The 127500-nt window shown below is 41.7% G+C and overlaps 4 protein-coding genes and 1 pseudogene across 6 annotated transcripts in view; 1 reads left to right on the top strand and 4 right to left on the bottom strand.

Moving 5' to 3' along the window:
• The first annotated feature begins 20812 nt into the window (after positions 1 to 20812).
• LOC306966308 (frizzled-8-like) lies at positions 20813 to 22681 on the top strand. Its single transcript, XM_079561025.1, has one exon. It carries the CDS (start codon positions 20862 to 20864, stop codon positions 22578 to 22580), a length of 1719 nt encoding a protein of 572 aa, XP_079417151.1. The 5' UTR covers positions 20813 to 20861; the 3' UTR covers positions 22581 to 22681.
• A 14551-nt stretch (positions 22682 to 37232) lies between these two features.
• Positions 37233 to 44686, bottom strand: LOC306966777 (gap junction delta-4 protein-like; the record flags this gene model as incomplete). Its single annotated transcript, XM_079561594.1, has 3 exons — positions 44646 to 44686; positions 39522 to 39820; positions 37233 to 37862 (listed from the first exon to the last, which is right to left on the bottom strand). Exons 1-3 carry the CDS (start codon positions 44668 to 44670, stop codon positions 37233 to 37235), a joined length of 954 nt encoding a protein of 317 aa, XP_079417720.1. The 5' UTR covers positions 44671 to 44686.
• A 9329-nt stretch (positions 44687 to 54015) lies between these two features.
• LOC306966317 (cyclin-Y-like) lies at positions 54016 to 72097 on the bottom strand. 2 transcript variants are annotated; one of them, XM_079561039.1, is made up of 11 exons: positions 71929 to 72097; positions 63173 to 63247; positions 63045 to 63074; positions 59677 to 59711; positions 59466 to 59560; positions 59368 to 59403; positions 59244 to 59301; positions 58870 to 58989; positions 56509 to 56675; positions 54289 to 54451; positions 54016 to 54221 (listed from the first exon to the last, which is right to left on the bottom strand). In XM_079561039.1, the coding sequence occupies exons 1-11, from the start codon at positions 72086 to 72088 to the stop codon at positions 54105 to 54107; spliced, it is 1056 nt and encodes a 351-aa protein (XP_079417165.1). In that variant the 5' UTR covers positions 72089 to 72097; the 3' UTR covers positions 54016 to 54104. The 2 variants fall into 2 exon arrangements, with proteins under 2 accessions (XP_079417165.1, XP_079417166.1); XM_079561040.1 differs by lacking the exon at positions 63045 to 63074.
• A 9469-nt stretch (positions 72098 to 81566) lies between these two features.
• LOC306966776 lies at positions 81567 to 108170 on the bottom strand (annotated as a pseudogene). Its single transcript has 17 exons — positions 108046 to 108170; positions 107192 to 107231; positions 104841 to 105033; positions 97669 to 97973; positions 95823 to 97560; positions 95588 to 95755; positions 95445 to 95491; positions 94713 to 95235; positions 87199 to 87339; positions 86880 to 87020; positions 85420 to 85459; positions 85131 to 85323; positions 83575 to 84994; positions 82760 to 83454; positions 82525 to 82692; positions 82382 to 82428; positions 81567 to 82150 (listed from the first exon to the last, which is right to left on the bottom strand). The product of its transcript is annotated as an uncharacterized misc_RNA (transcript).
• A 17529-nt stretch (positions 108171 to 125699) lies between these two features.
• The window catches only part of crema (cAMP responsive element modulator a), a 3709-nt gene continuing 1908 nt past the window's right edge, over positions 125700 to 127500 (bottom strand). The window contains exons 2-3 of the mRNA XM_079561069.1: positions 127313 to 127469; positions 125700 to 125888 (exon numbers count right to left, since the gene is read on the bottom strand). Coding sequence (XP_079417195.1) covers positions 125744 to 125888; positions 127313 to 127469 — 302 coding nt within the window. The 3' untranslated portion in view covers positions 125700 to 125743. The remainder of the gene's footprint in view (positions 125889 to 127312; positions 127470 to 127500) is intronic.

Raw genomic sequence — 127500 nt, 5'->3', positions numbered from 1 at the left:
GTCACGGTGCACTGGTCCGTTTCCGGCACAGATTTCTGCTAATAATTGCCGCTCGTGTATCTCGTCGCTGGTTCATGATTAGCCTGAGTTGTGTTAGCGCTGACGCTGTGGATCATTCACAGCCGGAGGAGGATGTAACGCCTTGGCCTTTAGACCCCCCCCCTCCCCCTCCCGCCTCCTCCTTATCGCTGATAAGACGCTCAGGTATTTCTACAACGGGCTGTTTCACACTCTGTTTACGGCTCTGTGGGTCAGAGGGCGACTTTACGAGGCGCAGGTTAAACATTACAACCGTCCTCTGCCACGTGCTTCACCTGCTGCTGGACACGCACTCATACAGTATGTGTTACAGTCACATTTACTATAGTAAGAGTAAAAAAGTACTTCTATATGTCAGGATGGCAGCAATGTCTGTGTCAGTCTGCCCCAGGGTCTGGTTGAAACAAAAACATCCAGCAGGTGCAGCCTCTGTGTTCACCTCTTCCCCTCCTCTCTCTCCCCTCTCCCTCTCCTCTCTCTCCTCTCTCTCCTCTCTCTCCTCTCTCTCCTCTCTCCCCCCTCTCTCTCTCCTCTCTCTCCTCTCTCCCCTCTCCCCCCTCTCTCCCCCCCTCTCTCCTGGCCGCGGGTAAATGTCCAGACTGAGATAAAATCGCTGGAGGAAATTCCGCCCTCGAAGCCAAAGCGCTCGGTTTTCAGCCTCCAACAAAGTGTGTCCTTTATCTGCGACACAACAGCTCAGTCTGCGGCACAGAGCCTGGCCTCCACAGCTGCCCCGGGGCAAACTGACTGAGGCGTGGCAGCTGAAGCGCACGTGACGACCTCCAAACACTCGAATCATCTCAGCAGAACACGTCTCTGCTCAAATGTCTCGAGTCTTTCTTTAGTTACTTTACTCCAAGTATAGATTTCAGTGGCCACAACATGACGTATACAGATCCTTTCCAAAAAATACAATACCATGGAACAGTTTAGATGTGAAGAATCAGCCCAAACTTTACAGACATGAATGTTTTAAACGACTCATCTAAACTCAAAGCACCAGCTCAGGTCTTCACTGGTGTCATTAAACTGCTTCACTTTGGTTCAGTTGTCTCAGTTTGGATCAATCAATGAGTGAGGAACTGAACCCAATCAGCGCATCAGCACCAGAGTGTCTCAGGACTTCATGATTCCTTCTGCGGAGGATCTGTATGGAGGTGCAGATTTCATCCTCCAGCAGGACCTGGCCCCTGCCCAAACCGCCAGAAGCACCAGAACCTGGTTTGATGCCCAGGCCATCACACACTGCAACAACTAATTAACTAGATCCGTCTAAACATCTCAAATTGAGCATAATAATCCAATTTGTTGTTGTTTTGACTAGTTAAGAAGTTCTTGGGCATTTGTCCTGGATTATTTCACTTGTTCTGAGATGTTTCTGACTCGTTTCGATACATTTCATTCTTATTTCAGGTCATTTTCTTTCCCAAAGGGGAAAGAAAATTGGTCTTATCTCATTGGCAATTTTGCTTTCTTATTTCAGGCGAGATTTACCCTAGAACTGGTTTGAAATGTCCTCAAACAAGCAAAGGAAACTTGGTCCGATCAGGAAAAGTGTCTAAATGAGTGAAAACCGCTCAAAACAAGATACATTTCCTCAATTCAAGTCATTTAAGCCAATGCTTGATATTTACTTTTTGTAGTGCAGTGCTGGACTGGCCGGACAACTCGCCGGACATAAACCTCACTGAGGATCTATGGGGTTTGATCAAGAGGAAAAGGAAAAACACCAGACCCCAAAAAACAAAGAAGAGCTGAGAGCAAACATCAAGGAGATCTGGGCTTCCATAACTCCCTGGTAATGCCACAGGCTGAGGCCTCAATTCGGGCGTTCTGCTCCCCCAAAAATTGCCTATTTCACTTCCGGTTGATTTAATGTAATGGCGAATATGGCTCACAAGCGACTGACAGCGCCTGGATTGCGTGAAAGGTTGAAGAGAGAGGGTGTTTCGAGTGTGGGGAAACGAAAGGAGGAATTGTTGTTGCGAGTTGAACGATCGGATGGTGTTTATGAAGATTTAGAAGAAGATGATGGCGAGCAGAGCGAACGAAAACGTCTGTGTGCGCGAGTGGAAGACGGTGACAATGTGAATGAAGTTGATGAAGAATGTGATGATGTGATGATGAATGATCTTCAACTATAGCTATACACACGATCTGCACAAGGATCTCCCTAGTATTATTTGTGCCAGTGGACGATGGTTCTTCCAGGTTAGCCCCGTTAGCTTGTTACAATCGCCTACAGCTCATTGTTGATGAAAAGTCCTCAATAAACCACAAATACATCAAGCCCGGCTCAGTGTGTGATCATCTCAAAGGCTGCTTTATTTAGTTACCGGCTGTATTTACGTTATTATTGCATAATACTTGTTTTCACCGGATCTATGCGCTGCTAAGGAGCTAGTTAGCTCCGGGCGAGCGGTTAGCAGCTCGGCTTTTTGACATGGCTGATGTTCTCACGGTGAAAACACAGACAGATAAAGTTGTTTTGGGCAGAGAGATAATCAGAGGCTGTCAGTGCTTTTTACTATCGTCTCCCAGGGACGGTTCACAGACCCCGGGGCCAACGGTTAGTGATCCGGCCCAGCCTTCGAGGCTCCGAGCCGGGCGGGAGACCGTACAGCGGGGCAGTGCGTGCAGAACTGCAGAACTGCAGAACTGCCCAGTGGAAAGGGGGAACTTAACCCCTTAACTCCCGCCTGAACCGAGCACATTTTCTCCAGTTTGGCTTTACCCCAGTCCAAAAGCTTCTGGAAAAAAAGCTGTGAAAATAGCAACAAAACTGACGAAAACAGTGATGGAAATGTGACCAAACAGTGACAAAGAATGGAAGAAAAAATGACAAAAATGTGACAAAAAATGGAAGAAAAAACAACAAAAAATGACCAAAATGTAACAAAAAAATGACAAGTAAATTACAATAATTTGATAAAAATTTGAAGAAAAAAAATAACAAAAATTGGACAAAAAAATAACAAAAATTAGATGGACGAAAAAATGACAAAAAAATCATGGAAAAACAATCTGATGACGTGAGGAAAAAGATCCTCTCGGTTCAGGCGGGAGTTAAGAGGTTAAAGAGGATTTACTATCGTCTCCCAGGTACAGCTCACAGACCCCTGGGTTAGTGATCCGGCCCGGCCTTCGAGGCTCCGAGCCGGGCGGGAGACCGTACAGCGGGGCAGTGCGGGGCTAAAAGTGTCCGCTGAAGGCAGGCGGGGGGCGGGAGGTACGAGCCCCAAATGTAGGGAGTCGGAACAGGTCTGCATCGTAAAATATCAGCTACAGAGTTGTATTCCTCTCTTAGCAGGAGATGAAGCCAGCAGAGCGACGCTCCAGCAGAACCGGAACTTGCGAAGACTATTTGTCACCCAACACTCACACATCACCCCAGTCCTCCGCTCTCTCCACTGGCTCCCGGTGGCGTTTAGGGTGGACTTTAAGGTCCTGATGTTTGTTTTCAAGGCCATCAATGGTCTGGCCCCGGCCGACCTCGCCGAATAGGTAGCGTTCACGATTTCGAATGTGATGATGTCATAATGTCAGATGGAGGGCAGGACCAATGCAACTCTATGGGAGAAATGCAGTTTTTGTAAGAAATGTCCAAAACGAAAATTGACAAATGTTTTTCCTCGTCAGTGTCTGATCGTGATCGGATTCTCAAACCTGTGATATTATTTTTTTGTTTGAAAGTCCTTTCTATTGGACAACATCATGGTCATGTTTTCGCATATTGTCACCACTTTTTGACATTTTTTAGAGATAATAATTGGACATTAGTTCATATGTGCCGACAGAGGAGACGATGAACTTTGTGACAGTTTTTGTTTCATGTTGATTCCACCAGTAATGACTGAGATATGAGCCAAAAAACAAAGACATAAAAATATGCATTTTGTCAGTTACCACCGTTACCATAGTTACCGTCAGTTGACCTCCACCTCAATGTTAAACTATAGGCTCTTTAGAATGTTGTGATGTCACGTGAACGCTGCCTATTAGTAACGGTCTACGAACCAGCCAGAACTCTTCCTCCTCTGAACACACCTCCCTGGTCACTCCCAAGTTCAAATACAGAAAGTTTGGAGGCCGGTCATTTGCCGCGCACGGCCCAAAGCTGTGGAGCGCACTTCCGGTACAGCTTCGAAACATCCCAGAGCCGAGTGTTTTAAATCACAGTTGAAGACACATTTTTTCAGGAAAGCCTTTGATACAAAACCACCGACTCGACTACTGTTTTTATGTGTTTTTGTATTTATTGTTGTCTACGGTGATTATTGTTTTTATCCTGGAAAGCGCTCTGGGCACCTTCTGGTTGTTGTTGGGCGCTATACAAATAAAATTTGATTGATTGACCCATAATGCACCGCAAAATTCAGTCGCTCCCCCGCCCATCGGATGAAATTTTGGGAGAGCAGAACGCCCGAACTCCTCGCCGCATCGAGGCAGTGATTAAGGCAAAGGGATTCCCTACAAAGTATTGAAAGATTGATTGATTTAATGTGATCCTAATAGGTAGCGTTCACATGACATCACAACATTCTAAAGAGCCCATAGTTTAACATTGAGGTGGAGCAACTGACGGTAACTATGGTAACGGTGGTAACTGACAAAACGCATGGTTTTATGTCTTTGTTTTATGGCTCATATCTCAGTCATTACTGGAGGAATCCACATGAAACAAAAACTGTCACAAAGTTCATCGTCTCCTCTGTCGGCACATATGAGCTAATGTCCAATTATTATCTCTAAAAAATGTCAAAAAGTGGTGACAATATGCGAAAACATGACCATGATGTTGTCCAATAGAAAGGACTTTCAGACAAAAAAATAATATCACAGGTTTGTGAATCCAATCACGATCAGACACTGACGAGGAAAAACATTTGTCAATTTTCATTTTGGAGATTTCTTCCAAAAACTGCATTTCTCCCATAGAGTTGCATTGGCCCCGCCTGACATCTGACATTATGACATCATCACATTCGAAATCGTGAACGCCACCTATTTCTTCTTTTATTATATTATCACCCTCTAAACTTACAGTAAAAGTGTCATCTCATTAAGAATCCTAAAGCTGAGCACACGTTACATTTACTTTAATGCCGGTCGTGGATGTTATGAGGAATAAAACTCCTCGTCCACACCTTGGCCTCGTCCGCAGTGGCTCTGTTTACTCTGTTTACTCTGTTTACTCTGTGTTCAGCGTCTGCTTCCTCTCCTCCAGCGCAGACGGACGTTTAGTTAAAGAAGTCGAGGAAATTACAGGCTCTTCAGACTAACATGCTGTTTGTCTTTTAGTGCGACGTTACGACAGACCTCGGTGTCCCGGCGTCCCGGAGCCGCCGCGCCCGTCACACCAGTCGCCTCAGTAACATATTATTGTGGCTTTGTCAGATTCGCAGGAGCCGCGTCTGGAAATAGATTCTCAGAGGATTTTTTTTTTTTTCCAAGTCTGGACGTTTCTCTCAAACTTTACCGCGGTTCAGTCTTTCACTGAGCTTCATCGTCAGGGAGATTTGCAAATATCCATCATCGTGATGACTGATGAGACACAGGAAGGAACGGTTTAACTGAAATCTCTGTGGTTCCAATGAAGGAATGACAATGTAAATGCAGGATTAACCTCTTAACTCCCGCCTGAACCCAGAGGATCTTTTTCCTCACGTCATCAGATTATTTTCCATCATTTTTTTGTTGGGTATTACACTCATCTTTGTAACTTTTTTGTAACTTTTTAGTAATTTTTGTCACATTTTTGTCATTTTTTTGGTCATTTTTTGGTCATTTCTTTGTCATTTTTTTGTCATTTTTTGTCATTTTTTGGTCATTTCTTTGTCATTTTTTTTGTCATTTTTTTTTGTCATTTTTTGTCATTTTTTGTCATTTTTTTTGTCATTTTTTTGTCATTTTTTGTCATTTTTTGTCATTTTTTGTCATTTTTTATCACATTTTTGTCATTTTTTTGTCATTTTTTAAAATCATTTTTTGTCACATTTTTGTCAGTTTTTCCTAAATTTTTCGTCACTTTTTCTCAATGTTTTCGTCACTTTTTTGTCACATTTCCATCATTGTTTTCGTCTCAGTTTTGTTGCTATTTTCACAGTTTTTTTCCACAAGCTTTTGGATTGGGGTAAAGCCAAATGTGCTCGGTTCAGGTGACGTTAATCTGACGTGACCGGACTCACAAACCTGAAACTTTCACCTTAATATTGTCTCCACTTTCAGACGCCTTTGTGAGTCATGTGACCTGAGAGAAGACGCCGGACTTTGGGACAGTTTTTGTTTCCGAAATTCAGTATTTTGACCGTTACATAATATGAGAAAAAATTAGGACAAATTTAGAACAAAATAGGAAAATGATTTTAGGAAGAAGGCGGGAGGATTTAGGGAAGTGTTTACAAAAGTGTGAGGATAAATTAAGACTAATACCACAAAGATTTTTTTGACAAATTTTGAAAAAGTAAGGGGAAAAATGCAGACAACATTTGGAAAAAAAATGGGAATAACGTGAAAAAAAATATGTGGGCAAGAATGTAGAAGAATTAATTAAAAAATAGAAACAAATGTGGGGGAAATGTGGTAATTAACCTCTTAACTCCCGCCTGAACTGAGAGGATCTTTTTCCTCATGTCAGATTTTTTTCCCATAATTTTTTTGTTGGGTGTTCAACTCATTTTTGTAGCTTTTTGTCAATTTTTTATCAGATTTTTGTCATTTTTTTGTCATTTTTTTTGTCATTTTTTCATTTTTTTTTATTCTTTTTTATTTTTTGTCACATTTTGTCCAATTTTTGTCATTTTTCGACCATTTTTTGTCAATTTCTTGTGACATTTTTCGTCACTTTTTTGTCACATTTCCATCCTTGTTTTCGTCTCAGTTTTGTTGCTTTTTTCCTCACCTTTTTTCCAGAAGCTTTTGGATTGGGGTAAAGCCAAACTAGAAAAAGTGCTTGGTTCAGGCGGGAGTTAAGGGGTTAAGGAAAGGATGGAAATATTATATAAAAATGAGGGGAAAATGCAGAAAAAATGTGGCTCTAATGTGTAATCTGAGCTGAGAGAGAAGACGCTGGACTTCGGGACAGTTTTTGTTTTGTGTGGATAAAGGTGTTACAGAGATATAACCGCAAAGTCCCGTTACCGTGGTTACCACAATGGGATTCTCTGCAGCCCCAACTCCGTTTATAGGATGGATAATACAACTGCAGAACTGCCCAGTGGAAAGGAGGAACTTAACCTCTTAACTCCCGCCTGAACCGAGAGGATCTTTTTCCTCACGTCAGATTTTTTTCCATCATTTTTTTGTTGGGTATTCAACTCATTTTTCTAACTTTTATGTCCTTTTTTTGATCATTTTTTGTCAATTTTTTGTTATTTTTTTGTCAAATTTTTATCACATTTTTGTAATTTTTTCGTCCATTTTTTGTCAATTTCATGTGACATTTTTGTGACATTTTTGCCACTTTTTCATCCATTTTTCGTCACTTTTTTGTCACATTTCCATCATTGTTTTCGTCTCAGTTTTGTTGCTATTTTCTCACCTTTTTCCCAGAAGCTTTTGGATTGGGGTAAAGCCAAACTGGAGAGAATGTGCTCAGTTCAGGTGGGAGTTAAGGGGTTAAACTGTGCTTCTGTGAACACAGTCCGACTCTGAGAGCAGCATTCACCGTCTGCTCTTCAGGAAAAGTAGTAGTAGTAGTAGTAGTAGTAGCAGTAGTAGTAGTAGTAGTAGTAGTAGTAGTAGTAGTAGTAGTAGTTTATTCGTTCAGTTCATTCCTTTAAACATTATACAAACATTTCCAATTCTTTGTGAACAACACGACCGAAAGGGTTTAGGCTGAAGCTAATCCAGTTTACAGACTCTCACCAGAGAAAAAACAAAACATTAATAATGAACAATATCAAGTGTCAAACAGGAGAGAAACAAACATAAGTATCTGGAGTTAGTCACATACATTTCAATATTCCAACAAATATGTTACATACATTTGTTTTATGTTAATTTAGTTGAAACTAAATCATGTCATCATTATTATTTTTTCTTACTTTCTTCATCCTAAGTTTATATATTCTTGAATTTTAGCAGCTTTAAACAACTTTTTGAAAGCTTTGACTGTTTGGGACAGTTTTAACTGATCTTCCACAGATTATCACCTCTCACAGAAACACATCCACTCTTTTTATTCTTTTGCTTTTTTGAAAACAGCAGTTCCTCGGAGGTTAGACTGACTTTCCCTGTGTTCAGAAAGCTCCTGGAGGAGGGAGGAGATTATGATATGCTTTGTGCACAATTACTAATGTATTCAGATCAACAAGATCATGGATTTTCAGTCGGCTCAGTTCGTTGGTGCATAAATCTGCTTTAGTGATAATTCTTATTTTTTGGAGTAGGAAAACAGGACGAGTGTTAGATTCATAATTGTTTCCCCATATTTCCAGGCCATAATTTAGGTAAGGAAGTATGAGGGAGTTATACAGTAATAGAAGAGAATTTTTATCGAATACAGTTTTCAATTTGCCAACTACAGCAATGGTTTTTGCTCATTTTGTTTTAAACCCCTTAACTCCCACCCGAACCGAGCACATTTTCTGTTTGTTTGTTTGTTTGTTTTTTGTATACTTGTCCCCGTAGGGAAATTTGTCCTCTGCATTTAACCCATCCTTCGATGCCGCTGGGGCAACCCGTAAGGAGCAGTGGTCGACGGCAGTGCCGCGCCCGGGGACCCATCTCCATGATGTAGAGCCAGGCTGATGGTCAGAATCACCTGGCTGGAGGATTCACCTATTGCACATGTTTTTAGTGGTAGGGGAAACCGGAGTACCCGGAGGAAACCTACGCAGACACGGGGAGAACATGCAAACTCCACACAGAAAGGCCCCGTCCTGGTGGGAGTCGAACCCGGGACCTTCTAGCTGTGAAGCGGAGGCGCTAACCGCTGCGCTACCGTGCCGCCCAGTTCTCCAGTTTGGCTTTACCCCAATCCAAAAGCTTCTGGAAAAAAGCTGTGAAAATAGCAACAAAACTGAGACGAAAACAATGATGGAAATGTGACAAAAAAGTGAGAAAACATTGACAAAAAATTGACGGAAAAATGATAAAAATGTGACAAAAAAAGACCAAAATTTGATTTAAAAAAATGGACGAAAAAAATACAAAAATGCGACAAAAAAAATAAATAAATTAAAAAAAAAAAAAAATAAAGACAAAAAAATGACAAAAAATTGATGAAAAAGTGGCAAAAATGTCACAAGAAATTTACAAAAAAATTACGAAAAAATTACAAAAAATTACAAAAAAGTTACAAAAAATTACAAAAAAATTACAAAAAATTACAAAAAATTACAAAAAAATTACAAAAAATTACAAAAAAGTTACAAAAAAGTTACGAAAAAATTACAAAAAATTACAAAAAAGTTACAAAAAAATTACTAAAAAATTACTAAAAAATTACTAAAAAATTACAAAAAATTACAAAAAAGTTACAAAAAGATTACAAAAAAATTACTAAAAAGTTACAAAAATGAGTTGAATACCCAACAAAAAAATAATGCAAAATAATCTGATGACGTGAGGAAAAAGATCCTCTCGGTTCAGGCGGGAGTTAAGAGGTTAAAGAGGATTTAAATCGCGACTTTGGATTCGCTGTTTTGGATCATTAGGATCAGAGTGTTTGAAACGCTGCCCACAAACCTCAGCTTTGTTTAGAACAAAGTCCGGTGTTTGGATTCAAACCCTGAACTCTGACCCTCGTCCGCTGATATTAGCCGTTATTCATCACACTCTGAGCGGCCGAGAGCGACACGTTTATGGCCCGGCGGAGCTGGGACGACGGCCTTATCAGACCTGCCGGGTCTGAGGCTCCGGGTCTGAGGCACCTGCAGAGTCTGAGGCTCCGGGTCTGAGGCACCTGCAGAGTCTGAGGCGTCTGCAGGGTCTGAGGCACCTGCAGGGTCTGAATGTTTTCTCAAAAAAGTGAGAAAACATAGACAAAAAGTGACGAAAAATTGATGAAGTGGCAAAAATGTCACAAGAAATTGACAAAAATTTGAAAAAAATGACAAAAATGTGACAAAAAATGACAAAAATGTGACAAAAAATTGAAGAAAAAATGACAAAAATGTGACAAAAATTTGAAAAAAAATTTAAGAAAAAATGACAAAAATATGACAAAAATTTACAAAAAAATGACAAAAATGTGACAAAAAATGACAAAAATGTGACAAAAAATTGAAGAAAAAATGACAAAAATGTGACAAAAATTTACAAAAAAATGAAAAAAAATGACAAAAAAATGACAAAAATGTGACAAAAAATGACAAAAATGTGACAAAAAATTGAAGAAAAAATGACAAAAATGTGACAAAAAATGACAAAAATGTGACAAAAATTTGAAAAAAAATTAAGAAAAAATGACAAAAATATGACAAAAATTTACAAAAAATTGAAGAAAAAAGACAAAAAAATGACAAAAATGTGACAAAAAATGACAAAAATGTGACAAAAAATGACAAAAATGTGACAAAAAATTGAAGAAAAAATGACAAAAATGTGACAAAAAAATGACAAAAAAGTTACAAAAATGAGTTGAACACCCAACAAAAAAATGATGGAAAACAAATCTGATGACGTGAGGATAAAGATCTGCAGAGTCTGAGGCACCTGCAGGGTCTGAGGCACCTGCATGTTCTAGCACCTCACTGTCTGTAGAAAAGCCCAGTGATGTGGGTCAGTCCTGGGTCAGTCCTGGGTCAGTCCTGGGTCAGCCCCGGGCCGCGGACTCCTCACTCCGGTGGGGAATGTCTGGATGGTTCTGTTGCACCTGCACCAAACGGGTGAAACATCCCTGAAGCTCTGACCCAGCCTCAGTTAAACATGACCTGGTCTGTCTCCAGCCGCCCGTCTGCTCACGGGTCACAAGCAGAGAGCCTGCAGGTGGACCGGGTGAGACTTCTGATCACTGACACAAAAATGAGGGTCAGGTATTGTAAGATACTTGTGTTTTCATATAAAAATAAAGCTCCTGTGTAAAAAATGACCACAATTTCCAGATATAACAAAGTCTAAATATAGGACAGAGCCAGGTTTGAATGTTTATGTTTTATGTCCTGACATATTAAGGGCCCGTCTTATCTTTGAGACTAGTTGGAGACTGGATTTTCATCTCGGAGACATCTCTGACCAGCGGCAACTCCAGTCTCCAACTAGTCTCCAGAGTGAGACAAGTCCTTTGTGTGTAAGACATAACACTCTCTCTCCATGACACAAGTCCCTAAGTTCCAAACATCTGCACTGAGGGATTTTGGATCTTGTTTAGTTTTTGTATAAGGTTTTTAGAAGTGAAAAAAAAAAAAATCACATTTCTCCTGGTTCAATAAATCAGGCAGTTTAAAAAAGTTCAGTCACTGGAAATGTGTGATCCGTTTTTATTAACTGCCAGAGATCATGTTGGAACTAATGGAGAATGTTCTGTCGACTTTATTCGCATCACCCGTTTGTGTGGCCTAAAAAAGACGACGACGTAAACGGCTCAGAGTTTAGTAGGTTTTGTCGTCTGCCTTCAGCTCATCACAGACAGGGACTGACTTGGAAGATCCGTGTTAGAGAATCAACAATGGCGTAAGGGTGTGAAGGATGTTTAAAAGCTCAGATGTTTTGCTCTATGAACCATCGGTCAGAAGAAGAACCAGGAGATGAAGAAGCAGTTTGATGATTTATTGCAGTGGTTCCCAACCTTTTTTGTCCCATGTACCCCTTGAGGCATTCATTTATACTCCGAGCACCCCCAAGCTCAAAGATCCTGCCAAAATCTTAACAAATTAAGCAACTAAACATGGATTATTCAGTATTTAGTAGATTATAATATTCAAAATACAGCAAAAATACTCTCAAAGTCAAGCCTTTTACTAAAAAACATTATTAAAACTAACTTTTCTTTGAAAGTTTATAAGTTTATTGATGGAGTGCCCCTTGAGATGTGCCATCTCGTTTGCGAGGGGGTCCATTAACACAAAACACTAGTTACGGTCCACAAAACACAGTAAAAGACAAGATACAGACAGGACAAAACACACATTAGGACAGTCGCACAGACAAAACAAACTTGCTCCATAGTCCTCCCAAACCCCTCCAAGATACTTAGACAAAATGTACAAAAAATATATCTAAAAAAAAAAATTGAAACTATCTCTTTCCCCTCCTTTTTAAATCTGAGGTAAGTCCAATTACCCCCTGCCAAGTGCTAAGGTACCCCAAGGGGTCCCCGTACCCCTGGTTGGGAAACACTGATTTATTGAACAGACTTTTCGGAGCACAGACACGTGAGACACACAAAGGTTTCTGCAACAAACACACAATAAAAGGAAGTAAGTCAAACAGGCAACTACAGAAAACAAAAGTAAATGTGCAAAACAGAAACTCTTACGTGTGAGGATGAACAGAGGAGGTCGGGGAGCGGGTGCTTCTTATAGTGATTTCAACAGGTGAGGGTGATTACCTAATAACTGAGGAACCAAAACGATGGAGGAGGAGCAGGAAGTGTGAAATGTGACAAATGAAAACCTTCAGAACAGATGAAGAACAGTTTGGAGAAGTTATTTACCATCGATGAGGGACCCGGAGACATAAACTCGAGACATTGCTCTAGTCCTTCCATTCAAGTCTGTCTGAGCTTCCACAGAAAAGGGTTAAATCCCCTCAGAGTCAGTCAGACTGATGCACAAGAGTCTGAGCTCCACAGTCCAGGCTCTGACAGAGAGAGAACCACAGTGTGATATACGCTGATTTAATGTTTCCTCTAACAGCATCTGCAGAACCCCAGAGTCAGATGTTCAGTCCGTGTCCAGGCTGATCCGTGCGTCTCCGTAAACACGCTCCAGTGTTTACCCCGAGCCCAGATGTGACGGCTCTTCCTGCAGATGTTTATCGACCTGTCGCTGGACACGAGGACCCTCAGACCCACGCAAACACTCAGGCCAAACACGCAGGAAGCACATCCCACAGAAACAGACTCACTGTGATGTCAGAGAGGCTGACGCTGAGCCCCGGAGAGCTTTTACCTGCAGACGATGGAGCGCAGCCAAACCCCGTCCCTGAAACAGACTGAGGAGACTCTTCTCTGTGTGAAGGTCAGGCTCACTCAGACCCCGCTGTAGGTCACGCTCTGGGTCACTTTGTAAAGGTGAGGTCCTCCAGACTCAGGACAAGGCCTGCATTCACTTTCATTCTGAGCAGAGACTCACAGAAATGTGGCTTTCATTTGAGAAACTGCAAAGAAATGTCAGAGTAAATGAAGATTTTGTTCTCATTTTTTTATGAGTGAACCTCTTACCACCCGCCTGAACCAAATGCTCTCTGTCCTCTTTGGCTATAGGCCTGTGTAACACCTCATTTGAAAGCTAAGACCCACAAAACTGATCTTTTTCTGTTGAGTCACCTTTTGTATGTTTTTTTTTTTCTTTTTCATTTTTGTCACATTTTTGTTGAATTTTTGTCACAAGAAATTGACAAAAAATTTACGAAAATATGACAAAAAATGACAAAAATGTGACAAAAAATGACAAAAATGTGATTAAGAAAATGCTAAAAAAAATGACAAAAATTGGATAAAAAATTGACAAAAAAATGACAAAAAAATGACCTAAAAAATGACTAAAAAATGAACAAAAAAATGACAAAAATGTGACAAAAAAATAACAAAAAATTGACAAAAAATGGACAAAAAAATAAACAAAAATGTGACAAAAAAATGACAAAAAAATAAACAAAAATGTGACAAAAAAATGACAAAAAAAAAAAAAAAAAATGACAAAAAAATGACAAAAAAAATGACTAAAAATGACTAAAAATTAACAAAAAAATGACAAAAAAAATGAACAAAAAATGACAAAAATGTGATAAAAATTTGACAAAAAAATGACAAAAAATGACCAAAAATTAACAAAAAAATTACAAAAAATTACAAAAAATTACAAAAAATTACAAAAAATTACAAAAAATTACAAAAATTTGATAAAAAATTGATACAAATTTGATAAATATTTGACAAAAAAATAACAAAAATTTGACAAAAAATGACAAAAAAAATGACAAAAAAATGACCAAAAAAATGACTAAAATGTGATTAAAAAAAATTACGAAAATCCGCAAAAAGTTACAAAAATAAGTTGAATACCCAACAAAAAAATGATGGAAAAAAATCTGATGACGTGAGGAAAAAGATCCTCTCAGTTCAGGCGGGAGTTAAGAGGTAAAAAAAAAACAAGTTACATAGTTCTGCTTTAACAGTAACATCAACAAAGCCGACACAAACTCAGTGTCCTCGGGCTGAAACGGGACTGGCTGAACTGAATCTGATTTAAAATAGGATTTATGCTCAGTGTTTGAATCTCATGTTAGATCAGCTCAAACGGACTTAAATTCAACATAAACCTGTTCATTTAAGACATTTTGAATGATTTCTGTCGTGTTTCCGGGGCAGCAGTGAGTCCACGTGAGGAGACTTTTACAAACGCTCTCTCCGCTCAAGTAGATTCATCTCACATGTTCTGGTATTTGCAGTAAAGGTTCAGCTTAAGCCCTGAGTTTGCCCTGAGTTTGCCCTGACAGGCGTCTGCTCCGTTTGCTCTGCAGCTGACAGACGAGTGTATTGAGTCTTATCTGCGTCGTTAGCGGCTCATGACGAGTCTGTTAGAACAAACTAATCAGAGTCTGCAAACACAGGCTTTACTCTTGACTTAATCCTGTCTGGACTTTTCACACTCCTCACCTTGATTCAACAGGAAACACAAATAAACCTGCACAGTTACTATCATTATCACTGCAGAAATACTCCAAAAACGGTCAAAACTCTGGATTTCAGACTTGGTTTCTGGTCTCTTTTTCTTCTAATGTTTGACACATTCTCTGACTGTGTTCCCCCATTGTAGCCTATTTTTTTCCACATTTATTCCTCACATTTTTCAATTTTTTCCCCCCATTTTTTCCTGCTTTTTTCTCAATGTTTTCCTAATTTTTAACACATTTATTCTAACTTTTTATCCAGTTTTTTAATTACTTTCTCAGCATTTACCTATGGAAGCCCGTTTCCGCCATGTTAACAAATAAAAGCCCTATGGGAAGTCGAAATTCCGAGTTTAAATCTCGAAATTACGACAACTCGGCATTTCGAGATTTAAACTCAGAATTACGAGTTTTTAAGATCCGTGATCATAGACGTCTGCCCTGTTTTACTTTGAAAATCCGGATGTTGTTGCCGTTCTCTTTCCTGTCTGATGCGTCTGAACTGTGGAGCTTGATCTGGCAGCAGAGCCGTATCTTGGAATCGTATCATGCCTGAAAAACAGCTGCTATTTTGGGGCAAACTCGTCCCTCTTTGCCTCTGCCATGTCCCATGGACCCCATGTTCACATGATCATGATCATCCGAAGTTCATCGAAGTTCATGATTAGCTTTGGGAATGCCCTGCATCATCAAGGCCTAAACACATTCCTATCGTGGATACAGACATTATTAATAACTTTTCTTGTCACTGTTTTTTTGTTGAGGTAAAATAAACACTTCTGTGTCTTTGCAAAAGTCCCAGAGTTGCTGTAGCTCCGGTTCACAACACGATGAAGCTAATCCTCCATGACTGTTTGTTTACATCTGCACCAGTGGTTCCGCTGTCCCGCCGTACAGACGTCTGTGATCACGGATCTGAAAAACTACAAATTACGAGTTTAAATCTCGAAATTCCGAGTTTTAAAAATTTTGAGATTTAAAGTCATAATTTTGTGTTTTAAACACAAAATTATGACTTTAAATCTCGTAATTTCGACTTCCCGTTGGGCTTTTATGTGTTAACATGGCGGAAACGGGCTTCCATATTTATCCCACATTTTTTCCTCACTAATTCTTTCAACCTGTTTGAATTTGAAATCTTTTTTAACGTGTCACTTCAGAAAAATGATCAGGGAAACTTTCCAAATGTTTGATTGTGACGCTCACAGGACGTTCTGTTCGCCTCATTATTAAAGTCATTATTAAAGTCCTGTCTTTAAAATTAAACTGGTCAAAGCAGCAGAGAGAGTCTGAGCTGTGGGTGTGGAGTGAGGACAGAGCAGTGAGGGCGGGGGGGGGGGGGGGAGGGGAGGGGAGAGGGGGAGGGGAGGGGAGAGGGGGAGGGGGAGGGGGAGGGGGGACCCGTTAGTCACTGTTTGCTTTAGTTAATGAGCGGAAACAAGGTGCACCAGCCCACGCTTCCAACATGTGTCCGAGTCAGACCTGAGGAATCCTCCAGCTTCACTTCAGACCCGGAGTCTAAATAATGGACAGAGACGGGTTTGAAGATCGTGTTTAGTTTTGATGAAGCTGTTTATTAGTGAAAAGAAAAGCTCAATAAATCAGTCACATTTTTGACATTTTTTCGTCAATTTTTTTTCCATTTCTTGTGACATTTTTGCCACTTTTTAACAATTTTTTTCTCACTTTTTTGTCACATTGTGGATTTTTGTCTTTTTTTTTGTGCTCTTTTCTCACTTTTTTGTGGAGTTTTTGTCATTTTGGCACTTGTTTGGTCACTTTTTAGCACTTTTTTGTTTTAGTCGTCCTCATTTTCTTCTCGTTTTTTTGTCGTGTGTTTTGAAGGAGACTTGGGAGAACAGGAGAAAACAGGTGGGACAGGTTCAGGTGGGAGTTAAGAGGTTAATGAAAACTCCATCCGCAAACAGACCCGCATGTTTCTGCAGCTACTATGTGCCGCGGGCGGGTCCGAGTAACGCCTGGTATCTCAGCGCTGCAGATGTGGACGTGGCTCCGGTTTCGGGGACAGATGCTGTGATCCCATTAACGCAGGAATGTGCTGTAACTTTAGCCCCGGTTTGTCCGAGCGGGACCGGGCGACAGAAGGCGACAGTTGGTGCCAGAGCTGCCCCGAAACGGACGCACGTCGGCCTCAAATTAACACGACAACATCCACTCTTTAGATTCAGATTCATTTTATTGGCCATTTGCAGTTTGAAGAGCTCAAAGTGCGATATGTAAAACACGTTAAAAGACACAATAGAAAAAACAGAACAAACAAACAAACAAACAAACACGGCCACATTAAAAGCCTGAGGGCAAAATACTGTACAATAAAAGTCCACACAGATAAATACATAGAAGTTCCTTGTTTAAAGTGATCACAGCTTGAGGAAAGAAACTGTTAAAGGAATAGGCCGCCGTTTTTACATACTGAGATATGTTCTTACCTAACCTTAGCTGAGTTAATATATCCCCGTCTGGTCTTTGTCCGTGCGCTCACACACACGCAGCCTCTCCCACATGTCGTATAGCTCCAAAAAAGCTCACAATAGAAGCTACCAAGCTCTTCCACGTGTTCCCGATTTAAATAAAGTTACGTGAAGTGTTTTCATGCAAAGTATATTTACACAGAAATGTAACATGTCGATTTTATAAGCAGATAAAAAGGGGGACTATATTGTGAGGCGTAATGATACGAGGAGCACAGCGTCCGCGCAGTAACTCCTAAAGACTTCCCCCGCTCACTTCCGTCAATAGAAGCTGCGTGACTTGTACAGAGCCTTTTACAACAAGCAGAAATATATATTTTGGGAAAGTGCTGGGCATTCCTACCTCATGGTGGAGCTCCTGAGTCCTGTGTCGTCGTCCGGGGTGAGTTGGAAATCTGTGAAGCATTACTGCACTATATACTTTCTGCTTGTTTTCACAGCCCGGCACGATGCACGTAAAAGGCATCGTTCACAAGTTATCCACGCTTCTTCAACTGTTCTCTGCGAGCTCTCTACAAATGATGCCGGGCGGCCTGAGGCGTCATTTGCGAGTTGTAAAGCTGGATTCAGTCGTCGAGCTTTATCTGTGGCCTCCAGGAGTAGCAAAGAGTAGCCAAAGGTCCTGAGGCTGAGAGAACCACTTTGTTCAGAGCCTTCTTCTCTTTCAGAGTGAGACCAAACCACACTGTGATACAACTGGTCAGGACACTCTCAATTACACAACAATAAAAGTTCAAAAGAATCCTAGTATTTTGGGTAAACTCTCGAAGAGGCGCTGTCTCCCTTTCTTAGCAGAGTTCATCGTATGAGAGCTCCAGTTCAAGTCATGAGAAAGAGAAACATCCAAGAATTTACATTTCTCAACAATCTGCACATCAGAATCTTGAAACTGATTCCTATTGTGACAAAAATCAATAACAAGTTCACATGTTTTTGTTCAAAAGCAGGTTGTTTTTTCTCCTCACTGAACAACATTCTCCACCTCCTCACGATCATGAGATTCATCATTTGAACTGATCAGCCCAATGATGGTCGAATCATCAGCATATTTGATGATCACATTTTTATCATGAGATGCGACAAGGTCATGAGTAAACAATGTGAACAGCAGAGGGTTCAAAACACACCCCTGCGGGACTCCAGTGATGAAGAACAGCTCATCAGAAATACAACCATTGATTTTGACCCTTTGTGGTCGACAAGTCAGAAAATTAAAAATGGCAAATCTTTAACCTCTTACCACCCGCCAAAACCAAATCCATTCTCTCCTCTTTGCCATTGTCGTCACTTTTTATTTCCCTTATGCGTTTTTGTCACTTTTTATTAGTTTTTTTTCTGCTCTTCTGTCACTTTTTTGCTGGATTTTTGTTATTTTTTGGTTGAATTTTTGTCATTTTTTTGCTGGATTTTTGTCACATTTTTGTTGATTTTTTGTCATTTTTTTGTTGAATTTTTGTCATTTTTTTGTTGAATTTTTGTTATTTTTTTGTTGAATTTTTGTCATTTTTTTGCTGGATTTTTGTTATTTTTTTGCTGGATTTTTGTCACATTTTTGTTGAATTTTTGTCACATTTTTGTTTAATTTTTGTCACATTTTTGTTTAATTTTTGTCACATTTTTGCTGATTTTTTGTCACATTTTTGTTGAATTTTTGTTATTTTTTGGTTGAATTTTTGTCATTTTTTTGCTGGATTTTTGTCACATTTTTGTTGATTTTTTGTCATTTTTTTGTTGAATTTTTGTTATTTTTTTGTTGAATTTTTGTCATTTTTTTGCTGGATTTTTGTCACATTTTTGTTGAATTTTTGTCACATTTTTGTTGAATTTTTGTCACATTTTTGTTGAATTTTTGTCACATTTTTGTTGCGTTTTCATCCTTGTTTTCTTCTTCTTTTTTCCCAAGAAACTTTCTGATTCGGGTAAAGCCAAACTGGAGAAAATGGTATCCGTTCAGGTGGGAGTTAAGAGGTTAAAACCACAGCGGCCAATGTTTTCATGATGTTATGTTTTTGTTTTTTTTATGATAGCCTGAATTGACACAGGAGACTGATTATTTCTGGTTATTTAACCTCTTAACTCCCGCCTGAACCGAGAGGATCTTTTTCCTCACGTCATCAGATTTTTTTTTCATCATTTTTTTGTTGGGTATTAAACTCATTTTTTTTCAACTTTTTTGTCTTTTTTTGGTCATTTTTTGTCTCATTTTTATTATTTCATCAATTTTTTATCTAATTTTTGTCATTTTTTTGTTTAATTTTTGTTTTTTTGTCAATTTTTTATCACATTTTTTGTCAATTTTTTGTCTTTTTTTGTCACATTTTTTGTAAAATTTTTGTAATTTTATCACATTTTTGTCATTTTTTGTCAAATTTTTGGTCAAATTTTTTTTTCATCAATTTTTTATCCAATTTTTGTCCTTTTTTGTTACATTTTGGTCCTTTTTTGGTCCTTTTTTCGTCGATTTTTTGTCAATTTCTAGTGACATTTTTGCCACTTTTTCATAAATTCTTCGTCACTTTTTTGTCAATGTTTTCTCACTTTTTTGTCACATTTCCATCCTTGTTTTCGTCTCAGTTTTGTTGCTATTTTCACAGCTTTTTTCCAGAAGCTTTTGGATTGGGGTAAAGCCAAACTGGAGAAAATGTGCTCGGTTCAGGTGGGAGTTAAGGGGTTTGGCTTAAAGAAAGACCTAACTCCATGTTCTTACCCAAAAACAGACACATGAACCATCACTAATCCTCCCTGAAATGACAGAGATGTGGAAACAAAACTCCTGTGTTTCCTTTATCATTATCACAGCGGAGACCTGCTTTTGTGGATTCTGTTGATGCTAATTAGTGTTAACCCAAACGCGTTTCCTCGGGGTTTTCTTCACATTTACATAAAGTTTATCCCCCGCGCCTCGCTCTGCGCAAGAACTGCTGCTTTACTTCATTAGAAATATGAAATCCCCGCGAAGATCTGTGCGTAAAGTTGGATAAAGTCAACACCAGATCCGTCTTCACGAGGCTCACGCTGTTGTTTGCTCGTGTCCGCGTTAATAAGACATTCCTCCGTGATGTCTCCATTGTCCCGCGCCTCATTAGTGTGTTTGAGCGCGGGGTCTGACACCTCCGGAGGCAGCGGAGAGTCTGGAGCCCGCAGCCCGCCTCCAGCAGCGCGCAGCCCGGGGGGGGGGGGGGGAGTGTCCTGAGGAGGCGGTATAAAACCACCGCCCCCGGGTTCATTCAGACACACGGCCACAGTCACATTCAGAGAGAGTCAGAGAGGAGCGCAGAGGAGCACACAGGAGCAGAGAGGAGCGCAGAGGAGCAGAGAGGAGCAGAGCGGAGCGGAGCGCAGAGGAGCAGAGAGGAGCAGAGCGGAGCGGAGCGCAGAGGAGCAGAGAGGAGCGCACAGGAGCAGAGAGGAGCAAAGAGGCGAGGAGACGTGTCTGCGCAGAGGGACCTGTTTGGGACTTGCTTTGGAGGAGACGGTCTCTGCGCCGTGGGGCAGTTTGGGACCTGTTTGCTGTGAACTCTTTGGGACTTTGGGACTGCGCGCGGAGGGAGGATGGAGAGGAGCGTCCCGGCGCGGCTCGTGTTCTTCGCGCTGCTGCTGCACGGGACGCGGTGCTGGGCGGCCAAAGAGCTCCAGTGCCAGGAGATCACGGTGCCGCTGTGTAAGGGCATCGGCTATAACTACACGTACATGCCCAACCAGTTCAGGCACGACTCCCAGGACGAGGCGGGGCTGGAGGTGCACCAGTTCTGGCCGCTGGTGGAGATCCGCTGCTCCGCGGACCTGCGCTTCTTCCTGTGCAGCATGTACACCCCGATCTGCCTGGAGGACTACAAGAAGCCACTGCCGCCGTGTCGCGGCGTGTGCGAGCGCGCGCGTGCGGGCTGCGCGCCGCTCATGCGTCAGTACGGATTTCCGTGGCCGGACCGCATGCGCTGCGAGCTGCTACCGGAGCAGGGCGACGCGGACGCGCTGTGCATGGACTACAACCGCAGCGCGAGCACCACGGCGCCCCCGCCGCTCGTGCTCAAACCCACCCACCACGCGCTCAAGCCCCACGCGCCCAAGAAGAAGCCCTACAGCCGCGCGCCCAGTAAGCACAAACCCGGATGTGAGCCCGGCTGTTTCTGCCGCGAGCCCCTGGTCACTCTGCGCGCGGACCACCCTCTGCTGCAGCGCGTGCACACGGGCCAGGTGCCGCGCTGCGCGCTCCCGTGCCACAGCCCGTACCTGAGCCAGGAGGAGCGCGCCTTCACGTCGTTCTGGATCGGCCTGTGGTCGGCGCTGTGCTGCGTCTGCACGCTCGTGACGGTACTCACGTTCCTCATCGACATGGAGCGGTTCCAGTACCCGGAGCGGCCCATCGTCTTCATGTCCGCGTGTTACCTGTGCGTGTCGCTGGGATACCTGGTGCGCCTGGCGGCGGGGCACGAGGCGGTGGCGTGTGACGCAGAGCACGTGCGGTACGAGTCCACAGGCCCCGCCCTGTGCACGCTAGTCTTCCTGCTCGTGTACTTCTTCGGGATGGCCAGCTCCATCTGGTGGGTCATCCTGTCGCTCACGTGGTTCCTGGCCGCAGCGCTGAAGTGGAGTAACGAGGCCATCGCTGCGCATGCTCAGTACTTCCATCTGGCCGCGTGGCTCGTGCCCAGTGTCAAGTCCATCGCGGTGCTCGCGCTCAGCGCCGTGGACGGAGACTCGGTGGCGGGAATCTGCTCGGTGGGAAACCAGAGTCTGGAAAACCTGCGCGGCTTCGTGCTCGCGCCGCTCGTGCTTTACCTGTGCCTCGGGAGCGTGTTCGTGCTGGCGGGCTTCGTGTCGCTGTTCCGCATCAGGAGCGTCATCAAACAGGGCGGGACTAAGACGGACAAGCTGGAGCGGCTCATGCTGCGCATCGGCGTCTTCACGGTGCTCTACACGGTTCCCGCCACCGTCATCGTGGCGTGTCACTTCTACGAGCAGCACAACAGGAGCGCGTGGGAGCTGTCGCAGACCTGCACGTGCGCCCAGGACGCGGGGCGCGCCCGGCCGGACTACGCCGTGTTCATGCTGAAGTACTTCATGGGCCTCCTCGCGGGCATCAGCTCGGGCGCCTGGGTCTGGTCCGGGAAGACCCTGGACTCGTGGAGGACTTTCTGCACGCGCTGCTGTTGGGGCAGCAAGGCCACGAGCAGCTCCACGTACAGCGACGTCAGCACGGGACTCACGTGGAGGTCGGGCACCGCCAGCTCCGTGTCGTACCCCAAACAGATGCCCCTGTCCCGGGTGTGACCCAGACTTTCATCCAACGGGACCTTATTTATTTACATGGTGTTGACAGGAAGCCGGAAACAGGGCCTCCACCGGGACTTACCGGACTTTATCAGTGACTTACCAGACTTAATCAGTGACTTACCAGACTATATCAGTGACTTACCAGACTTAATCAGTGACTTACGGGATTCATCAATGACTTACCAGACTTTATCCGTGACTTACGGGATTCATCAGTGACTAACCAGACTATAATAGTGACTTAGAGGATTCATCAGTGACTTACCAGACTATATCAGTGACTTAGAGGATTCATCAGTGACTTACCAGACTTTATCAGTGACTTACGGGATTCATCAGTGACTAACCAGACTATAATAGTGACTAACCAGACTATAATAGTGACTTACCGGACTATAATAGTGACTTACCGGACTATAATAGTGACTTACCGGACTATATCAGTGACTTACGGGATTCATCAGTGACTTGCCAGACTATATCAGTGACTTACGGGATTCATCAGTGACTTACCAGACTATATCAGTGACTTACGGGATTCATCAGTGACTTACCAGACTATGTCATTGACTTACCAGACTATATCAGTGACTTACGGGATTCATCAGTGACTTACGGGATTCATCAGTGACTTACCAGACTATATAAGTGACTTACCGGACTATATAAGTGACTTACCGGACTATATCAGTGACTTACCAGACTATATCAGTGACTTACGGGATTTATCAGTGACTTACCAGACAATATCAGTGACTTACCAGACTATATCAGTGACTTACCAGACTATATCAGTGACTTACCAGACTTAATCAGTGACTTACGGGATTCATCAATGACTTACCAGACTTTATCCGTGACTTACGGGATTCATCAGTGACTAACCAGACTATAATAGTGACTTAGAGGATTCATCAGTGACTTACCAGACTATATCAGTGACTTAGAGGATTCATCAGTGACTTACCAGACTTTATCAGTGACTTACGGGATTCATCAGTGACTAACCAGACTATAATAGTGACTAACCAGACTATAATAGTGACTTACCGGACTATAATAGTGACTTACCGGACTATAAAAGTGACTTACCGGACTATATCAGTGACTTACGGGATTCATCAGTGACTTGCCAGACTATATCAGTGACTTACGGGATTCATCAGTGACTTACCAGACTATATCAGTGACTTACGGGATTCATCAGTGACTTACCAGACTATGTCATTGACTTACCAGACTATATCAGTGACTTACGGGATTCATCAGTGACTTACGGGATTCATCAGTGACTTACCGGACTATATAAGTGACTTACCGGACTATATCAGTGACTTACCAGACTATATCAGTGACTTACGGGATTTATCAGTGACTTACCAGACAATATCAGTGACTTACCAGACTATATCAGTGACTTACCAGACTATATCAGTGACTTACCAGACTATATCAGTGACTTACCAGACTATATCAGTGACTTACCAGACTATATCAGTGACTTAGAGGATTCATCAGTGACTTACCAGACTATACCAGTGACTTACCGGACTATATCAGTGACTTAGAGGATTCATCAGTGACTTACCAGACTATACCAGTGACTTACCGGACTATATCAGTGACTTAGAGGATTCATCAGTGACTTACCAGACTATAATAGTGACTTACCAGACTTTATCAGCGACTTAGAGGATTCATCAGTGACTTGCCAGACTATATCAGTGACTTACCAGACTATATCAGTGAGTTACCGGACTTTATCAGTGACTTACCGGACTTTATCAGTGACTTACCAGACTGTTTTTCAGTGCGCCTCACAAAAAGCTAAACAGGGTCAATGATGAACTTTGTGCCTTACAATGGATTGGATACAGAATGTTCCATTATTTATTTCGTGCGTTAAAGTGCGCACAGAGAGACCACCTCCAAAATGTTGTGGAACAGAAAGGGACGGACATGAGAAATGAAAACTCATCTTCATCATCTTCATCATAGGGTCACTTTATCTGATGTAGCAACATGTCACAAAATATGAAACCCTGAAAGTTCGGACATTATTCTACATTTTACGCAAGAATACGGAGTTTTTTCTACAGATCACGTGGCTGCATTGAACAACCTTAAATCTCGCGGACTGTTTTCACACATGTCACTCAAGAAGCGAATGATACACGTTAATACCTCACACTTTTCTCTTCTGAATCTCTGGCACCGCTTTGGCTCGCGTGGAAAGCCGTGTCTCCGTGCGTAAAAGCCGCGTCCCCGTGCGTAAAAGCCGCGTCTCCGTGCGTAAAAGCCGCCCCGTTTCCGTGTTTCTGACAGTTTGCCTCGCGCGTCTGTTTGCGCTCTCACGCTCCGCGTCCCGCTCTGCCCCAGATGAGTTCATTGTGCTGATGTGGGGCACGGCGTCTGTGCCGGGCCGCGGTGAGGAGCGCGCGCGGAGGGGGGACACACGCGGGGGGAGAGAGGCGGGGGGTCGTTAGCGCATTGTCCCACAGCGTGTAGTAATTAGCGCCGTAATGAGCGAGTAATGGCTTCGCTTTGGGATAATGAGGAGCAACAGCCTGAAGACTTGACCTGGTTTAGTCCTGGTTTGAGCTTTGTCTAACCCTGGTTTAGTCCTGGTTTAGTCCTGGTTTAGTCCTGGTTTGAGCCTAGTCTAACCCTGGTTTAGTCCTGGTTTAGTCCTTGTTTAGACCTGGTTTAGTCTTGGTTTAGTCCTGGTTTACACCTTGTTTAGCCCTGGTTTAGTCCTTGTTTAGTCCTTGTTTAGCCCTGCTTTAGACCTGGTTAAGTATTGGTTTAGTCCTTGTTTAGACCAGGTTTAGTCCTGGTTTAGTCTTGGTTTACACCTTTTTTAGACCTTGTTTAGTCCTGCTTTAGACCTGGTTTAGTCCTGGTTTAGTCCTGGTTTAGACCTGGTTTAGTCCTGGTTTAGACCTGGTTTACACCTTGTTTAGACCTGGTTTAGTCCTGGTTTACACCTTGTTTAGACCTGGTTTAGTCCTGGTTTACACCTTGTTTAGACCTGGTTTAGTCCTGGTTTAGACCTGGTTTAGACCTGGTTTAGACCTGGTTTAGTCCTGCTTTAGCCCTGGTTTAGACCTGATTTAGACCTGGTTTAGTCCTGGTTTACACCTTGTTTAGACCTGGTTTAGTCCTGGTTTAGACCTGGTTTAGACCTGGTTTAGTCCTGCTTTAGCCCTGGTTTAGACCTGGTTTAGTCCTGGTTTAGACCTGGTTTAGTCCTGGTTTAGTCCTGGTTTAGACCTGGTTTAGACCTGGTTTAGTCCTGCTTTAGACCTGGTTTAGCCCTGGTTTAGTCCTGCTTTAGACCTGTTTTAGTCCTGGTTTAGACCTGGTTTACACCTTTTTTAGCCCTGCTTTAGTCCTGGTTTAGTCTTGGTTTAGTCCTGTTTTAGTCCTGGTTTAGTCCTGGTTTAGTCCTGGTTTAGTCCTGGTTTAGTCCTGGTTTAGTCCTGGTTTAGTCCTGCTTTAGTCCTGGTTTAGTCCTGGTTTAGTCCTGGTTTAGTCCTGGTTTAGTCCTTGTTTACTCCTGGTTTAGCCCTGGTTTAGACCTGGTTTAGCCCTGGTTTAGTCCTGGTTTAGTCCTGGTTTAGTCCTGGTTTAGTCCTCTCCGTGTGAAGACCCGCTCTGAGCCTGATCCGTGTGCTAAAGTGTATTTATACTGTGAGTTTGTGTAAATATGGGCTGTAAATATTTGTGCATAAACAGATTGTGAATATGTAAAGTTCAGACTTTGATAGAAGAGTTCTATTTTGAGAATAAAAACAACTTTTATGAATTTTAACAAACGCTCTTTTATTACTTTTGTGTTCGGAGCCTCGTCTGAGTCTCGGCTCATATTAAAGGTTTTAATTAAAATATGACTTATTAAGATGATGAGATCTGTTGTAAGAGATAATTAACCCCTTAACTCCCACCTGAACCGAGCACATTTTCTCCAGTTTGGCTTTACCCCAATCCAAAAGCTTCTGGGAAAAAGGTGAGAAAATAGCAACAAAACTGAGACGAAAACAATGATGGAAATGTGACAAAAAAGTGAGAAAAAATGATGAAAAGTGGCAAAAATGTCACAAAAATTTGATAAAAAATTGATTAAAAAATTGACAAAAAATTACAAAAAATGATGGGAAAAGTGCCTAAAATGTCACAAAAAATTTAAAAAAAAAAAATGACCAAAAAAAATGACAAACATTTGACAAAAAGTAAAAAAAAATGAAGAAAAAAAAAATGACAAAAAAGCTACAAAATGAGCTGAATACCCCCCCCAAAAAATGATGGAAAAAAATGTTTATGACGTGAGGAAAAAGATCCATTTAGATGAGTATTGTAGGTCTTAGCTTTCAAATGAGGTGCTACACTGGCCTACAGGATTTGGGTAAAGCTGAACTGGAGAATTGCTCTCGGTTCAGGCGGGAGTTAAGAGGTTAACGTTCTATTTCAGTGAAGCAGCACATTCATGAAGAAATGTTGGTTAAAAACATGAAAAGAGACTAAAATCCTCCAAACTTCTCAGATCATGTAAAGTCTCAGAAACATGAAGGAGCTGATTAAATATGATTATAATGAATATTAAAAATGCAAAGTCGGCTAAATTTGTTTTAAATTTAGCCGATGAAAATGACTAAAATTGAATTACATTTTCATCAAAAGACTAAAACTAAATCCTAACATGTTGGACTTTTGGCCACTGTGACGCCTCATGTGAAAGATTTGTTTTCTTGCGTTGCTGCCACGGATTTTTGACACGTTTTCTTTGCTTTTTTCATCACTTTTTAATGCATTTTCTTCTGGGTTTTTGTCGTGTTTTCACTCTTTCTCATGAGAAGCTTTTCAGTTAATGCCGAACCTGAGGAAATAAAACAGATAAAAGGCCGACAAGTATTTACACCTAAACAGAGTAATGTCTCACCGTTTAACCTCGTAACTCCCGCCTGAACCGAGAGGATCTTTTTCCTCACCTCATCAGAGTTTTTTTCCATCATTTTTTTGTTGGGTATTCAACTCATTTTTGTAACTTTTTGGTCAATTTTTTATCACATTTTTGTAAAAAAAATTTTATTTAAATTGCCAATTTTTTGTATTTTTTTTTGTCAAATTTTTGTCATTTTTTGACATATTTTTTTCATTTTTTCGTCATTTTTTAATCAAATTTTTGTTACATTTTCATTTTTTTTGCCACCTTTTTGTATTTTTTTTGTCACATTTTTGTAAAATTTTTCATCACTTTTTCGTCACTTTTTTGTCACATTTCCATCATTGTTTTCGTCTCAGTTTTGTTGCTATTTTCACAGCTTTTTTCCAGAAGCTTTTGGATTGGGGTAAAGCCAAACTGGAGAAAATGTGCTTGGTTCAGATGGGAGTTAAGGGGTTAATAAAGGTAATATAATAATTATCACTAAAGAAAATCCGGGGTACATGTGATGTTTCTGTGTGATCAGAAGTTTGAAAGCTCTACAGCAGATTATAATCAAATAATCATTCATGACATAAGGTTTAATACGATTAAAAATATGAATTGAAATGAATCACATTTTACTTTTCCCTGAACACGTCGCTGTTTAAAGATGAAAAGTTTTTTACTGTCAAACGTGTTTATTCACACAGAAACTTATTTAACCTCTTGACTTCCACCTGAACGGACCCCATTTTTCCAGTTTGGCTTTACCCTAATCAAAAAGCTTCTTGGGAAAAAGCACCAAAACAGCCACAAAAAATGAGAAGAAAACAAGGATGTAAACGCAACAAAAATGTGACAAAAATTCAACAAAAATTCAACAAAAATTCAACAAAAATTCAACAAAAATTCAACAAAAATTCAACAAAAATGAAAAAGTAAAAAAAACAAACAAACAAAAGGTGACACAACACAACAACAACGCGAGGAAAAAGATCAGTTTTGTGGGTCTTAGCTTTCAAATGAGGTGTTACACAGGCCTATAACCAAAGAGGACAGCATGCATTAGGTTTAGGCGGGTGGTAAGAGGTTAAAAAGATCCTTCTCCTGTGTTTGGAATTATCACAGGCCTCACATCGCAGGAAAATCTGTTCAAATGGAGGAAAACACAAAGAAAATACCAAGACTTAAAGAGACACTTTAGAGATGGACCGGGTTCAGCATCAGAGCTGTTTGTGCCAATTTATTCATTATTTTTCCTTCAGAAAGACTCCAGTTCAAGCCTCTGCCCTGCTGTGCGTGTCGTTAGCGTGTTGTTCAGGGGCGGACTGGCCATATGTCCTGTATTCTGGAAGAGCACAGAAGGGCCACTGGCTCTAGGGCCACCAGTCCCGCCTCTCACTTTACCTTACCCGAGCTTTACCCAAATCTAAAAGCTTAAAAGAAAAGCATCCAACAACAAAAATGTGCTGGAAAAGCAACAAAAAAGTGACAAAAAAGTGACAAAAACACAACAAAATGTGACGACAAAGCAATGAAAAAAGTGATGAAAAAACAACATGAAAACCCCCCAGAAAAACAAGAGACGAAAACACAACAAAAAAGTGACAAAAAAGTGCAGAAAAATTGATGAAAAAGTGGCAAAAATGTCACAAAATTGTCGAAAGAAATTGACAAAAAAATGGATGAAAAAAAGACAAAAAAGGACAAAAAATTGATAAAAAATAGATTAAAAAAAAGACAAAAATGTGACAAAAAATGACAAAAATTTGATAAAAATATGATAAAAATTTGACAAAAAATGACAAAAATTTGACAAAAAATGTGACAAAAAAATGACAAAAAATTGATAAAAATATGACAAAAATGTGACAAAAAATGACGAAAATGTGACAAAAAATGACAAAAAAGAGTTGAATATCCAACAAAAAAATGATGGAAAAAAAATCTGATGACGTGAGCATCCGAAAACAAAAACGTGCTGGATAAGCAACAAAAAAGTGACAAAAACACAACAAAATGTGACAAAAACGTGACGACAAAGCGATGACAAAAGCGATGAAAAAACAATAACATGAAACCCCCCCCCCCCGAAAAACAAGAGACGAAAACACAACGAAAAAGTGACAAAAAAGTGCAGAAAAAGTGGCAAAAATGTCACAAAATTGTCGAAAGAAATTGACAAAAAATGGATGAAAAAAGACAAAAAAAAGACAAAAAAAATTACAAAAAATTGATAAAAATATGATAAAAATGTGACAAAAAAATGACAAAAATGTGACAAAAAATGTGACAAAAAAATGACAAATAAATTGATAAAAATATGACAAAAATGTGACAAAAAATGACGAAAATGTGACAAAAAATGTGACAAAAAAAATTACAAAAAATTGACAAAAAAATACAAAAAAGAGTTGAATACCCAACAAAAAAATGATTAAAAAAAAAATCTGATGACGTGAGCATCCGAAAACAAAAACGTGCTGGATAAGCAACAAATAAGTGACAAAAACACAAGAAAATGTGACGAAAACGTGACAACAAAGCAATGACAAAAGCGATGAAAAAACAATAACATGAAACCCCCCCCCCCCGAAAAACAAGAGACGAAAACACAACGAAAAAGTGATGAAAAAGAGACTAAAACATGACAAAAATGCAGCGACAACGTGACAAAAAGCTACCGTCACTTTTCTAGATTTTAGCTTTAAAATGAGGCGTTACAGTGTTGCTCTCCAGTCAAGAAGCCTTTAGATTTGGGTAAAGCCGAACAGGAGAAAATGCTTTGGGTTAAGGCGGGGGGTAAGAGGTTCACATATGTATTTGTGGAAGTGTCACATTTACGCTAATTTGGGCCAGGCTGACCAGAGTCCAGGGCGGTTCTTCAGTCCCAGTCCGGCCCTGGTGTTGTTAGTGTGTTGTTGTGTGTGTTGTTTGTCTAGAGTTTGCAGATTTGATCAGATGGAGATGTTTCCGTGGGGAGGGTCCGTTCAGGAGGTGGTCACTAATGGGCCGAGACCGGGCAGAGTCTCCAGAGACAGAGGAGGAGCATGAGGAGCAGAACATGAGGAGCAGAACATGAGGAGCAGAGGACACATTGGGGACGATAGCTTCTCCTCTGCTGCCCTCTATCGGCTGAAAAGGTAACGACACGTTCAGACACATTAAGGCAATGCATTAGAAAAAGAATAATCATCGTAAAAACCTCTTAAGCCCCGCCTTCACCGAGCACATTTACTCCAGTTCAGCTTTACCCAAATCTAAGTGACTCTCACACAGAGCTCCTCGTCTGTCCCGGGACGTGACTCTCGGTCGTCCAGCGCCTCCTTGTTATCCGGCCTCGGCCTCTGCACTAACGAGCCTCTAAACTCAGACCCAGATCCACAAACAGCGACCTCTGACCTCAGCGGCATCCGACACACGCCCGAGGAGCCGTCACTGCAGAGGTCAGAGGTCACGCACACAAACCCACGAGCCGCCGCTTCAGTGTCTCAGGGCTGCAGCGATGAAGGGGGCTCACTGGGCTTTTGCTGAAGGGTCACAATATGAAGGGGGCCCCAGAAAATGAATTGTTTAACGGCAGTAAAAAGATCAGCTTAAAGTGTTATTCATGATAAAAAATCCACCAGAATGCAGGAAATGAACATGAACATGAATGGAGGTTTATTTGGTTACAAAGCATAAAACAAAATGCATGTACTGCAAATTCATTACAGACAAGGCGGGAAACCGTAAAGGCGTAGGCTGAAGCACATTTTTGTCATTTTTTCGTCAATTTTTGTCATTTTTTTGTCACATTTTTTATCACATTTTTGCTATTTTTCGTAATTTTTTTCGTAAATTTTTGCGTCAATTTTTGCCTTTTTTTGTCCATTTTTTATCACATTTTTGTCAATTTTTCGTAATTTTTTGTCAATTTTTGTCATTTTTTTTGTAACATTTTGTCAATTTTTTGTCATATTTTTGTCATTTTTTTGTACATTTTTTGTCACATTTTTGTCATTTTTTGTCCATATTTTTGTCACATTTTTGTCATTTTTTTGTCATTTTTTGTCACATTTTTGTCATTTTTTTGTACATTTTTTGTCACATTTTTGTCACATTTTTTGTCACATTTTTGTCATTTTTTGTAGCATGTTTGTCCTTTTTTTGTCATTTTTTGTCAAATTTTTGTCATTTTTTTGTCATTTTTTGTCATTTTTTTGTCATTTGTTGTCACATTTTTGTCATTTTTTTGTCCATATTTCTGTCATTTGTTGTCACATTTTTGTCATTTTTTCGTCCATATTTTTGTCATTTTTTGTCACATTTTTGTCACATTTTTGTCATTTTTTTGTCATTTTTTCGTCCATATTTTTGTCATTTTTTGTCATTTTTTTGTCATTTTTTGTCACATTTTTGTCATTTTTTTTATCACATTTTCATCAATTTTTCATCACTTTTTTGTCAATGTTTTCTCACTTTTTTGCCACATTTCCATCATTGTTTTCGTCTCAGTTTTGTTGGTATTTTCACAGCTTTTTTCCAGAAGCTTTTGGATTGGGGTAAAGCCAAACTGGAGAAAACGTGCTCGGTTCAGGTGGGAGTTAAGGGGTTAAAAAAGCAGGACACAAAAGTTACGGAGCTGAACTCACAATATTCAGAATGACGAATACGTGGCAGGTTTGTGAATCAAATCACTTCCAAATAATGATCGGGGAAAACATTTGGACATTTCTTCTCATTGAATCATATCGACTGCTGTTAAAAAAAAAACATCTTATTTTTGCCCTATTTTTTTCTTATTTTTGCAATTTTCCGCCACATTTCTTGACATTGGAGATGAATCTGATTTCGTAAATGTGCAGATCTTCCACTCAGTATTGTTCCTGGTTCTAGGCGACACATATTTTCATATAGGTATCGTTCAGGTATTGGAAAGTGTCGTTAAAGTACCGGTAAAGTACTGGTATTGATGGTGCCCGGGCCTTTAGCTCCGCCTTAAATGATCTTATAAAGGATTCCCACGTGTCATGTGACTAACGGGGGAACAGGTGTCTCTGTCAGACGTCCACTCGCCACCGGGAAGTATTTGTCCTTCTCCTCAGCGCCTCCACACACTAAACTAAAACTGCAGACCATAAATCACACGTATGTTCTCACTGTCCGGACGTTTACATATCACACGTATGTTCTCACTGTCCGGACGTTTACAGCCACTAAGAGACTCTTTCAAATGCCTCCATGATGGGCAGGTTTTTTCTCCTCATTCAGGAACTCGTGTAACATTTCTGACAAGGGCTGCTCGAAGTGTTCTTTTACCAAACCATTTCATTACCATGTGTTGCATTGAGTCTTTAAAGGGACTATACAGAGTTTAAACATGTTAAAGTATTTTCCTACATGTTCCTCCATGTGCTCATGTGTAGAACGAGCTCAGACCTGTTCACCACAACTGCCTCTGAAATCCTGCACTGTCACTCAGAAAACCGTCATGCACGAGCCTGAACCCAGAGGATCTCATCAGATTATTTTTTCCATTATTTTTTTGTTGGGTATTCAACTCATTTTTGTAACTTTTGGTCATTTATTGGTCATTTATTGGTCATTTTTTCGTCATTTTTTAATCACATTTTTGTCTTTATTTTGTCGTTTTTTTGTTTAAGAAAAATTGTAAATTTTTATCACATTTTTGTAATTTTTTCGTAATTTTTTAATCAAATCTGTCAATTTTTTAATCAAATTTTTGTCTTTTTTTTGTCTTTTTTTTGGTCATTTTTTGTACATTTTTGTAATTTTTTCGAATTTTTTTTAATCAAATTTCTGTCATTTTTTATCACATTTGTGTCATTTTTTTGTCTTTTTGTCATTTTTCGTAATTTTTTTTGTCAAAATTTTATCACGTTTTTGTAATTTTTTCATAAATTTTTTATCAAATCTTTGTCATTTTTTTGTCAATTTTTCGTATTTTTTTTGGTCAATTTCTTGTGACATTTTTGTCACATTTCCATCATTGTTTTCGTCTCAGTTTTGTCGCTATTTTCTTTTTTTTCCAGAGGCTTTTGGATTGGGGTAAAGCCAAACTGGAGAAAATGTGCTCGGTTCAGGCGGGAGTTAAGGGGTTAATATAGAAGCTGCAGTTACACGCATGACCTGTGGTGGCAGTAGTGAGAATATAAAATGGCCAACTTGCATCCAGCCCCTTTAAAAAAAACACAAAGTCAGGATTATGGGTAAATAGGAAATGTAAAACTGAATTTTTCCACATTTTTAACCTCTTAACTCCCACCAGAACATGTTTTCTCCAAATTCTCCAAATCTAAAAACAGAGGCAAAAACGAGAAGAAAATGAGGATGTAAACACAACAAAAAAGCTAAAAAGTGACAAAAAAAGCGACAAAAATGACAAAAACTCAACAAAAAAGTGACAAAAGAGCAACAAAAAAATGACAAAGATCCAGCAAAAAATGACAAAAATCCAGCCAAAAAATGACAAAAATCCAGCAGAAAAAAGACAAAAATCCAGCAAAAAAATGACAAAAATCCAGCAGAAAAAAGACAAAAATCCAACAAAAAAATGACAAAAATTCAGCAAAAAAAAGACAAAAATCCAGCAGGAAAGTAATAAAAAAGTGACAAAAACACATAAGGGAAATTAAAAGTGACGACAATGGCAAAGTGGAGAGAATGGATTTGGTTTTGGCGGGTGGTAAGAGGTTAAATCTAATTTGTTTATTTTTTGCTCTGTTTGTTTTTTCTACCATTGCGCCCCTAGTGGATATAGGAGAGTATGACACACACAGTCCAGCAGCACCAGTGGGCTGGGCCATGCTTACGATACTTTGCTGTTTGCCTCTCATCTGGAAAATAAACCTTTTTTTGCAGCTTTAAGTTCGTTTGGACCCTGGACTTGTTCTGAGAGTCTGAGTGTTTGAGTTCTCTTTGTTTTCAGTTGATAAATAATCGGTCCACAGTGAGTGTCTGCAGCCTCAGGTTTAAAATAGTCAAAGTCAAATGTTGTGAACACTTGTGTGTGATGTTTCTGACTGGAGTCACATGAGCCGCTGTGTATCCAGGGGTCACGCAGGGGTCACGGCCGCAGACGTCCAGCACTGAAGCACTAAAGGCGACGCAGGTTTTTGAGGTTTCAGTTTCTGCTTTAACTTTCTCCGGATTTTGAATCATTTTCTCTCCCTGTCATTTAACGACACTTTAAAACTCTTCTTGTAAAATGAGTTTGTGAGAGTTTGGCGGCGGCCGGAGAGGCAGGAGCAGCAGGAGCGGCAGGAGCGGCCGGTGCAGCGAGCGCTCGTGAGGTCAGGGCCGGGTCGCGCCGCCGTGTGTCAGAGGTCAGAGGTCACACAGCTGAGCGCCGCAGAAACGAGTCAAAGTGACGGCAGATACATCCTTCACTCGCAGAGACTCAGACCGAAGCACCTCAGGAGAAACGCCTCAGTCATTACTTTATCATCAGATTAAGAGAAACGAATGACAGAACTTTATTTCTTTCAGTTGCTACAGATGTGCTACAACAAAGTCTTTACTCTGACGCTAAAGATGAGGCTCGAAAACAAGCAGATGCCCTTCACCACAACTTTTCCACATTTTTAACCTCTTAACCCCCGCCTGAACATGTTTTCTCCAAATTCTCCAAATCTAAAAGCTTCTTCAAAACAGAGGCAAAAAACGAGAAGAAAATGAGGATGTAAACGCAACAAAAAAAGCGCTAAAAAGTGACAAAAAAAGCGACAAAAATGACTAAAACTCAACAAAAAAGTGACAAAAATCCAGAAGAAAAATGAGAGTTTTTGTTGAGTTTTTGTCACTTTTTACTTGAGTTTTTGTAACTTTTTACTTGAGTTTTTGTCACTTTTTACTTGAGTTTTTGTCACTTTTTACTTGAGTTTTTGTCACTTTTTACTTGAGTTTTTGTCACTTTTTAATTGAGTTTTTGTCACTTTTTACTTGAGTTTTTGTCACTTTTTACTTGAGTTTTTGTCACTTTTTAATTGAGTTTTTGTCACTTTTTACTTGAGTTTTTGTAACTTTTTACTTGAGTTTTTGTCACTTTTTACTTGAGTTTTTGTCACTTTTTACTTGAGTTTTTGTCACTTTTTACTTGAGTTTTTGTCACTTTTTAATTGAGTTTTTGTCACTTTTTACTTGAGTTTTTGTCACTTTTTACTTGAGTTTTTGTCACTTTTTAATTGAGTTTTTGTCACTTTTTACTTGAGTTTTTGTCACTTTTTACTTGAGTTTTTGTCACTTTTTAATTGAGTTTTTGTCACTTTTTACTTGAGTTTTTGTCACTTTTTACTTGAGTTTTTGTCACTTTTTACTTGAGTTTTTGTCACTTTTTACTTGAGTTTTTGTCACTTTTTACTTGAGTTTTTGTCACTTTTTACTTGAGTTTTTGTCACTTTTTAATTGAGTTTTTGTCACTTTTTACTTGAGTTTTTGTCACTTTTTACTTGAGTTTTTGTCACTTTTTAATTGAGTTTTTGTCACTTTTTACTTGAGTTTTTGTCACTTTTTACTTGAGTTTTTGTCACTTTTTACTTGAGTTTTTGTCACTTTTTAATTGAGTTTTTGTCACTTTTTACTTGAGTTTTTGTCACTTTTTACTTGAGTTTTTGTCACTTTTTACTTGAGTTTTTGTCACTTTTTAATTGAGTTTTTGTCACTTTTTACTTGAGTTTTTGTCACTTTTTACTTGAGTTTTTGTCACTTTTTACTTGAGTTTTTGTCAGGTGGGAGTTAAGAGGTTTTTGAGTCATTTTCTCTCACTGTCATTTAACGACACGGTCACTTTAAAACTCTTCTTGTAAAAGGAGTTTGTGAGATTACTTTGTTATCGCATGTGGAAGAGAAACGCTGCAGATGTGCTACAACAAAGTCTTTATTCTGACTCTGAGGAACAAAACAAAACATGGATTTAGAAAATACTTCAGTATCAAAGTAGAAAGTAAAAAAAAACACTTTGCAGAAATCCAAAACTGTGCCTGAATGTCCAGCAACACGAAGGGACAAACCTTCTGCTTTGTGGTGAGTCAGTGGTGTTGACGGTAGCATCTGCACAGCGCCCCCTGCTGCTCTGGAGGCTGTTCAAATGAACCAAGCACAATGTTTTACTTTGGAGCCTTGAGAGAAACGCGCTGGAGGAAAAGTTCTCAACACAAATCCTGAGGAAAAGTAAAGTTCAGTAAAGTTTCCTTTGCTCCAGAATCGTGACCACGCTCCTGTGGTACCGAAACATCAGGACCCAGGCCCGTCTGTGGTCCTGGACTGGACTCAGACCCAGGCCCGTCTGTGGTCCTGATGTAGCGTCAGACCCAGGCCCGTCTGTGGTCCTGGACTGGACTCAGACCCAGGCCCGTCTGTGGTCCTGGTGTGGACTCAGACCCAGGCCCGTCTGTGGTCCTGGTGTGGACTCAGACTCAGGCCCGTCTGTGGTCCTGGTGTGGACTCAGACCCAGGCCCGTCTGTGGTCCTGGTGTAGCGTCAGACCCAGGCCCGTCTGTGGTCCTGGACTGGACTCAGACCCAGGCCCGTCTGTGGTCCTGGGGTGGACTCAGACCCAGGCCCGTCTGTGGTCCTGGACTGGACTCAGACCCAGGCCCGTCTGTGGTCCTGGTGTGGACTCAGACCCAGGCCCGTCTGTGGTCCTGGTGTGGACTCAGACCCAGGCCCGTCTGTGGTCCTGGTGTGGAGTCAGACCCAGGCCCGTCTGTGGTCCTGGACTGGACTCAGACCCAGGCCCGTCTGTGGTCCTGGGAGTCGCTGCTGTCGGACTGACCCCCTGCGTTCGCCGCGGTGACCCCTGACCTCCTGCAGGCTCTGGGCGTGGGAGCTCGGGCCGCCGCGGCTGCTCCTCGCTCCGGCCGCGGCGGCTTCAGCTGGTTCTGCTGTCGGGAGCGGGACGGCGTGGGCGAGCGCGGCGGCTCCGCTCCGGGCGCCGGGTTCTCCTCCGCGCCCGGGCCGCTCCTCCTCGTCAGCAGATGCTCCTCCTCCTCCTCCTCGCTGCTCGCGGAGACGCTGCTGCGCTCGCCTCTGCTCGTCTCCTCCAGGAAGCTCCGCCTCCGCCACCGCAGCAGCGCCTTCACGGAGCCGACCAGGTCCGCCAGGCTGAGCAGGACGGACGCGGCGGCGAGGGCCAGCGTGAGGTTCAGCATCAGGGTCTTCTCCGTGGGCCGCGACACGTAGCACTCGATCCCGGACGTGCACGGAGCTTCGTAGCAGAGGAAGCTCTTGGGAAACGACCACCCGAAGAGGAGGAACTGCCCCGCCCCGAACGCCGCCTCCAGGAGCGTCCGCAGGAGCACCACGGAGATGTAGGCGCCGTGGAAACGAGGAGGGGGCGGGGCCGGGACGCCGCCCTGCAAAGAACAGACGTGATGGAAAACATTAACCTCTGACCACACGCCGAAACCAAATGCATTCTGTCGTCTCTGGCTGTTATATAGGCCTGTGTAACACCGATTTGAAAGCTAAGAACCACAAAACTGATCTTTTTCCACGTGTTGTTGCTGTGTCACCTTATTTTGTGGGTGTGTGGTGTTGTTTTGTTTAATTTTGGTCACTTTTGTTGAGTTTTTGTCATTTTTTTGTTGATTTTTTGTAATTTTTTTGTTGAATTTTTGTCATTTTTTGGTTGAATTTCTGTCATTTTTTTGTTGAGTTTTTGTCATTTTTTGTTGAATTTTTGTCATTTTTTTGTTGAGTTTTTGTTGAATTTTTGTCACATTTTTGTTGAATTTCTTTCATTTTTTTCACATTTTTGTCATTTTATTGTTGAATTTTTGTTGATTTTTTGTTGAGTTTTTGTCAAATTGTACCTGTTTTTTTTTCTTTTTGTCATTTTTTTGTCACATTTTTGTTGAATTTTTGTAATTTTTTGTCACATTTTGGTCATTTTTTTAATGATTTTTTGTCATTTTTTTGTTGAATTTTTGTTGATTTTTTGTGGATTTTTTGTCGAATTTTTGTTGATTTTTTGTCATTTTTTTGTTGAATTTTTGTTGAATTTCTGTCATTTTTTGTCACATTTTGGTCATTTTTTTAATGAATTTTTGTCATTTTTTTGTTGAATTTTTGTTGAATTTTTGTTGATTTTTTGTGGATTTTTTGTCGAATTTTTGTTGATTTTTTGTCATTTTTTTGTTGAATTTTTGTTGAATTTCTGTCATTTTTTGTCACATTTTTGTCATTTTTTTAATGAATTTTTTAAATTTTTTTGTTGAATTTTTTTCATTTTTTTGTTGAATTTTTGTTGATTTTTTGTTGATTTTTTGTTGAATTTTTGTCATTTTTTTGTTGAATTTTTGTTGATTTTTTGTTGATTTTTTGTTGAATTTTTGTTGAATTTTTGTTGATTTTTTTGTCATTTTTTTGTTGAATTTTTTTCATTTTTTTGTTGAATTTCTGTCATTTTTTTCACATTTTTGTCATTTTTTTGTTGAATTTTTGTTGAATTTTTGTCATTTTTTTGATGAATTTTTGTCATTTTTTTTGTTGAATTTTTGTCATTTTTTTGATGAATTTTTGTCATTTTTGTTGTTGAATTTTTGTCATTTTTTTGTTGAATTTTTATTGAATTTCTGTCATTTTTTGTCACATTTTTGTCATTTTTTTAATGATTTTTTGTCATTTTTTTGTTGAATTTTTGTTGAATTTTTGTTGATTTTTTGTTGAATTTTTGTTGATTTTTTGTTGATTTTTTGTAGATTTTTTTCATTTTTTTGTTGATTTTTTTTCATTTTTTTGTTGAATTTTTGTTGAATTTCTGTCATTTTTTGTCTGATTTTTTTTCTTTTTTTTGTTGAATTTTTGACATTTTTTTGTTGAGTTTTTGTCACTTTATGTTGCGTTTACATCCTTGTTTTCTCATTTTTTGTAGCTGTTTTTGTGCTTTTTTTCCCCCCAAGAATCTTTCTGATTAGGGTAAAGCCAAACTGGAGAAAATGTGCTCCGTTCAGGTGGGAGTTAACAGGTTAAAAATCTAAAGTCAGGCTTTGTTCACAGACTCCAATGCTGACCTTCTGCAGCGTGAGTGGGGAGCTCCTGTCGCTGTGGGGGGGCTCCAGGGGGGCCCCGGACAGGACTCTGTGGGACACGTAGGAGGTGAAGAGGAGGTGGGGCAGCAGCAGGAGGGCCAGGTGGAACAGCCACAGGCGCAGGATGGAGACGGGGCAGAAGACGTTGAAGCAGAGGTTGGAGCAGCCGGGCTGGATGGTGTTACAGACGAAACGCTCCTGCTCGTCCCCGAACAGGGAGAACCCGGCGAGGAGCACGAGGAGCGAGCGGAGACCCAGCATCAGCAGGAGCCACGTCTTACCTGAGGAGGAGGAGGAGGAGAGAGAAGGAGGGAGGGAGGGGGAGAGAGGAGGAGGAGGAGGAGACAGTGAGTTACATGTTTTTTACCAGCAGTGACTCAGCAGCTAACCGAGCTGTTCCACGGCTTTTTTTCTCCACTTTTTATACTGTTTTTAGCTAATGTTAGTCTATGGGGCTTTGCATGCTAGCGGCTGCAAAGATGGCGGATCTCCATGGTAACCAGGATGAGCAAGAGTGTTTGAGAGTGACGAGTGGAAATGAGCCCATGCGATTCTTCCTTTTTGGTTGAATTTTTGTTGAGTTTTTGCAATTTTTAGTTGAATTTGTGTCACTTTTTTGTTGAATTTTTGTCACTTTTTTGTTGAATTTTTGTTGAATTTTTGTCAAATTTTTGTTGAATTTTTGTTGAATTTTTGTTGAATTTTTGTCACTTTTTTGTTGAATTTTTGTCACTTTTTTGTTGATTTTTTGTCACATTTTTGTTGATTTTTTGTCACTTTTTTGTTGATTTTTTGTCACTTTTTTGTTGAATTTTTGTCACTTTTTTGTTGAATTTTTGTCACTTTTTTGTTGAATTTCTGTCACTTTTTTGTTGAATTTTTGGAATTTTTTGTTGAATTTCTGTTGAATTTTTGTCACATTTTTGTTGAGTTTTTGTCACATTTTTGTTGAGTTTTTGTCACATTTTTGTTGAATTTCTGTCACTTTTTTGTTGAATTTTTGGAATTTTTTGTTGAATTTCTGTTGAATTTTTGTCACATTTTTGTTGAATTTTTGTCACTTTTTAGTTGAATTTTTGTCACATTTGGATGAATTTTTGTCACTTTTTGGTTGAATTTTTGTTGAATTTTTGTTGAATTTTTGTCACTTTTGTTGAATTTTTGTTGATTTTTTGTCACATTTTTGTCACATTTTTGTCACATTTCTGTCACATTTTTGTCACTTTTTGATGAATTTTTGTCACATTTTTGTTGAATTTTTGTCACATTTTTGTTGAATTTTTGGAATTTTTTGATGAATTTTTGTTGAATTTTTGTCACATTTTTGTTGAGTTTTTGTCACATTTTTGTTGAATTTTTGTTGAATTTTTGTCAAATTTTTGTTGAATTTTTGTTGAATTTTTGTTGAATTTTTGTCACTTTTTTGTTGAATTTTTATCACTTTTTTGTTGAATTTTTGTTGAATTTTTGTCAAATTTTTGTCAAATTTTTGTTGAATTTTTGTTGAATTTTAGTTGAATTTTTGTCACTTTTTTGTTGAATTTTTGTCACTTTTTTGTTGATTTTTTGTCACATTTTTGTTGATTTTTTGTCACATTTTTGTTGATTTTTTGTCACTTTTTTGTTGAATTTTTGTCACTTTTTTGTTGAATTTTTGTCACTTTTTTGTTGAATTTTTGTCACTTTTTTGTTGAATTTCTGTCACTTTTTTGTTGAATTTTTGGAATTTTTTGTTGAATTTCTGTTGAATTTTTGTCACATTTTTGTTGAGTTTTTGTCACATTTTTGTTGAGTTTTTGTCACATTTTTGTTGAATTTTTGTCACTTTTTAGTTGAATTTTTGTCACATTTGGATGAATTTTTGTCACTTTTTGGTTGAATTTTTGTTGAATTTTTGTTGAATTTTTGTCACTTTTGTTGAATTTTTGTTGATTTTTTGTCACATTTTTGTCACATTTTTGTCACATTTCTGTCACATTTTTGTCACTTTTTGATGAATTTTTGTCACATTTTTGTTGAATTTTTGTCACATTTTTGTTGAATTTTTGGAATTTTTTGATGAATTTTTGTTGAATTTTTGTCACATTTTTGTTGAATTTTTGTTGAATTTTTGTTGAATTTTTGTCACATTTTTGTTGAATTTTTGTCACTTTTTAGTTGAATTTTTGTCACATTTTGGTTGAATTTTGGTTGAATTTTTGTTGAATTTTTGTCACTTTTGTTGAATTTTTGTTGATTTTTTGTCATATTTTTGTCACATTTCTGTCACATTTTTGTCACTTTTTGATGAATTTTTGTCACATTTTTGTTGAATTTTTGTCACATTTTTGTTGAATTTTTGTCACATTTTTGTTGAATTTTTGTCACTTTTTTGTTGATTTTTTGTTGATTTTTTGTCACATTTTTGTCACATTTTTGTCACATTTCTGTCACATTTTTGTCACTTTTTGATGAATTTTTGTCACATTTTTGTTGAATTTTTGTCACATTTTTGTTGAATTTTTGTTGAATTTTTGTCACATTTTTGTTGAATTTTTGTCACTTTTTTGTTGATTTTTTGTTGATTTTTTGTCATTTTTTTGTTGAATTTCTGTTGAATTTTTGTCACATTTTTGTTGAGTTTTTGTCACATTTTTGTTGAATTTTTGTCACTTTTTAGTTGAATTTTTGTCACTTTTTAGTTGAATTTTTGTCACTTTTTAGTTGAATTTTTGTCACATTTGGATGAATTTTTGTCACTTTTTGGTAGAATTTTTGTTGAATTTTTGTTGAATTTTTGTTGATTTTTTGTCACATTTTTGTCACATTTTTGTCACATTTTTGTCACATTTCTGTCACATTTTTGTCACTTTTTGATGAATTTTTGTCACATTTTTGTTGAATTTTTGTCACATTTTTGTTGAATTTTTGGAATTTTTTGATGAATTTTTGTTGAATTTTTGTCACATTTTTGTTGAGTTTTTGTCACATTTTTGTTGAATTTTTGTCACATTTTTGTTGAATTTTTGTCACTTTTTAGTTGAATTTTTGTCACATTTTGGTTGAATTTTTGTTGAATTTTTGTTGAATTTTTGTTGAATTTTTGTCACTTTTGTTGAATTTTTGTTGATTTTTTGTCATATTTTTGTCACATTTTTGTCACATTTCTGTCACATTTTTGTCACTTTTTGATGAATTTTTGTCACATTTTTGTTGAATTTTTGTCACATTTTTGTTGAATTTTTGTCACATTTTTGTCACTTTTTGTCACTTTTTTGTTGATTTTTTGTTGATTTTTTGTCACATTTTTGTCACATTTTTGTCACATTTCTGTCACATTTTTGTCACTTTTTGATGAATTTTTGTCACATTTTTGTTGAATTTTTGTCACATTTTTGTTGAATTTTTGTCACATTTTTGTTGAATTTTTGTCACTTTTTTGTTGATTTTTTGTTGATTTTTTGTCATTTTTTTGTTGAATTTTTGTTGAATGTTTGTCACATTTTTGGTTGAGTTTTTGTAATTTTTTGTTGAATTTTTGTAGAATTTTTGTAACATTTTTGTCACTTTTTGTCACTTTTTTGTTGATTTTTTGTTGATTTTTTGTCACATTTTTGTCACATTTTTGTCACATTTCTGTCACATTTTTGTCACTTTTTGATGAATTTTTGTCACATTTTTGTTGAATTTTTGTCACATTTTTGTTGAATTTTTGTTGAATTTTTGTCACATTTTTGTTGAATTTTTGTCACTTTTTTGTTGATTTTTTGTTGATTTTTTGTCATTTTTTTGTTGAATTTCTGTTGAATTTTTGTCACATTTTTGTTGAGTTTTTGTCACATTTTTGTTGAATTTTTGTCACTTTTTAGTTGAATTTTTGTCACTTTTTAGTTGAATTTTTGTCACATTTGGATGAATTTTTGTCACTTTTTGGTAGAATTTTTGTTGAATTTTTGTTGAATTTTTGTCACTTTTGTTGAATTTTTGTTGATTTTTTGTCACATTTTTGTCACATTTTTGTCACATTTTTGTCACATTTCTGTCACATTTTTGTCACTTTTTGATGAATTTTTGTCACATTTTTGTTGAATTTTTGTCACATTTTTGTTGAATTTTTGGAATTTTTTGATGAATTTTTGTTGAATTTTTGTCACATTTTTGTTGAGTTTTTGTCACATTTTTGTTGAATTTTTGTCACATTTTTGTTGAATTTTTGTCACTTTTTAGTTGAATTTTTGTCACATTTTGGTTGAATTTTTGTTGAATTTTTGTTGAATTTTTGTTGAATTTTTGTCACTTTTGTTGAATTTTTGTTGATTTTTTGTCATATTTTTGTCACATTTTTGTCACATTTCTGTCACATTTTTGTCACTTTTTGATGAATTTTTGTCACATTTTTGTTGAATTTTTGTCACATTTTTGTTGAATTTTTGTCACATTTTTGTCACTTTTTGTCACTTTTTTGTTGATTTTTTGTTGATTTTTTGTCACATTTTTGTCACATTTTTGTCACATTTCTGTCACATTTTTGTCACTTTTTGATGAATTTTTGTCACATTTTTGTTGAATTTTTGTCACATTTTTGTTGAATTTTTGTCACATTTTTGTTGAATTTTTGTCACTTTTTTGTTGATTTTTTGTTGATTTTTTGTCATTTTTTTGTTGAATTTTTGTTGAATGTTTGTCACATTTTTGGTTGAGTTTTTGTAATTTTTTGTTGAATTTTTGTAGAATTTTTGTAACATTTTTGGTTGAGTTTTTGTAATTTTTTGTTGAATTTTTTCTGCACAGGTGCGCCTTCAGGCTCTGCCCCACAGTTAACTTAACCTCTTAAACCCGCTTTAACCAGCGACGATATCTCCAGTTCAGCTTTACCCAAATCTAAAAGCTTCTTTCAAAAAAGCGTCAAAATAGTGATGAAAAAAGGTGATGAAAAAGCCTCAAAAGTCATAAAAAAGCGACGAAAACTCCACTAATAAAGCAACAAAAGAGCAACGAAAACATGCCAGAAAAGCAACAATAACACAACTTCAAAGTGACGAAAGAGCGACAAAAAAGAGACAAAAAGAGACAAAAAGATGAGTCAAAAAGGTTCAACAATGTGACGAGTCGTGGTGCAGTTCTCACCTGTGAAGGAGACGCTGTGGCTCATGGTGATCAGCACTAGGTCCTTGGCTCTGATCATCTTGCTTCTCCTCTGAAGATCAGCTCTGGAGTCCCAGGTCTGTGTGAGTGCAGCCTGGTCGAGTCCTCGTCTGGACCGGGTCTGAGGCGTCGCTCTTTAAGGCACCGGGGTCACCTCTGTCCCGCCTCAGGCACGTCTGCGCCTCAGGCTATTCTTACCCAGGACTCACAAAGCATAGCTGGGATTGTAAGGTCCGGACGGCGCTCCTCACCCCGGCCCGGCTGGAGACGTGTCCGGTTTCAACCTCAGATCTTTCACATGTTCCTCGTGTCTGAGCTGGAGCTGCTTCACAAATGTTTCTTTATTAAAAACCTCTGACCGCCCGCAGAAACCTAATGCATTCTGTCCTCTTTATATAGGCCTGTGTAGCACCTCATTTGAAAGCTAAGACCCACAAAACTGATCTTTTTCCTCGCGTTGTTGCTGTGTTGTGTCACCTTTTGTATGTTTATTTTTTTCTAATTTTTGTTGAATTTTTGTTGAATTTTTGTCATTTTTGTTGAATTTTTGTCACATTTTTGTTGAATTTTTGTCACATTTTTGTTGATTTTTTTTGTCACATTTTGGTTTAATTTTTGTTGATTTTTTGTCATTTTTTTGTTTAATTTTTGTTGATTTTTTGTCACATTTTGGTTTAATTTTTGTTGATTTTTTGTCATTTTTTTTGTTTAATTTTTGTCACATTTTTGTTTATTTTTTGTCACTTTTTTGTTGATTTTTTGTCATTTTTGTTGTTGAATTTTTGTCACATTTTTGTCACATTTTTGTTGATTTTTTGTAATTTTTTGTAGAATTTTTGTCATTTTTGTTGAATTTTTGTCATTTTTGTTGAATTTTGTCACTTTTTGGTTGAATTTTTGTCACATTTTTGTTGATTTTTTTGTCACATTTTGGTTTAATTTTTGTTGATTTTTTGTCATTTTTTTGTTTAATTTTTGTCACATTTTTGTTGAATTTTTGGTTTAATTTTTGTTTAATTTTTGTCACATTTTTGTTGAATTTTTGTAATTTTTTTGTTTAATTTTTGTCACATTTTTGTTGAATTTTTGGTTTAATTTTTGTTGAATTTTTGTCACATTTTGGTTGAATTTTTGTTGAATTTTTGTTGAATTTTTGTCACATTTTTGTTGAATTTTGTCACTTTTTGTTTAATTTTTGTTTAATTTTTGTCACTTTTTGGTTGAATTTTTGTTGAATTTTTGTTTAATTTTTGTCACATTTTTGTCACTTTTTTGTTGAATTTTTGTCACTTTTTGGTTGAATTTTTGTCACATTTTTGTTTAATTTTTGTCACTTTTGGTTGAATTTTTGTTGAATTTTTGTTGAATTTTTGTCACATTTTTGTTGAATTTTTGTCACATTTTGGTTGAATTTTTGTTGAATTTTTGTTGAATTTTTGTCACATTTTTGTTGAATTTTGTCACTTTTTGTTTAATTTTTGTTTAATTTTTGTCACTTTTTGGTTGAATTTTTGTTGAATTTTTGTTTAATTTTTGTCACATTTTTGTCACTTTTTTGTTGAATTTTTGTCACTTTTTGGTTGAATTTTTGTCACATTTTTGTTTAATTTTTGTCACTTTTTGGTTGAATTTTTGTTGAATCTTTGTCACATTTTTGTTGCGTTTACATCCTTGTTTTCTTCTCATTTTTGTGGCTGTTTTGGTGTTTTTTGATTAGGGTAAAGCCAAACTGGATGAAATGGGATCCGTTCAGGTGGGAGTTAAGAGGTTAAACCATCTGCTCAGTCTCTGGGTTATTGTGTGAAAGGCAGAGCCGCCTTCATCCAGCAGAGGGCGCTGTGTGTGAGGCTCCTCAAGTACAGGCTATATACAGACCACAGTGGTAACGAGATACAGCATTATGAGGGCTACGAGGAGAACAGACCCAGACACGAGGAGAACCAGACACGAGGAGAACATGCTCCACAGAAACCCTCCGTCGGGCCGAGGATCGAACCCGGGACCTTCTACGAGCGCGATCACTCTGCTGCCCGAATATCATGTTCTATTTAAGCACAAATCTGCAGAAGCATAAAAAAAAACACAAAATCAAAAGAAATGTTGAACTAAAACTGAACTTTTACACATTTAGTTCTGATCCGTGTTTGTTTTGCAGAAACAGTGTGGATCTCAGTCAGATGAGGTCGTCAGTGATGCTGTGATACTAATATTGGAATATATCTGCTGTGATAGACTGTGCAGAAGTATAGCTATAACTAATGTATGAAAAGCACCAGAGGAGGTGGAAAGTTCAGCTGCAGAAAGAACAAAGTGCTCAGAGGAGGTTTATTACTAATACAAGGTTCAGACCTGAACACAGTCCAACAGTTTGAGACAGAACCTGAGGGTCGGCTACGGACCACGGACCGGACCACGGACCGGACCTCGGACCGGACCTCGCCCACAGGAGCCGGAGTCACCAGTTCATAGATATACATATATATATATATATATATAATGCATGTTTAGTACGTCTCCTTTCACACGTAAAGGAAACACTTCATAACTCTCTTTGTAGAAGGTTCATACTGTCTTCTTAGGTTAAGTCTATTACAGTTTTGTTTCTTATAGTAGGACAGAGGGTTTAGTTTTACCTGCTTGACTAGTTTCGATCACTTCCTGTGCTCTTCCTCAGAAGCGCCCCCTGGTGGTGGAGGTGCCGTGTCGTAGCAGCTTACATGGATGTTCCGGTCAGTAGGGAGAGTTTACTCCCCCTACTGACCGGCGCCTTCTCCAGGACGGCCTCCCAGGTGTGGGATCAGGTGTGGCTCCCTCGTCCCGGGTCATATATGTCGGTGCACGTTTCCTGATCTCGATGCTTCTCTGATCCAGCGGTGGTGCTTGTTACTTTCTCCAGCGGTGATACTTGTTACTTTCTCCAGCGGTGGTACTTGTTACTTTCTCCAGCGGTGGTACTTGTTACTTTCTCCAGCGGTGGTACTTGTTACTGTCTCCAGCGGTGGTACTTGTTACTTTGGGCACGGGTGACCCTGGCATGGTCCCAGCTCATGATGTGCTTCTCCCTCTTACAGTGCTCTGATGTGGCTGATTTGAGATTTTCTTGCATTGCTTGTTCTCTTATTGCTCTGGTTGTTGTCTTTTGGCCGTCTCCTTTTCACATTCCTTCTGGTGTTCTTTCTCTCGTGCGCTGAATGATCGTCATATACGAGATCCCGTGCCCATCATGCAATAAAACATATGTGGGGGAGACGGGGCGATCCTTCTTCTGAGGAAGAGCACAGGAAGTGATCGAAACTAGTCAAGCAGGTAAACTAAACCTTCTGTCTTACTATAAGAAACCAAACTGTAAGACTTTATAACTCTGTTCAGAGGGAAGATCCCACTTGTCTCCAATAATGAGTTTTTGATGAAACACTGGAACAAGGTCAAAGGTCAAACACTCATAAACCCCTGAACACTGGTCCATTCTGACAAACAGGTACATTTTACAAAATATAAATGTGTCTTTACCGTCTGCAGTGACACAGACGTCTCTGGCCTGTGACAGACAGGGGGCGCTGTGGACTTTGAGAGGAGCAGCATTTTACATGTTGTCTTTTGTGGATGGGCTTGAAACGCTTTTATGTTTTTATAACCAGGCCTTTTACCTGCACAGATCCGTGTGTGTCTCACTCTTTGCCAAACAAATTAACCTTTTGGTACAAATAAAGTGACCTTGAACCTTGACCAGCGACTTACACGTCTTATTGTATTCATTTAAATGGATAAATCACGCCTTTGTGTGCTTTAGGGCCCCCTGCAGGGCCTCTCAGGCACTGCAGGGGGCCACGGACACCGCTTTGAGAACCAGTGCTTTATAATAAGGCATAATATGAACAGCCTAAACCCATTTCTCTCCAGGAGTTAACACTGTGTTCAAAAACATACTTTTTGAGAGGTGAATAAAGCATTTTAACCTCTTAACTCCCGCCTGAACCTTTTTCCTCACGTCATCAGATTTTTTTTCCATCATTTTTTTGTTGGGTATTCAACTCATAAGTTTTTTTTGTCATTTTTTGTCATTTTTTTGTAATTTTTTTGTCATTTTTTGTCACTTTTTGTCAATTTGTTATGACATTTTTGGGACATTTTTGCCACTTTTTCATCAATGTTTTCTCACTTTTTTGTCACATTTTTGTTGAATTTTTGTCATTTTTTAGTTGATTTTTTGTTAAATTTTAGTTGAATTTTAGTTGAATTTTTGTCTCATTTTTGTTTAATTTTTGTCACATTTTTGTCACATTTTTGTTGAATTTTTGTCACATTTTTGTTGAATTTTTGTCAATTTTTTGTTGAATTTTTGTCACATTTTTGTTGAATTTTTGTCACATTTTTGTCACATTTTTGTCATATTTTTGTTGAATTTTTGTCACATTTTTGTTGAATTTTTGTCACATTTTTGTCGAATTTTTGTTGAATTTTTGTCACATTTTTGTCGAATTTTTGTCACATTTTTGTCGATTTTTTGTTGCATTTTTGTCAATTTTTTGTTGAATTTTTGTCACATTTTTGTTGAATTTTTGTCACATTTTTGTCACATTTTTGTCATATTTTTGTTGAATTTTTGTCACATTTTTGTTGAATTTTTGTCACATTTTTGTCGAATTTTTGTTGAATTTTTGTCACATTTTTGTCGAATTTTTGTCACATTTTTGTCGATTTTTTGTTGCATTTTTGTCACATTTTTGTTGAATTTTTGTCTCATTTTTGTTTAATTTTTGTCACATTTTTGTCACATTTTTGTTGAATTTTTGTCACATTTTTGTTGAATTTTTGTCAATTTTTTGTTGAATTTTTGTCACATTTTTGTTGAATTTTTGTCACATTTTTGTCACATTTTTGTCATATTTTTGTTGAATTTTTGTCACATTTTTGTTGAATTTTTGTCACATTTTTGTCGAATTTTTGTTGAATTTTTGTCACATTTTTGTCGAATTTTTGTCACATTTTTGTCGATTTTTTGTTGCATTTTTGTCACATTTTTGTTGAATTTTTGTCACATTTTTGTTGAATTTTGTTCACATTTTTCTTGCGTTTACATCCTTGTTTTCTTCTCATTTTTCGTGGCTGTTTTGGTGCTTTTTTTCCCCAAGAATCTTTTTGATTCGGGTAAAGCCAAACTGGAGAAAATGGGATCCGTTCAGGTGGGAGTTAAGAGGTTAAACAGAACATACAAGCTCTGAAAAACGTGGCATGTTTTATTCATTATTCTAAATCTGGGCGGGGCATGAGGCTGAAAATACTTTTATGAAGCACTTTCAGTTTGATCAGAAAATGTGCAGAGAGAAAGTACACTTGAAACATCCGAAACACAAATCATAAACACGTCTCCGACTCCCCCGGATCCGGACCCTTCGCTCCTGTGGGCGCGGCTCGGTCAGAAACGGACATGAACGGGTCACAACTCACAGGAAACACTGGAAACAAAGGACTGAAAATAATAAATAACAATCATCTTTGTGCGGTTCGTGGATCAGGACACGTAGAAAACACTTCACAGCTCCATCGTCCGTAATAATAATATAATAATATAATATAATAATAATAATGCCGTGGTGAGAAAGAGCTCCAGTCTGGTTTTGTTCCGCAGCTCCTGTAGTTCAGAGGTTTAGGCACTGAAAACTCGACCTCTACGGTGAGAAAAGCTTCTGTTTTTATCAGTACTCGCAGACAGACGGTCTTAAAGTCCTCACATTCTTCATTTTACTCATGAGTCGACGACAATTTGTGCATTTTAAGAAAGTGTGTCACCTTTAACCTCTTAACTCCCGCCTGAACCGAGAGCACTGTCTCCAGATCAGCTTCACCCCAATCCTGTCGGCCAGTGTAACATTTGAAAGCTAAGATCTACAAAGCTCATCTAAATGGATCTTTTACCTCACGGCATCAGATTTTTTTTGGAAGGGGTTATTCAGCTCATTTTGTAACTTTTCTGTCATTTTTTTAAAATCAATTTTTGGTCCTTTTTTTGTCACATTTATCAATTTTGTAGTCATTTTTATGTCTTGTCTTTGTAATTTTTTGTCATTTTTGGTGACATTTTTGCCACTTTTTCATCAATTTTTCGTCACAAATTTTTAGCACATTTTTTTTTTTTTTTTTTTGTCTTTTGTCAATTTTTGGGAATTTTTTGGTCAAATTTTTATCATATTTTTTTTTTTTTTTTTTTTAGATTTTTGTCATTTTTTATCAATTTTTTTAGGCATTTTTTGTGACATTTTTGCCACTTTTTCATAAATTTTTCGTCACTTTTTTTGTCAATGTTTTCTCCCTTTTTTGTCACATTTCCATCATTGTTTTCGTCTCAGTTTTGTTGCTATTTTCTCACAGCTTTTTTCCAGAAGCTTTTGGATTGGGGTAAAGCCAAACTGGAGAGAATGTGCTCGGCTCAGGTGGGGGTTAAGGGGTTGAACTGACTCCATCTGTGGTGCTTCATGTTCTTCATGTTCTTCATGTTCTGCAAGAGGTCGACCTGTTTGATATTTGGGGATTTTACAAGGTGATGCACACTTTTTACATCGAAAAGAGCGAAGCTTGATAACGAGTCCACCCACAGCTCAGGGGGAGCAGGGCATGACTCGAGAAAGCGCCACCAGAGGGGAATAAAAGGCGTCACATCCCTCTAGTGGAGGAGCGGTGTAATTGCATCTATGTAAAGATAGATCCTCCAATGGCTTTTCCCGCTAATTGTGGGCCGGTGTTAAAGCAGTACTAAGTAACTCTTCCCCCTAGAGGCCATAAGCGCAACTGCAGGTGTCGCAGCAAGATTTTTTTAACTTATTAATGGTCTTGGAGAGTAAATACTACGCTGACAGGAAAGGCGAAGGCAGAGAGGGTTACTGTGCATCCAATTATACAACGGAAATATTTTTTTTCACTCAAACTTGGCTGTAAATACTGTTTAAAGTGACGTTAGCCGCAGTTAGCTTTGCCCGTTAGCATGTTAGCTTCTTCTTTGCGATTCCATTAGTGTGTATTGCTTTCTCCGGTCCGGTGGCAGTCAAGTTGCAAACATGGTTTTCTGTCCAGAGACACCAGGGGGCGATGAAAGACCCTCCAATCATCCCATAAACACTTGTATTTCCCCCACAGGGACGACGGGGAGGATTTATTAAGGTAAACACGTTACTTAGTACTGCTTTAAGGTATAACGGGCCTCATCTCGGTCTGACTGGCCCAAAAGTACATCGGCCCACCGGGAAAACTCCCGAATCTCCCGATGAAAAATATTGGCCGAGCATATCAGCATCGGCCTCAGAAAAAACCCTTTCGGTCGACCTCAACACCCGACTGTGCAGAGCGAGTTTAGTGAGGTAACACGAGCCTCATCTGCTTTTAAACAACATTTAAACACGTCTGTCTGCGAGAACAAACTATTCTGTGCTTTACTTTCAAAACAGAAGCTTTTATTCCTCAAACGAGCGCGATAAGTGCCGCTCCTCGGCCTCTGCAGCTGCTCCTCGGCCTCTGCAGCCGCTCCTCGGCCTCTGCAGCCGCTCCTCGGCCTCTGCAGCCGCTCCTCGGCCTCTGCAGACGCTCCTCGGCCTCTGCAGACGCTCCTCGGCCTCTGCAGACGCTCCTCGGCCTCTGAAGCCGCTCCTCGGCCTCTGCAGCCGCTCCTCGGCCTCTGAAGCCGCTCCTCGGCCTCTGCAGCCGCTCCTCGGCCTCTGAAGCCGCTCCTCGGCCTCTGCAGCCGCTCCTCGGCCTCTGCAGCCGCTCCTCGGCCTCTGCAGCCGCTCCTCGGCCTCTGCAGCCGCTCCTCGGCCTCTGCAGCCGCTCCTCGGCCTCTGAAGCCGCTCCTCGGCCTCTGCAGTCGCTCCTCGGCCTCTGAAGCCGCTCCTCGGCCTCTGAAGCCGCTCCTCGGCCTCTGAAGCCGCTCCTCGGCCTCTGCAGTCGCTCCTCGGCCTCTGAAGCCGCTCCTCGGCCTCTGAAGCCGCTCCTCGGCCTCTGAAGCCGCTCCTCGGCCTCTGCAGCCGCTCCTCGGCCTCTGAAGCCGCTCCTCGGCCTCTGAAGCCGCTCCTCGGCCTCTGCAGTCGCTCTGAAGCCGCTCCTCGGCCTCTGCAGTCGCTCCTCGGCCTCTGCAGTCGCTCCTCGGCCTCTGAAGTCGCTCCTCGGCCTCTGAAGTCGCTCTGAAGCCGCTCCTCGGCCTCTGAAGCCGCTCCTCGGCCTCTGAAGCCGCTCCTCGGCCTCTGAAGCCGCTCCTCGGCCTCTGAAGCCGCTCCTCGGCCTCTGCAGCCGCTCCTCGGCCTCTGAAGCCGCTCCTCGGCCTCTGCAGCCGCTCCTCGGCCTCTGAAGCCGCTCCTCGGCCTCTGCAGCTGCTCCTCGGCCTCTGCAGCCGCTCCTCGGCCTCTGCAGCCGCTCCTCGGCCTCTGCAGCCGCTCCTCGGCCTCTGCAGCCGCTCCTCGGCCTCTGCAGACGCTCCTCGGCCTCTGCAGACGCTCCTCGGCCTCTGAAGCCGCTCCTCGGCCTCTGCAGCCGCTCCTCGGCCTCTGAAGCCGCTCCTCGGCCTCTGCAGCCGCTCCTCGGCCTCTGAAGCCGCTCCTCGGCCTCTGCAGCCGCTCCTCGGCCTCTGCAGCCGCTCCTCGGCCTCTGCAGCCGCTCCTCGGCCTCTGCAGCCGCTCCTCGGCCTCTGCAGCCGCTCCTCGGCCTCTGAAGCCGCTCCTCGGCCTCTGCAGTCGCTCCTCGGCCTCTGAAGCCGCTCCTCGGCCTCTGAAGCCGCTCCTCGGCCTCTGAAGCCGCTCCTCGGCCTCTGCAGTCGCTCCTCGGCCTCTGAAGCCGCTCCTCGGCCTCTGAAGCCGCTCCTCGGCCTCTGAAGCCGCTCCTCGGCCTCTGCAGCCGCTCCTCGGCCTCTGAAGCCGCTCCTCGGCCTCTGAAGCCGCTCCTCGGCCTCTGCAGTCGCTCTGAAGCCGCTCCTCGGCCTCTGCAGTCGCTCCTCGGCCTCTGCAGTCGCTCCTCGGCCTCTGAAGTCGCTCCTCGGCCTCTGAAGTCGCTCTGAAGCCGCTCCTCGGCCTCTGAAGCCGCTCCTCGGCCTCTGAAGCCGCTCCTCGGCCTCTGAAGCCGCTCCTCGGCCTCTGCAGTCGCTCCTCGGCCTCTGAAGTCCGGAGGCTTTTGCTCCGCGGTCCGTCCGTCCTTTCGCTCGCGTCCAGTATGGCAGTAGTAGCAGGTGAAGTACTGGAGTAAAAGTAGTGCTTGTGGTAAAGTAGTTCTCGTAGAAAGTAGTTTCCATAGTGGTGCGGTTTGGTTCCATAAAGGCGGGAGATTCCAGGTAAAGTTTTGGTGTTGGCTCTCGGGTTTGGGGAGGAGCTGCAGCAGTAGTAGTAGCTGTAGTAGCTGTTGTAGCTGTAGTAGTAGCTGTTGTAGTAGTAGCTGTAGTAGTAGTAGTAGTAGTAGTTGCAGGACTCGTTAGGACAGAATCGCTGGGACCCATTTGATCCCACAGAGGTTGTCGACGCTGGCCGAGCGCTTCCTCGCGGCTCGTCGGGCCTCCCTGTACTTGTCGTCGCAGAGTCGAGCGATCGCCTGGAAAAGGAGAGGCAGATTTGAAGCGGCTCCTGTGCAGATCCGAGAGTTTATGTCATGGTTTTACCTCCAGCTTCTGCGCCTTGTCCCGGCTCAGCGGCTCCAGCGGGTAGCTCAGGTTGTTGGTCTCCGACAGCGAGCGCAGGTCGAAGTAGTATTTGGCGTAAACGCTCGACGGGACGTTGATGTTGAACTGCAGCAGCTCCAGGAAGTGCCGCTCCAGCTCGTTCCTTCAAAATAAAACGTTATGTTAGGAGAGAAACGGTTACATTTTTGGAACTGTGTTGAGTCGTGGAGTTATGTGCAGTGAGGCCAGTATTTTTGGAATACAGGTGAAACTCGGAACATTAGAAAATTAGAAAAAGTTTATTTATTTCTGTGATTAACCCCTTAACTCCCACCTGAACCGAGCACATTTTCTCCAGTTTGGCTTTACCCCAATCCAAAAGCTTTTGGGAAAAAGCAGTGAAAATAGCAACAAAACTGAGACGAAAACAATGATGGAAATGTGAGAAAAAAGTGAGAAAACATTGACAAAAAAGTGACGAAAAATTGATGAAAAAGTGGCAAAAATGTGACAAAAAAATGACAAAAATGTGATAAAAATTGGACAAAAAAATTACAAAAAATGTGACAAAAATATGATTAAAAAATGACAAAAAATGTGACAAAAAATGACAAAAATGTGACAAAAAATGACAAAAAAAGACAAAAAAATGTGATTTAAAAATGACAAAAAATGTGACAAAAAATGACAAAAATGTGACAAAAAATGACAAAAAAACTGTGATTTAAAAATGACAAAAAAACTGTGATTTAAAAATGACAAAAAATGTGACAAAAAATGACAAAAATGTGACAAAAAATGACAAAAATGTGACAAAAAATGACAATATTGTGACAAAAAATGACAAAAATGTGACAAAAAATGACAAAAAATATGACAAAAAATGACAAAAATGTGACAAAAAATGACAAAAATGTGACAAAAAATGACAAAAATGTGACAAAAAATGACAAAAATGTGACAAAATGTGACAAAAAAATGACAAAAAATGTGACAAAAAATGTGACAAAAAATGACAAAAAATATGACAAAAAATGACAAAAATGTGACAAAAAATGACAAAAAACGTGACAAAAAAATGGCAAAAATGTGACAAAAATTGGACCAAAAAAATGCCAAAAATGTGACAAAAAAATGACAAAAAATTACAAAAATGAGTTGAATACCCCACAAAAAAAAAGTGATGACGTGAGGAAAAAGATCCTCTCGGTTCAGTTAAGAGGTTCAACTGTGAAACTAATATATGATATAGACTCATGACCTGCAAAGTGACAAATGTCAAGCCTTTGTTATAATTTCGATGATTACGGTGTACAGTGTATTTTCAAAATCTTCAAAATCATAAGGGCTAAACATACAGTATGTCACTTTGCATGTAGTGAGTAGGGCTGCTCGATTATTGAAAAAATAATAATCACGATTATTTTTGTCATAATTGAAATCACGATTATTCAAACGATTATTTGTTGCCTTTAAAAAATCCATCAAAAAAGTGAAAAAAATCCATCAAAAAAATGACAAAAATCCATTTAAAAAAAAGACAAAAATCCAGCAAAAAAAGACAAAAATCCATAAAAAAAAAAGACAAAAATCCATTAAAAAGAAAAAAATCCAGCAAAAAAATGACAAAAATCCAGCAAAAAAATGACGAAAATCCATCAAAAAAAGACAAAAATCCATCAAAAAAATTACAAAAATCCATCAAAAAAGTGACAAAAATCCAAAAATTAAAAATTAGAAAAAAAAGGCAATTTTTTTCTTTGAAAAAACAAAATAAAAACAAAATAAAAAAAATTATAATCGATTTTTTGCGATTATGCTAATTTTGTAATCGTTTACTGTTGTAATCGAAATCGTAATCGAATTTCGATTAATTGCACAGCCCTAGTAGTGAGTCTCACCTGAATATAGAAGTGAATGATTTTAAGTGTTTGACAGAAGAAAATCCATGAACAAACGGAGCTAAAGTCTGAGCCTCCAATAAAACTGAAATAACTTGAAAAAGCAAAGATCTTACATCAGGTCGGTCAAATGGATCAGAACTGTATGAGGGAAGAAGATGCTACTGGAGTAAATGCTTCATAAATGACCAGATTCATTACATTTAGTTTGTTTTCTGTGGGGGTTTTGTACCAGATCAATACTAAACCGTGCCACCGTTACGTTAAATGTCCCGTTTCTTATTGGCCTGATAAAGGAGTACGCCCTGGTTGGTCTCACATGTCCTCCACGGTGATGTCCTTCAGGATCTGGCAGTAGTCCACGTTCCAAACCGCCTGGTCGTCCCACACTTTGGACGCCAGCAGGATGGCGCCCAGGACGATCCTCTTCCAGTTCCCCGGACAGATGTCGATCTCCGCGTAGGTCAGCAGCCGCTCCAGGTAAACCTGAGCAGAGGAACACGGGGGAATGAGAGGAGAAGATCTGCCGTCTGTGGAGCCAGAGGGATTCATCACAAGACCAGAGAGCAGGAAGTGACCACGTCCAAAACGAGAGAGCGGGGATTTAACCTCTTAACTCCCGCCTGAACCGAGAGGATCTGTTTCCTTACGTCATCACATTTTTTTCACTCATTTTTTTCATTTTTGTAACTTTTTTGTACCTTATTTGTCATTTTTTGGGTCATTTTTTGTCTTTTTTTTGTCATTTTTTCATCCATTTTTTCATCACATTTTTATCATTTTTTGTCATTTTTTGGACAATTTTTTTGTTATTTTTTTGTCAAATTTTTATCAAATTTTTGTAGCATTTTTTATGTCACATTTTTGTCATTTTTTATCAATTTTTTGTCATTTTTTTGTCATTTTTGTCAAATTTTTGTCAAATTTTTTTCATTTTTTCTTGGGTCATTTTTCGTCAGTTTTTTATCATTTTTTCATCCGTTTTTTATCAAATTTTTGTCATTTTTTTGTCACATTTTGTCATTTTTTCGTAACTTTTTTGTCAATTTCTTGTGACATTTTTGCCACTTTTTCATCAATTTTTCGTCACTTTTTTGTCACATTTCCATCATTGTTTTCGTCTCAGTTTTGTTGCTTTTTCCCAGAAGCTTTTGGATTGGGGTAAAGCCAAACTGGAGAAAATGTGCTCGGTTCAGGTGGGAGTTAAGGGGTTAAGGGGAGACACTAAGGCTAAGGGTCTATGAACTTTCACCTGGAATTTAACCTCTTAACCCCCACCTGAACCAACACATCTCCTCCAGTTTGGCTGTACTCAAATCTGAAAGTTCTTGATAAACAAGCATCTAAAGAGCGACAAAAACAAAACTTAAATGATGAAAACTCAACAAAACCGCAACAAAAAAATGAGACGTTTAGATCAGTTTTGTAGGTTTTATATTTCAAATGAGGTGTTGCACTGGCCTGTAGGCTCCAGTCGAGGAGCTTTTAGATTTGGGTAAAGCTGAAGCAGAGAAAATGGACTTGGTGAAGGCAGGGGTTAAGGAGTTAATTAATAAAAAAAATACATTTTAGTCATTGTAAGAATTTGATAGAATGATATTATTACTATAGCTTGAGCAGGGACATAAATAAACTGTGTTAAAACTTCATTACACTGGTTAAACTTTCCAAACTCCGACATATTGATTCTCTCGACTCTGGAACCACCTGAGACTGAGGAGTTTGCAGAATTACCCTGAACGTAAAAATCAGGAGAATATTTCCCCTGACGTGGCAGATTCACACGGGATCAGAAACTCATAATATTTACTTTTTACCTGAGGTCATTCTAATCCCATGCCAATACGGCTAATAGTTACAAAAATATACAGCATAATAGTATTAAATGTTAAGAAATGAGATTAGTTTTAAGCATTATTTACCTTTTATTTAACCCCTTAACTCCCACCTGAACCAGTTTGGCTTTACCCCAATCCAAAAGCTTCTGGAAAAAAGGTGACAAAATAGCGACAAAACTGAGACGAAAACAATGATGGAAATGTGACAAAAAAGGGAGAAAACATTGACGAAAAAGTGACGAAAAATGTATGAAAAAGTGGCAAAAATGTCACAAAAATGTCACAAGAAATTGACAAAAAATTTATGAAAAAATGACAAAAATGTGACAAAAAAATGACAAAAAATTGATAAAAAAATTGACGAAAAAAATGACAAAAAATTGACGGAAAAAATTGACGAAAAAAATGACAAAAATGTGACAAAAAAATGAAAAAAATTGATAAAAATAAAAAAAATGACGAAAAAAAGGATAAAAATGTGACAAAAAAGTGACAAAAATGTTATAAATAAAAAAAAAAAAAAAAAACGTTGACAAAAAATGACAAAAAATTGACAAAAAAATGATAAAAATGTGATTAAAAAAATTTACGAAAAAATTACAAAAATGTGACAAAAATGACCAAAAAAATGACAAAAAAATGACTAAAAAGTTACAAAAATGAGTTGAAAAGATGAAAAAAAAAATCTGATGTCGTGAGGAAAAAGATCCTCTCGGTTCAGGCGGGAGTTTAAGTGCCCCCACCAATCCTGACACCAACCCCACGCCCTCTCTTTGCTGTAGCCCCGCCCTCCCCCTGAACCCCGGCAGGTGCAGACGAGGGTGAGGACGTTTGGCTCTGACCAGTGTGACGATGGCGCACTCGGCCGTCAGCTGAGCGGCGCTGAACAGTGTCCGCACGAATCTGTAGATCTGCTTCTGCTCCGGGTCCTGCTTATCGTAGTCCATGGGAACCTCGTGTTTCTGCAGAAAAACACACAACACGTGCTGTGACTGTAGGTTAAACACGGGCTTATGGGCAGGCGTCTCAGACATGCGGCCCGGGAGAGTTTTAATATTTCCTGTTTTCATTTGGCAGTGAATTTAAATGATATGAGGCTTTTTCAGACCGTCAGTAGAAGTTTGGATGATTTTAGTCTCTCCTTTTCATTTTTATTTAGTCTTATTTTAGTCGATTAAAATATCTGGACATTTTAGCTCATGTTACACTGACTCACTGTGAGGGGGTGAAGCTTCTCGTCGAAGATCTCCAGCCGCATGGCTCCGTCTGGATCCCTGCCACAGCACACAGATCAGACACAGGCTCTCATGTTCTTAGATACAGGTGGAAATGCTCCTCACCTGTTCTTGATGTGGTAGTAAATGGCCAGACACAAACTGTGGAGAGAAAAGGCCTGTTATGACTCCGTAAAACATGTACACTAGGCGCCGGGCCTCACCATTTGACCGTGTATTTGAGGTGCGGTCGGCTCACGGTGTTGTCGTCCAGGAAAATGGTGGAGCAGGAGCTGTACTTCCTGCGGGTCGTTCCGTTCTGCGAAACAAAGGAAACGGAAAAAGGTTTGGAGGCGTTTGGGGCGATGTTCATGACGATCTAAATCTCATCTAATGATCTCACGTTTATTTAATCTAATTAATGATCTCACTCACGTTGTTGATGTAAAGGCTCTTCCGTTTGTCTCGAACTGCACAGAGAGAAAAGGAGAAAACATGAGTTATTAAAGTCATTCAGCCACAGACCAAAGACCCAAAGACCCAAAGACCCAAAGACCAAAGACCAAAGACACAAAGACCAAAAGACCCAAAGACCAAAGACACAAAGACCCAAAGACCCAAAGACCCAAAGATCCAAAGACTCAAAGACCCAAAGACCCAAAGACCAAAGACCCAAAAACTCAAAGACCCAAAAACCCAAAGACCCAAAGACCCACAGACCCAAAGACCCACAGACCCAAAGACCAACAGACCCAAAGACCAACAGACCAAAGACCCAAAAACCCAAAGACCCACAGACCAAAGACCAAAGACCCAAAGACACAAAGACACAAAGACCCACAGACCAAAGACCAAAGACCAAAAGACCAAAAGACCCAAAGACCCACAGACCCACAGACCCAAAGACCCAAAGATCCAAAGACTAAAAACCCACAGACCCAAAGACCAAAGACACAAAGACCCAAAGACCCACAGATCCAAAGACCCAAAGACCCAAAGACCCAAAGATCCAAAGACTAAAGACCCAACGACCCAAAGACCCAAAGACCCAAAGATCCAACGACCAAAGAACCAAAGACCAAAAGACCAAAAGACCAAAAGACCCAAAGACCCAAAGACCCAAAGACCCAAAGAACCAAAGACCCAAAGACCCAAAGACCCAAAGACTAAGACCCAACGACCCAAAAACCCACAGAGCCAAAGACCCAAAGATCCAACAACCCAACGACCAAAGAACCAAAGACCCAAAGACCAACAGACCCAAAGACCCAAAGATCCAAAGACCCAAAGATCCAAAGACTAAAGACCCAAAGACCCAAAGACCCAAAGACCCAAAGATCCAAAGACCCAAAGACCCAAAGACCCAAAGATCCAAAGACTAAAGACCCAACGACCCAACGACCCAAAGATCCAAAGATCCAAAGACCCATAGACCCAAAGACCCATAGACCCAAAGACCCAAAGACCCAAAGATTCAAAGACCCACAGACCCAAAGACCCAAAGATCCAAAGATCCAAAGACCCACAGACCCACAGACCCAAAGACCCATAGACCCAAAGACCCAAAGACCCAAAGATTCAAAGACCCAAAGACCCAAAGACCCAAAGATTCAAAGACCCACAGACCCACAGACCCAAAGATCCAAAGACTAAAGACCCAACGACCCAAAGACTCACAGAGCCAAAGACCCAACGACCCAAAGACTCACAGAGCCAAAGACCCAAAGACCCACAGACCCAAAGACCCAAAGGCCCAAAGATCCAAAGACTAAAGACCCAAAGACCTAAGACACAAAGGCCAACAGACCCACAGACCAAAAGACCCAAAGATCCAAAGACTAAAGACCCAAAGACCCAAAGACCCAAAGATCCAAAGACTAAAGACCCAACGACCAAAAGACCCACAGACCCACAGACCCACAGACCCACAGACCCACAGACCCAAAGACCCAACGACCCAAAGACCCAAAGACCCAAAGATCCAAAGACCCAAAGACCCAAAGACCCACAGACCCAACGACCCACAGACCCAAAGACCCAAAGACCCAAAGACCCACAGACCCAAAGACCCAAAGATCCAAAGACCCAAAGACCCAAAGACCCACAGACCCAAAGACCCAACGACCCAACGACCAAAGAACCAAAGATCCAAAGACTAAAGACCCAACGACCCAAAGACCCAAAGACCCAAAGACCCAGACCCAAAGACCCACAGACCCAAAGATCCAAAGATCCAAAGATCCAACGACCAACGACCCAAAGACCCAAAGACCCAAAGACCCAAAGACCCACAGACCCAAAGACGAACAGACCCACAGACCCAAAGACCCAAAGACCCAAAGACCCAAAGACCCAAAGACCCAACGACCCAAAGACCCAAAGACTAAAGACCCAAAGACCCAAAGACCCAAAGACCCAAAGATCCAAAGACTAAAGACCCAACGACCAAAAGACCCACAGACCCACAGACCCACAGACCCACAGACCCACAGACCCAAAGACCCAACGACCCAAAGACCCAAAGACCCAAAGATCCAAAGACCCAAAGACCCAAAGACCCACAGACCCAAAGACCCAAAGATCCAAAGACCCAAAGATCCAATGACCCAACGACCCACAGACCCAAAGACCCAAAGACCCAAAGACCCACAGACCCAAAGACCCAAAGATCCAAAGACCCACAGACCCAAAGACCCACAGACCCAAAGACCCAACGACCCAAAGACCCAAAGACCCAAAGATCCAATGACCCAACGACCAAAGAACCAAAGATCCAAAGACTAAAGACCCAACGACCCAAAGACCCAAAGACCCAAAGACCCAGACCCAAAGACCCACAGACCCAAAGATCCAAAGATCCAAAGATCCAACGACCCAAAGACCCAAAGACCCACAGACCCAAAGACGAACAGACCCACAGACCCAAAGACCCAAAGACCCAAAGACCCAAAGACCCAACGACCCAACGACCAAAGAACCAAAGACCCAAAGACCAACAGACCAAAGAACCAAAGACCCAAAGACCCAGACCCAAAGACCCAAAGACCCAAAGACCCACAGACCCAAAGACCAACAGAACAAAGACCAACAGACCAAAGAACCAAAGACCCAAAGACCAACAGACCCAAAGACCAAAGACCAAAGACCCAAAGACCCAAAGACCCAAAGACCCAAAGACCCAAAGACCCAAAGAACAACAGACCCAAAGACCAACAGACCCAAAGACCAACAGACCCAAAGACCAACAGACCCAGACCAAAAGACCCAAAGAACAAAAGACCCAAAGACCCAAAGACACAACGACCAAAGAACAACAGACCCAAAGAACAACAGACCCCAAGTCCACACTCCGGAGGCGCTCCCTGGTCTAACCCTGAATGATTAGGGCGCGTGTGCAGATGTTACTAAACTTTAGGGCCGTTTTCCTTCCACTCTCGCAGCGACATCGACGCATAGGCGACCCAGGCGGCCGCCCAGGGCTCCATCTAGTGACAGAGACTTGGGGTCTTCTGTGTTGGAGACTAAAGATTTCACACTTTCGTCGCTGAAAATGGCTGAAAACGTACACTATATTTTATGGATAGATCCCGAAATGATTCCAAAGATATTTCTCACAAAGTCAGATCGACCGATACTGGACACTCAGACGTTTCTGGTAAATCCAGTCATTGTTGAAGTCATTGTTTGTGGCAAAGTGTCTGGACGTCTCGATTTGTCTGACTTTGCGGCACACAGTCGGAAACTGAGATCGAAGCAGAGCTGAGAGGAACAGCAGGGGGCGCCAGAGCGCAGTGAGCACTCACCGGTTCGAACGGGCACAACTGAGACTGAGACTGAAACGATACAAAGCCGAAGAGTCTCATTTGTGTTTGGCAAAATAAAACCATAAAAAGCAGATTTGTGTGTAGTAAATGTACAAAGCCAGACTGACCGTCGTTGTGTGATTTGCTGAGGAACAGGGTGTTGTCCCGGGGATGGTCCGACGGGTTCGACGTCAGATTCAGCTCTGGAACAAAACACGACGCTCGTGAGTGACATAAAGGAAAAAATCCACAAATACATCATTTTCCAAGTGTTAACCCTGAACTGAGCACATTTTCTCCAGTTTGGCTTTACCCCAATCCAAAAGCTTCTGGAAAAAAGGTGAGAAAATAGCGACAGAACTGAGACGGAAACAATGATGGAAAAGTGACGAAAAAATGACAAAAAAAATGACAAAAAAAGATTAAAAAAGACAAAAATATGACAAAAATGTGACAAAAAAATGACAAAAAAACAAAACAAAAAATGGACCAAAAAAAGACAAAAAAAGACAAAAAAAGACAAAAAAAGACAAAAAAAGACAAAAAAAGGCAAAAAAAAGATTTAAAAAGACAAAAATGTGACCAAAAAAGACAAAAAATGGACAAAAAAATGACAAAAAATGACAAAAAAAATGACTAAAAAAGACAAAAAAATGGACAAAAAAAATAAATTAAAAATGCTACAAAATGAGTTGAATACTATGGAAGCCCGTTTCCGCCATGGTAAAAAATAAAAGCCCAACGGGAAGTCGAAATTACGAGATTTAAAGTCATAATTTTGTGTTTAAAACACGAAATTTCGAGTTTAAATCTCGTAATTTCGACTTCCCGTTGGGCTTTTATTTTTTACCATGGCGGAAACGGGCTTCCATAGAAAACCCCCCAAAAAACAATCTGATGACGTGAGGAAAAAGATCCATTTAGATGAGTTTTGTAGGTCTTAGGTTTCAAATGAGACGTTACACTGGCCGACAGGATTTGGGTAAAGCTGAACTGGAGAAAATGCTCTCGGTTCAGGCGGGAGTTAAGAGGTTAAACTGAACTTTTTTTTTCATGAGTGACATAAAGGAAAAATCCACAATTACATAATTTTTCAGGTGTTAACCCCTTAACTCCCACCTGAACTGACATTTTCTCCAGTTTGGCTTTACCCCAATCCAAAAGCTTCTGGAAAAAAGCAGTGAAAATAGCAACAAAACTGAGACGAAAACAATGATGGAAATGTGACAAAAAAGTGACAAAAAAAATGACAAAAAATGTGACAAAAAAGGGACAAAAAATGTGACCAAAAAAAGAAAAAAAAATGACAAAAAAATGACAAAAATAAATAAATAAAATAATGACAAAAAAAGAAAAAAAAAGTGACGAAAAAATGAAAAAAAAAAAATGATGAAAAAGTGACGGAAAAATGAAAAAAAATGTGACAAAAAAAGACAACAAATTGAAAAAAGTTACAAAAATGAGTTGAATCCCCTCCATCAAAAAAAAGTTGGAAAATATGATGACGTGAGGAAAAAGATCCATTTAGATGAGTTTTGTAGATCTTATCTTTCAAATGAGGCGTTACACTGGCCTACAGGATTTGGGTAAAGCTGACCTGGAGAAAATGCTCTTCAGGTTCGTTTTTTTTTTTTTACATTTCAGTGCAATTTTTGGCAAAAACATATCAAATTTATATTGTGTCATATACGTTTCTGAGTTGTGGTGTGTGCTGGGGGGTGGGAGGGCATCTGGGCGTTTCCCTGTCAGGCTGGTGTTGGCTGTAAACACGTTTTCACCGCTCACTGACCCAGATCCGAGCGGAGAAACCGGATCCTCTCTCTTACATAATACATGCACGGCTCAGACGCCACGGCTCAGACGCCACGGTACAGACGCAGGGCGGCCGTAAAGATCCCTCCTTCACACCAACGGGAAACTTAAAGCCACACTGCGGAGCTTTAACGCCTTTATTTCCACGTGGTTCATTCACAAGAGGAAGTGTGATCCCAACATGTCCTCACCAGGTCTGTGGCTGCTGAGGCACGTGTTTTCTACAGTTACCATGGAGATCCGCCATCTTTGCAGCTGTTAGCATACACTTCCATTGACTGACATTAGCTAAAAACAGTATAAAAAGTGCAGAAAAAAGCCGTGGAACAGCTCCGTTAGCTGCTGAGTCACTGCCGGTAAGAACATCTAACAGTGGGCGGCACGGTGGCACAGCGGTTAGAGCCTCAGCTTCACAGCTCGAAGGTCCCGGGTTCGATTCCCACCAGGACGGGGCCTTTCTGTGTGGAGCATGTTCTCCCCGTGTCTACCACTAAAACATGTACAATAGGTGAATCCTCCAGCAGGGGATTCTGATCATCAGCCTGGCTCCACATCAGGGAGGTGGGTCCCTTAAATATACCTTAAATATTAGTATTTATTAAGAACATTTTACGTAAATCAAGCAACATTTAAGTAACATATCCCACATTTTTCACTAAATAAGAATGTTTTCCTTAAATTATTCCATTTTCTGAGGACATTTTGCTTAATTCTAGCTTTATTTGCTTAAATTTAGTGTTTCTTTCTTGTTTTATGATCAGAAAAATATTCTAGAAATAAGAATTCTTAGCCAGAAAAACATGCTGACCCCATTGGCAGAAGTTTTTCCTTAAAACAAGACGTTGTCTAACCTCTTACCACCCGCTAAAACCAAATCCATCCCTCCTCTTTGCCATTGTCGTCACTTTTTATTTCCCTTATGCGTTTTTGGCACTTTTTTATTACTTTTTTTCTGCTCTTCTGTCACTTTTTTGCTGGATTTTTGTCTTTTTTTGCTGGATTTTTATTTATTTTTTTGCTGGATTTTTATCTTTTTTTTTGCTGAATTTTTAGCTTTTTTTTGCTGGATTTTTATCTTTTTTTTTGCTGAATTTTTATCTTTTTTTTGCATGTACAATAGGTGAATCCTCCAGCAGGCGATTTTGACCATCAGCCTGGCTCCACATCATGGAGGTGGGTCCCTTAAATATACCTTAAATATTAGTATTTAATAAGAACATTTTGCTTAAATCAAGCAACATTTAAGTAAAACATCCCCCAATTTATCACTAAATAAGAATGTTTTCCTTAAATGATTCCATTTTCTGAGCACATTTTGCTTAATTCTAGTTATTTATTTGCTAAAATTTAGTGTTTCTTTCTTGTTATATGATGAGAAAAATATTCTAGAAATAAGAATTCTTAGCAAGAAAAACATGCTGACCCCATTGGCAGAAGTTTTTCCTTAAAACAAGACGTTGTCTAACCTCTTACCACCCGCCAGAACCAAATCCATTCACTTTCATCCAGTCACTTTTTATTTCCCTTATGCGTTTTTGGCACTTTTTTATTACTTTTTTTCTGCTCTTCTGTCACTTTCTTGCTGGATTTTTGTCTTTTTTTTCGCTGAATTTTTTTCTTTTTTTTGCTGAATTTTTATCTTCTTTTTGCTGGATTTTTATCTTTTTTTTGCTGAATTTATCTTTTTTTTTTGGGTGATTTTTTTCTTTTTTTTTCTGAATTTTTATCTTTTTTTGCTGAATTTTTATCTTTTTTTTGCTGCATTTTTATCTTTTTTTTGCTGAATTTTTATCTTTTTTTTGCTAAATTTTTATCTTTTTTTTGCATGTACAATAGGTGAATCCTCCAGTAGGTGATTCTGACCATCAGCCTGGCTCCACATCATGGAGACGGGACCCCGGGCGCGGCAATATTTTCCTTAAATATTAGTATTTAATAAGAACATTTTGCTGAAAAATGTGTGTAATTTAGAACATTTTACTTAAATCAAGCAACATTTAAGTAAAACATCCCCCAATTTTTCACAAAATAAGAATGTTTTCCTTAAATTATTCCATTTTCTGAGCACATTTTGCTTAATTCTAGCTGTTTAATTGCTTAAATTTAGTGTTTCTTTCTTGTTTTATGATGAGAAAAATATTCTAGAAATAAGAATTCTTAGCCAGAAAAACATGCTGACCCCATTGGCAGAATGTTTTCCTTAAAACAAGACATAACGTCTTATTTTAAGATTGTTTTCCTTGTTTTTAGTCGGGCACTTTTTGCAGTGTAAAATCTTATTTCAAATGAAAACTATGAAAAAATGTGTCCAATTTAGCACAAAAACCTGACCTAAAAATAATAATAATAAAATGTTCTTAACCAATTTAAAGCAATTAAAGTATATTGTTTTAACCCAGAGGCGGAATGTTCTGAAGTTCTATTGAAAGATGTAAATATAAATCAGTCTCACAACAAGGCTTTGACTTTTAACTAATCTTTTCTGTGGGTTTGTTGTATTTGAGTCGGTGTCGTCCTCGTCTTTCCCTCCTTCAGTGACTTCACGACAGTTCAAAGCCCCGCAGTTGTTTTGCATGTGTGCTTGTGATTGTTGGTAAAACCCGACCCGGTTTGGAGCCGAAGCACAGCCGCTCTGAGAGGCCCGTGGACATGTGGAGCGTCCGCATGACACGGATATCTGTGATAACTGTAAACACATGACGGAGCCGGCCCAGACGAGCTGCTGCCTCCACTGACGGAGGGCGCTCACACTCCAGCGTCATTCCACTGATGCTTTAGAGAAGTCCTGTCTGATTCAGGTCAATCCAATAACGTGCTGTGGAGCCTGGGCCGCTGTTTTAGACATTCAGAACTGTTGTTATCAGGCAGACCTACACTTCCTGAATAATAAAGCATGTTGCCACAGATAAAAAGTATCTGTTTGTTCTGCCTTTAGTTTGATTCCAGCTCATTCTCTGTGACGTTGTTTAACCTCTTTTCACCAGCCAGAACCAAATCCATTCTCTTTGCCATTGTCGTCACTTTTTATTTCCCTTATGCGTTTTTGTCACTTATTTACTTTTTTTCTGCTCTTCTGTCACTTTTTTGCTGGATTTTTGTCTTTTTTTGCTGTATTTTTGTCTTTTTTTTGCTGATTTTTTGTCACTTTTTTGCTGGATTTTTGACACTTTTTTGCTGGATTTTTATCTTTTTTTGCTGAATTTTTGTCACTTTTTTGCTGGATTTTTGTCACTTTTTCTGCCGGATTTTTGTCACTTTTTTGCTGGATTTTTGTCACTTTTTTGCTGGATTTTTGTCCTTTTTTTGCTGGATTTTTGTCTCTTTTTTGCTGGATTTTTGTCACTTTTTCTGCCGGATTTTTGTCACTTTTTCTGCTGGATTTTTGTCACTTTTTTGCTGGATTTTTGTCCTTTTTTTGCTGGATTTTTGTCTTTTTTTTTGGCTGGATTTTTGTCTTTTTTCGCTGGATTTTTGTCACTTTTTCTGCTGGATTTTTGTCTCTTTTTTGCTGGATTTTTGTCTCTTTTTTGCTGGATTTTTGTCTTTTTTCGCTGGATTTTTGTCTCTTTTTTTGGCTGGATTTTTGTCTTTTTTCGCTGGATTTTTACTTTATTTTTTGCTGGATTTTTGTCTTTTTTTGCTGGATTTTTGTCTTTTTTTGCTGGATTTTTGTCTTTTTTTTGCTGGATTTTTGTCTTTTTCTGCTGGATTTTTATCTTTTTTTTGCTGGATTTTTGTCTTTTTTTTTGCTGGATTTTTATTTTATTTTTTGCTGGATTTTTGTCTTTTTTTCAGGATTTTTGTCTTTTTTGCTGGATTTTTGTCTTTTTTTGGCTGGATTTTTATTTTATTTTTTGCTGGATTTTTGTCACTTTTTCGCTGGATTTTTGTCTTTTTTTGGCTAGATTTTTATTTTATTTTTTGCTGGATTTTTGTCTTTTTTTGCTGGATTTTTGTCCTTTTTTTGCTGGATTTTTGTCACTTTTTTTGCTGGATTTTTGTCACTTTTTCGCTGGATTTTTATTTTATTTTTTGCTGGATTTTTGTCTCTTTTTTGCTGGATTTTTGTCTTTTTTTTGCTGGATTTTTATTTTATTTTTTGCTGGATTTTTGTCTCTTTTTTGCTGGATTTTTAGCTTTTTTTTGTCACTTTTTTGTTGAGTTTTTGTCATTTTTGTCGTTTTTTTGGGTCACTTTTTCTCTTTTTTTGCATTTACATCCTCATTTTCGTCTCGTTTTTTGCCTCTGTTTTGAAGAAGCTTTTAGATTTGAATTTAATAAACTTCTTCCACAGTGTGAGATCTCGTGAGAGCCTGAAGCACATCCTAAAGATCCTCACTGGGGTGAAGATCTGGACTCGTCTCTTCAGGCCGTCAGCTGATCTCGCTCTTTCGCTCTCGTCAGCAGATCGTTACACTGTGCATTTAGTGTTGGGTAAATGGAATCGGCTTGTTGCACAATGTGGCTACGCTAGTTCCTCTGAGCTGAAGCTGTGGGCGCTAGTACTTCCTGTTCGTGTTCATTTCCATTAAGATGAGCTCAGACCCGTGAGTTCCTGGTAGAAATATTTCTATAGAGGAGACGTTTATGTTTGTGAGGATCAGTGAGTTTGTCTTGAAGCTAAAGGCTAATTTAACCTCTTAACTCCCGCCTGAACCGAGAGGATCTTTTTTCCTCAAGTCATTTTTTTTTCCATCATTTTTGTCACTTTTTTGGTCAATTTTTTATCACATTTTTGTAATTTTTTTTGTCACATTTTTGTCATTTTTTGGTCAAATTTTTATCACATTTTTATCACATTTTTATCACATTTTTGTCATTTTTCGTCAATTTCTTGTGACATTTTTGTGACGTTTTTGTGACATTTTTGCCACTTTTTCATCAATTTTTTGTCCCTTTTTTGTCAATTTTTTATCACATTTTTTGTAATTTTCTTGTCACATTTTATCACATTTTTGTAATTTTTTGGTCATTATTTTGTGACATTTTTGTCATTTTTCGTCAATTTTTTGTCAATTTCTTTGTGACATTTTTGCTACTTTTCCATCATTGTTTTCGTCGAGAAAACGTGCTCGGTTCAGGTGGGAGTTAAGCGGTTAATGCTTTACACAACTTGAAATAGTGCCTTTATATATATTCTTTTATAGCATGTTAGCCTTTAGCTTCAAGACAAACTCGATCCTTCATGATCACAGGCGTCTCTGATCTGAACTTCATGATTTGAACACAGTAAATGATCGTCTACCGGGAACTCACCGCCCACAACATAATCTTTAGAAAATATGATTATTATTCCAGGAAAAGAAAACAGACAGGAAGTCCAGGCGCTCACACCTTCAGGTCAGAGGAGCTAGCATAGCCACACCGTGCAACAAGCCAATTATGGAGCCATTTATTATGACCCAGTGCAGAGAGAATGGTCTGATTGTGAAGGGGGTGATGATGATGAGGAGGAGGAGGAGCCACAGCCCCAACAGCAGAGAGAAGGAGGCGGGACAGGGCGCAGAGAGAAGGAGGCGGGACAGGGCGCAGAGAGAAGGAGGCGGGACCAGGCGAGCACAGTGATGGTTCGTAACACTTCATGAGGATGTGTTACTTTAGGCAAAATATAAACTGAAAATACTGATAATGTCACTGTGTAAAAGTGCCCGCCCCGCTGTGAGCCCTTTACCTGCCCCACTGTGAGTCCTTTACCCGCCCCGCTGTGAGGCCCTTTACCTGCCCCACTGTGAGCCCTTTACCTGCCCCACTGTGAGCCCTTTACCTGCCCCGCTGTGAGCCCTTTACCTGCCCCACTGTGAGCCCCTTTACCTGCCCCACTGTGAGTCCTTTACCTGCCCCACTGTGAGCCCTTTACCTGCCCCACTGTGAGCCCCTTTACCCGTCCCACTGTGAGCCCTTTACCCGCCCCACTGTGAGCCCTTTACCTGCCCCACTGTGAGCCCTTTACCTGCCCCACTGTGAGCCCCTTTACCCGCCCCACTGTGAGCCCTTTACCTGCCCCACTGTGAGCCCTTTACCCCTGTCCCCGCCCCCGCCCCAGTCCCTGCCCCCGTGCTGGACTTTCATCTTTTTTTTTTCTGGATTTTTGTCTGTTTTTGCTGGATTTTTGTCTTGTTTTTCTGGATTTTTGTCTCTTTTTTTGCTGGATTTTTATCTTTTTTTTTGCTGGATTTTTGTCTCTTTTTTGCTGGATTTTTGTCTTGTTTTTCTGGATTTTTGTCTCTTTTTTTGCTGGATTTTTATCTTTTTTTTGCTGGATTTTTGTCTCTTTTTTGCTGGATTTTTGTCACTTTTTTGCTGGATTTTTGTGTTGTTTTTCTGGATTTTTGTCTCTTTTTTCGCTGGATTTGTGTCACTTTTTTTCTGAATTTTTTTCTTTTTTTTGCTGGATTTTTGTCTCTTTTTTGTTGAGTTTTTGTCATTTTTTTTGTCATTTTATGCCCGCCCCTGTCCCCGCCCCTGTCCCCGTCCCCGCCCTCGTACCGTCCAGGTTCTCGCGGTCGCTGATGTGCTGCAGGTTGCTGCAGACCGTCTCCTCCCCTGTCCCCGCCCTGTCCCCGCCCCTGGCCCCGCCCCCGCCCCCGTGCTGGACTTTCATCTTTTTTTTTCTGGATTTTTGTCTCTTTTTTCTGAATTTTTTTCTTTTTTTTTGCTGGATTTTTGTCTCTTTTTTTTCTGGATTTTTGTCTCTTTTTTCTGGATTTTTGTCTCTTTTTTTCTGGATTTTTGTCTCTTTTTTCTGGATTTTTGTCTCTTTTTTCGCTGGATTTGTGTTACTTTTTTTCTGAATTTTTTTCTTTTTTTTGCTGGATTTTTGTCTCTTTTTTGTCTCTTTTTTGTCATTTTTTTTGTCATTTTATGCCCGCCCCTGTCCCCGCCCCTGTCCCCGCCCCCGTCCCCGCCCCCGTACCGTCCAGGTTCTCGCGGTCGCTGATGTGCTGCAGGTTGCTGCAGACCGTGTCCTCCCCTGTCTCCTCCCCTGTCCCCGCCCCGTCCCCGCCCCCGTCCCCGCCCCCGTCCCTGACCCCTGTCCCCGCCCCTGTCCCCGCCCCTGACCCCGCCCCCGTACCGTCCAGGTTCTCGCGGTCGCTGATGTGCTGCAGGTTGCTGCAGACCGTGTCCTCGCGGCTCAGGTCGGACTCGGGCAGGTACGGCTCCAGGCGGGAGTGGTTCTTCCTCCTCAGTTTGGGGCTGGACGAGACGCAGCAGGACGACAGAGAGCCGCCCATCGTCACGGTAACCGCGGCGTGTTCGGGTCAGCGCCTCAAACAGGAGACACAGGAGACGTTTACTACATTTAAAGAACTTTATTGGCAACATTTAAAAAAGTGTGACATTATTTAAATAGACCTGCCGTGTGATTGGCCGAGTGAGTTTGATTTAAATAGACCTGCCGTGTGATTGGCCGAGTGAGTTTGATTTAAATAGACCTGCTGCGTGATTGGCCGAGTGAGTTTGATTTAAATAGACCTGCCGTGTGATTGGCCGAGTGAGTTTGATTTAAATAGACCTGCCCTGTGATTGGCCGAGTGAGTTTGATTTAAATAGACCTGCCCTGTGATTGGCCGAGTGAGTTTGATTTAAATAGACCTGCCGTGTGATTGGCCGAGTGAGTTTGATTTAAATAGACCTGCCCTGTGATTGGCCGAGTGAGTTTGATTTAAATAGACCTGCCGTGTGATTGGCCGAGTGAGTTTGATTTAAATAGACCTGCCCTGTGATTGGCCGAGTGAGTTTGATTTAAATAGACCTGCCCTGTGATTGGCCGAGTGAGTTTGATTTAAATAGACCTGCCGTGTGATTGGCCGAGTGAGTTTGATTTAAATAGACCTGCCGTGTGATTGGCCGAGTGAGTTTGATTTAAATAGACCTGCCGTGTGATTGGCCGAGTGAGTTTGATTTAAATAGACCTGCCGTGTGATTGGCCGAGTGAGTTTGATTTAAATAGACCTGCCGTGTGATTGGCCGAGTGAGTTTGATTTAAATAGACCTGCCGTGTGATTGGACGAGTGAGTTTGATTTAAATAGACCTGCCGTGTGATTGGCCGAGTGAGTTTGATTTAAATAGACCTGCCGTGTGATTGGCCGAGTGAGTTTGGGGGTCGTGACCTGGAAAGTTATAAGTGGCTCAAGAGAAGGAAGGTTCCTGAGACTTAATTAACATCTATGAAATAAATGTTAATAAATCTAATGTTATGTTGTTTGCTGGTAATAAAACATATGACAGAGATCAAATCAAAATTCATATTAATAATGAAGAAATAAACAGTGTCATCGACATGTTTTTTCAGATTGACGATAAACTGCACTGGAAGAAAAGGTCGAAAAAGTTTGCAAAAAGAAAACTCACAGTCTATTGGAATCATAAGTAAAGTTAGAAACCTAGTAAATTGTAAATGTCTGTTAACACTTTACAACAGTCTTATTTATCCATATTTTAATTATGGTAATATTGTTTGGGGAAATACTTCACCACCTAAACAAAATGTTCATTCTACAAAAGAAAGCGACTCTTTCCAAACCTGAGGCTCCAAAGCACCTTTGTTTTTTAAATGAAACTCTTGAACATGTTTGATATAAATACTTTAACCATCATAACCATTAGGTTCATTGTTATGCTATAAAACGGCACCTTCATCTGCCGTTATATAAAACATCTGGTGATCAGCGTTCAGTCAGACATGATGGAGTTAAAGTCTGGAACAAACAGATCCATCTTCACCTCATTATACATGTATAAAAACTAACTAAAACAGAGCAGAGACTCATAAAGGAATGATTGTATGAGTGTTGTATATTTGACACATTGTATTTGTATTTGACTCTGTATTTTTGTACTATGTAGTGACTTAGCGTGGGTTTACATTACTCTGATTCTTATTTAATGTTTACTTGGGACTGGTGTTGTTGCCTCTCCCATGCACATGCTATTATTATTATTATTATATATGTTCTTTTTAACTACTTATGCTAAAGTGCAAAATAAATAAATAATATGATGATTTTGCAAATAATAAACGCTGATTAATATTCATAAATCAGAACTAAACCGGTGCATCGTGGGCTGGAAGAGAAGTGCCTTGTGTCTGTAATGTGCACTTGCCTCATAGTTTCGATAACACTAATGTAGTATGTTTGTTTCTACTTTTTAAATAAGTGGTTTGGGAGACTTTGGAAAATGACAATGGATTTGAGCAGAATCTCATGAGCTGCAGAAAAACAAACCCCAGAACAGAGGAGTTTATAATGTTGCTCCTGGAGGGATCTGCAAGACCTCCCTCTGCTCTGTCCACAGAAATAAACTCTATTCACTGCATGAAAACTGATATAACACGTATCATGAAGTGATTACTGGGATATTAACCTCTTACCACCCGCCAAAACCAAATGATTTCCCACCTCTTTGCCATTGTCGTCACTTTTATTTCCCTTTTGTGTTTTTGTCACTTTTTGATTACTTTTTTTGCTGCTCTTTTGTCAATTTTTTGCCCGATTTTTGTCATTTTTCTGAGGATTTGTGTAATTTTTCGGATGGATTATTGTCACTTTTTTCTGATGGATTTTTGTCACTTTTTTCTGATGGATTTTTGTCACTTTTTTCTGATGGATTTTTGTCACTTTTTTCTGATGGATTTTTGTCATATTCTTGACCGATTTTTGTCATTTTTTGCTGGATTTTTGTCACTTTTTTGCTGTTTTTTTTAGTCATTTTTCTGATGGATTATTGTCACTTTTTTGCCCGATTTTTGTCTTTTTTCTGATGGATTTTTGTCATTTTTTTGCTGTTTTTTTTAGTCATTTTTCTGATGGATTATTGTCACTTTTCTGATGAATTTTTGTCACTTTTCTGATGAATTTTTGTCACTTTTCTGATGGATTATTGTCACTTTTTTGCCTGATTTTTGTCATTTTTCTGATGGATTATTGTCACTTTTTTGCCCGATTTTTGTCATTTTTCTGATGGATTATTGTCATTTTTCTGATGGATTATTGTCACTTTTTTGCCTGATTTTTGTCATTTTTCTGATGGATTATTGTCACTTTTTTGCCCGATTTTTGTCACTTTTCTGATGGATTTTTGTCATTTTTCTGATGGATTATTGGCACTTTTTTGCCCGATTTTTTTCATTTTTCTGATGGATTATTGTCACTTTTTTCTGATGGATTTTTGTCATTTTTCTGATGGATTATTGGCACTTTTTTGCCCGATTTTTTTCATTTTTCTGATGGATTATTGTCACTTTTTTCTGCTGGATTATTGTCACTTTTTTGCCCGATTTTTGTCCTTTTCCTGCTGCTCTTTTGTCACCTTTTTGTTGAGTTTTTGTCATTTTTGTCGCTTTATTGGTCACTTTTTAGCGCTTTTTTGTTGCGTTCACATCCTCACTTTCTTTTTTTCTTCTGTTTTGAAGAAGCTTTTAGATTTGGAGAACATGGAGAACAGGAGAGAACATGTTCAGGCGGGAGTTAAGAGGTTAAAGTATCAGGATCTGTCAGATGGTTTGTCTGCGCCTCATAATGAGACACAGTGAGCATCAAAACACAGGCACTGGCTAAGAGAGAAACAGTTATGAGCCTGTACCTCCTATACCTCCTATACCACCTATACCTCCTATACCTCCTATACCTCCTGCCCCCCTACCTCAGTCCTGAAGGGGCTACATCATGAGCTCCGCCGCAGCGTCACGGGAAACATCGACACATATCCTCCCCGCGCGCTGTGGCTCATCCTCCGAGGCCCCAGACCCGGCCCTGGTGCTCGGTCCTCGCCTCTGCGCTCAGGCCGCTGTCCCCCGCAGCTCCTGCCCGCCCATGGAGCGCCTTCAGCCGGCGCCGCGGAGACCCCAGACCCGGGGACACGCGCAGGGGCTCTCACAGCCGGGACAGCATCGTTACGCGCCGGGATGGAGGGATGGAGAGGCGGGGAGACGGAGGATGAGCGGCTCGCGGACACGGGCGCATCCTCACGAGCGTTTCCGGTTCACCAGCACGCGCTCGGAGAGAGGGGTCACGCGGATGCGGTCAATTATTCAGGACCACAGCGCGTCCGGGGTCACGTGGACTCGGTTCAGAGCGCAGACGCGGGAGGAAGACACTTTTGTTTAGCTGTTTTATAATAATGTATAATAATTTAACAATAATATTTAATCATTTGTGAGTTTACAAAATAAAATGACTTCTCTGTTTGTAGTAGAAGGTGGAGACCAGCAGAGGGCGCCCCGACCACATGTTCACAGGCGTTTCATGGAGCGGGTTTACGCATCGACACTGCCTTTAACATCAGATCTGCCTTTCAACTATTGTACATGTTGGGAGATAAATAAAAAATAAATATGCCACAAATCAAACAATAAAATAAACGTTTTGATTCATGTGATATTATTAAAAGTTCTTTCTTAACCTCTTAACTCCCGCCTGAACCGAGAGGATCTTTTTCCTCACGTCATCAGATTTTTTTTCCATCATTTTTTTGTGTTCAACTCATTTTTGTAACTTTTTTGTCACTTTTGTAATTTTTTTTGTCAAATTGTAATCACTTTTTTGTAAAAAAAAAAAAAAAAAAAAAAAAAAAAAATAAGTCACATTTTTGTAATTTATTTGTAATTTTTAATCATTTTTTGTATTTTTTTGTCCCATTTTTGTCATTTTTGGGTTAAATTTGTATCACATTTTTGTCCCATTTCTTTCAGTTTTTTGTCATTTTTAAAAAAAAAATTTTTTGTCATTTTTTCATCTAATTTTTGACATTTTTTGGTCAAATTTGTATCAAATTTTTGTCACATTTTTGTCATTTTTTTGTCAATTTCTTATGACATTTTTGTCACTTTTTCATCAATTTTTCATCACTTTTTGTCACATTTCCATCATTGTTTTCGTCTCAGTTTTGTTGCTATTTTCACAGCTTTTTCCAGAAGCTTTTGGATTGGGGTAAAGCCAAACTGGAGAAAATGTGCTCGGTTCAGGTGGGAGTTAAGAGGTTAATAATGTTGTCCCTGACACTGGGATGTTTTCCCTTGATATTTGGAAAGTAACTGTAAATACTCTCAAATGGAAGTAACTTTACCAGAATACAGTTACTCCAAATGAGTATTCTGTATTTAGTTATTCCCCAACACTAGCCTTAACCGAGCATATGTTTTTTTGCACATTTTTGTTGCATTTAGCGTAATTGTTTTTGTGTTGTGGCTTTTTCATCACTTTTTTAATCACTTAGTGTTTTTGTCTCTTTTTGGATGTTTTTTCCAAGAAGCTTTGAGGCTGCGTCTGAAACCATCACATTACAGCCTCTAACACCAGCATCTAACTCCTGAACCTTTCATGGGTCGTTTGGTGCAGTGGCTTGTGGGATGGCACATAGCTCCTAATCACCGGTTAGTTAGCATCAGAGGTCCCTATGCTTAAGTGGCTATGATAGTTAGCATCAGAGGTCCCTATGCTAAAGTGGCTATGATAGTTAGCATCAGAGGTCCCTATGCTTAAGTGGCTATGATAGTTAGCATCAGAGGTCCCTATGCTAAAGTGGCTATGATAGTTAGCATCAGAGGTCCCTATGCTTAAGTGGCTATGATAGTTAGCATCAGAGGTCCCTATGCTAAAGTGGCTATGATAGTTAGCATCAGAGGTCCCTATGCTAAAGTGGCTATGATAGTTAGCATCAGAGGTCCCTATGCTTAAGTGGCTATGATAGTTAGCATCAGAGGTCCCTATGCTAAAGTGGCTATGATAGTTAGCATCAGAGGTCCCTATGCTAAAGAGGCTATGATAGTTAGCATCAGAGGTCCCTATACTAAAGTGGCTATAATAGTTAGCATCAGAGGTCCCTATGCTAAAGTGTCTATGATAGTTAGCACCAGAGGACCCTATGCTAAAGTGGCTATGATAGTTAGCATCAGAGGTCCCTATACTAAAGTGGCTATAATAGTTAGTATCAGAGGTCCCTATGCTAAAGTGGCTATGATAGTTAGCATCAGAGGTCCCTATGCTAAAGTGGCTATGATAGTTAGCATCAGAGGTCCCTATGCTAAAGTGGCTATGCTAGTTAGCACCAGAGGTCCCTATGCTAAAGTGGCTATGATAGTTAGCATCAGAGGTCCCTATGCTAAAGTGGCTATGATAGTTAGCACCAGAGGACCCTATGCTAAAGTGGCTATGATAGTTAGCATCAGAGGTCCCTATGCTAAAGTGGCTATGATAGTTAGCATCAGAGCTCCCTATGCTAAAGTGGCTATGATAGTTAGCATCAGAGCTCCCTATGCTAAAGTGGCTATGATAGTTAGCATCAGAGGTCCCTATGCTAAAGTGGCTATGATAGTTAGCATCAGAGGTCCCTATGCTAAAGTGGCTATGATAGTTAGCACCAGAGGTCCCTATGCTAAAGTGGCTATGATAGTTAGCATCAGAGGTCCCTATGCTAAAGTGGCTATGATAGTTAGCACCAGAGGTCCCTATGCTAAAGTGGCTATGATAGTTAGCATCAGAGGTCCCTATGCTAAAGTGGCTATGATAGTTAGCATCAGAGGTCCCTATGCTAAAGTGGCTATGATAGTTAGCACCAGAGGTCCCTATGCTAAAGTGGCTATGATAGTTAGCATCAGAGGTCCCTATGCTAAAGTGGCTATGATAGTTAGCACCAGAGGTCCCTATGCTAAAGTGGCTATGATAGCTAGCATCAGAGGTCCCTATGCTAAAGTGGCTATGATAGTTAGCACCAGAGGTCCCTATGCTAAAGTGGCTATGATAGTTAGCATCAGAGGTCCCTATGCTAAAGTGGCTATGATAGTTAGCACCAGAGGTCCCTATGCTAAAGTGGCTATGATAGTTAGCATCAGAGGTCCCTATGCTAAAGTGGCTATCATAGCTAGCATCAGAGGTCCCTATGCTAAAGTGGCTATGATAGCTAGCATCAGAGGTCCCTATGCTAAAGTGGCTATGATAGTTAGCACCAGAGGTCCCTATGCTAAAGTGGCTATGATAGTTAGCACCAGAGGTCCCTATGCTAAAGTGGCTATGATAGTTAGCATCAGAGGTCCCTATGCTAAAGTGGCTATCATAGCTAGCATCAGAGGTCCCTATGCTAAAGTGGCTATGATAGCTAGCATCAGAGGTCCCTATGCTAAAGTGGCTATGATAGTTAGCACCAGAGGTCCCTATGCTAAAGTGGCTATGATAGTTAGCACCAGAGGTCCCTATGCTAAAGTGGCTATGATAGTTAGCATCAGAGGTCCCTATGCTAAAGTGGCTATCATAGCTAGCATCAGAGGTCCCTATGCTAAAGTGGCTATGATAGCTAGCTTCAGAGGTCCCTATGCTAAAGTGGCTATGATAGTTAGCACCAGAGGTCCCTATGCTAAAGTGGCTATGATAGTTAGCATCAGAGGTCCCTATACTAAAGTGGCTATAATAGTTAGCATCAGAGGTCCCTATGCTAAAGTGGCTATGATAGCTAGCATCAGAGGTCCCTATGCTAAATTGGCTATGATAGTTAGCATCAGAGGTCCCTATACTAAAGTGGCTATGATAGTTAGCACCAGAGGTCCCTATGCTAAAGTGGCTATGATAGTTAGCATCAGAGGTCCCTATGCTAAAGTGGCTATGATAGTTAGCACCAGAGGTCCCTATGCTAAAGTGGCTATGATAGTTAGCACCAGAGGTCCCTATGCTAAAGTGGCTATGATAGTTAGCATCAGAGGTCCCTATACTAAAGTGGCTATAATAGTTAGCATCAGAGGTCCCTATACTAAAGTGGCTATAATAGTTAGCATCAGAGGTCCCTATGCTAAAGTGGCTATGATAGTTAGCACCAGAGGTCCCTATGCTAAAGTGGCTATGATAGTTAGCACCAGAGGTCCCTATGCTAAAGAGGCTATGATAGTTAGCACCAGAGGTCCCTATGCTAAAGTGGCTATGATAGTTAGCATCAGAGGTCCCTATGCTAAAGTGGCTATGATAGTTAGCACCAGAGGTTCCTATGCTAAAGAGGCTATGATAGTTAGCATCAGAGGTCCCTATACTAAAGTGGCTATAATAGTTAGCATCAGAGGTCCCTATGCTAAAGTGGCTATGATAGTTAGCATCAGAGGTCCCTATGCTAAAGTGACTATGATAGTTAGCACCAGAGGTCCCTATGCTAAAGTGGCTATGATAGTTAGCATCAGAGGTCCCTATGCTAAAGTGACTATGATAGTTAGCACCAGAGGTCCCTATGCTAAAGTGACTATGATAGTTAGCATCAGAGGTCCCTATGCTAAAGTGGCTATGATAGTTAGCACCAGAGGTCCCTATGCTAAAGTGACTATGATAGTTAGCACCAGAGGTCCCTATGCTAAAGTGGCTATGATAGTTAGCATCAGAGGTCCCTATGCTAAAGTGCCTATGATAGTTAGCACCAGAGGTTCCTATGCTAAAGAGGCTATGATAGTTAGCATCAGAGGTCCCTATACTAAAGTGGCTATAATAGTTAGCATCAGAGGTCCCTATGCTAAAGTGGCTATGATAGTTAGCATCAGATGTACCTATGCTCAAGTGGCTATGATACTTAGCATCAGAGGTCCCTATGCTAAAGTGGCTATGATAGTTAGCACCAGAGGTCCCTATGCTAAAGTGGCTATGATAGTTAGCACCAGAGGTCCCTATGCTAAAGTGGCTATGACAGTTAGCACCAGAGGTCCCTATGCTAAAGTGGCTATGATAGTTAGCATCAGAGGTCCCTATGCTAAAGTGGCTATGATAGTTAGCACCAGAGGTCCCTATGCTAAAGTGGCTATGATAGTTAGCATCAGAGGTCCCTATACTAAAGTGGCTATAATAGTTAGCATCAGAGGTCCCTATGCTAAAGTGGCTATGATAGTTAGCACCAGAGGTCCCTATACTAAAGTGGCTATGATAGTTAGCATCAGAGGTCCCTATTCTAAAGTGGCTATAATAGTTAGCATCAGAGGTCCCTATGCTAAAGTGGCTATGATAGTTAGCATCAGAGGTACCTATGCTCAAGTGGCTATGATAGTTAGCATCAGAGGTCCCTATGCTAAAGTGGCTATGATAGTTAGCATCAGAGGTCCCTATACTAAAGTGGCTATGATAGTTAGCACCAGGGGTCCCTATGCTAAAGTGGCTATGATAGTTAGCATCAGAGGTCCCTATGCTAAAGTGGCTATGATAGTTAGCATCGAGGCTCCTTTTCCTAACTACTTCCTAACTGACCAATTCGGAAGCATCTTGTCATGGTGGACGCTGACGCACATCCGGTTTGGTGTAAGAGCTCTCACCAATCTGCTTGTTTCGGACGCAGCCTTAGATTTGGATCATCTCAAACTGGACAAAATGTGGTCGGTTCAGGTGGAGGTTAACAGGTTAAAACTACATTATTATAGATTCAATAGACTCATCTTTATCTGCCGGGCGGGTGGTGGGCAAGAACAGACTTTTTTTCGGAAAAAAAAGTTGCACAAATGAGCGACTGGTGCAATTGTGTGAGAAAGTGCGTTGCCCAATAACAGAGACATTAAGAACTCGTGAGACTTGGATTTGAACCGTCGACCTCACAGTAACAGGGATGAGCGCCGTGTGTCTGTCAGAGCCTCAAACACACGAGTGATGATTTCATGAAGACGGGTTTTATTTTCAACAGTAAATCAGTGATTACAGACAGAGCCGGCTGTGATTGGTCCTTACAGCTGTCAATCAAATGTGTGTCATGAAAGAGTTCAGTCACAGAGGTCCACCAGGGGGCGCTCTCCTCAGATCCATCACAGACACAGAGGAACCTTCATCCCACAGCCCAAACCCAGGAAACAGAGGCTCAGTGAAGGAGGAGGTGAAGGTGTAAATGTGGGAAAGTTTTCCACCAGAGCGGACGTCATAGAAGGACAGAGCTCCAGCCTCAGAGTCCAGGAACACGCCCACTACAGCTGAGTCGGGGAGAGAGGAGGCGGAGGAGGAGGGGAGGAGCTCTGTTTCTCTCTTGTTGTGACGGACATAGTACCATCCACCACTGACCCTCAGACTCCAGGACTGATCATTGTTTCCAAACTCACTCTCCCCTCTGTATCCTCTCCGTCTGATTCCTCTGTAACTCACTGCTATATCAGCCCCAAACCTCCCGCTCCACTGCACCTCCCAGTAACAGCGCCCCCTCAGGCCAGTGGAGCTCAGGACCTGAGGCTGGTCCATGAACCTGTCCTCATGATCTGGATTCTGCTGCTCCTCTGTCACTCTGGTCACAGTCTGTTTGTCCTCAGACAGAAGGAGGTTCCTCTGAGCTGTGTTTGGATCCAGAGAAAACTCACAGGAATCTGAGGAAACAAACACAACTCATGACATCACTTCCTGTTCCTGTGTCTGAAGAGTTCTTTCATGTGTAATAAGCTGTGATAAGTCTGACACATATATTCAGAAAAGCATGGATTTGGTGCATAATTTGTGAATTAAATCTATCACTTTGCAGATTTTTCCTCTAAAAACAGAGAACGTAAACCTGATGAAGTTCAAGTTATTTCCAAAGAATGAATAAAACACAGACTCACATTTCCTCAGACCTGGGACCATCCACTGTTCTCCAGCAGGATCCAGCCTGAAACACACAAGTCCAGTTTACTGTAGACCAGACCAGACCTGGACCAACCATGGACCAGAGACAAGACCCTGAGAGAGTCCAGGGGGGGCTCACCTGAGAGAGTGCAGGGGCCCCTGAGGGGCCCGTAGAGCGGTCAGGAGCTCGGCCGAGGGTCCTGGATGGTTGTAGCTCAGGTCTAACTCTCTCAGGTGGGAGGGGGCGGAGCTCAGAGCTGAGGCCAGAGAAGCCCCGCCCCTCTCTGAGACCAGACATCCAGACAGACTAAAGACACACAGCGTTAGCCTCTAATGTGGACACAGAGACAGAGTGCATCATGGGAGCGTCTCACCTGAGGGTGTGCAGTCTGCAGGGGGCGCTCTTCAGTCCAGAACACAGCAGCTCCACTCCTGAGTCCTGGAGGTCGTTGTTACTGAGATCCAGGTGAGTCAGACTGGAGGAGCTGAGGACTGAGGCCAGAGGAGCACAGCTGAGAGGAGACAGGCCACAGCCGCTCAGACTGAGGACAGAGAGGACGATTAGAGACGAGAGCCAAGACACAAGTGTTTAAATACAGTCTGGACTCACATGGCTTTGGGGGAGACTTTGACGACCGGCAGCAGCTTCAGGAGAACTGTCTCTGAGGCCTGGTATTTCCTGAGGTCAAACTCCTCCAGGTCTGAGTCTGAAGACAGTAAGAGGAAGGACAGAGCAGACCAATGAGCAGGAGAACTTAACCAGGAGAGACGTCCTTCTCTCATGCGTGTCTGTATGTGGTCCATCAGACTGTGGTCGTTGAGTTCGTTCAGACAGTGGAGCAGGTTCAGGCTCCTCTCTGCAGACAGACCCTCTTCATCCAGCTTCTCTTTGATGTACTTTGCTGTCTCCTGATTGGATGAGTCACTTCCTGTGTGAGTCAGCTGACCTGGCAGCAGGCTCTGATTGGTCGGCAGAGACATCCCCAGGAGGAAGCGCAGGAACAGGTCCAGGTGTCCGTTTGGACTCTGTAAGGCCTGGTCCACAGCAGAGCGGTAGAAGGTCTCAGGGCTCTCAGAGGACTGTGGTGTGGACAGCAGGTTCTCCTCGGGGTCAGGGCTCTCAGAGGAGTGTGGTGTGGACAGCAGGTTCTCCTCGGGGTCAGGGCTCTCAGAGGAGTGTGGTGTGGACAGCAGGTTCTCCTCGGGGTCAGGGCTCTCAGAGAAGTGTGGTGTGGACAGCAGGTTCTCCCCAGAGCTGAAGAAGGTCTCATGGACGTGAAGAGCAGCCAGAAACTCCTGCACAGTCAGATGGATGAAGCAGTAGACCTTGTCCTGGTACAGGCCTGGCTCCTCTCTAAAGACCTGAGTGAAGACTCCGGAGTACACTGAGGCGGCTGCAGCGTCCAGCCCACACTCGCTCAGGTCACTCTCGTAGAAGATCAGGTTTCCTTTCTGCAGCTGCTCAAAGGCCAGTTTCCCCAGAGACTGCACCATCTCCCAGGTCTCTGGAGTCCAGGGAAGGTCTGTCCCAGATCCCTCATGATACTTGATGTTCTTGACTTTGGCCTGGACCACCAGGAGGTGGATGTACATCTGGGTGAGGGTGCGGGGCAGCTCTCCTCTCTCTCTGGTCTCCATCAGATGGAGCAGGACTGTGGAGAGGATCCAGCAGAAGACTGGGATGTGGCACATGATGTACAGGCTGCGGATGCTCTTGATGTGGGAGATGACGGCTGTGGCCTGCTGCTCGTCTGTGAACCTCTTCCTGAAGTACTGCTCCTTCTGTGGGTCGGTGAACCCTCGCACCTCTGTCACCATGGAGACGCACTCAGCAGGGATCTGATTGGCCGCCGCGGGGCGTGTGGTTATCCAGAAGCGAGCGGAGGGAAGCAGGCTCCCCCTGATGAGGTTCACCAGCAGCTCCTCCACTGAGGCGCTCTCTGTGGGCTCCGTCAGGACCCGGGTCCGGCTGAAGTCCAGAGGAAGTCTGCACTCGTCCAGACCGTCAAAGATGAAGAGCACCTGGAGCTGCTGAAAGCTGCAGAGACCTTTGGTTTGACTGAAGAAGTGGTGCAGCAGCTCCAGCAGGCTGTACTCTGTGTCTCTGAGCACATTGAGCTCTCTGAAAGTGAAGGGGAACAGCAGCTGGACGTCCTGGTGGGCTCTGCCTTCAGCCCAGTCCAGACTCACCTTCTGAGTCAGCACTGTTTTCCCCACGCCGGCCACGCCCTTCGTCAGCACCGTCCTGATTGGTCCCTCCTCTGTCTGCTCTGCTCTGATTGGTCCCTCCTCTGTCAGCTCCGCTCTGATTGGTCCCTCCTCTGTCAGCTCTTCTCTGATTGGCTGCTGTCTGTGGGCGGGGCCTTTAAACAGGTCTTCACATGTGATGCTGGTCTCTGCAGCGGCTGGTTTCCTGGACGCCGTCTCGATGTGTCTGACCTCATGTTCCTGGTTGACCTCTGAGGCCCCTCCCTCTGTGATGTAGAGCTCTGTGTAGATCTGGTTCAGGGGGGCGGAGTTTCCTGCTGTAACCACGCCCTCAAACACACAGCTGAACCTCTGCTGCAGATGACTCTTCAGTTTGTCTCTGCAAACTCCAACAGGACTCCCTGAATAAAGACAGAGACAACAGTGAACTCCAGCTCCTTCAGTGGATCCACTTTCTCATCTGTGATTAAACTCTTCACTGGGCAGTAACCCCAAATATAACTTATTAAAGTTATGTAGATGTGGAAGAGTTCTTACTGGAGCTCAGACGCTCGGCCAGCTGCTCCTGCTTCATCCTCCTCAGGAAGTCCTGGGTGATGTTCAGCACAGCCTCTCTGCTGCTCTGCTCCTCCTCACTCTCTGAGCTACTCTCTGGGTACTCTGAGACCAGGAGTCTGTGGAGCCTCTGCAGCTGCTCTTTGACAAACGTCAGGATGTCCTCCTCCAGACGCTGGGATAGAATCAGATTTAAAGAGTTTCAGTCAAAGAGAGGACCTGAGGAGCCCCACTGAGAACCCCCCACATGCTGCAGTCGTGGGATACTCACTGTGAATATGGCGTCCAGCTGCTCCTCTGGGCCTGGCTCCCTGTGAACCAACAAACAGGAACATAAGAGACTGAGCAGAGACCACTGCAGCCTCTGGACTCATTTAGACTCACAAGAAAGTCCTCCACAGACCTCCTGAGGACTCACTATCTACAGCTCACACCAGGACTAAACCAGGACTAAACCAGGTCTGACTGAACCAGGACTAAACCAGGTCTGACTCTGATCCAGGACTAAACCAGGTCTTACCTCTGGTCATCAGGAAGAGGCTCTCTGAAGTCAGGATTCCAGTCTTTGGAGTGATCACTTTCGGAGTTGGGAGAAGGTGGGTCCACATAGAACGAGAAGAAGAGTCCATTTGAACAGAAGGTCATGTTTTACTAAACAGATTTTTCTCTTTGTGAAGCTTCACATTGCGCTTGATTAGTTTCCACTGATGCATGAAATACTTTATTTTTCCACTCTTGCAAAATACAGCTACAGAGGCCACAACAGTTTGTTTTCAAGAAGTAAAATTATGAGATGAAAAATCTTCTTAAATTACAAATATTTAGGGATTCACCTATTTTCAAATGTGAACTAAACATAAACATAATAGATTTTTGATGCTTTTCTAAAGATTAGGAAACTTATCAATCTATTGTCTGAGTAAGTGGCAAAGTGCAATCAAAGCATGTCAAGTTATGACTAAACATACAGATGAAAGCAATAATAAATCACATTTAAAACATTGAAATGTGTTTAACTTTATAACATTTATATGTTTGGTTTGTGAGGCCGGATTTACGAAGCGTTTGAACTTCTCACAGTCTAGAACCTGGCACAGTGAAACAGGCCCTAAATGTGAGGCTTGAGTTCGCTGACCTCAATATTATTTTTATGTAATTTTGTTGTTGTGGGACATATTGTGTCATTTCAAAACACAAAACGAAATAGTTTACTGTATAAGGTATAACGCAAGAATTGGGCTTGGCAACATTGATTTTTGAAATCGGCACCGTTAAATTAGTAAATGTATGTAAATTGTCCTGACAGAAATGCCCATCGGTGTCACATTTTCCCCCCTGACTATTATTGCTGTTTGATTTTAATTTTAGTATAACTAATTCTCACACTTTGGCTGGTGTCGTGTAAGAATTGTGTAGACAAGGTTTCTTGCTTTTTAGACTCCTTCCAGCCCAGCACAGATCAGTGGATTGATAACAAGGAGGGTAAACAGGGTTGTTGATCCTGAAACTCACAATAAAAGTGTGTCTGAACAATTTGAGAGCAGTATTTTTCCCCAAACAGACCAGGATCAGTGAGAGGAGTGAAACTAGTAAAGCTCATGTACGTTTCTTTGGTGCACCTGACCATTATAAACAATCAAGGTGAGAGAACATGATTATGGAGGAGTCATAAAGTAAACACATCAACCAATAACAGAAACAGCCCAACAATGTCTTATCAATGTGACTTACCTCTGGTCGTCAGGAGGAGGTTCATTAAAGAAAGGAGGAAGGCCTTTAGAGTGGTCACTTTTCAGAGACACAGAGCTGGGAGCAGGTTCAGGTCTTGGTTTGGACCCAGGGCCAGGTCCACGTGGGTCCATGTTGTAGATGCTGAGAATCAGAACAGTCGGTTTACAATTTAGAAACATAACTCCATATTTGTACATGTTTGCCCTGTGCCGATAGCATGCAACACTTTACAAACTGAACTAAGATCGAGTGAACTGAGATTCTTTTGAGCAGGGATGGTGTTTCTCAATTGTTCCTTATAGTGGTTAAAGCGACTTACCTCTGGTCTTCAGGAGGAGGTTCTCTAAAGTAAGGAGGAAGGCCTTTAGAGTGGTCACTTTTCACAGACACAGAGCTGGGAGCAGGTTCAGGTCTGGGTTTAGACCCGGGGCCAGGTCCACGTGGGTCCATGTTGTAGCTGCTGAGAATCAGAAGAGTCTATATGAACAAGCATGAATGCTCACAGTTGATCAAATCTGTCCTCCATTTGTGACTTTACTAATTATTCTCTACAGCAGAGCTCACTTTTTTCTTTGAAGACCCCCCGAAGCTAAATATTATACAACAAATACCACATAATCAGTGTCACAGAGTTGTTGTTTTGAAACTATTGACCTAGAACAGTACTTCATTGTACATTTACCTATCCTTAGTATTAGTGGTATTCCTTGTTCCTGTTAAATGGGTTAGTAAGATTATTATAATTGAGCTACTGTGGCAATGAAATGTTCTTTGTGATTTTATCTTCAAAATCATTCTTCTGCATAAAAACTTTAAAGACATACAGTAACATGTTCTACTATTAGGCTGAGCACCTGTCCCTCTTCTGGTCGCACTGTCCCCGTCCCACCGTCAGATAATGTCCCACTTTTTCAATATAGTAAGATTTACGCAGAGAATGAAAAAATTATCCACCTATTTTTTTGAGTCACGAAAGGAATTGTGCCAAAATTAAGACATTCTATTAAGGTGTTAAATCTACACCTTGTATAAAAATAAACAAATCGTGTGTTCCAAAGCAGCTTTAACTGCATGTTTGGATGAAAATGTCAATGCATTTTGAAAATGTACATCAGTTTCACGCATTATTTTGCCCATTTTTTCCAAATATCCAAATTTGAATCCCTCCATGTCCCACTTGCCTATTTACTTGACTCATTACTTACTCATTTCTATTAAAGAGGGGGTATTCTGCTTTTTTCAGTCCCACAGCACCAGTCTATATCACACTACAATGATGACAAACCTTCTGCTGGTCTGTAAATGCAGTAAATTAGAATAACTGCCTTGTATAAAATGTCTCTCTCAAAATGGCTGTAGTGAATGTCTTGAAATAGGCCTCTTTCTCTTTAACCCCTTAACTCCCACCTGAACCGAGCACATTTTCTCCAGTTTGGCTTTACCCCAATCCAAAAGCTTCTGGAAAAAAGCTGTGAGAATAAAAAAGTGACAAAAAAATGCTGAAAAAGTGGCAAAAATGTCACAAGAAATTGACAAAATATTACGAAAAAAAAAAAAAAAAATGAAAAAAAATTGACAACAAAATTACAAAAAATTGACAAAAATGACAAAAAAGTGATTAAAAAATGGACAGATTTTATAAAAAAAATTACGAAAAAATGACAAAAAATTGACAAAAAAATTACAAAAAATTTACGAAAAAATGACAAAAAATTTGACAAAAAAAAGACAAAAAAGTTACCAAAATGAGTTGAATACCCAACAAAAAAATGATGGAGAAAAAAATCTGATGACGTGAGGAAAAAGCTCCTCTCGATTCAGGCGGGAGTTAAGAGGTTAACTAGTTAGCATTAGCTTTGTTAGAAGATTAACACAAGTAGCTGAAACTTCAGAGAAGACGTTGTATAATCTGGTCCTGTTCGTCACTAAAGCGGATATTTACACTGACTGTTGAGACTGAGATAAAGCTGAGTTCTTCTGTTCACTCTGTGCTCCAAAACAGCTCCTTATGAACACAAGAAAACAAGAAAATCAGCGAAAACAGCAGAAGCTTCTGGAAAAAAAGGTGAGAAAATAGCAACAAAACTGAGACTAAAACAATGATGGAAATGTGACAATAAAGTGACGAAAAATGGACGAAAAAATGACAAAATGTGACAAAAAATGACCCAAAAAAATGACAAAAATGTTCCTAGGAGGACTCAGGCAAACCTATCCCTAAAATGGCCGCCATCAGAGTTTTTACAGATTACTCAGAAACACGTGAATGTGCCAAGGCAACACTTCAGGCATGTTTTTAATGAGGGAGTGACAGAATAACATGATGTAAAGCTTGAAAAAGTCCATTTTGCATAATACCCCCCCTTTAAAGACTTAAATTCAGATTCAGTTTCATATCTTTTTCGTTTAAAGAAGGTTTACTTCGCACATCTCTTTGTTTGAAGTGCGTAAGAAAAGGCATAGAGGCCAAACGTAGAACAGGAAAAATCTCACGCACACTGTATACTTGCAACACCAGTGTTCCTTTATTTAATGCATCGTTTCTGCCAGTGGCTTTCATCAGGCTAAATGTTTTTCATGTATGAGAAGCCATCCGTAAATAGGGCGTGGCCCATCTTTATAATTTGAAATAAGACACTAAACGAGGACTAAACTCGGGCTTTGTCAGTAACAAAGCAGGAAGTACCCATGTCTGATTTTGAACCACACCTGAGTCAAACAGGACCAAATCTATTCCAGGCCTTAAATCCAAACTGCTCAAGTCTTGAATCGTGACTAAACACGGACTAAAGCTTCATTTCTTTTTGACCCATGGAAACGATAACAAAAGGAAACAAAGTGATCATCAAAAACTCACTGCGTCAGCGCCGTCTCTCAATCCTCTCCTTCTCTCACCTGTCAGGACTTGCTCACCTGGAGTCACGTGACCGCTCTGGCCCCTCCCCCTCTGCCTCCTCTGTGACTGAGGTGTCGTGGCTCTGAGCTCCAGCAGAGGGCGCCACACTCTGGGTCTGTTAGTTCAGTCTCTTCGATGGAGGCAGTGGTGCTCTTTATGGATAACTTTAGTTTGATTTAAGTCTCTTTTCTATATTTAGTGGGTGGATGGATGGATGGATGGATGGATGGATGGATGGATGGATGGATGGATGGATGGATGGATGGATGGATGGATGGATGGATGGATGGATGGATGGATGGAGCTTCAATCCACTGTTCAGGTTTCAAATTGTGTCTTAGCGAGACTTAAACAACACCAGAGACATTTTTCCCTAAATTTCTGCTTTAACGATTTACTGAAGGACAGAAAACATTTATCCAACGACGAAAAAAAACAGGTTCAGAGCCTTTAACCCCTTTACCCCCACCTGAACCGAGCACATTTTCTCCAGTTTGGCTTTACCCCAATCCAAAAGCTTCTGGAAAAAAGGTGAGAAAATAGCAACAAAACTGAGACGAAAACAATGATGGAAATGTGACAAAAAAGTGACGAAAAATTGATGAAAAAGTGGCAAAAATGTCACAAAAATATCACAAGAAATTGACAAAAATTTGATAAAAATCTGACAAAAAAATACAAAAAAGTGAAAAAAATGCAAAAAAAAATTGACCAAAAAATGACAAAAATTTGACCCAAAAAAAATCAAAAAAATTACAAAAAAACTAACAAAAATGTGACAAAAATGTGATAAAACATTGACAAAAAAGTGACGAAAAATTTATGAAAAGGTGGCAAAAATGTCACAAAAATGTCACAAGAAATTGACAAAAAAATTCCAAAAAATGTGACAAAAAAATGACAGAAATGAGTTGAAAACCCAACAAAAAAATGATGGAAAAAAATCTGATGCCGTGAGGAAAAAGATGCTCTCGGTTCAGGCGGGAGTTAAGAGGTTAATCTAAATGAATGGAAATGACAAAACTCACGGTGCAGTGACGTAGTTTACGTGACGTAGTTTACGTCCCTCCCTGAGGCCGCGGGCACGAGCTGAACAAACGGTGACGATATAAAACCATTTTATTCAAACATTAACGATGTTAAATGTAAAGAACATGTTTGTAAAAGCAACATATTTCTTCATAATTCTTAGAGAACGTTTGATTCCTGTGATTTAATTTAAAAAACAAAACGAGCTAACGTCTTTCAGTTATTACAGTTAGCTTAAATCTGCGGCCGTTTTTTCTGCTGTTTTCGCTGATTTTCTTGTTTTCTTGTGTTCATAAGGAGCTGTTTTGGAGCACAGAGTGAACAGAAGAACTCACCTTTATCTCAGTCTCAAACAGGTCCGTGTAAATATCCGCTTTAGTGACAGGACCAGATTATACAACGTCTTCTCTGAAGTTTCAGCTACTTGTGTTAATCTTCTAACAAAGCTAATGCTAACTAGTTAACCTCTTAACTCCCGCCTGAACCGAGAGGATCTTTTGCCTCACGGCATCAGATTTTTTTTCCCATCATTTTTTTGTTGGGTATTTAACTCATTTTTGTAACTTTTTTGTCATTTTTTGTCCATTTTTTGTCATTTTTTCGTCAATTTTTTGTAATTTTTTGGTCAAATTTTTATAACATTTTTTGTCACTTTTGTTGTCGTTTTTTTTGTAACATTTTTGTCATTTTTTTGTATTTTTTTTAATCAAGTCTTTGTCAATTTTAATAAATTTTTTGTCATTTTTTTGTCATTTTTTTGTCATTTTTTGTCAAATTTTGTACATTTTTTGTCAAATTTTTCATCACATTTTTGTCATTTTTCGTAATTTTTTTTATCAAATCTGTCATTTTTTTGTATTTTTTTTAATCAAGTCTTTGTCAATTTTAATAAATTTTTTGTCATTTTTTTGTCATTTTTTTGTCATTTTTTGTCAAATTTTGTACATTTTTTGTCAAATTTTTCATCACATTTTTGTCATTTTTCGTAATTTTTTTTATCAAATCTGTCATTTTTTTGTCATTTTTTTTATCAAATCTTTGTCAATTTTAATATTTTTTTTGTCATTTTTTGTCAAATTTTTTATCACATTTTTGTCATTTTTTCGTAATTTTTTTGTCAATTTCTTGTGACATTTTTTCCACTTTTTCATCTATTTTTCGTCACTTTTTTGTCACATTTCCATCAGTGTTTTCGTCTCAGTTTTGTTGCTATTTTCACACCTTTTTTCCAGAAGCTTTTGGATTGGGGTAAAGCCAAACTGGAGAAAATGTGCTCGGTTCAGGCGGGAGTTAAGGGGTTAATGGTTAAAATATGGAACTGTCAGTGAACATGAGGTTGTGGTTTATTAGTTGCGTTTACTCAAGTACTGTCATGATATGAGGCAAGACACGGGTCATGATCTTCATTAAAGAGGTTTTATGGGGAAACGTCAACAACAGTATTGTGGCGCCCTCTAGTGGTTAGAGTAACTTCTATAGGCAACTCAATGTATGTTTTAATGTAATCTCATTCATTATGTTTTAGCTCATGAATTGACTGAAGGGTCTGTGGTTTTGATTTGTTGCCTCAGAACCGCCGCCTCAGAACCGCCGCCTCAGAACCGCCGCCTCAGAACCGCCGCCTCAGAACCGCCGCCTCAGAACCTGGGAGTCCGGGTCATGTGACTGGAGGATTTCACAGCTGTTCTTCACAAACAGGTCCATACGAGCGATCGCTGTTATTGTTTACGGTTTTATAAAATGATAAGTTTAACAGTTTCATTTCAGAGCTAGATTTTATATCACATTAAGAACAGAATATGATTTTATTTTTGTTACATTAGCAAACGTGTAAAACGCTTTGTTCTGCATGTTTAATGAATGCTACAGAAGGTAGTTTTAGTTTCCCAATAGGTCTTATCGTTTCTGTTTTCGATCAGGCTTTGGGTTAATGCTTTTAATACTTTTCAAGGATGACGCCGACACACATTTGGGAACTAATATTAAACAAAATACCTTCACCTGCTTTTAAAACTGTTGCTAATTAATACTTATGCAACTTAATCTCTCCCTGTAAAGAAACTTCCTCCAGGTGAATGAACCTTTTCCATGTTTCCTCCAGGGGGCAGTAAAGCAGTGGCAGAACAGAGGAGCACAGAGAAGGCCCTACACAGAGACTTCGTCCGAAACGAGCAGATCGGTAAGAGCTCTTACTCCAAACCAGATGTGCGTCAGCGTCCGCCATGACAAGATGCTTCCGAATTGGTCTGTCAGTTAGCAAGTAGTTAGGAAAAGGAGCCTCGATGCTAACTATCATAGCCTCTTTAGCATAGGGACCTCTGATGCTAACTATCATAGCCACTTTAGCATAGAGACCTCTGATGCTAACTATCATAGCCACTTTAGCATAGGGACCTCTGGTGCTAACTATCATAGCCACTTTAGCATAGGGACCTCTGGTGCTAACTATCATAGCCACTTTAGCATAGGGGCCTCTGGTGCTAACTATCATAGCCACTTTAGCATAGGGACCTCTGGTGCTAACTATCATAGCCACTTTAGCATAGGGACCTCTGGTGCTAACTATCATAGCCACTTTAGCATAGGGACCTCTGGTGCTAACTATCATAGCCACTTTAGCATAGGGACCTCTGGTGCTAACTAGCATAGCCACTTTAGCATAGGGACCTCTGGTGCTAACTATCATAGCCACTTTAGCATAGGGACCTCTGATGCTAACTAACCGGTGATTAGGAGCTATGTGCCATCCCATAAGCCACTGCACCAACCCCCCCCCCCCCCCTCGCCCCCACCCTCAGTGATTCATGAGCAACCACTGTTGACAGGAGCACATTTAATAATAAAAATATGGAACAAGATTCTGCACAAGCCAAACTTTATAAAAGTGATAAATCCATGTCGTCGTCCCCACAGCTCAGTCACATGTCAGAGTTAAAGAGACGCATCAGTAACGGATTAAATGAAGCAGTTTGTTCTTTTGTTTCATTTAGTAGAAACTTAAGCCACTTGGATCATTTGCTTCTGTAGTTTTAAGAAACAGCTGCTGAAATAAAATAACACTAAAGGGAAATGTTTGGATCATTTGGATTTATTTTTCTCCTTAAACGTCTTTGTTTGGACACTATGTTGTTGTTGGACACTAGGGGGCGACATGCACTTTTGTTTGGCCTGCACTCCACCAATAACTTTAAAGAAGAAGAAGAACAGCTGTTGGTGACGTCACTTCCCTTTCCCCTGTTTAAGGACGGACGGATTGTTCAAAATGCAGCTGAAGCTCTAGTTCACTATCTGCACAGATCTAACAGTCGACCCCAGGTCAAAGGTTAAGGAGTTAGATGCTCATGTTAGAGGCTGTTATGTGATGGTTTCAGACGCAGCCAGAGACTTCGGACCTGGCTCTGTCTGAAGAAACCCTGCGGTGATAACGACGGGTCAGTTTGTCAGGCGGTGAGTCCAGCTCTTATGTTTCATGCTTCAGTTTCCCCAAAACAGAGGGAGGTTTTGATCATGTCTTATCCATGACTTTTACAAATACATAATCTACAGTAACATAAGGTTCATAATGAAACATCTGATGTGTCATGTTTGTGTAGAATCTGCTGTTGGATGTTGTGACGTCAGACTCTGATCAAACCTGAGCTTCTGGATCATAGTTCAGATCATTGATACGAGTTCCTGTTGCAGATGTTTTATTGTATTATTCACATTGTGTGGCTTAATGGACCTTTTCGTAAACGTAGAAAGGACCAGATTTGTTCCTTCATCAGTGATTTTGTTTGGTTTGAGGTTCTTTGATTGAAAAGGAAACAGTGAAAATGTAAAGGGTCGTAAAGAAGTGTTTTACAGTCATAAAAGAGTTCAGTCACAGAGGTCCACCAGGGGGCGCTCTCCTCAGATCCAACACAGACACAGAGGAACCTTCATTCCACAGCCCAAACCCAGGAAACAGAGGCTCAGTGAAGGAGGAGGTGAAGGTGTACATGTGGGAAAGTTTTCCACCAGAGCCGACCTCATAGAAGGACAGAGCTCCAGCCTCAGAGTCCAGGAACACGCCCACTACACCTGAGGGAGAGCGAGAGGAGAGGAGGTTTGTTTGTCTCTTGTTGTGACGGACATAGTAGTATCCACCGCTGATCCTCAGACTCCAGGACTGATCATTGTTTCCAAACTCACTCTCCTCTCTGTCTCCTCTCCGTCTGATTCCTCTGTAACTCACTGCTATATCAATCCTCCACCTCCCCCTCCACTGCACCTCCCAGTAACAGCGCCCCCTCAGGCCAGTGGAGCTCAGGACCTGAGGCTGGTCCATGAACCTGTCGTCATGATCTGGATACTGCTGCTCCTCTGTCACTCTGGTCACAGTCCGTTTGTCCTCAGACAGAAGGAGGTTCCTCTGAGCTGTGTTTGGATCCAGAGAAAACTCACAGGAATCTGAGGAAACAAACACAACTCATGACATCACTTCCTGTTCCTGTGTCTGAAGAGTTCTTTCATGTGTAATAAGCTATAATAAGTCTGACACAGATATTCAGAAAAGCATGGATTTGGTGCATAATTTGTGAATTAAATCTATCAATTTGCAGATTTAAACCTGATGAAGTTCAAGTTATTTCCAAAGAATGAATCAAACACAGACTCACATTTCCTCAGACCTGGGACCATCCACTGTTCTCCAGCAGGATCCAGCCTGAAACACACAAGTCCAGTTTACTGTAGACCAGACCAGACCTGGACCAACCATGGACCAGAGACGAGACCCTGAGAGAGTCCAGGGGGGGCTCACCTGAGAGAGAGCAGGGGCCCCTGAGGGGCCCGTAGAGCGGTCAGGAGCTCGGCCGAGGGTCCTGGATGGTTGTAGCTCAGGTCTAACTCTCTCAGGTGGGAGGGGGCGGAGCTCAGAGCTGAGGCCAGAGAAGCCCCGCCCCTCTCTGAGACCAGACATCCAGACAGACTAAAGACACACAGCATTAGCCTCTAATGTGGACACAGAGACAGAGTGCATCATGGGAGCGTCTCACCTGAGGGTGTGCAGTCTGCAGGGGGCGCTCTTCAGTCCAGAACACAGCAGCTCCACTCCTGAGTCCTGGAGGTCGTTGTTACTGAGATCCAGGTGAGTCAGACTGGAGGAGCTGAGGACTGAGGCCAGACGATCACAGCTGAGAGGAGACAGGCCACAGCCGCTCAGACTGAGGACAGAGAGGACGATTAGAGACGAGAGCCAAGACACAAGTGTTTAAATACAGTCTGGACTCACATGGCTTTGGTGGAGACTTTGACGACCGGCAGCAGCTTCAGGAGAACTTTCTCTGAGCCCTGGTATTTCCTGAGGTCAAACTCCTCCAGGTCTGAGTCTGAGGACAGTAAGAGGAAGGACAGAGCAGACCACAGAGCAGGAGAATATAACCAGGAGAGACGTCCTTCTCTCATGTATCTCTGTATTATCTCCATCAGACTGCGGTCGTTCAGTTCGTTCAGACAGTGGAGCAGGTTCAGGCTCCTCTCTGCAGACAGACCCTCTTCATCCAGCTTCTGTCTGATGTACTCTACTGTCTCCTGATTGGCCGAGTCACTTCCTGTGTGAGTCAGCTGACCTCGCAGCAGGCTCTGATTGGTCGGCAGAGACAGCCCCAGGAGGAAGCGCAGGAACAGGTCCAGGTGTCCGTTTGGACTCTGTAAGGCCTGGTCCACAGCAGAGCGGTAGAAGGTCTCAGGGCTCTCAGAGGAGTGTGGTGAGGACAGCAGGTTCTCCCCAGAGCTGAAGAAGGTCTGGTGAACGTGAAGAGCAGCCAGAAACTCCTGCACAGTCAGATGGATGAAGCAGTAGACCTTGTCCTGGTACAGGCCTGGCTCCTCTCTAAACACCTGTGTGAAGACTCCGGAGTACACTGAGGCGGCTGCAGCGTCCAGCCCACACTCGCTCAGGTCACTCTCGTAGAAGATCAGGTTTCCTTTCTGCAGCTGCTCAAAGGCCAGTTTTCCCAGAGACCGCACCATCTCCCTGGTCTCTGGAGTCCAGTGAAGGTCTGTCCCAGATCCCTCATGATACTTGATGTTCTTGACTTTGGCCTGGACCACCAGGAAGTGGATGTACATCTGGGTGAGGGTGCGGGGCAGCGCTCCTCTCTCTCTGGTCTCCATCAGATGGAGCAGGACTGTGGAGAGGATCCAGCAGAAGATTGGGATGTGGCCCATGATGTACAGGCTGCGGATGCTCTTGATGTGGGAGATGACGGCTGTGGCCTGCTGCTCGTCTGTGAACCTCTTCCTGAAGTACTGCTCCTTCTGTGGGTCGCTGAACCCTCGCACCTCTGTCACCATGGAGACGCACCATGCAGGGATCTGATTGGCCGCCGCGGGGCGTGTGGTTATCCAGAGGCGAGCGGAGGGAAGCAGGCTCCCCCTGATGAGGTTCACCAGCAGCTCCTCCACTGAGGCGCTCTCTGTGGGCTCCGTCAGGACCCGGGTCCGGCTGAAGTCCAGAGGAAGTCTGCACTCGTCCAGACCGTCAAAGATGAAGAGCACCTGGAGCTGCTGAAAGCTGCAGAGACCTTTGGTTTGACTGAAGAAGTGGTGCAGCAGCTCCAGCAGGCTGTACTCTGTGTCTCTGAGCACATTGAGCTCTCTGAAAGTGAAGGGGAACAGCAGCTGGACGTCCTGGTGGGATCTGCCTTCAGCCCAGTCCAGACTCAACTTCTGAGTCAGCACTGTTTTCCCCACGCCGGCCACGCCCTTCGTCAGGACTGTCCTGATTGGTCCCTCCTCTGTCAGCTCCGCTCTGATTGGTCCCTCCTCTGTCAGCTCCGCTCTGATTGGTCCCTCCTCTGTCAGCTCCGCTCTGATTGGTCCCTCCTCTGTCAGCTCCGCTCTGATTGGTCCTTCCTCTGTCAGCTCTGCTCTGATTGGCTGCTGTCTGTGGGCGGGGCCTTTAAACAGGTCTTCACATGTGATGCTGGTCTCTGTAGCGGCTGGTTTCCTGGACGCCGTCTCGATGTGTCTGACCTCATGTTCCTGGTTGACCTCTGAGGCCCCTCCCTCTGTGATGTAGAGCTCTGTGTAGATCTGGTTCAGGGGGGCGGAGTTTCCTGCTTTAGCCACGCCCTCAAACACAGAGCTGAACCTCTGCTGCAGATGAATCTTCAGTTTGTCTCTGCAAACTCCAACAGAACTCCCTGAATAAAGACAGAGACAACAGTCAAGAGTCAAGCTGCTCTGTTGACATTGTCACGGTCATTACTATTTCCACATAACAGGGCTCGACACTAACGTAGTCCCGTTGTCCCGGGGACGGAAAAAAAAAATGCACGGGACGAGATGAGATTTTACCCGGGACGGTCTCGGGACGATAGGCCTTTTATATATGTATTTTTAGGGCTGCAATGATTCATCGATTAAATCGATTACCTCGATTAGTAAAATGCTTTGAATAATATTTTCCCGCTTCGATGATTTGCTTAATTAATATTTCTCATTAAAACCGTATGAAACGGGGCCGCGCCCGGAACTTTACGAGTCGCTTGTTTCCGCACGGCCGCTTCTCAAGAGCACAGCTCTGTGGTTGTTGTAAACACCAGAGCGGAGCTCGCGGTGCTAAACCTCGTAGCCGGGCAGAGCCAGGTAGCAGAGCGGAGAACCAGGCTGTTGTAATTATCAAAACACGGCTCAAACAAGAAGAAACTCCGCAACGAGAGGCAAAGACAGAACGGAGGTTAGCGAGGCGAAAGGACACGCCCCCCCCGCTACCGCCACAACAATGCTAACAGCTGCATCAGTGATGATTTACCATCAGGACCATCTACACTTTCATCCACTGTTACTTCAAAGTGTGACATGATAAGGTAACTTCTCTCCTCCCCCCCCACCAAACACAGCCTTTTACATCCTACTGTATCTACTCCTCCGTTGTTGCAAAGTGGTTTGCGCTAAATATATTTACACTGTATCTACGATTTAAATTAAAGGAATAGGCCACCGTTTTTACGTACTGAGATATGCTCTTACCTCACTTTAGCCAAGTTAATATATCCCCGTCTGGTCTTTGTCCGTGCGCTCACACATACGCAGCCTCTCCCACATGTCACATAGCTCCAAAAAAGCTCACGATAGAAGCTACCAAGCTCTTCCACGTGTTCCCTATTTAAATAAAGTTACGTGAAGTGTTTTCATGCGAAGTATATTTACACAGAAATGTAGCATGTCGATTTTATAAGCAAATAAAAAGGGGGACTATATTGTGAGGCGTAATGATACGAGGAGCAAAACGTCCGCGCAGTAACTCCTAAAGACTTCCCCCGCTCACTTCCGTCAATAACCTTTAGGAGTTACTGCGCGGACGTTTTACTCCTCGTATCATTACGCCTCACAATATAGTCCCCCTTTTTATTTGCTTATAAAATCGACATGCTACATTTCTGGGTAAATATACTTCGCATGAAAACACTTCACATAACTTTATTTAAATAGGGAACACGTGGAAGAGCTTGGTAGCTTCTATCGTGAGCTTTTTTGGAGCTATGTGACATGTGGGAGAGGCTGCGTATGTGCTCCGTTTGTGTGACAGAGCGCACGGACAAAGACCAGACGGGGATATATTAACTTGGCTAAAGTGAGGTAAGAGCATATCTCAGTATATAAAAACGGTGGCCTATTCCTTTAAGATAAATAAAATCACAGATTTACGTAGAGTGACCACCAGTCCCTCTTTTGACTGTCCTGCAGAGCCATGTCGTTCTCCTGCTTAACATGTCCCACTTTATTACTGAAGCCCTCATGATTTTTACGTCTAACTGCTTAATAATATATTGCGATCTGTTGCTCGCCAGTGTTATAAAAGTTGTAATAATGAAAAGGTGTGTCTTTTTTTAGTGGGATAAAAAAAATACCTGATCTATAAAAAACTAAACAAATTCCTCTGTACTGGACCTGCTGGAAAGAGGGGCCCCTCCCAACGGGCCACCTCACCTTACACCAACCATGTAATAATGCTCACACACAAATATAGTTGTGAAGATGATAATGTCTATAAGAAAGCAGCAAGGAATAATAAAATAAAAATATATAAATAAAAAAATAATAATAATGGAAATAATAATAATAATGATAATGATAATGATAATAATAATAAGATACCAGAATTGTTATATCATCATGTGTTATAACAACTAGTATTATTGTATTATTGTGATAGTAAACAAAATAATGGAAATAGGAAAAACTTTCCAAATAATTTACTATTACCATTATAGTAAAGCCAACCATCATAATAACTCATCTAGCCTAGTGGTTCACCAGTAATGAATGGTATTATACAGTTTAAGGAAATACTCCATGTCACCACACAGATAAATGGCTCCAGACTGATGCTCACTGATAACCTGTACAATGCGTTCCATTATGTAATATACAATGTACGGTTAAATGTAAATGATGTCTGTGAATATGATCTTGTAATAACACTGAAAGAATGAACTGAATGTGATTCACGCAAGTGCACACGTGTTATTATGTGTCTTAGGGTTGGGCGATGTCCCCTTAATTGGCCGTTGACGATGTTTACAGTGAACCATCGTGATGGACGATGATATCGTCCATTTCTCATTATAAGCATTTTTTTTAAAGACATTTGCATAGCCTATATATGCTGCATATTACTATGTATGCTAGGAAAATGTGAGATTGCAGGATAAATGGATCTAAACTAAACATGATTTGAACAGAGTCACGGACACGACTTTTGCAAAAGAAATGTGTTAAAACTTGTGTGCAAAGTCTGAGAGGAGAACGACGTATTCAGAGCGTGAACTCCAAGGCTCTTCTCCACTAATACAAATGTAAATCGGAGCTTATTATTTGCATTTGCTCAATTTTAACGTAATGTTTAAGAAACAGTGGGTGAACGGGACAATATTTTGAAGTTTGCGTCGTAGCTGCATTTTTGAAGCTGCTCCACGCGCCGCCCGGTCCGTGTGATCTAACCTCTTAACTCCTGCTGCACCGCGCCTTTCTCTCTCCTCTCTCTTTCCTCTCTCGGTCCTTCGTGAGAATAGTCCACGCGCTCAGCTAGCTCCGATGTGAGAGCCATCTCATTTTAAAACGGTTTAAGTTTCAATACGCAGCAAAGCAAAACAAAACCACGCGCTGTTAAACTCTGAGCTGCAGAGAGAGAGAGAGAGAGAGAGAGAGCCCCGTGCGTCAGAAACAGAGCAGCTGCGTCTTTACGTTAATAACGGCTAACACATCGTGGCTTCTGGCAGGCTACTGACGCTAGCGCGCATATCAGTTAGTTACATCAGTGATTTAATTTACAGTGCAATCCCTGCACAGTTTGTAGGTTCGCAAGGCCTACAGAAGACCAGTGCGTGTTTTTGACGGGAGGGGGCGTGGCATCACGATGGTGGCTCTACATCGTGATGTTGCTCATCCATCGCCGATGGACGATGATATCGTCCATCGGCACAACCCTAATGTGTCTACTTGCGGAAACAAAATCAATTCCAACAATTATAAAAAACAGTTCTAAAAGTCACTACTGAATATGTACAGCACGAGGGTGATTAATAATGGTGAATGAGGTGTAGGCACTCATAAGCTCTGCTTCAGCCGACTCCTTTTGAGCCTAATTGGCTTGTTGCTCGGTGTGGCTATGCTAGTTCCTCTGACCTGAAGGTGTGAGCGCCTGGACTTCCTGTCTGTTTTCTTTTCCTGGAATAATAATCATATTTTCTAAAGATTATGTTGTGGGTGGTGAGTTCCCGGTCGATGATCATTTACTGTGTTCAAATCATGATGTAACGAGTTCAGGGGAGACGCCTGAGATCATGAAGGATTGATAGTTTGTTTTGAAGCTAAAGGCTAACATGCTATAAAAAAATATACATAAAAAGGCACTATTTCAAATTGTGAACCGAGCACATTTTCTCCAGTTTGGCTTTACCCCAATCCAAAAGCTTCTGGAAAAAAGGTGTGAAAATAGCTGAGACGAAAACAAAGATGGAAATGAGAAAACATTGACATAAAAGTGACGAAAAATTGATGAAAAAGTGGCAAAAACATGACAAAAATGTGACAAAAATTTGATTAAAAAATGACTAAAAAATGACCAAAATGTGACAAATGCGATAAAACATTGACGAAAAAAAGGACAAAAATGTGCTACAAATTTGACCAAAGAAATTACAAAAAAATTGACAAAAAAATTACAAAAATTTGACAAAAAAATGACAAAAATGTGACTAAATGTGACTAAAAAAAGACAAAAAATTGATAAAAAATTGACGAAAAAAATAAAACAAAATGTGACAAAAATGAGTTGAATACCCAACAAAAAAATGATGGAAAAAAAAAAATCTGATGACGTGAGGAAAAAAGTTCCTCTCGGTTCAGGCGGGAGTTAAGAGGTTAAATTAGCCTTTAGCTTCAAGACAAACTCCCTGATCCTCACAAACATAAACGTCTCCTCTATGGAAATATTTCTACCAGAAACTCACCGGTCTGAGCTCATCTTAAAGGAAATGAACACGAACAGGAAGTACTAGCGCCCACAGCTTCAGCTCAGAGGAACTAGCGTAGCCACATTGTGCAACAAGCCTATTGTGATGAAATGTTTAAAGAGGGGGTATTATGCTTTTTTCAGCCACATAGCACCAGTCTATATCACACTACAATGATGACGAAACCTTCTGTTGGTCTGTCAATGCAGTAAATTAGAATAACTGCCTTGTATAAAATTGCTCTTTCAAATGGCGGTAGCAAATGACTTGAAATAGGCCCCTGTCTCTTTAAAAACCTCTGACCCTTTGCGACATGCCCCCTCCACACGCTGTCTGTGGCATCACAACACTCCGCTTGTCTCAACAGTATTGAAACTACGATCGGTGCATTTTAATTTTTATTGTTGGAAAGGACCTACTGTTTATCACTTTGTGAACAATGGCCACAGAGGATATTATTTGGAGACGAACCTTCCACACCGGACGCTTGGAAGGGGCTCTTGCCTGAAAAATAACTGCTGTTTGGAGGCTTCTCTTTGCATCTGCCATGCCCTATGGATCTCTAACTATACCCCATGGACGACACCAGGATCTGCAGGAGCCCATACGATTCAAAGACGGACATTATCTGTGCAGGTGGACAATGGTTTTTCGAGGTTACCCGTTAGCTTGTTATAATCGACTACAGCTCATTGTTGATGAAAAGTCTGCAATAAACCACAAATGTGTAAAGCCAGGCTCATTGTGTGATCATCGTAAAGGCTGCTTCAAGTAGTTGCCTGCTTTATTGACGTTATTTGTGCATAATATGCTGTAGAGTGCTGCAACCCGTCCGACGTCCGACGGGACCCGTCGGAACCCGACGGGCTCGGTCGGACTCGGACAAATATTTAGAACATATTTTCGGGCTCGGGTCGGACTCGGACACATCAGCACGATAATAAAAAATTAAAATAAAATGGGTCTGTTTCATTTCATGCATTATAAGCGATCATTTGTCAAAAAACTAAATAAATAGAAGATGCGGCATTTAAACCCGCTTATGCACTGCGCAGTGCGCACGCAGTAATGCTTTTAAGAAGTTGTGAACTGCTGTGACAACGAAACACGTGCAGTGACCGCACAGGTAAAACTGTTGCTTCGCGTAGCCTACGTGCGTGCGTGCGTGCTGCCGTGCGTGCTCCGCTCATCTGTGTTGACGTTACGAATGCCTTTTGATGGATAAAATCTGACTTTTTCCACACAAACAGTATCGTATCCTACTGTGTCATTAGGCTTATGGAAATATTGTGATTTTAAATGTGTCGGGCTCGGTCTGACTCGGACACAAATATCTTAATGCTTGTCGGGCTCGGTTCGGATTTGATCACTGCTCTGTCGGACGAGGGCCGGGCTCGGACAGACAAAAACGGCCCGATCCGCACTCTAATATGCTGCCTGTTTTCAATGAATGTTGTGAAGGTGATGGTTGTTAGCTTGTCGCGGCTAATAGTGCCTTAGCTCCGGGAGAAACCACTCGGCTACGACTCACTGTAGATGAAATGTGAGCAATAAACTACGAAATCAACAAGCCAGGCTCCGTGTGTGATCATCATAAAGGCTGCTTCAAGCAGTTGCCTGTTTTAGTGACGTTTTCAATGCATAATATGCTGCTTGTATTCAGTGAATTTTCCCGTTAGCTTGTCGCGGCTAGCTTGTTAGCTCCGGGAGAAAACCACTCGGCTATGACCCATTGTAGATGAAATGTGAGCAATAAACTTCCAAATCAACACGCCAGGCTCCGTGTGTGATCATTGTTAAACGGTTCTTTATGTGTGTGGTGGTTTTATTGACTTTATGTGTGCATATTTCTCGTTTTCACGTGATGACTCGAGGTTTAGCTTCGCATTAGCTTTCTCCGGAGGCTCTGTGCATCATCAAGGCCCTAAGACATTCCCAGCGCAGAACCAGCCGCTGGAATAAGTGTTCTTGTCACCGGTTTTAATCCTGGGTGTTTCGGTAACAGAAACACTGATGTGTGTCTTTGTAAAAGTCTGCTGTGGCTCCGGTTCACAACACATGAAGCTAATCCTCCATGATGACTCTGTTTACATCTTAGGGCTAGACACTGCGGGGAGGGGGTTCTGCTGAGGAGCAGTGGTTGGTTACTCGGCTGGTGACGAAAGGTCGGAGGCATATCCTGGAGGTCGAGGGCGTTTCCTGAAGGAATCAGGCGTTTTATCCCTAAAATGGCCGCCATCAGAGTTTCTACAGATTACTCGAAAATACGTGAATGTGCCAAGGCAACACTTCAGGCATGGTTTTAATTAGGGAATGACTTAATAACATGATGTAAAGCTTGAAAAAGTCGATTTTGCATAATACCCCCCCTTTAAATAACTGTAAAAATATGAATGTAAACCGCTCAAATAAACAGCTCAATCAATCAATCAAACAGTGAACTCCAGCTCCTTCAGTGGATCCACTTTCTCATCTGTGATTAAACTCTTCACTGGACACTAGCCCCAAATATAACTTATTAAACTTATGTAGATGTGGAAGAGTTCTTACTGGAGCTCAGACGCTCGGCCAGATGCTCCTGCTTCATCCTCCTCAGGAAGTCCAGGGTGATGTTCAGCACAGCCTCTCTGCTGCTCTGCTCCTCCTCACTCTCTGAGCTACTCTCTGGGTACTCTGAGACCAGGAGCCTGTGGAGCGTCTGCAGCTGCTCTTTGACAAACGTCAGGATGTCCTCCTCCAGACGCTGAATAGAATCAGATTTAAAGAGTTTCAGTCAAAGAGAGGACCTGAGGAGCCCCACCAGGGTTCTAGACTGCGACCAAAATGCTCGCATATGCGACTATTTTTAGAGAATGTGTGAGTAGGAGACAGGAGCGACTGGAGAGGAGGAGACAGGAGCAGAAAGAGCTTAGCTGTTTATGTTCCTACCTGAGTTTGCTCTGATCTCCTCGCAGTCAGAAAAAGATTGTTTTAGAGCGCAAATGTAAAGCTAACGGAGTGCTAACGTAAAGCTAACAGAGAGCTAACGTAAAGCTAGCGGAGAGCAAACGTAAAGCTAACAGAGAGCTAACATAAAGCTAACGGAGAGCTAACGTAAAGCTAACAGAGCTAACATAAAGCTAACGGAGAGCGAACGTAAAGCTAACAGAGAGCTAACGTAAAGCTAACGGAGAGCTAACGTAAAGCTAACAGAGAGCTAACGTAAAGCTAACAGAGAGCAAACGTAAAGCTAACAGAGAGCAAACGTAAAGCTAACAGAGAGCTAACGTAAAGCTAACAGAGAGCAAATGTAAAGCTAACAGAGAGCTAACGTAAAGCTAACAGAGAGCAAATGTAAAGCTAACAGATCTAGCGTAAAGCTAACAGAGAGCTAACGTAAAGCTAACAGAAAGCTAGCGTAAAGCTAACAGAGAGCTAACGTAAAGCTAACAGAGAGCAAACGTAAAGCTAACAGAGAGCTAACGTAAAGCTAACAGAGAGCAAACGTAAAGCTAACAGAGAGCTAACGTAAAGCTAACAGAGAGCAAACGTAAAGCTAACAGAGAGCCAACGTAAAGCTAACAGAGAGCTAACATAAAGCTAACAGAGAGCTAACGTAAAGCTAACAGAGAGCGAACGTAAAGCTAACAGAGAGCGAACGTAAAGCTAACAGAGAGCGAACGTAAAGCTAACAGAGGGCTAACGTAAAGCTAGCGGAGAGCTAACGTAAAGCTAACAGAGAGCTAACGTAAAGCTAACAGAGAGCGAACGTAAGGCTAACAGAGAGCAAACGTAAAGCTAGCAGAGAGCAAATGTAAAGCTAACAGAGAGCTAACGTAAAGCTAACAGAGAGCAAATGTAAAGCTAACAGATCTAGCGTAAAGCTAACAGAGAGCTAACGTAAAGCTAACAGAGAGCGAACGTAAAGCTAACAGAGAGCGAACGTAAAGCTAACAGAGAGCGAACGTAAAGCTAACAGAGAGCGAACGTAAAGCTAACAGAGAGCTAACGTAAAGCTAACAGAGAGCTAACGTAAAGCTAGCGGAGAGCTAACGTAAAGCTATCGGAGAGCTAACGTAAAGCTAACAGAGAGCTAACGTAAAGCAAGCGGAGAGCTAACGTAAAGCTAACAGAGAGCGAACGTAAAGCTAACAGAGAGCTAACGTAAAGCTAGCGGAGAGCTAACGTAAAGCTAACAGAGAGCGAACGTAAAGCTAACAGAGAGCTAACGTAAAGCTAACAGAGAGCAAACGTAAAGCTAACAGAGAGCTAACGTAAAGCTAGCGGAGAGCTAACGTAAAGCTAACAGAGAGCTAACGTAAAGCTAACAGAGAGCGAACGTAAAGCTAACAGAGAGCTAACGTAAAGCTAACAGAGAGCTAACGTAAAGCTAACAGCTGCTGTTATGGCCCGCCCTCAGCCACAGCAGATTGAGCTCCTGTACTTTATTTAAGCTTTAGGCTAAAACAGGTACTTTTTGCCTGTGGTTAATACGGTCATAATTGGCAGTATTACATAATTTTATAAGTGAATATCCTGCAAGTGATATTGCAGATTTGGAAAGAAAGAGACAAACAATTGTCAAGGAAGATGAATAATAATGGATTGAAAACACAAAATTAAGAACAATGCAAAAACATATATAATAAAACTATATAAAATCACTTTTATTAATATGAAAAACTCAATTTTAAAAAGTTTTAACATTATTTTAATCATTGTTAGGATCAATTATAAGTTATATCGAACATGTTTATAATTGTCCTTGTTTTAATTTATTAAAATTGTGAATTTTGATATTGTGTCTCGAGTCTGTGCGACCAAATGAAAAAGTTGGTAGCACCAGCGCTACTAAAATAAAAGTTAGTCTTGAGCCCTGCCCACAGAGAACCCCCCACATGCTGTAGTCGTAGGATACTCACCGTGAATATGGCGTCCAGCTGCTTCTTTGGGCCTGGCTCCCTGTGAACCAACAAACAGGAACATTAGAGACTGAGCAGAGACCACTGCAGCCTCTGGACTCATTTAGACTCACAAGAAAGTCCTCCACAGACCTCCTGAGGACTCACTATCTACAGCTCACACCAAGACTAAACCAGGACTAGGGCTGGATACCGTTAAACGGTACCTACTTGGTACCGACCGAAAAGCTCCGGTAGGGAGCGGTATCGAAAAACTTTTTTTTTTTGGTGCTAATTTAGCCTGAAGTTACTGCTGTTGTTTAAACTCCAGCTGCACCGGAGCGTTTGGGATCAAAGATTGTCTCTGGAAAAGGTGAGGCTCACTCTGCATTAGCCATGTTTGGAACAGTTATGGTGCTTTGTCAGTGACAGAGTGAGCGCTCTCACTATGTAACAGATCTGTGACGTGTGAGGAGCTTTCCCTGTGGAACAGCTCAGTGAGTTTAGAAAAGTTTATCTTCAGTAAACGGTCCTGATGTGGATCTGGTCTGTTCCTGCAGCTCAGGAGGGAATAATGTCCAAACTCTCTTTTTATCATGGCTTTAGTGGGAATTCTGCTCAAAACATGACGTTACAGGTGACGCTGCTGCTCCTGTTTTCTGATGTGACGTGTTTGTGCCGTTGTGCTGTTTATTCTCCTCAACGATACTTTTTATGCACATTATTTTAACTCAATTAAAATAACACAGGTATCCAAAAAAAGTACCGTTAAGGCACCGGTACCGAAAAGCAGGTATCGTTAAAGTAGTGGAGGAATGGTACCCAGCCCTAACCAGGACTAAACCAGGTCTGACTCTGGTTTACGCAGGACTTACCTCTGGTCTTCAGGAGGAGGTTCCCTAAAGACAGGAGGGTTTTCTTTAGAGCGGTCACTTCTCAGAGACTCAGAGCTGGGAGCAGGTTTAGGTCTGGGTGTAGACCCGGGGCCAGGTGGGTCCATGTTGAAGCTGCTGAGAATCAGAAGAAGAGTTCATTTGAACAAACACTGAGATTGACTGAGTGTTAAAAGTCCGTGCCCTGACATAGACTACATTACCCAGAATGCATGTGTTCACTTGTAGTTTCACTCACTCGTGGTTGCGCTTGTTGCTTTCACTTTGGTGTGGTCCGGTGCAGTGAGAGCAACATCCACGGAGCAGAGAATGGCCATCCATGTCAATGGTCAATCCTGCTCTAATCTCGTGTGTATGAGTGTCGTGTGCGTCCTTAAGATGTAAGTATAGTTTTTTGCATGACTGGTGTGTTTATTTCAGCGTTATAAGCCCATTTGTGGCGAGGTTGTTATGCTCGTGTTATTGCCAACTGCTATACTGCCGCGGCCGCTCCAGCGCTCCACATGCGCTCCTACAGTAGCCATCCGCTGTCTTTGTAAAAGCCATTCACTTGTAAATACCTGTAAATATTATATTTAATGTATATTTCGCCTTTTTTGGCACTTTCCACTATTTAATAATCATTTATGCATGTTCATCTATAGTGTTAGCGCTCCCCCTAGTGGATTTTCAGTGGTACTACAGGTCATATTTTTATACAACTGTATGCAGCCTGCTCACATGTTTATTAATATACATTTTATTGTTTTTCTGTTTCAGATAACCACACACACACACACACACACACACACACACACACACACACACACACACACACACATCCACGCACACACACACACACATCCACGCACAGACATACACATCTGTGTCACCCATCATCATCTCATGTACCTAAATTCCCAAAACTGCACCATCGCAGTTGCGTGTTCCTTCTGACCGAGGAAGACTCAATTGACGAACAACCACAACCAGCAATAGACGCAGACGGTCTCTTATGCTCCGTCCACACCAAACTCGATTTGGGCGTCAAAAACGCGCGTCACGCCCGTTGTTGGACGCCTGTGCTCATTCAAGTCAGACGCTCTTGACGCGCGTCAAGACGCTCTCGACGCGCGTCAAGAGCGTCGTCGTGGAGCGCGTTGGGAGGAGCATCTCTGTTGCCGTTGTCAGTTATCAGTTATCAACATGGATGACATCGAGAGAGTGGCTTGGCTGTTATTACTTCATAAAGCCAGACAACGTTGTCTACGGGCTCGTCGGCGCCGTGTCTGGATTCATGAGATCGTCCGAAGGCGTTCTCAGTTTGGCAGTTTCACCATTTGCTCCAGGAGCTGCGCTCGCACGAGAGTCGCTTTCAACGGTACTTCCGCCGCTTTTAATCCTGGTGTTTAGATAAAGAAACACTGATGTGTCTTTCTAAAAAAAAAAAGTCCCAGAGCAGCTGTAGCTCCGGTTCACAAAGAAGCTAAACGTCCGTGACTTGTGACTTGTTGACATCTGTGGGGCTGGCGTAGAATCTGCCCCGGTGGCTCAGCTACAACGTACGTCACTATGGGGAGAAAGCTCCTGATTGGTCGACGCTCGCGAATTTCGCCAAAAAGTTCAACATTTCCCAACTCGAGCGTCGGCCGCGCTCGACGCCCTGGAGGCGCGTCAAACGCTCACCAAGCGCGAAAAACCTCAAAACGCGCCGCGGAGGAGGCGCGTGACGCGCTGCGGGACATCTTGACGCCCCCCGGAGGCGCGTCCTCCATGTATTTTAAATGTAAACCTAACGCTTTGGAGGCGCCAAAACGAGTTTGGTGTGGACGGAGCATTACACTAAGTTTCACCTTAAACCTGGTTGGTCCAGTCCAGCTCAAATACTTTTTATTTTCCCTTCAACAACAGGCCTTTTGCTCAGTGTCTGTTCTAGATCTGTTTGTTTGTTGCTGTTGGAATATTTGTGTCATGATCGATTTGAAAAGGAACTTTTTGTGCTTTATATTTGCTCTGAAGAAAAGGATGTTTCATCAAATGATCAATATTCACAATGACACACTTCACCTTCCATTTGATTCTTTAACTTATGGACAAGTTTATAAACTGTATAAATATTGTAACGTGTGGGACTTGGTGAAGGCCTCGATTTATTCTAATTTATTGTTTTGTTGTCGTGTAAAATGATAATTGATGAATTTCTCTGATTGTGGCCGTTCACTAGGAGGCCAGAGTTTATGTTTCCTGAAACCTCCCAGATTAAACTCTGTGACTGAAGAGACTCAAATGGACAAATCGGCCAAAGAGGGACAGCTCTGCACACTTTGGTCAATATGTCATCAATGGGACTGACCTCTGGTCTTCAGGAGGAGGTTCTTTAAAGGTAGGGGGATCGCCTTTAGAGTGGTCACTTCTCAGAGACACAGAGCTGGGAGCAGGTTCAGGTCTGGGTTTAGGTCCGGGTTTAGATCCAGGGCCAGGTCCAGGTGGGTCCATGTTGAAGCTGCTGAGAATCAGAAGAAGAGTTCATTAGATCAGAACAAACAGGGCGTTAGAAACAGATCCAACACATCCAGTGGTTTTTGTTTAGACCAATAAAACATCAGGAGTGTCCTCACAGAGCTGCAACACTAGACTCAAACTGTTCCTCAAACATCACCAACATCTGGACTTTACTAAAGCCACGGAGTCGCTCAGAGCGGCTCCTTGTCCTCCACACGTCTGTCAGGTGATTTTAGATGAAATAACAGGGTCAGGGTGGACTTTATGGACATGTCTGGGTTTGAGATTTCGAGGTGGGAAATATGTCGTCTGCAAGATGATTTACAAATGTTTGTTTGGAAGATACAGTTTGGACATTTACAACATCAAGGACATCTTCAAGTCACGAAACCAACAAACAAGAGGCAAAAACTGCTGCCAAAAATATCACTGATGTGTCTCAAAAATGAAGTGTTTTTTTCCTGCACTTTTGTAGTTTTTTCCAAGACAAACAACAAAACAAATGTCTGATGGTTTTCAATAATATATGATTAGTTTTGTTCATATCACTCACCCCTGATATGTGTGACAGTCTCGTTTGTCTCTCAGGTCAATTCTGTCATTATCACATTTAACTGTTCGTGTTCATGATGAAAAAACAAACAAAACAACGATGGTTTCATTCAAGAGACAAACAAGATTTTAACAAGATCATTTCAGCTTGAAAGGAATGAGATTTTCGGTATTTTTCATGATGTTTTATAAAAAAAATAAAAAAAATAACCTGATAATTCGATGCACAGAGTCTTTCCACAACCTTCTACTTTTACAATTTACTCAAAAAGAACAAAACCATTTTCATTCCTCCACCAGCAACAATGAACCAGGACCAAACTCGGTCCAAACCAGGATTAGGCCAAGTCTTAAAACACGGATCAAACCAGGACTAAAACGCTTACACTCTTTAAAAAACAGGACTAAACCAGGAGTGAACTCGGACTAAACCAGGCCTGAGACAAAGAACAAGCAAAGACTAAACCACGGTGTCATTATTTCACATTATTGTAAGAAAAACTCACTGCGCCACGTCGTCCTGATACTTTCACTTTCAAGGGGAAGTGTTTACAGAGTGATATCCGCTCTCTCTCTCCTCTGTCCGCTCTGGGGCTGAGCTGTAGTGTCTCTGAGCTCCAGCAGAGGGCGCCGCACTCTCGTATTTCAGTGAAGAAAATAACTCCAAAACTAAATAAATAATACTGTGATGAATGTCAAGGAGGCAAGCGTAGTTTCCACTGCTTTTATTTTTAACAACTAGTCAAGTGTACAGAACAGGCTTGTTTTCCGGAACATGTACCTCCCTCATGGTACCGCGTGAACAACATACCACTTCCCGGCATGCACCAGTGCAGCCAACGTTACATTGCCCCCACCTAGCATGATTAGCTGTCCCCAGCAATCCAATTGTCCACCACAAAGTCTCTCAAGTGCTGAGGGAGTCTCCGCTGTCTTTGAGACCCACGCTGCGGGCCACCACAGGTGGTCCCAGTTGGGGAACTTGTTGAGGGCTGACTCACATCCCCTGAAGGCTCTCCAGAAGGAGCCATGGGTTGGTAAGGGGCCAATCGATCTCTGTGGAGAACTACCACCCTCCGGAGCAGCTGTACCCGGTACACCACATCTGACAATCTTTCAAGTACAGTACAAGGTCCCATCCAGTGACTGGAGAGTTTGGGAGACTGTCCCTTCTTCCTGATGGGGCTATAGACCCATACTTTGGAGCCAGGTTCAAAATCCTGCCCCTTACTTCGGAGGTCGTACGCCCTTTTCTGCACAGCGCCCGCCTTGCTGAGGTGTTCCCGACATAGCTCGTGTACTGCCTGCAGGCGCTCTACCAGGTTGAAGAAATAGTCCAGGCCCGGTTCCCCTCGTACTTCCGGCTCCGGGGGGGACCCAAAGACTAAGTCAACTGGGGTGCGCAGTTCATGGCCGAACATCAGAGCAGCAGGCGTACACCGTGTAGACTCCTGCACAGCGGTCCTGTAAGCCCACAGGACCAGGGGGAGGTGACTGTCCCAGTCCCGCTGTCGGTGGCTGGTGAGAATGGCGAGCTGTATGGCCAGGGTACGGTTGAAGCGTTCCACTAACCCGTCACTTTGAGGATGCAATGGGGTGGTTCTCGTCTTCTTCACCCCCATCCGCTGGCACACCTCCTGGAACACTCTGGCTTCAAAGTTCCGCCCCTGATCACTATGGAGTTCCTCCGGCACTCCAAAGCGGCAGAAAAACTCATCCACCAGTTTCTGGGCAGTTGTGGCAGCGCTTTGGTCCGGAACTGCATACGCCTCAGGCCACTTAGTGAAGTAATCCATTGCCACGAGTACGTATCGGTTCCCCTGGTCGGAGGTGGGGAATGGGCCGAGGATGTCAACACCCACTCTCTCCATAGGAGCTCCTACCTGGTATTGTTGTAGCGGGGCGTGGGAGCGACGATTGGGGCCTTTCCGAGCAGTGCAGGCATCGCACCGGTGTACAAACATCTCCACATCACGTCTGCATCCCGGCCAGTAGAATCTTTGCCGCAGCCGTGACAGAGTCTTGGTGACACCGAAGTGCCCCGCTCCCACCGAACCATGGACCCAATATAGGACTGTGGGTCGCAGGGAGTGTGGAACGAGAAGCTGTAAGATTTCTCGCTGTCCGTCAGGGAAACTCCACCGGCGGTAGAGTAGCCCATTCTGGAGACGGATGTTGATCCACTGAGAATGTAGAGCCTTGGTCTCAGGGGCCAGCGCTGACACGGTTGACCACTCTGGGCGTTGGCCTGCCTCCATCCAGGAGTGGACTAGGGAGAGAACAGGGTCCTGTCGCTGGTCCTGTTGGAGCTGCTGAGGGTCGATGATCTCTTGGCTGTCAGGCACCACCGCACACTGCAGCGCCGCCACCTTAGCACCAAGATGGCTGTCATCCACTTGTCGGCAAAAACGGCATCTGCTTTCACATGGCCTCCGAGACAACGCATCAGCATTCCCATGTAGACGACCAGCTCGATGTTGGATGTCAAAGTCATAGTCCTGAAGAATCTCAATCCACCTGGCTAACTGCCCTTCAGGTTCCTTGAAGTTCAGCAGCCAGGTGAGAGAGGCATGGTCAGTCCGCAGAACAAACCGCTGGCCATACAGGTAAGGGCGGAAGTGACGGAGGCCCAGGACAACTGCTAGCAGCTCACGGCGGGTAACACAATAATTCCTCTCCGGTTTGCTGAGGGAGCGACTGTAGTAGGAGATGACCTGTTCTCCATGCTCCCCTTCCTGGCAAAGCACCGCACCCAGGCCCACATTGCTGGCATCAGTGTCCACAATAAAGGTCTTCTTTGGGTCTGGGTAGGCCAGAACTGGGGCTTCCACCAGGGCACCGCGCAGATGGTTGAAGGCTGTATTACAGGCATCCGTCCACTGGAAAACATGGCCTTTCTGGGTCAACTTGTGGAGCGGGCTTGCAATGGTGGCAAAGCCCTTGATGAACCTTCGGTAGTAAGAGGCCAAGCCAAGGAAACTGCGCAGCTCTGCAATGTCCTTGGGGGTCGGCCACTCCCGAACAGCTGTCACCTTAGCCGGATCGGTTGACACTCCTTCCCCGCTGACAACGTGGCCAAGGAAGGACGTCTGTTTCTTTAACAGATGGCACTTCTTGGGGTTGAGGCGGAGCCCAGCTTGGCGTATAGCTAGGAGAACATCCTGCAAGTTCTTTAGGGCGCTCTCAAAGTCTGCAGCATGGGCAAGTAGGTCGTCAAGATAGACCACACACCGGTTTCGGGGGATGTCAGCAAGGACTCTCTCCATTAAGCGCTCAAAGGTTGCCGGAGCATTGCAGAGGCCAAAGGGCATGACCTTGAACTGCCACAACCCTTGGCCGATGGAGAACGCAGTTTTAGGACGGGCCTCTGGGGTCAGCTCAACCTGCCAATAGCCGCTGCGAAGGTCCAGGGAGCTGAACCAAGATGAGCCTGAGATGTAGTCCAGGGCATCATCGATGCGGGGCAGGGGGTACGAATCTTTGCGGGTAATGTCATTAAGTCGGCGGAAGTCCACACAGAAACGCCATGTGCCATCTTTCTTCCGAACGAGCACCACAGGAGCTGCCCAAGGGCTGTTGGAGGGCTCAATGATGCCCGCCCGCACCATCTCTTCGATCTTTTCCTGTGCTTCCAACCGTTTGGCGAGGGGTAGTCGGCGTGGGCGAAGGCGTATGGGACGGGCCTCGCCGGTGTCTATGTCATGAAGGACAAGGTTGGTGTGGGTGCAGTCCTCATCTTTGGCAGCAAAAACATCAGCAAACAAGTCTAACAGCGATTTTAGTTGATGCTGCTGTTCAGAATCCAGGCCTTGGCAGCTCCGTGTAAAGAGGTCAGCAATGGCTTCGCTGGTCTCTGGCGACGGTGGCTTCCTCTGTGGCGCTGGTTGCACCCCCGACGGCGGCTCTCTCTGCGGCGCTGGCAATGGCTGCACCCCCGACGGCGGCTCTCTCTGCGGCGCTGGCGAAGGCTGCACCCCCGACGGCGGTTCTCTCTGCGGCGCTGGCGACGGCTGCACCCCCGACGGCGGCTCTCTCTGCGGCGCTGGCGACGGCTGCACCCCCGACGGCGGCTCTCTCTGCGGCGCTGGCGACGGCTGCACCCCCGACGGCGGCTCTCTCTGCGGCGCTGGCGACGGCTGCACCCCCGACGGCGGCTCTCTCTGCGGCACTGGCGAAGGCTGCACCCCCGACGGCGGTTCTCTCTGCGGCGCTGGCGACGGCTGCACCCCCGACGGCGGCTCTCTCTGCGGCGCTGGCGACGGCTGCACCCCCGACGGCGGCTCTCTCTGCGGCGCTGGCGAAGGCTGCACCCCCGACGGCGGCTCTCTCTGCGGCGCTGGCGAAGGCTGCACCCCCGACGGCGGCTCTCTCTGCGGCGCTGGCGACGGCTGCACCCCCGACGGCGGCTCTCTCTGCGGCGCTGGCGACGGCTGCACCCCCGACGGCGGCTCTCTCTGCGGCGCTGGCGAAGGCTGCACCCCCGACGGCGGTTCTCTCTGCGGCGCTGGCGACGGCTGCACCCCCGACGGCGGCTCTCTCTGCGGCGCTGGCGACGGCTGCACCCCCGACGGCGGCTTTCTCTGCGGCGCTGGCAACGGCTGCACCCCCGACGGCGGCTCTCTCTGCGGCGCTGGCAACGACTGCACCCCCGATGGCGGTTCTCTCTGCGGCGCTGGCAACGGCTGCACCCCCGACGGCGGCTCTCTCTGCGGCGCTGGCAACGGCTGCACCCCCGACGGCGGTTCTCTCTGCGGCGCTGGTAACGGCTGCACCCCCGACGGCGGTTCTCTCTGCGGCGCTGGCAACGGCTGCACCCCCGACGGCGGTTCTCTCTGCGGCGCTGGTAACGGCTGCACCCCCGACGGCGGTTCTCTCTGCGGCGCTGGCAACGGCTGCACCCCCGACGGCGGCTCTCTCTGCGGCGCTGGCAACGGCTGCACCCCCGACGGCGGTTCTCTCTGCGGCGCTGGCGATGGCTGCACCCCCGACGGTGGTTCTCTCTGCGGCGCTGGCAACGGCTGCACCCCCGACGGAAGCGCTCTCCTGGGCTTCAAAACTCTGCATGCCCCGGCATCACAAGACTGATGGAGAGTTATACTTTCTGTACCCAGGTGTAGCCTTGCTTTGGACACATCCACCACAGCGCCCCAGTTGGACAACAGGTCAAGTCCAACAATACAGGGATCTTGGATGTTAGCTAGCCAAAACTGGTGCTGTACCTGCCGGCGGCCCACGGAAACCTGCAGAGTTCTAGTTCCCAACATCTTGGCCCGCTCCCCTGTGACAGTTGTAATGTTCTGCTTGGTGGGGGTCCACTCTTTGGGACTCCTGCCACCACTGGAGCTTGGTAGGGTTCCTGGTTTGATTAGGGAGATGGTAGAACCAGTGTCCACCAGAGCACGACATGCGGTTCCTTCCATGACGCAGTCCAAATAAAGTCCGTGCGCGCGCCCCAAGCGACCGAGACGCATCATTGATGTGCTGGGGGCAATAGTGACTTCATTGGATGGTAGCTCCCCCTCGTTGCCATCCCGTGTTAGTTTAAATCTGGCTGCTCACTTCGAGGCGTTGGTGCCGGACAATAGCGAGCAATATGGCCAGGAGCCCCGCATCTGTAACACTCACCGTCACCTCTCCTTGATCGGCGTCGTTGTGGGGTGGTTGTCGTGCGCCTTGTCTCCTTATCAGCATCATCGCTATCCTCATCTTTCGCCTGATTGACACGAATGTGGTCACTGCGACGATAGACCTCCGGACAAAGGACATGCTCCACCCGCTCCGCCTCGATCAGTGCTGCCTCAAGTGTGGCGGGAGAGAACAAACGCATGTGCTCCCGCAGGCGTCCTGGTTGTAGCCCGCGGAGAAATGCCTGGACCGTAAGCTCTTCCTGGACACTCTCGTTGAAATCGGGATGACCGCGACGTGTATAACTGCGGAGGTCGGCGGCGTAGGTCCCCAGGCTTTCTCCCAGCTCTCTACGGCGCTTTGCAAGCCGATCTCTGGCATCATCCACGAAGAGGTGACGGTCAAATCGGCGCTGGATAGCACGCTTCAGCTTCGGCCAATCACGGAGCTCCGCAGGCCGTAGATCAGTCAGGATCTGTAAAGCTCGGCCCTCCAACGAAAGCGCAACATGTCCCGCTGTTTCTACAGCGGACCACCCATTAATTTGCGCCGCTAGTTGGACCTGCAGTAAGTAGGTGTCGGCCGGTTCCTCCCCGTTGTAGCGGTGGAGTTTAATCATGGACTGCCGCTGCTGCTGAGGCCGCTCTGCTGGTAAGTTGTCCGCCACTCCTCTAGCAGCTAGCATTCCCTGCTCGCGACGCTCCAGAGTGTCTTCTACGTGGAGTCGGGTTCTCTCTGTCCGGTCCATTTGGGGCGGTTTTGACGGGTTAGCTTGTTGCATTTCTCGCTGTGAAGGTCGGGCCCTGGCTCCGGCGGCTTCCTCCGTGAACTGCTCCCGCCTCAGCGCGGCATTCTCCGCGAAGGCGCCACGTCTCTCTCCTCGGTCTTGGTTAGCAAACAGCTGCCTGTCTTCCCGCTGTTGTAAGGCGTAGAAGGGTACACTTTCTTCGGGTTCTTCTTTCATCAGTGCTTCCAACTGAGAAATCATGGTTTTAAAGTTTTCACTTGACATTTCGTCAATCCCACTTCTGACACCAGTGTGATGAATGTCAAGGAGGCAAGCGTAGTTTCCACTGCTTTTATTTTTAACAACTAGTCAAGTGTACAGAACAGGCTTGTTTTCCGGAACATGTACCTCCCTCATGGTACCGCGTGAACAACATACCACTTCCCGGCATGCACCAGTGCAGCCAACGTTTTGTTTTTAGCCCCTCACCTGAACCGAGCACATTTTCTCCAGTTTGGCTTTACCCCAGTCCAAAAGCTTCTGGGAAAAAAGGTGTGAAAATAGCAACAAAACTAAGACGAAAACAATGATGGAAATGTGACAAAAAAGTGAGAAAACATTGACAAAAAAGTGACGAAACATTTATGAAAAAGTGGCAAAAATGTGACAAAAAAACTACAAAAATTTGACAAAAATTTGACAAAAAAACCTAAAAAAAATGTCACAAAAGACGGGAAAAAAAATACAAAATTTGACGAAAAAAATCCCCCAAAAAATGTGACAAAAATGTAACAAAAAAATGAAAAAAAAATTGATAAAAAATTTACGAAAAAATGAAAAAAAAAAAAAAATAATAAAAAATTTACGAAAAAATGAAAACAAAAATTACAAAAAATGTGACAAAAAATTACCAAAAAAATGTGACAAAAATGTGATGAAAAAATGACAAAAATGTGACAAAAAAGTTACTAAAATGAGTTGAATACCCAACAAAAAAATGATGAAAAAAAAATCTGATGACGTGAGGAAAAAGATCCTCTCGGTTCAGGCGGGAGTTAAGAGGTTAACAGGTGACTTTTCTTCTTAAAACAACACGTGACCTGCGTTCAGTGATTTAAATATTACAATAATATTATTCACGAGTGGCTTCACGGACTTTTTAGAAAATGTAAAAGGACTTTTTCTTTCAGGGTGAGTTTGTTTGATTTGAAGTTCACAGACTTCCATTGGGAGCTGCAGTCCAGACTGAACCTGGCCCGCCGTGAGCGCAGCAGCAGCACCGTGGACATGTCTGTTCGTTTACACGCGCGTGGGGGAAAACGCGGATAAAACGACAAGAGTCTGGACCAAGGCAGGGGCGGACTGGCCATATGTCCATCCTGGAAGAGCACAGATGGGCCACCAGTCCCGCCTCAACCAAGCTTTACCCAAATCTAAAAGCTAAAAAGAAAAGCATCAAAATAGCGAGAAAAAGAGAATGAAAACATGAGAAAAACACGGACAAAAAAACACAAACAAAAATATGACAAAAATGTGGCGACAAGTTGGCAAAAAAATTGGCAAAAAAAATTGACAAAAAATTACAAAAATGTAACAAAAAATGATGAAAAAATGTGACAAAAAAATTTAAAAAATGTAACAAAAAAAATGAAAAAAAAATGATAAAAAGAGGATGAAAACATGAGAAAAAAATCGGACAAAAAAACACAACAAAAAATGATAAAAAAAAATAATTAAAAAAACAACAAAAATATGACAAAAATGTGGCGACGTGACGAAAAGTTTCCGTCACTTTTGTAGGTCTTAGCTTTCAAATGAGGCGTTACATTGTTGATATCCAGTCGAGAAGCTTTTAGATTTGGGTAAAGCTCAGTATAAAAAACATGAATCTAAAAGGAATTCCGTGGAGTATGGTGCACCACAAGGTTCCATTTTGGGACCATTGTTATTTAGAAGAAGAAGAAGATCTTTATTTATACAGCGCCTTTCACAGACATGGTCACAAAGCGCTTTACATGAGACAATTGTACATCCACTCCATGTGGTGTAAACTACGTTTGTAGCTTCAGTGTCCCCACAAAAATGTCTCCACAAAAATGTGACAAAAATTCAACAAAAATTTGAAAAAAATTTGACAACATTTTTTAAAAATAATGATAAAAAATTGACGAAAAAATGAAAAAAATAATAATGAAAAATTGACGGAAAAAAAAAAATTGGCAAAACATTTGACAAAAAATTACAAAAATGTAACAAAAAGATGAAAAAAAATTGATAAAAAATTGACGAAAAAATGAAAAAAATTACAAAAAATAACAAAAAAATAAAAAAAATGTGATGAAATAATGACAAAAATGTGACAAAAAAATACAAAAATGTGATAAAAATTTGACAAAAAAATTACAAAAATGTAACAAAAAAATGAAAAAAAAATTGATAAAAAGAGGATGAAAACATGAGAAAAAAATGGAGAAAAAAACACAACAAAAAATGATAGAAAAAATAATTAAAAAAACAACAAAAATATGACAAAAATGTGGCGACGTGACGAAAAGTGTCCATCACTTTTGTAGGTCTTAGCTTTCAAATGAGGCGTTACATTGTTGCTCTCCAGTCGAGAAGCTTTTAGATTTGGGTAAAGCCCAGTATAAAACCAACATGAATCTAAAAGGAATTCCGTGGAGTATGGTGCACCACAAGGTTCCATTTTGGGGCCATTATTATTTATTATTTATATGAATGATTTTGCTTCTGTTTCTACGACCGCCTTTCCCGCTCTTTTTGCTGATGATACTGATCAAAAAAATAATAATAAAAAGCCCAACTGGGGAAAATGCACTCGTTAGTGTTAAGGCGGGGGGTAAGAGGTTAAACTCCCACCTGAACGCATCCCACTTTCTCCAGTTTGGCTTTACCCGAATCAAAAAGATTCTTGGGATAAAAGCATCAAAAATGTGACAAAAACGCAACAAAAATGTGACAAAAATGCAACAAAAATGTGACAAAAACTCAACAAAAATGTGACAAAAATGCAACAAAAATGTGACAATAATGTGACAAAAATGTGACAAAAATTCGACAAAAAAATGAAGAAAAAAAATTGATAAAAAATTGACGGAAAAATTACAAAAAAATTAAAAAAAAAAATACAAAAAATGTGATGAAAAAATGACAAAAATGTAACAAAAAAATGAAACAAAAATTGATAAAAAGAGGATGAAAACATGGGAAAAAATTGGACAAAAAAACACAACAAAAAATGATAGAAAAAATAATTAAAAAAACAACAAAAATATGTCAAAAATGTGGCGACGTGACGAAAAGTTTCCGTCACTTTTGTAGGTCTTAGCTTTCAAATGAGCCATTACATTGTTAATATCCAGTCGAGAAGCTTTTAGATTCGGGTAAAGCCCAGTATAAAAAAAACATGAATCTAAAAGGAATTCCGTGGAGTATGGTGTGCCACAAGGTTCAATTTTGGGACCATTGTTATTTATTATTTATATTAATGATTTTGCTTCTGTTTCTACGACCGCCTTTCCCGCTCTTTTTGCTGATGATGCCGATCAAAAAAATAATAATAAAAAGCCCAACTGGGGAAAATGCACTCGTTAGTGTTAAGGCACGAGGTAAGAGGTTAAAATATGTATTTGTGGAAGTGTCACATTTACGCTAACTTGGGCCAGGCTGGTCAGAGTCCAGGGCTGTTTTTCAGTCCCAGTCCGCCCCTGGACCAAGGTCTGGCTGTGGTCTGCTCCGTGGACTCTGACGGGACCAAAGTCTGTCCGTGAATCATGACGCGGTGGCCTAGTTTCACCTTTAACCTCTGAACCCCCACATGAACCCAGCACATTTACTCCAGTTTGGCTTAACCCAAATCTAAAAGCTTCTTGGCAGGAGCCTAAACCGAGAGGATCTTTTTCCTCACGTCATCCAATTTTTTTTCCATCATTTTTTTGTTGGGTTTTCAACTCATTTGTGTAGCTTTTTTGTCATTTTTTGGTCAATTTTTTATCACTTTTTTTTTCATTTTTTTGTCCATTTTTTTATCAAATTGTTGTCATTTTTTTGGTTACATTTTGGCCATTTTTTTGTCATTTTTTTGTCACATTTTTGTCAATGTTTTCTCACTTTTTTGTCACATTTCCATCATTGTTTCCGTCTCAGTTTTGTTGCTATTTTCACAGCTTTTTTCCAGAAGCTTTTGGACTGGGGTAAAGCCAAACTGGACAAAATCTGCTCGGTTCAGGTGGGGGTTAAGGGGTTAAAGTGGTGAAACCGGGGGCCTGTCTTCAGATGTGGTCGGGTTGCCTGAAGACTCTTTTCCTCCTGCGATTTTAACCCAAACCTTTTAAACTAATCATTTCACCTCCCGAGTTGCCGTGGGCGACCAGGGACACAAAGCTCCTGAGAAACCGAGCCGTCTGTGCTGACGTCTGCAAACATTTTATTCCAGAAACAGTTTTGTAAATGCGTTACAATCAGAGGAGACGTGTTACAAATAAAGGTCTTTTTTTTTTCTTTTTTTTTACAAAATACTAAATGCGACTGAAAACTGTGAAGCTGAAAAAACCAACACAGAAACATCTAACACTATAAACGTATCCACTTTACAGACGTTTACACAGTCACACAGGTATCGGAGAAAATAGATCATGCACTTTGTGTCGGCTGGAGAGAAAAATAGACTTAGCTGTACATTTGCGTCATCAAGAATATAGCTTTATAGCAAAATACATCTGGTGCGAAGCAAAGGTCACAGAGTGGGAAACTAAAGGAGACTTTCTAATGGAGCTAATGCGGAACATTCCCAGCCCAAAGCAGCGAGTTGCACTTCCTACATTGCATAAAGGACTTGATCAAAATACATAAATAGTGCTTTTCTCTCTTTGTAGCCATCCTGAACCACTGACTCCTCCCCCGATGGAAATAGGGCTGGACACCGTCACGTATTTGAAGAATGTCGAGCACGGAGGAGCCTCATTTCCTAGTTATCCAGAGTGTTGCTGATTTATGGAGATATTTTTTTTGTAATTCACGCAGTTCTTATGTTTGAAGAGTTTCGTGGCGCTAGGCTAGTGCTAGGCTAGCACATTTCAGTCTGACTCGCTCCACAGAGCACCTGAGGCAAATCACTAACCATATAAATGTCTGTGTCGATAGAGTAATATTAACCATTTTGCATTTAACCTCTTAACTCCCGCCTGAACCGAGAGGATCTTTTTCCTTCACGTCATCAGATTATTTTTTCATCAATTTTTTGTTGGGTATTCAACTCATTTTTGTCACATTTTTGTCATTTTTTCGTCCATTTTTTCGACCATTTTTTGTCAATTCCTTGTGACATTTTTATGACATTTTTGAAACTTTTTCATCATTTTTTCGTCACTTTTTTGTCACATTTCCATCATTGTTTTCGTCTCACTTTTGTTGCTATTTTCACAGCTTTTTTCCAGAAGCTTTTGGACTGGGGTGAAGCCAAACTGGAGAAAATGTGCTCGGTTCAGGCGGGAGTTAAGGGGTTAAAATGCCTTTGTGCTTCGTGGTTGTATAAGCTACGCAGCGGCGGAGTGATCTGCGAGAAAATAGTCCCTCAAAATGCGATCTTTCATGTGATGCAGGTCAGTTATATTCCAAACATTATTCTATGGACACAGACATTTATATGGTTAGTCTGGTGTTATAAGTGATTTGCCTCAGGTGCTCTGTGGAGCGGGTCACACTGTTTTTAATGCAGGCTAGCTGATACCATAGACATGCACTAGCCTAGCACTAGCCTAGCGCCACAAGACTCTTCAAACATAAGAACTGCATGAATTACACACAAAAAAACAGAAATCAGCAACACTCTGGATAACTAAGAAATGAGGCCCTGTTTCAAAAATCCTGAAATATCCCTTTAATCAACGCCAGCCTGACATCAGGAAAACAGTTTAGGTACTACCGGAATTGAAAGCAGGAACTAGTTGAGGAGCGTTAAAGGAAGGGATTCCCCCCACTTTTGCCTGCATTTTTTCCCATTTTTTCCTTAATGTTGCCACAATTTTCCACATTTTCACACATTTCTTGACATTGGAGATGAACCTGATCTTCCACACGTTATTGTTCTGTTTCCTGGTTTTAGTCGACAAATATGTGAGTAAAGGTATCGGAAGCCAAGTATCGTTAAAGCAGCGATATGTAACGGCGTCCAGCCCTAAATATGACGTTTATGCCTCACAAACAAACCAGCGTTTTCTCATTCAGCTACATTTAGAAACACTCAGAAACCTCTTAAAGAATATTGACTTTACATTCGGCTCGCCCCACTGTGTTGTGCTTTAATCTATAAAACTCTAGGCCCAGGATTTCAGAAGGAAAAGCAGCTCAGGGAAACTTAAATGACCTTTTTACCCCATAAATATAAGCAAATAACAAGCATTTATTGTATTACAGATATTCTAAACCTTGAAGAATCCCTAACGACTGGCCTGTGTTTGCTGTGAACTGTCTTTGGTCTGAAAGTAGCTCTAATCTGAGTCATTATGTTGTAAAAGCTCTCACCTGGTAAGTATAATCTATGCTGCATGATGTAGTTGTATGTTATGTTCTCAGACCTGTACACGTGAGCTTTAGGAAACCACTGAAGGAGAACATGGAAATCAAACATGCAGGACATGATCTTTACAATCACAAAGTGCCGTCTTAAAGCTCACACAGATTAGTGCATATTTAAATTCCACAGAGTCAGACATAGATCGGTTACAGTGTCCTGCTTTAGCTTAAAGAGGGGGTGTTATGCTTTTGTCAGTCACATAGTCTATATCACACTACAATGATGAGCAAACCTTCTGTTGGTCTGTAAATAAATCAGAATAACTGCCTTGTATAAAACTGCTCTCTCAAAATGGCTGTCGTGAATGTCTTTAAGAACCTCTTAACTCCCGCCTGAACCGAGTGATCTTTTTCCTCACGTTATCAGATTTTTTTTCCATCACTTTTTTGTTGGGTATTCAACTCATTTTTGTAACTTTTTTGTCATTTTTTTTTTGTCATTTTTTGTCATTTTTTAATCAAATTTTTGTCAAATTTTTGTCATTTTTTGACAATTTTTATCATATTTTTTTATCACATTTTTGACACATTTTCGTCAAATTTTTGTAACTTTCTTGTCATTTTTTTTGTCTTTTTTTGGTCCATTTTTGGTCCATTTTTTGTCAATTTTTTGTCATTTTTTCGTCAAATTTTTGTCACATTTTTGTCATTTTTTGTCAATTTTTATCACATTTTTTATCACATTTTTGACACATTTTTGTAACTTTTTTGTCATTTTTTTGTCATTTTATTCGTCCATTTTTTGTCAAATTTTTCCTAAATTTTTTGTCAGATTTGTATCAATTTTTCATCACATTTTTGTCACATTTTTGTCATTTTTTGTCACTTTTTTATCACATTTTTTAATTATATTTTTGACACATTTTCGTCAATTTTTTGTAACTTTCTTGTCAAATTTTTATCACATTTTTGTAATTTTTTTTTCATTTTGTTTTGTCATTTTTTTGTCAATTTTTGGTCAATTTTTCATCAAATTTTTGTCATTTTTTCGACACATTTTTGTCAATTTCTTGTGACTTTTTTGTGACATTTCCATCATTGTTTTCGTCTCAGTTTTGTCGCTATTTTCACACCTTTTTTCCAGAAGCTTTTGGATTGGGGTAAAGCCAAACTGGAGAAAATGTGCTCGGTTCAGGCGGGAGTTAAGGGGTTAAGAACCTCTGAGCCTTTAGACACGCCCCCTCCACACGCTGTCTGTGGCATCAGTGGGGAGGGGGTTCTGCTGAGGAGCAGTGGTTGGTTACTCGGCTGGTGACCAAAGCTCGGAGGCGTCTCCAGGAGGTGGGGGCGTTCCTAGGAGGACTCAGGCAAACCTATCCCTAAAATGGCCGCCATCAGAGTTTTTACAGATTACTCAGAAATACGTGAATGTGCCAAGGCAACACTTCAGGCATGTTTTTAATGAGGGAATGACATAATAACATGATGTAAAGCTTGGAAAAGTCCATTTTGCATAATACCCCCCCTTTAAATAAATCTGAAATCCCTGGTGATTCTCCTCATGTGTAGTTTTGTGTGGATAGTTTCGGAGAGATTTGCCGCTGGTGCCTCGTTCCAGATCTGTGCACAGGAAGCAGCTGCACTTCCTCTTCCTGTCCGCGCCGCGCTCTGATTGGCTGCCGCGGTGGGTCAGGTTAAAACAAGGGGGGGCCGAGTTTCCTCAGGGTTTCACGGAGTTCAGTTTCCGCGCGGCTTTCGTTTTCACTCGGCTTTGTGGCAGTAAATGTCCTTGAGCGCCTTCAGCTCCTCGATCAGAGTCTTGTTCTGGTTTTCCAGCACGGCCACGCGGTTCTCCAAACACTTCACGTATTCCTTCTTTTTCCGGCGACATTCCCGCGCCGCCTCCCTGCGAGAAACGAGGTCAGAGGTGAAGAAGCGGCAACAGTTCACGACCAGCTCAAATAAAATAAAACAATCTGAATGTTTGCCCCATTTTACCTTATTTTTTTGCCTTCATTCTTTCCTCATTTTTGCCATTTTTTATCACTAATATTTTCCCTGTTTTCCCCCAATTTTTCTACAATTTCCCCACCATTTATTTCTGAATTTACCGCCATTTTTCCTTATTATTTTTGCCATAATTTCCCCCAATTTCCCCCCCAAATTATTCCCCATAGATCAACCCGATTTTAGTATTGGAAAAAGTATCGTTCAGGGATCGGTATCGAAAAATAACAACAATAACAATAACAATTCAAAGCTTGAGAGTCCACATATTTTAATTTAGCTTTAGTCTCGTTTTAGTCACTGAAATTATGACAAAATATTTTATTCAAAATTCAAACCGATCATTACAGATCTCGACTCCAATGCAAAGGCTGGGGGTTTGATTCCCACACTGCCGATAATTTATGATGATAATGATCCATGTGTGTGTGTTCTTGTAATTACGACATTGTGAGGACCAAGTTTTTAACCTCTTAACTCCCGCCTGAACCGAGAGGATCTTGTTCCTCACGTCATCATTTTTTTGTTGGGTGTTCAACTCATTTTTGGAACTTTTTGGTCATTTTTTTTGTCAATTTTTAAATTATTTTTTTTGTCAATTTTTTATCACATTTTTGTCACATTTGTCCTTTTTTTTGTCAATTTTTTTGTGTCAATTTTTTATTAAATTTTGGTCTTTTTTTGTCAAATTTGTATCACATTTTTGTAATTTTTTGGACAATTTTTTTTGTAATTTTTTTGTCCATTTTTTATTATTTTTTTGTGGTTTTTTGTCATTTTTTTGTCCATTTTTTAATTATTTTTTTGTCCATTTTTTAATCACATTTTTATCACATTTTTGTCAATTTTTGTCTTTTTTTTGTCACATTTTTGTCCTTTTTTTCGTAAATTTTTTGTCAATTTCTTGTGACATTTTTGTCACTTTTTCATCAATTTTTCGTCACTTTTTTGTCACATTTCCATCATTGTTTCGTCTCCGTTTTGTTGCTATTTTCACAGCTTTTTTCCAGAAGCTTTTGGACTGGGGTAAAGCCAAACTGGAGAAAATGTGCTCGATTCAGGTGGGAGTTAAGGGGTTAAACAAACAGAGTGAGGACATTTTTGTGAAGTGCGGACATTTTGGGTGGTCCTCACTTATTTGAAGGACTGCTTGAGGGTCAAGATGTGGTTTTAGGGTTAGGGTTCGGGTTAGGTTTGGGGTTAAGGTTAGGATTAAGGGTTTAGGGTTCAGGGTTAGAGTCTGGATAACACATTATGTCTACGAGTGTCCTCACTAAGATAGCAGTACAAGATCGTGTGTGTCTATGTGTGTGTGGGCCTCACCTGTTCTTCATCAGCCGCACCTGCCTCTTCATGCTCACCTCCTCGGTGTGCTGCCCTGAGGCATTCTGGGAGCTGGGCGAGGCGGCCATCACCAGGCTCTGCGCCAGGCTGGGGTTTGGCGCCCTCAGCTGGTAGGCCGGGATGTCTCCGGTGGCCGCTGCGGGACAGAGAGACGGCGGGTTTATCAC

This window comes from Gobius niger (assembly GCF_951799975.1).
Source record: "Gobius niger genome assembly, chromosome: 8".
Taxonomy (NCBI): Eukaryota; Metazoa; Chordata; class Actinopteri; order Gobiiformes; family Gobiidae; genus Gobius; species Gobius niger.
Note: the sequence above shows the minus strand (reverse complement) of the source record. Positions and strands in the feature narration are given on the sequence as shown.

Excerpts from the sequence above, each read along its gene's own strand:
- LOC306966308 (XM_079561025.1), top strand. The coding sequence starts at position 20,862 with ATGGAGAGGAGCGTCCCGGCGCGGCTCGTGTTCTTCGCGCTGCTGCTG.
- LOC306966317 (XM_079561039.1), bottom strand. The coding sequence starts at position 72,088 with ATGGGCGGCTCTCTGTCGTCCTGCTGCGTCTCGTCCAGCCCCAAACTG. Across the intron at positions 56,676-58,869 it reads AGTGCGCCATCGTCACACTG|GTTTACCTGGAGCGGCTGCT; the intron begins GTCAGAGCCAAA and ends TCCTCTGCTCAG. Across the intron at positions 54,222-54,288 it reads ACAAGGCGCAGAAGCTGGAG|GCGATCGCTCGACTCTGCGA; the intron begins GTAAAACCATGA and ends CTCCTTTTCCAG.